The following is a 144,179-nucleotide window of genomic DNA, read 5'->3' as shown; positions in this document are numbered from 1 at the left end:
AACTTTTATTTTACTGTTTTAGTTTTTAGTTTTATTTTTACATTGTTATTATTTTGCATTTTATTTTATTATTTTGGTATACATTTTTATTGATTTTTTTAGTTTTAGTTATTTGAATATATCAACTAAACTATATGAAAGTGAGAAACATTTCCTTGGCAACTAACTTAAAATACATTATATCAAATATATTAACAGTTAAAAATGTTTTGGCCTAGGAAAAATAATTTTTTTGATTTTATGTGTAAAACTATGCTGATAAGCAAAACATAAACCTATTCACTTGTATACTAGTGGCATCTCTCAATCACATGCAGCTGTATATAAAGGACTTGTTCTAAATATATGGGCAACTGACAATAATTATGAGCAGTTTGCAAGATTAATATGTTACCCACTGACACATCTTACCTCACTTTCTCCTTGTACTCCAGACACCATGTCAGTGTATTATATTTGCAGATGCAGTTTTGTGTGGGTTTTATTGTTATGCTGTAGTTGAGTCAAACACAAGGGGGCAGTGGAGAGCAAGTGGGCTGAATATAAAGGGCTTTTGCTCCTCATGTGCCCTCGATGAACTCAGCACCCAGATGCAGACAGTTGGCTCCGTTCCAACACATGCTTCTCTGCTGTCCTCACATAACAGGGCCAAACACATACCTTCCCTCTCTCTTCTTCTCTCTCTCGCACACCATTTCTTTCCTTCCCCTTTTAACGTTCTTATCCGTTTTCAAAAGTTGGCGGCAGGTACATTTTTAATGTAAAGTTTGTTTCCAGACTCTTTGTTTATGTGTTTCGAGTTATTTTATGAAACATGCCTTTTCCACTTTGATAAGGTGATTTTAAATAATAACAATGTTTTTGTAGCACCTTCTGAAACCCAAGGTCGCTTTATAAAGTTAGACGACAAATAACAAACAAACACCGCAAAACTAAAGTTTCACAAACAACAAGCTGAAGAGTAACATTTAGAAAAAAAATTCTAACATTCTAACAAACATGTAGCAATTAAAGGATAGTTCACCCAAAAATGAAAAAAATATGTCATTAATGACTCCAAACCAGTGAGACCTCCATTCATCCTCGTAACACAGTTTAAGATATTTTAGATTTAGTCCGAGAGCTCTCAGTCCCTCCATTGAAAATGTATGTACGGTATACTGTCCATGTCCAGAAAGGTAAGAAAAACATCATCAAAGTAGTCCATGTGACATCAGAGGGTCAGTTAGACTTTTTTGAAGCATCGAAAATACATTTTGCTCCAAAAATAGCAAAAACGACGACTTTATTCAGCCTTCTCTTCACCCGGAAGACTTCTCTTCCTGGTCTTTTGTGAGATTTCAAAACACTGCAGTTTAGTGATATCCGGTTCACCGGTTCTTTTGCGCTCGAAGTAATGCCGTCATTTGCGATGATTGCCCTTGATTCAAGCCTTCGGTTTACCCGCGCTCATAACACTAGCACAGAATCAGTTCAGAATCAATCACCAAAAGAATCAGTTCGGTTCAGACGCTCTGTGTGTCAGTCTGCTTCACGCTGAATCACACATGCGCAGTATCATCAGGTCCTTGGTTCTCAAATCAGACACGTCCGACAGAAACGGTTCTTGACTCGAGAACGAATCAGTGTTTCGTTCGTTATCTGGCTCGGCTCGGTGTTCATCTCTCTCTTCACAGCAGTTCAGTCAGTGTACTGTTTGAGTAAATTAATTACTCCGGGATATTGGTTTGTTTTAACTCAGAGGGAGTGTCAGCCACATTAAAAAAGTTAACAGCTTAAGTGATTTGTGGATTAATGCTTATTGGAGACGCGAACCATTTCAAACGATTCAGTTCGATTTGGTGAACTGGTTCAAGAAGATCCGGTTACATCGAATGATTCGTTCGCGAACCAGATATCACTAAACTGCTTTGTTTTGAACTCGCTCACAACAGACATGGAAGAGAAGAGTCAAGAAGAGGGTGAGTCATTAATGTCATAAATTTCATTTCTGGGTGAACTAACCCTTCAAGCAGTAATAAGCTACATGAACTATGGACTATATAATATAAATTAACTGTGAATATGAACTAGCCATTTAATATATGTTGGGATATAATTATGCCTTTAGTAAGGTAACAAGGCTGACAGTTTCATTTTGTCATTACAGGCCTTGTTTCAATTTTAAACTAGTTAACCTACAAAGTGCTACAAAGACAGAATGCAATAATATATTTTCAACCAAAACCTTGAGAAATGCAAAACAGAAGCATTTTCACTTGTGATCTCAGACCCCGTTGTGTGCTTCCTTTCAGAGAGCAAGTTCACAGTTTGTTGGAAACTGTGTTATTTTCTTTTTATGCTTGATGCATCTTTTGCTGGTCCTGTTTGACTGGGGGTCAGGCTGCCGGAGTGCTTCCCGGAAATGGGTCAGACTGTTCTCCTGTCACTTCCTGTAGCATCAGCGCGCTCAGTGAGGGAGACGGGGATGTAACTAGCATGAGTCACTGATTTATGTGACAGGAGCGCATACTCGCATTTCCTCTGTGCATTACATAGCCTGCCACGTGATTATCTAATCAGCTCATATCATAATCCAAGCTTTCTGAAACAGAAGCCCAATATATAATTACACAAAAGAGATTTTTTTTATGCCTGTCCCACATTGTGTAAATTGACTATTTTGCTTACATAAAACACTAAATAAATTTGACAGTTATGCTGTTTATGTGCAGTTCACATCCATATTCAGTGATCTGCACTGAAAATGCCGCAAATGCACATTACAGAATAGAAGGATAGAAACAAAATTTTTTATAATTGTCTTCCCCTTACAGTACTTTCATCCTTCATGTAATATTACTGAATTTACATGCTACTTTGTACTCTTAAATACTTAAGTCTGTTTTTAAGTACACTTTTAAAAAGTTCATTTGATGTCAAATCAGAAGTTTTACTTCAAAGTACAATTTAAATCACAGTTTTAGGCATACTTTAAAGTAAACTTATTTTAATATGCGGACTAACATTCTAAAGCACATGCAAAGTACTTGATTTTACACAGAAAGTGCACACAGAAAGTATTATCATGGCTTCATAACATTAAGGTTGAACTACTGATGTCACATGGACTATTTTAATGATGTCCTGACAACCTGCGTTGCTGTCTTTGGAGGGTCAGAAAGCTCTCGAAATTCATCAAAAATATCTTAATTTTTATTTTGAGGACGAACAAAGGTCTTATGGGTTTGGAACGACATGAGAGTGAGTAATTAATGACAGAATTTTCATATTTGCATGAACTTAACTTTAAATATCGTTTTTAATGCAATAAAATGCAACTTAATCAGTTCAACTATGTAATTACAAATATATTTAAATGCATGACAAGTACAATGACAAAGAATATTTTAGTTTATCCTAAATGCTTGTCAGTGCATTTGGTTCTTTAATTTAACCATATTTCAAAGACAAGAGAAGTGATAATGAAATTCAACTTAAATGTAGGAATGCTTTTTGACTCATTCAATAAGTAACTTCATGTAATATGAAATTATAATGCATTTTTCATTTATTAATAACATGTAGTCAGGTGTATGAAAACAGAATATTAGTTCAAACATATATTTTTCCCCATAATATGTACTCTTTTTATAAGTATGCTAAAGTGTACTTAGATTTCACAAAGGTATTCCTAAAAAACCTTTCCTCCATATTTATGAGTTCATTAGAGAAATAACAATGTCTGATTTGTAAATGAATAGATATAGATTAGTAAATTAATACTAATAGATTTTTTAAACCAGTCTGAATAACAACTTTAAACATGGTCTGACCATTTTTTCTTGTGATTCTAGTTCAGAAGAATCACAAGCTCTATAGACAACTAATTAAAAAATGAATGGCTTTTTGTCCTGTTGTAAAGCTTTAGTGCCCAATCATGGTAAATGCATGGAAAAGAGTGACCAGTCTTCTGAATTGTTTCTTTCTGTTACACAAAATAAGTCATACAAAGTGGAAACACATGAAGGTGAACAAATGATGACAAAATGTTTATTTCTGGATGAGCTATCACTTAAAGTGTTAAACTTATTAAACTAGTTAAACTAAGTGAGTTTTCCGCAGCAAAAGACCAATTTATAGCTTAAAAAATGTCCAAGTAATCAGAGGCCAAGACTGTGGTCAGTGCTCTCTCTGCAGACTTCGCTTGTTTGCATGCTTCGGGTTTTAATGCTATTATAGTCCCGTGAGTCAGGTCTCTCTCAGATAGTAAAAGCTCCATATGGGCAGCAGAGACACAAACCCAGCTGTATTCCTCCTTCACCTCAGACACTTTCCACTGTAAAAGACAAATAGAGAAGAGAAAGAGTGGGATTGGGGAGAAGAGAACAAAAATTAAAACGATAACTTGGTTAAAGCTGACTGGAAAATGTCAATGTGTTAGAAATTTCCCAGCACGTAAAGCAAACTAAACAGGGCAATTACGTTGGGATTGCTTCCAGATGATTCTATCTCTTCCTGCTGAAAAAAGGGGAAACACACTTTTTAAGAACTGAGTGTGCGGAGTGTTTCTCTGTTCATTTGTGCAGAAAGGTCAACGTGGATGAGTGCGAAAAAGGTGTTGCTAAGCTCCTCAGTGGTTACTGTTGTATTTTTATACATTTATTTATTTATGCTGGAGTGGGTTTTTGTTCCGAGTTGTTATCTATTTCGAGTCAGATTTATTTTAGCATGATGCTGGTGAGATGTCTGGACGGGGTTTAGAGGTCAGCCAAAGCACAACCCAGCAATCCACTGACCAGACAATAGTACAGTTTCGTAACTGAGCACACCGATACGTGAGAACTTTGTTGTAGGAATTTTCATTCGGTCCTGTGTTTGGTTGCATACAAAGGAAAAGTCAGTGTCTTTAAAGGAGTCCTTTACAAACAAGAGCAAGTTTGGACACGTTAACCTGTGGTGCTCATTTGGGAAATGCAAATTCAAATCTGGCTTGCAACACTTCCCCCTTTTGTTATTTCTTTTCTGAATATAGTGGGAAGATTCTTTAAGAACTATGTGGTTGTTGAAGTGTCTGAAGTTCAATTTGTTTTGCTGGAGTTTGTTATGGTAGTCTTTATATATATATATATATATATATATATATATATATATATATATATATAATGGGGTGATGTGGTAATATTTTAGTATTTTTGTATACTACTGCAGTTTTTACTAATATTTTGAATGGCCTTTTATTTTATTTAATATTTAGTATTTTTTATTTTTAGCTTTCCCCCCAATTTTTATTCTTTTCTTTTTTTTCAATTATAATTTTAATAATAATGTATATTTTATTTATTTAATTATTTTCAGTAATTTTAATTAACTTATTTTGGTTGGCTGCCAAGGCAACATTTCTAATTTTTGCTTATTTTTTATTTTTTTTAATGTAATATATTATTTTTGTTTTAATTGACACAAATGTTTTTAATAGTTTTAGTTAACAATGTTGATGGGGGAATCAGTGTCAGGAAATGTTGCAAGCCAGACTCTAACATGTTTTTCTTGAATGAGCACCTCAATTTCATGTTTTGCTTTTTTGGAAAAGTTTGCTTGCAAGGGCATTGTGGGTCAGTGCAAGGGTGTTCCTGTGTGGTTCTTGAGGCATCTCAAATGATTTTAAACACTCGGAGTGCAGTTTTCAGGGTGTTTGTACCACTCTATTTATCATTTATTCATTGGTGGGATTTCACCTTAGGCAAAGCAAGGATATTGGAAAATTGGAGCATCTGTGTTTGCTTGGAGCAATCCTGAAGCACGGCCTGCGGCTTCTTGACTACATCTGAAACTCCGTGCTTGTATTCATTACAATAGCACTCGTGTTGTTCTGATATCGATTATTATAGTGGAATTTCTACTTTATATTTCATCTGTGATTAATAGCGTCAGAAACATCTTGTTATTATGATATACAAAGTAGACTTACTTATTAAGTGGACTTACCTTTCCCCTTTAGTCTTTGCTAGTGTTCTGCTGTCCTTATAACACTGCACAAATTACACTCTTCCCAGAAATCCCTTCACTCCTCCTGCCATTTTTGACTGAGGTTCTTGCACCGCAGTTTGCATTCATTGATCAGTGAGTTGTGTTCATTGGAAACCCACCGACAGCAATGAATGTTTATTGCAGTCATTAGTGGGCTAATACACCCATACTGCTCTTTCCAGATCTGTTTCTAGATTGCTCCGCTTACGTAGCTTTTTTGGCCACCCTCAGGGTACAGTCAACGGTCGATGGTTTGTTACAGAAGCTCAAAACTCACCGACAGCGTTGAATGTTCACCAGGGGACCAGCAAATCTTGTAGGACAATGGGCCTCTTAGTGTAGACCTACTGTAGAAGCACCAGGTGCGTTTTGGTAGAAAGCTGATCAGTAGTTTTACTTGAAGTTGGAATGGAATTGAAGTCAACATGAAATGGTGAAACTAAATAAACAGCATTGCTTGGAAAACTAAAAACAATTATGTTGCCTTTTAAACACCCCATGATACTGTTTCTGTGACTTTTAATCATGTTTATTAGCGTTTGTATGCTAGTTTACAAACAAGTTGAATGACGATGACTCATCCTGCACTACACAGATGGTCCTATCAGATGCTCTTTAGAATGCGAATGCCCCGCCCCCTATACCACCTGCAACTGACTAGCAAGTAAAATGTTTAATGTCTCGCCCAAACTTCCCGTTTTAACTGGAAATACATCAACACATGACTAAAAGTGGCTTTCTTAAGCAGTTTCATGGGGTCGTTAAGAAAATCTGAAGGCTAGAACACGACAAACACATCACAACATGAGACTAAATACAAATGTGAGGTTAAAATCCAATAAACCTGACCGATTGCTGGCTTTTACTGTTCTTTTAATGTCTCTCTCAATCTTGCCCACTTTTTCGCTGTCTCTCTCTCCAGGCCTGTTCTCTTTACCCTGATCTGAACCCCAGTCTGTGTTTCCTGTGTGAGAGCTCTTTGAGGCAGGCATGCATTATTAATGTATGCTCCCATTTGACTGCTCCTCTAAACTACACAACCAATCCCGGTGACTTTTAAACACACTATATGCTGTCAATCCCCCCTCCCCCCACTCTCTTCTTTGGCTCTGAAATCAAGAGGGCTGAGTATGCTGGGGGATTTCAAAATCCCTGATTAGAATATCATGCAAGGTATGACAATGAAAAGAGAGTGTAAGTCTGCACGGTTCATATGGATGGGCATTTGACATCATTTTATGGCACAAAGAAAGAAAATGTTTAAGGAAGGAAACGTTTAGGGCTGCAGAACTAATCAAATAGTCAAGGTTACGATTAGAGCTGCAATTAAGCGTTTTTTGCTGGAATGGCTTTTAGAAGCCGCAGACATGTCTGTTGAGCACAGGAGTCTTCAAAAGGGGGTACTTCTGGAGCCAATTATTGTTCGGTATGTAACTAATTTTTGTAAAAAAAAAAAAAGAAACAAAAAAGTGTCCAATACTTAGTTATTGTGTATATAACATCCAATATTGTATATTTAATTGTGCATTCTCTTATTTTTACTTTAATTGCTTTCATCTAACACTCCTTTAAACATTAATAATTTAATAACAGGTTAAATTTACTTTTTAGAAAATCTATATTATAATGTTTTGATGCATAAATTCACTTGAAACATTGATTTTTGTGTGTGTGTGTGTGTGTGATTTATTAGTTCAAAATGGTTTAGAATTTTTAATATCGGACATTTATCATTATCAGCTATAACATGAAAATAATTACTAGCTCATCAGTATTGACCAGAATTTTAATATTGGTGCATCCCTAACCTTTTTTAAAAATTTAATTGCACTTAATTATATTGGCTGTGCACCTATAGTGTACTTAAAATCTTAAATCTATATATTAAAAAAAAACTGTACTTACAGATAATATTAATGAAACAAACAGCTAGTTGAGTGTACTTAAAAGAGAGCATGCTTTCATGACTATATTTCTTAACAAGCAAGTAAACTTTTTAAAAGAGCACTTTGTAATAAAGATTTGGGAGTAATTATGAAATGTAAATATAAAGATGTACTTAAGACCTACTTAAGTGATTTAACAAAAGGATACATTTTTATCTACCGTATTTTTCGGACTATAAGTCGCACCTGAGTATAAGTTGCATCAGTCCAAAAATACGTCATGATGAGGGAATAAACATATAAGTCGCACTGGACTATAAGTCGCATTTATTTAGAACCAAGAACCAAGAGAAAACATTACAGTCTGCGAGAGGGCGCTCTATGTCTTCAGTGTAGACTACAGGAGCACTGAGCAGCATAGAGTGACCTCTTGCGGCTGTAGACTGTAATGTTTTCTCTTGGTTCATGTCAAATTAATTTTGATAAATTAGTCGCACCTGACTATAAGTCGCAGGACTGGCCAAACTATGAAAAAAAAGTGCGACTTATAGTCCGGAAAATACGTTAATTGCAATTACGTGTCCAGAACAATACATTTAGATGCACTAGAATAATTGTTTTTCGCTCTTTTTAAAAGTATGCTAATGTATTTTCACAAGGTTACCCAAATATGCAACATGAAATTAAAGATAAGAGGATAAAGTTAAACAAATTAACTGTCCCTCCAATATTAAAAGTATATGGCTCGTTTTGATGTACAATGTACAATATCATATTAGTTCAAAATCCCATAAGACTCTAAACTTGCACGTGATTGAAATGTTATAGTATTGTTACATTGCTTACTTTCTGTGTTTAATTTAATTAAACTTTTTCAGTAAAAGCTAATTAATACAACTACATAATCTATATGATTGATTACAATGTGACAATGAAGTCAAAAATGTGAATTTACACTTCCCGATAATCATGCAACCCTAGCTGTATTAACAAATTCACTTCAGATGCTGACTTGAACTAGGTCTTTACTGAAACTAAGCGCTCTAGCGTTGGGTGATTGCACCTGGTTTCAGCTAAGTGGAAATTGCTGGTGACCTGAATATGTGTGTGTTTGCGAGCAGCTGAAACCCCTAACCTTGGTGAACCCCATAGCAGACTCTGAACACACCTGCTCACACCAACAATGGACAACCAGTGGACTGGTCGTATGTGTGTGTAAAACCTCCCTCATCAGCAAGCAAAAGCATGGTAGACTCTCTATTCTCTATTAAAAATGCAAACACATTAGCACACGATCCTGATTTCCCTCATTCAACTGAAGCACGCTTGCTTACAGTGTCGGACTGAAGTGCATTTATCGCTCTGTTCCAATAACCAGATCCAGGCCATGAAGCATCTGGTTTGTAAAGCAGCGAATGGGAATGGGAACTTCCCCTTCTGATAGCGCATCCAGCGAGTCTTTCAGGCCGCGCTTCCTGCTTCCCGCTGCTAGCTGTGTGTGAAGAGGGGAAAAATAGACCTCAGGCACCCTCTTCTACTTTTACAAGAGTGTAGAAGCGCTGAAAATGACCAATTTCACACCACTGCAGCATTCATTTGAGCAGATATGCCCAGAGACTGCTTTAGTTGCAGCTACAAATGTCTCCTTTTTGAGGCTTTGAACTAGGTATACACTGATATTGAAATATTAGATGATACTGATTGCCGGAAATCTATCTATTTATAGCCAGTATGACTGCAGATATTATACCGCAAATCCGAATAAATATGACATACCATTTGTATATAATATATACAAATATTTTGAAATTTTCTTTATGTTTCTGTTTCTAAAATACGCCTAAAATTCAGACATGTGTTTATAATTTGGAATCAGTCCTTGGGTTGCACTTTATTTTACAGTACATGTACTTAATGTGTACTTACAGTTTATTTATCTAAGAAAGTTCTGGTAATACAAGGTAACTACATGGGGTAGGGTTAGGTTTAAGGATAGGGGTAGGTTCAGGGTTAGTACCTAGTTATTACATAGTTATTGTAATTATTATAATAAGTACATAGTATGTACATGAGGAACAGGACTGTAAAATAAAGTGCTACCAGTCCTTGACGAATTGCTTTTGCTCTTTTTTTTGTAAGTCGTTTTGGATAATAGCTGCTGTTAAATGCATATGCAAATGCAAATGTAAATCATTTCAGAAAGTTCTAAAGTTATTGCTTTCTTTTTTTGTCTTTGGTCTTGTTTTTCTTGTACTTATGCCAAAGGAAAGCAAAAATAATCTTTCCAAACACTCCTCATCTGCCATTGGTCTGACAAACCAAAAGACCTGCCTTAAATTATAAGTATCTGCGTATTTGTTGAAAAATAAAATCACTCTTATATCATTGCTAACCTGTGGTCACATAAGTAAAGAACAGTGTGGCGAGAATGTTCTGCTCAACAACTTTTAGAACAAATGCAGTCATACAGGTTTGAAATATCGTGGATGATGATAGAACTGTCTTTTTGGTGAAGGATCCCTTTAAACTGGAATAGATCAAACATAAAGACACACTTCAGCCTTAAGTTTCTCAAGTGAATCAAGTGATGAAATATAACAGGATGCTCTCTTAAAGCAGCATTTAAACCGAACACAGCTAACCCTGCTGTGTAAAGACCACAGGAAAGAATCAGAAGCATTTGATCTGTCTCTTCACTCACTCCTTCTCTCATCACTTCAGCCATCCATCTATTCATCTTCATCTCTCATCCATCTCTCTCTTTCTTTGGGAGTTCAAAGACGGTCTCTCCTCTCTCTTAAAACCCCCCACTCACTCACTCACCCACCCACCCGTATCTCTCCTCTCTTTCATAGCCCGCTGGTCTAGCCCTCATTAGAATGGTAAGGACTTGAGCTGCTGAATATGTATGCTGCTCAGGAGAGGAGAGGAGGGATTGTGGATTAAGGGAATGAAAGAGGATGCTGCCGGGTCTCTGATGTTGGCCGTGGCATTTCCATGATGGCGGCTGTCTTTCGGAGCTCATTGTTCAGAGTCAGAGCCGAACGACTTTCACTTCTCCATCAGCGTGTATCTTCGTCAGTCAAACTCACGAGGCGTTCTGTGGGAGAGAGAGAGACAGTCACTTAGACACTGATCTATTTACTGCAAGTGTCAAAAAACAGACACCTTTGAAATGAGGAATGCACCAAACAAGACTGCATTGATATTCTACAACATAAAGGTTTCTTCTGTACCAATAAACCTAAATATTAAATAAATGTGTATGTTTTGGCTTTTTTTAAGAAATGTAAGATAAAAATTCAAAGATTCAGTCGCAAACATTTACATTGATAAAACTAGAACTAGACAAAATAGAAAAATTATATCCAACATTCAAAATTAAAGACGAAATCATAACATTCTGAATGCAAAGATGACTCATCTTATCATATTTGCAATTGGCTTTCTTTCTTGCATCTTGCATTTTGATTGGTCTTATAATTTTGTAAACCCTAAGTGTATTTTTAAAAATACATATAATGTTCAGTAAAACCATGAAAACTCATTATTTTCTACGCATAGCTACTATTTGAAGTTTAATAAAGCATAAAGTAACCTTGATGAGGTGATACGCCACTAAAAAAGTGTTTGTCTAAAGATGTGTGGAGCCAAATAATAACACACATATACAGACACTTGATTTGGAGGTTTAATCCGGGTTTAATCTGTTCTGTAGTCACCATGCTGCCACAGTGTTTGCTTCAAACTGAGGCTAATCTCCATAGCTCGCGTCTGATTGCTCTTTGTCGCCACACACACGCGCGTCTCGCTAATTCGGCTGTGGAAAAAGAGTAAAATTGATACGCTTAAGCTGTGGTGCAATTACGATTACTAAATGTTGACGTATCCCTTTGTCCATGTGTGAGCGAGTTGTGTCTACTGTGTTTGTTTTCACATTACCGTTAATGTCAGTTTTGATATGGCAGGTTATCAAATGATGTCAATTAAACATGGAAAATGTGCACATCCTAGCCGACTTGATGTGACAAAACTTGTATTCTAAGTGGTTTGCATACATTACCATCCAATACACTCAATAAACGCTGCACGTTCGCGACTCTTAGGTCGACTTGGCTAATGAGGCACTTGTAAAGTACTTAACTTAAGCGTTTCTCTGCATTCCGAGAAAGATGCTGACACCCTGACGATGACTGCGGGTTGATCTTAAAGAAATCAGGAGGCTTCTCCATTCACATTTCAAAGAGCGACTAAAGCTCAGTGGATTAGAGTGAGCGAGCGGTTTGACAGGCCCTCGGAAAGCATTAACCACAGTGCTGGCAGTGCCACAGCTCAGACTCTCATCCCTTTGTGTGGGTTAAGAGCATTATCATACACACTCCCCTTCTCATGCTGCCGTCTTCACTCCTGGCTCCACTGTTTCATCTTTCTCTCACTCCCGTCTCCGCTTGTCTCACGCACAAACGCACACTCAACCACACACCTTTCATTCCTTCAGCGAGTGTGAGGTGCTTTAGTAATGTGTTACAGAGGAACTTCAGTCCTTATCTTCTGCTGAGGCTGCAATCTTCCACAGCTCAGTCCCTTCCTGTGTCTTTCTCCACATCACTAAATGGATTTGATCTACTTGATGTACACAAACAAACAATGAACAAACTAGGTGCAGTTTTTGACCATTTTTATTGATTTTAGAAGCAAAGGTGGAGTGAATTGTATAGGTGCATGTTGCTGGCCGAATTCAAACCTAAGAGCCACTTCTCTGACAAAAATGGGCATTTTTGTTTGAGTGTTTTAGGATTAAGCGGCACGGACAAAGGACTCAAAGGATTTGAATGATACCTGGTTAAAAAAGGACTCACTTTATGATCCAAGACGCATTAAACACTAAACCCCATTAAAAGTATAGTTGGCCCCTAAAAGACTTTGTTTTTCTGTGAGATGTTTTGAAGAATGGTTTTGAAAAAGCTTTTTGCCCTTATGTTCTTTAAAAAAGATATTCAGGTTTGCAACCCTAGCTGTCTTGATGTAATAATAAATCTGTTTTGATTTTGACAATCCAAGATTATTTATGTCTATTTCATACCATGTGATGGCCAACCCACTTTGGCATAAATACATTTTTCTGCACATAATCATAAGGTTGCTCACTCCAGTATTCACATTGCATTGAATAAAAGTCATTCTTATCATCTGAAAGGGAGCCTACCCACTATTCCTTCTTAACTTCAGAGAGGGCAAAAAGGTATTTCTTTATGACTTCACACGCTCATGTAGTCTCTGGCTGCGAGAAGACCATAAACTACTGAAGGATTGTACGGCTTACACCTCAACTGGCCGCTGAAACTGTGCATACTGTAGATGATGGTAAACTCGTAATTTCACCTCCACAGTGTCGTTACAACACGGCACTTGAAAGACTGACATGATATTTACAGCGTGTCATTTCTCTGAACATTCACTTTTCTCAGTTTGATCTGTCTGGAGAGAGCAGAGGAACAGTAAACAGATGTGTGACACAACCGTCATGCTAAACCGCAGCGGCACATCTGCGATGGAGGGGTGCCGTAATCTGGAGGTCCGGCTAAATCACAATAGGCTGACCTATTCTCTCCTGTCTGGTGTATAATCAGAGCAGGGGTGAGGGGGCCAAACAGGATTCCCGCCAATGGATTAGGCTGGTGTATTAGATTGAGAATGAAAACGGATGATGGGAGGAAGCGTTTTTTTTATGTTTATGCATGTAACTCAGACAGTTTTACAGCATGTTGCTCGGGGTCTTCCGTGTGAGCCCTTGGTCAGTGGGTCTGATTAGGGCACTCTTCCTCTCCGCCTTACAGTCGCATCAAAGACTTCCATATCCTGTCCCACACTCTCCCGCCCCTGATGTCCCATCCCCCCAGACTCAGAGCTGTCTGATAATCTTGCGCACAGAGTGTGTGTGCATGTGGAGCTTTGTATTGGCTGGCTGGAGACTATGAATCTTTTTTTTTTCAAGCGTGGGACTTGTCTCTTCTTAATTCAAAGACAGAATGGGGGACATCAAGCAGTGATATGATCTTTGATGGGATTTTTCTGGGCAGATCAGTCAAATGCTCTGTGAGTGAAGGTGGGGGGAAAGGTTGAGCGAGTGTTTGTGTTCCTGCCTGTATTGGTACAACTGAACAAGACTCTACATGTTGGGTAATTCACAGCGTCTGCCATAAACACTGTCTGTATCCTGAGCAGGACATTCTTGGACATAAACACGTTTTATTGCGTCAGACTGGTTCGTCTGAAGATTAGAATCATGCCGGCGTTGCTGGTTTGTTTGATTATCCAGGAATAAATATTTTCAACCATTGGCTCGTTTAACTATTTAGTGATGCTTTGAGGACTCAATAATGCCCCTTCTTGTCTCTGTGGATTAAGACCTTTGGACAAAAGCATTGGAAAAATAGGCAGACAACATTTGCTGTCACTCAATACATTCCTACCCTTGTGACCCCCACCCACACGTACACACACTCACACGCACAAAGAAAAAACACAGGCTTCTTGTCATAATTACAGACCTTTTCCTTCCCTCTTGTTTTAGCAGTTAAAGTGAACTCACTGCACTCTTTTTTTTGCCTTGTACAAATCTGCCCGATCACACCCCAGCACAAACCAAAACAGTGAGAATCCAGCTTCATGCAGCATCACATTCTTTGCTCCTTTTTGTGTTTAGAGAGCAAGAGTCTGGCAACCTCTAACCCTTAGGGGCCCCATCGCTCACCCCATCTTTCTCTCTCTCCCAGCAACCGGCTGACCCCAAACAGCTCCAAGCCTCGATGAAGCTTGGCCTAGGCTGTCTGGAGGGGGTCTGATGCTTTTGTCTTGCTGTCTGCTTTTAACCCCCCCACCACACACACCTCCTCACTTCTGAACGCTCTCGGCCACATCGCACCGTCCCAAAGAGGACCGGATGGAGAAACTCTCCAACTAGGACAAGGCCATGAAACCTGCCACCCAGCTCATTCACAACCCTCTCTCATGTCTGTCCCAGCGGTATGACTAGGGGGATAGTGGAACTAATAGGGATCATCACACTTTTTCTCTCAGACGGCCGTCTGGACGCGGTCTGGCCCGGGAGCTTTGCATGTGAAAAGCGTAAGCCCTCATTCAGAACTCAGATAACAGAAAAGCAAACAAGCACATAACGGCGGAATGCCCTGAATGAACTCTGGCAGAGTGAAAGCGCACGGCACATTGTCACGTCACACACAAAATGACTTTTGAGATACAACAAAGGGATGGAAATTAGAAAAAATAAGGGGTTAGGAAGTGAAATGAGATTAAAGTACTTACCCCTCACTGTAAGGTCACCAAAGCCCACTTGCTGTTTTGAGAATATTAGAGACCAAAAATGTTTTTTCCTATCAAAAAGTAGCTTCCAAAATCTTGAGTCCCTTCTTGAGTGCAATATGAGTTAACTTCCAGAAAAATCAGTCTTTCCTCCGTACATTTTTTTCTCTCCCTCATCTTTCTCTCCCTCTCTCACACTCATTTGCCCCTCTTCATTTGCTCCCGAACCAAGCACTCGCAGTCAGTTACAAAGCAAACTGTAGGTACACAGAGTCCTCAGCCGGTCCCACACACACTCACAGCCTTGTCTCAGGCTGCTGGAACGAGCTATATATGACTCGGTTGATGGACAGGGGCACATTCTGTCAGGTGACAGAAAGAAGCTCCTCCTATTGGCTGGCTGAGGCCAGGCCCGGGGCTAGAGCGCTGCAATTGGCTGGTTTTGAGGTTGCTGAAAGAAGAATCTCTCAGTATTCCAGACTACTGTTCTGGCCGGGGCAGGGCAGGACTGCTGCACTCTGTCAGTCCTAACACTAATCATTGTGAGCAAGCGAGAGAGAGAGAGAGAGAGAGAGAGAGAGAGAGAGAGAGTGAGAGAAAGAGAAAGAGAAAGAGAAAAAAACAATTCAGTTGCTGCGGACAAGAATAGTCAGAGTTGCAAATCTTGTTTGGCTATTTTGCCTCAATAAAAGTGTCAAGTTGTGAGGTTTAGGAAGCAGGGATGTTGGTTGCCAGCTTCTTTCAGTGCTGTGTTTCTTATTTAGTGCAAAAAAACAAAACAAAACAAAACAAAACACAGAAATAACACACCGAAAAACATGTTTTGTTATTGTTACAAAATGGAGGACAAATATGGTCTGTCTTCAGAATTGCATTAAAACAATCCAAAGTTTTCTCTAGTGTTTTATTTAGTTTTACGTCTTTTCTGTTGGTAAATTAAATGGTTCAAGTTTTGATTTTACTTAAAGCATAATTTTAACAGTAGAATGTTTTCTGATGACTGGCTTTTTGTTGACAGTTATAAATATGAGATGAAAGGAACATAAAAATAATTTTTAAAATGCGCTGTTTACAAAAAATAAATTAATTAGCTCACATAAAACCATCATGTATATATAAATACATCAGTGGTGTTCCGTCCATATAAACTGTGAATACTCTGCATACACAGGCCATTTAAGAGAATAAGTTCACAGAATAATTAATAGAAACATGATTATAAGTTAATCCCTTGTCATTTGAAATGTAACTTTAAGCTTAAAGAGTTAGGAATAAGTACGTAAAATTATTAATTTGCCAAACGGCAATAAGTTACAGAAGCTTCCGGGCGAGTGGATTCTTTGCAGCTTTGACGCCTCCGCTCTATCGGTGTGACTCGTCAGGATTGTAGCGCGTTCTCATTGGTTTACTGGCCTGCAGCTGATTTCATGCGCAAGGTAAGCTGTCCGCGAAGCACTCGGCCAAGGGGAAAAATGCACTGTTGCTGTCAGATCTCAATTGACGAAAATCACATTGTGTTTGATGCAAAACTAAATTGACTAAATCAAAAGAAAAAACATGTTGTAACTGTATTTTTAACTTTAAAAACATGGGCTATTTAAATTTTGAATAATACAAAAACATCAGGAAAAGAAAGAAATGTGAATCCTCTGAACATTTTGTACATTAACATGTTATAGTTCCCTTTGTTTTGCGTATGCGCATACAGTTAAAGTCCTGCTCTGATGTTATTGTTGTTTGCAATGTTGCAATGTTACTTGGCAATATTTTAAAGATATTATTTTTTGAGGTATTTTGGTCTGTTATTGGAGTAGTGTCACCTGGGTGGGAGTTTTAACTCCAATTCACTAAGAATAAATAAAAATTATAAAAAAACTTAAAATTTTAGAGATTCCCCATCTCCTTCTAAATATTACGTATCATAATGTAACTGTGTAAATGTTATTTTGTGGTTTTTACTTGAAAACCAACTATATTTTTCTAGCATTCAATTAACAATGGATACACCTGACACGATATAAGAAGGATTGGAGATTAATTTAATTTACAAATAAGGTTTGAAATGTGCATAATTTTAAAATACATGCATTTGAACAAACAATTTACAGGTGAACTTGAAATAAGCACAGCCAACGTTTTGAATATACTACCGATGTAACGACACTACATGTATTCTTGTATATATAAATGTAAATCTAAGTGTCTCTAAAACATGGAGAATTATAACAATCTCGAAGCAAAATTCACAACAGTAAGATCTAAACATTAGCTAATTTGTGAATGCAGATATTCAAATTTGGCACGTGATGATTTGCACCAGATGACGTCAATGACATGTTGTATATCTAATAACCTGGTTTGGGTTGAATATGAGCTTTCCATGTGTAACTAAGATTTCCAAGGGATTGCGTAAGAGAACATTACCAACAAATAACTACGGAATTTCACATACATTTTTTTAAAGAATTTATTTCTCAATAATGTACTAACTTTTTCATATACCGTATTTTCCGGACTATAAGTCGAGCTTTTTTTCATAATTTGGCTGGTCCTGCGACTTATAGTCAGGTGCGACTTATTTATCAAAATTAATTTTACATGAACCGAGAGAAATTAACCAAGAGAAAACATTACCGTCTACAGCTGCGAGAGGGCGCTCTATGCTGCTCAGTGCTCCTGTAGTCTACCACTGAACAGCATAGAGCACCCTCTCGCGGCTGTAGAGGGTAATGTTTTCTCTTGGTTCTTGGTTCTAAATAAATGCGACTTATAGTCCAGTGCGACTTATATATGTTTTTTTCCTCATCATGACGTATTTTTGGACTGATGCGACTTATACTCCGAAAAATACGGTATATGCTAATTTTGTGTATATAATGGCATATAATGACAGTTTTTTTTTTATGTAATACTTTTAAATAAATGATAAGTTTACGATTAAAAATGTTTTCAAATTTGGTCAGTTAAATACAGTTTGATGCCAAAAATGGTTGCTGTTGACTATAATGATTGCAATTTTAGTAAAATGGACTGAATTTTTTGTCAAAACTTGCAACAATAAAGCACTGTCTCAATAGTAACACTGCAAATTAGAAAATCGTCCATCATATCTGTTAGCAACTGTGGTAAAAATAATTTTCAGCTATCATATCAGACATAAATAGGTACTTCGCTACTCGAAGATTTTGAAATGTCCCCCTCCCTACATGTTCAGTTGGTCTTTGTCCCTCAGCCTGGTTTTATAGTCTGCTATTGTTTTCTATTGCTGTTCAGATGTTACAGATAAGGCTGCAGTCGTACGGTATCTCCGAGGTGATGCGAAGCGCCATCAAGCTTTATTCTGTTGCCTCGATAAGTACGACAAAGCCACGCTGGGACCAGAACCAAACACTTTCATTCTTATCTGATAACGTCTCGCCCACGGCCATATAACTCCTTTTCCTCCTCTTGTTTCTCTTGTCGCCTTTTTGGTCCGCAGAAAAGCAGGCCTCTGTCAAGATGGGAACGTTCTCGCCATGCCTTTGCATTCAAATGCGTGTCCATATGCATGATTGTGTAGCACAGTGAGCAGTCAGATGGAATAGATGTGAGTTGTGCCCAAGATGGCACCCTGTTGCCCCCAGCGTAAACAGAGCCTGAGTGTGGATGAGCAGGGCCGAGGGGCGGGGGCAGCCGAACCATAAAATCATCTCATTAGTATCCTCTGATTGGCACATCCGACTGAGGCTGATGTGAGGAGATTGCTAGGCCCATTTCTGCTGCTCGGCTCTCTGAGCGTTGGCCTTATCCTGCTTCCGCTTCACTTAGCAGAGCATTAGTTCTTCGCTCAGATATGCTTCCTCCCCCATGCTTCCTGGCACAGGGAGTCGCAACACAGACATGTTAATTGAATGTAAACCTAGCTGTAGTTGTGTACGCAAAGCAGGGTTGGAATCGGCTGCTGATGTAGGTGATGAAATGTGGAATTTGCTAAAATGCTAAAAAGACCAATTTCCGTACTATGAGGAGGGATGTGAGAGTTGCGAAGTGTCACGCTATTTAATCACCCTCATGTTGTTTCAACTGTAAGTGTTACACTGAACACTGAATCCTTTTTTATACCATTGTGTGATATGTGACTTGGCTGGATGCTTTAAAAGCTTGGTCTTGAACCTCCTGTACTGTAAGTTCTTTGTCTCATGTGAGGAACAGATATCTTGCATTGAAGTTCATTGAATAGTTCACTCAAAAATTAAAATATTGATCATAATATCGAAGAAATGTCGAAGTGTTCCATTTGTATCATCTCAGGTTTTATACATGCACAGTAATAAAGCAATAAGCCCCAAGAAGCCGTGGTTCATGAGGCTTATTGCTTTTATAAAACGGTTATTCCATATATGTAGTAAGGTTTCACAGAATAAAACAGTAAATAAATACAGTATTCTTCCACCAAACAATGTAGTTTGTCAGAAACAGTACAACACACAGAAGTAAACACACAGAAGTGGTTCCTATGGCTCAGTGGTAGAGCATTGTGTTAGCAGCACAAAAGGTTGTGGGTTCGATTCCTAGGGAACACACATACTATTAAGACATTTTTTATAGCCTGAATGCACTGTAAGTGGTTTGGATGTATGGTGTATGTTTTTAGTGTAATTTACAACAGCTTCAAACACAGCTCAACCAATCAGAATCAAGGACAGGAACTATCCGTTTTATAAGGTGAGTTTAACGTTTTCAGAAGTTTTTAGTGTGAATTTGAAAGCTTTGGAAAAAGCATGAAAACATTAGTGTGGACAGAGAGAGTTTTTAAATAAAAACTGTGTTTTCAAATGTATGCTGATTAATGTAGCTGTTGTTTTGGGTGATGTATTGTTGGAAAAATTAATTAGCTAAACAGTTTCCTGAAACTGTAGTGACTTTGTTACACTTCTGTCACTTAAACTATGTTTGTCTAACAATATAGAACTGTTGTTAATGGTGTCAGGTCTTGTTAATGAGGTGGTGCAGCAATAACTTATTCTAATTAAATGGTTGAGATCAAATTAATCTAGATTCAAGAATTACATTTTTTGTTAAACCAGTTTACAGTTGAAGTGGTATAAATGACTAGTTGAAAATCTTTGTAGAAAATATGAATGCAATATGAAAGCAAATATTGTAAAAAAAATTCTTAAACATGAACAGTTGATTTGTAAAAACAGATAACTCCCGATTATAATTTTCAAAAGTCATGTTTTTCATTGTGCATTCCAATTAATCTCAATCAAACTGCAGTTGGGTTATTTTGATTAGGTTAAAAAAGAACAAAAAAAACAGCTAACTAACACAATAATAATAATAAAAAAATAAAATAAAAATAAAACATAACAATAAAAACACTAAAAAAAGAGAAAAAACAGAGTTATCTGTTTTTACAAATGAACTCTTCTCGTATCCTATATGTTCAGAAATTAAATAAAAAAAATTGTTTTAGAGCTCAACTCAAAAGACAATTTAAATTTAAAATGACAAAATACATCACAAGTAGTAGGAAATTATTAAACAGTAAATGTAAAAAAAAAAAAAAAAAAAAAAAAAAATTAACCCAGAAAATAGCAGCAGCTCTCAGTCTGGCATGAAAATATCAAACATCAACCATAGAGAAGTAGTTTTTGACAAGTTTTTGCATTCCACTGCACTATTTGTTTCTTTTTTGTAAACCTGCATTTGATGGAAATGTTTTGACCATAGCACTCACATTCCGTGACTTTTGCAGCGATAAATAAAACCATGGCAGAACAGTACAGTAAAATGTATTTCTTAAAAAAAGGGAAACTGCCCAGCCCTAATGCTGCCGGCTCTGCACTGCATTAGGGGTACTGTAGTTTAGAAATGTTATTCAGCTTTGGTGGGAACAATGGCGTTTGGAGCTGCCATGCTATGCTTAGCACTCTCTCCACGAACACGTTAAAAACAACATCTGGGTCGTCTGGGGCAGTGCTGGCCACATGTGCAGCCCGAGTGAAGTAATCTCTGCTCGGCCTTTGTCTCAGATCAGAAATATCCACAGGCTGAAATGAAGTGTTGCATGCTTTTTATTACAAAAACATTTGTGAAGTTGCATTTTATACATTGTAGAATGAAATAAATGATATGTACTGTAAATTAAAGATATGTACTGTAAATAAAATCTGATGCAAACAGATGTGATTTTGCACATACTGAGCTAGAAATCTTTGCTTCAGTAGCTCTTACTTACACAAATATTTCACTAGTTGTTTTCCTATCTATAATTTTTACAGAGGAGTTTGTTCATACACAAAATTTTTGTGAAAAAAGTATTTTCACTCAGAAATTTCTAGTAATTTTCATAAATGGCAAGTAAAACACTGAATTAAACATGATATTTTGTAGTAGAAAAACTGAAAAAGTATTTTCTTATAAACTATATATAGTATGTATATATATATATATATATATATATATATATATATTTGTACAACATTAAAAAACATGTTCTGCAGTATACATAATTTGCCTGATTTAAATAAGATATTTTATACATTATGTTTAAAAATGTTTGCTGTTTCCAGCCACCAATTTTAATGTGGATATCACATTAATTTTTTTTTAATAATAATAAAAAAAAGGAACTGGAAGGGAATGGCAAGCTATAAATTCTAAACAATGCGCAAAAAAACAACAACAACATTATATATGGTGGAAAAACATTTACCAATTAATTTACTTGATGTACAAAAAAAAGAGAGAAGAAATAAAAGATATCTGGGATAAATGAGTGGATAAATGTGCATTTTGTCTGCACACACTAATGCTGCGTTCCAGGCAGGTTTTTGAGCCCGTAAGTCACGATTTCAAACCACGACTCACGACTTTATAGCGTTCCAGGCAAGTCACGCCAAACTTCCTGAGCGCAAGCAATTGTAGCTAGATTATTAATTTTATTGCAATGTTATATTGTCCTAAAATCGTTTTTTTAACGTGCACCACTTGCGTAAACACTGCATCCATAGGCAATATTATCCGTAGAGGCTGCCATTGTTGTTTTGCAGGCTATGTGACGTCAGAGTTCGTAACTCGGAGTACATCTATCTAGTACGAGTTCACGGGTGGGAAGTCACGGGTTTGACTGCTGTTCCAGTGCAGTTTCACGGGTAGAAGGTTGGAAAAACATGGGTTACGGGTTGCCTGGAACGCGGCATAAGGTGCGAAATGTTTTTTTTTTTTTTAACCACAAGCGTTTAAAAGCTGGCCTTATCCAGTGTTCAGGCTGTGGTTTGTTTCTGGTTTGAACGAAAGTGGGATTGTTCACATCTCTCCATCTGTTCAATTAGAGCAAATCCTACACCCAAGTCTGCTACCTACTCATACTAACACACCCATTAGATAAAGATGAATTCATTTTTTTTTTAACTTAACATAAGAGTTAGTCAAGAGTAAAGATTGGAGGAGGGGGCAGGTACTTGAATTCCCCCCAAATGAACCCATTGATTCTAAAACACGCTCTAAAAGTGATTGGCCTCTTCCTGTGCCGCCCCAACTCAAAGTTTAAGAGGCTTTGCGCAAAACACAAACTCATTCCAAGCTTACATATTTGGATGGGGGCGAGTTTTGTGATGTGTTTGTGGCTCTGTGGCCTATGAAGCTTTGAAAGGTTATCATATCTGAAATGTTTAGACTCTTGCTGTTATAGATTGGCCATGTGCTCTCTCACATCAGACAATTTCATCAGTAAAAGTCATGCTACAGAACTTGTCTCCCCCAGCCAGGCTAGAAGTGCTTTAGCCGTTCTTTCTGTTCACTAATGGCCTGGGTTTTAGATTTTGGCAGCAGTGGCAGTGGCGGTTTGGGCGGGAATGAGAGCCACATGTCGAGCGCTGAATCGTGCCTGCAGTGAGCTGGATTATTTCAGGGAAAACCCTCTGCTTAGAGCGCATTTTTACTCTACTCTGTCACCAAGCAAGAGTCCTGCAGAGATTCACGGGCCCTGCTGCTCATTATGGTGTCAGCACAGTACATTGGAGACTTGGCAAGCCACGTATGATGTCATATTTAAAACGGTGTACGACTGAAATTTTATTACACCATTATTGGACGAGAGTCATGGAGTTAGATCAGCTGTGTTGGCTGCATTGTTTAGGAGTATGAAAGAAACATATATCCTAACAATAATTCCATATTTAACACAGAGCAAGGGTTTGTGAAAATGATCTACATTTAAAGGGATTGTAGGAAAAAAAATCTAATTTTACTGATTTTACAAATTTTACTCAAATTTTACAAATTTACTGATAAAAAGAGTGAATAAAAAAAGTCAAGATGGTCATCTATACACTGATAACAATTTTGCATCCTTTACATATTTTTGCTTATCTAAAATTTAATCAAAATTAAGGCACTCTCATGAATTAAGTCCAGGTATGTGATACACCCATATATTAATTTAACAATATATTGGTAACTATAATCATTGCAGCTAATTGTTAGACAAATATTCTAAGATCTCCTCCCAAAAATCTTTTATTTTATGTTTTGAGCCATCTGTCAAAATGGCTTTATGGCTGTAATTAGCACTAGTGATTTTATTCACTGATCATCTAGATCTTGTAATGTTAGAAAGATTTGATCTTGTGGTTATAGTTGTAAACCTGATGAGATCACATAAACCTTGTCTAAATATTGATTTTGGGACTTGAGGAAAGTCTTTCTGTTGCTGTAGTTAAGTGTCATAAATCAGATTGTCAAAATTCCCATCTTCCATTATTACTGGCAGCTAAACTCCACTGTGTGAAGATGATTGCTCCAGGAATGTTTCCAGGTCCTGGTAATGGACTGGATAAGGCACAAACGTTAATAGAGAAGTCAAAGGAATGTGTGTCAGACTGTTTTGTGAACAAACATTATACAAAGGGACATAAAAAAAGGTCTTAAATGCTTGACAAGGTTGGATTCATTTTTATTAAAAATACATGTAATGCTTTAGAAATCTGTCACGGTTGGTAAACCGTGATCTCAGGGTTTTGCACTTTGTGGGTGAAGTCTGTGTGTTACGCGTCAGCACTGATTAGTTTGTGGGCGTCTCCGCTAATTGTCATCAGCAACAGCTGTCACTCATTACTCATCCCTATATATTGGCTTGTCTAGCGTCTTGTGTTCGTGAGAGCGTTGTTTCATGTTTGTGACCTATGCTTTGCTTTTTTGTGTGTTTCTGCGTTGGATGTCCGTGTCTCCCCGGAAACCCCGTCCACTCTATGCAACCCACCACCAAGCAACATCACTTACCTTCGGCTCGCTTCCCCGCAGTTCCTGTGTCACCCTCTCCTGCTGCCAACTCACCTCCGCCTTCCAGATTCGTCACTCATCGCCACCATCCTGGACTGTGCATTCCTCCCAGCGTCAATTGTGTTGCAGTATTGTCTTGTATCATTGTCTTCATTAAATTGTATTAACCTCCCACTTGCTTCCTGCCACTCCTTCACCCAGTCGTTACAGAACGCTCTCACCAAACATGGAAGCAGCGAGCACCACTTCACTCTCAGAATTCATCCACCACAGCGTCAACCGCATGGATGAGCAGCAGGAGAGCATTGTTAACATTGGACACACGATCCAAGCGCTGATGACACAGGTGTCCGAGCTCACACAGCAGATCCATCAACTCACCTCTCCCACCGCCTGCGTCGCCCGTCCCCCGGTAGACCTACCAGGACCACTACCGGCCAGAGCCGCGACTTCCGGCGCCTTTTGCAAGACTTTCCTTAACAAATGTTCCATGCATTTTGCATTGCAGCCCCGCACCTTCGTGACGGAAGAGTCCAAGGTTGCGTTTGCTCTTACCCTACTCTCTGGCAGGGCCGCCTTATGGGGGACGGCGGTGTGGAAAATCGACATCCATGTTGCACCTCGTTCCACGCCCTCTCCGAAGAGATGAGACGAGTGTTCGATCGAGCCGCGGCCGGCAGGGAGGCCGCTCACCAGCTCTCGGACCTCCGACAAGGGAAATCGTCGGTGGCGGATTATTCCATCCAGTTCCGCACCCTGGCGGCCGCGTGCCAGTGGAACGAGGCGGCACAGTGGGATCGATTCCTGCATGGGCTGGCTGACCGTGTTCATAAGGAGATCTACCTCCTCGAGCTGTCCCCAACGCTCAACGATCTTATCGACCTGGCATTCTGGTTGGATGCTCGGATTAATCGCCTGGGTAAACAATCCAGTCCATCACGTCATTACGTCTCTCCGGAACGGGGCCACTCGAGTCGAGAGAACATGGTCGGTCCCGTCTACGATCATGAACCCATGCAGGTGGGTAGAGCTCAGCTTTCCCGGAAGGAGAGAGAGAAGCGGAGGTCCCAGGGACTGTGTTTGTATTGCAGTGGCTCGGGTCATTCCCTCCAGTCATGCCCGGTAAAGGAGCCAGCCCCGGTAGTAAGTTTGAGGCTACTATCGGGTGGGATCTCCGCCGGGAAGCCCTCAACTACAATTTCGACTCTCCTTCCGGTGAAACTGCAGTGGGAGAACCATACTCATGACTGTCACGCCCTTCTGGACTCTGGAGCCGAAGGTAATTTCATTGACACTGTCCTTGCACGTCAACTGAACCTTCCTGTCCTTCCTGTGTCTCGTCCTATCCATGTCACCGCACTCAATGGCCAGGAACTGCCCCACGTCACTCACAACACGGAACCTATAACTCTGCTCACCTCTGGAAACCACACCGAAACCATATCCTTTTTCCTCATAGACTCCCCTGTCACTCCCATTGTTTTAGGTCACCCCTGGTTGGTCAAACATAATCCACGAGTGGATTGGGGTTCCAACACAGTCACTTTGTGGAGTGAAAGTTGTAATGAGTCTTGTCTGGTTTCTGCTTGTCCTGTTGTGCCTGTTTTCAAACATGCCCGCAGAGTACTTGGACCTGAAGGAGGTGTTCAGTAAGTCCCGTGCTGCTTCTCTTCCTCCGCATCTTCCCTATGACTGTGCTATAGACTTAGTTCCAGGTAAGTCTCTGCCTAAGGGCAAGCTATACTCTCTTTCTATTCTGGAGAGGGAGGCCATGGAGAAATACATTTCTGATTCCTTGGCATCGAGGTTCATCCACCCTTCCTCTTCTCCAACTCACCAGGGGTTTTCCAAGCACTCGTTAATGACGTGTTGAGAGACAGGGTAGATCAGTTTATATATGTTTACCTGGATGACATACTGATTTTTTCTTCATCTCTCCAGGAACATGTGCAACATGTCAGACGAGTGCTCCAGAGATTACTCGAGAATGGGCTTTTTGTCAAGGCGGAGAAATGCGTATTCAATGCACAGTCTGTTCCCTTCCTAGGGTATATCGTCTCGTCCGAGGGAATACGTATGGATCCTGACAAGGTTAAGGCTGTGATAGATTGGCCATCTCCAGATTCCCGTAAGGCCCTACAGCGGTTTCTGGGGTTCGCCAATTTTTATCGACGTTTTATTAATAATTTCAGCCAACTAGTCTCACCTCTGACGGCCTTGACCTCCCCCAGTACTCCGTTCAGGTGGTCGGATGCAGCCGAGACTGCATTTACCAACCTCAAGAGCCGCTTCGTTTCGGCTCCCATCCTCGTAGCCCCTGATCCCACACGGCAGTTCGTGGTGGAGATCGACGCATCAGAGGTGGGGGTAGGAGCAGTTCTTTCCCAACGTGCTGCCTCGGATGATAAGATGCATCCCTGCGCGTTTTTCTCACACCATTTATCTCCTGCTGAACGCAATTATGACATTGGTAACAGAGAATTGTTGGCTGTCAAATTAGCTTAAGAGGAGTGGCGTCACTGGTTGGAAGGGGCAGGGGTACCTTTCATTGTTTGGACCGATCACAAGAATTTAGAGTACATTAGAACTGCCAAAAGACTCAATTCCAGGCAGGCTCGGTGGGCACTTTTTTTCGGTCATTTTGTCGTACCGCCCGGGTTCCAAAAATATCAAACCCGATTCTTTGTCACGTCTTTTTGATCCTTCCGCCCGCCCGGTGACTCCCGAGTGTATTTTACCTGAGAGAATAGTCGTCTCAGGACTCGTATGGGAGGTCCAATCGAAGGTCAAGACGGCCTTAGAAGGGGTAACGCCTCCGCCCGGATGCCCAGTGAATCGTTTATTTGTGCCGGAGGAGTTACGGTCCGAAGTTATTCAGTGGAGTCACTGCTCTAACGTTGCTTGTCATCCAGGGATAAGCCGAACCAAGGGTTTAGTTAAACAATGATTCTGGTGGCCACTTATGGCTCGCGACGTCCACGATTTTGTTTTGGCTTTCTCAGTTTGCGCCAGTGGTAAGTCATCTAACCGGCCTCCAGATGGGCTTCTTCAACCGCTGTCTGTCCCTTCGAGACCCTGGTCACATACCGCGCTAGATTTTGTTACCGCCCTCCCGCCCTCTAATGGCATGATGGTCGTTTTGACCGTAGTGGACCGGTTCTCGAAGGCGGCACATTTCATTCCCTTGGCCAAATTACCTACAGCCAAGGAGACAGCGGTCACTGTCCTAGATCACGTCTTTCGGTTACATGGCCTCCCGGTAGACGTGGTTTTTAACAGGGGATCCCAATTCATATCCAAATTTTGGAAGGAGTTTTGTAAATTGTTAGGTGTGACGTTTAGTCTGTCTTCGGGTTATCATCCCCAGAGTAACGGGCAGTCTGATCGAGCCAACCAAGATTTAGAGAGAACTTTGCGATGTTTAGTCTCCAAGAATCCTTCTTCCTGGAGCAAACAACTCTCTATGGTGGAGTACGCTCACAATTCGTTACCAGTGTCAGCCACGGGCCTCTCTCCATTTCAGTGCAGCTTAGGTTACCAGCCACCGGTTTTTCCTAGTCTGGAGTCTGAAGTCGCGGTCCCCTCCGCTCACGCATTTGTCCAGAGGTGCCACCGCACCTGGACCAGAGCCCGCGAGACTCTGCTCCGGATGAGGGAGCGCACTAAGGCCAAGGCCGATCGCCACTGGTCAAAGCCTCCCGTTTACGTCGTGGGTCAAAAAGTGTGGCTTTCTACTAACAATATTCCTCTCCGCTCCGTTTCTAACAAATTAGCTCCCTAATTTATTGGCCCGTTTCCTGTCACCAAGATCATTAGTCCAGTGACAGTCCACCTCAAACTACCTCCAGCGTACAGGAGAATACATCCCGCCTTCCATGTGTCCAAAATTAAACCCGTGTTTTATTCATGTATTAATCCGCCTACCCCGGTTCACCCACCGCCGCGTCTCATAGATGGGGAACCGACTTATTCGGTGAATCGTATTCTGGACTCGAGACGGAGGGGACAAGGATTCCAGTACTTGGTGGACTGGGAAGGTTACGGTCCGGAGGCGAGGAGTTGGGTAACTGCTAGGGACATACTGGATCACTCCCTTATTGATGATTACAATCAGCAGGTAGGCCCTTCTGGGAACTCCAGGAAGCGTTCTTAGAGGGGCGGGTACTGTCACGGTTGATAAACCGTGATCTCAGCGTTTTGCACTTTGTGGGTGAAGTCTGTGTGTTACGCGTCAGCACTGATTAGTTTGTGGGCGTCTCCGCTAATTGTCATCAGCAACAGCTGTCACTCATTACTCATCCCTATATATTGGCTTGTCTAGCGTCTTGTGTTCGTGAGAGCGTTGTTTCATGTTTGTGACGTATGCTTTGCTTTCTTGTGTGTTTCTGCATTGGATGTCCGTGTCTCCCCGGAACCCCGTCCACTCTACGCAACCCACCACCAAGCAACACCACTTACCTTCGGCTCGCTTCCCCGCAGTTCCTGTGTCACCCTCTCCTGCTGCCAACTCACCTCCGCCTTCCGGATTCGTCACTCATCGCCACCATCCTGGACTGTGCATTCCTCCCAGCGTCATTTGTGTTTCAGTATTGTCTTGTATCATTGTCGTCATTAAATTGTATTAACCTCGCACTTGCTTCCTGCCACTCCTTCACCCAGTCGTTACAAAATCATTCTAATATGCTGATTTGCTGCTCAAGAAGCAAGCAAGAACAGAAAATAGAACAGAAAATAGAAATCTAACATTGTAGATGTCTTTACTGTCACTTTTGATCAATTTAATATGTACCTGCTGAGCAGTACACATTTAATAGTTAATGTATTATGCATTCAGTGGCAATAGAAAGTCTGAGCAATTCTGTCAATGGAGCAGAGAGAGAGTAGCTGAAAGACATTTATTCTAGGTCACAATGCAATAATGATCAGTAAAGCACATAAATGAATATGCATTGGTTATCTGCAGAAATCCAGCAGGCTCAGATTTTGTGAGAGCATGAATCATTTACCCACCTTGTAGTTTTTTACAAGTTTGCAATTCTTAACAAAATCACATATCTAAAACTTACTTGAACAAGGAAATACATGCGTGTCTTTTTTCACCAGTTTTTTGGGGTTTAACTAAAGCTCTTCACATTCCACACAGTCTGCATTCGCAGAATTGCTGTCTGCTTGGTTTTTAACAGGTTGTTTAATTAAATTAAAGTTAATACTAGTTTGCAGCCCTCTTCAGTCACTCTTTGAAAGGTCTTTGGGTGTTGATTGAGTGGATTTAAAGATAGCCTCCTCCGGAATTTAAACTTCCACTTATGATACTGTGACAATATAACATTTCAAAAGACTAGGGATTTTTTTTAATCTACATTCCACATGCATACTCACAGCCTGTAATTGGTGTAACTAACAAATAATTTTTAATGCAATCATATGGGTATACCTAACTTTCTGTGATTTCAACCAATTGGTCAAGCCTTTGTTCTGGTAAACATGCATTTGTCTTCAGTTTTTCTACTAAGGGGCTGTTTATGACATTTTCAGCTAAAAATGACTAAAGGTTTGCCTGTTCGTTTACTCGACAACAGCGTTTCGGGGATTGAAAACGCATATTTTTGAAAACAGGTTACAAAGTGCAAGTTATCGTTTCCATGTAAACACCCCAAATGGGAATCTTTGAAAACAATGGTGCCATGCATGTACGTAGTATGTGTAGGGAAGGAGACATGCGCAGTACGTGTCGATTTTAAATGCAAGAATGAACAAACATACACAACAATGGCGGAGTACATGGTACTTTCGTTGCTGCTCAAGAGTTTGCTAATGCTTCTTCAGCAAAGTGTGGATTTACTTCACCAATATTACAATCAACAGCAGAGACGCATCAAATACAACGTATAATCATCACTTCTCTACAGGTACTGTTTACTAACAAGGTGACAGCACCAACTACTGGCCCGGCATACATAATACAGCGTTTTTGGCCAATTTCATGGATATGTTTAAACGCGATTCGTTTTGAAAACGTAAAAACTTTTTAAAAACGCAAGGGAGATACTTTTCTTTTTTGACTACATCGTTGTCATGTAAACGTAGCCTAAGATCCTTTAGTGCTTGTGTGTTCTGCTCAGAAACTTCATGATCCCTGACAGGTTCCCCACCCCCAACTCACACACACACACACACACACACACACAAGGAACTTGGGGCCCCTAAACCGCATCCTGCAGCTGTCTCCCGAGTGACAGACTCATTTCAAACTGTTTTAAACTCAGCTATTACCTTTAGCTCAATGAGGCCAGCCCAAACCTGTGCATGCTGTACTATGGTCTGATTTTGCAAGTTTATTAACAAACACACAAAAAAAGAAGTCTAAAATGGGAATCTATCACATTTTTGGGGGAAGTGTCTTGAAACTAAATATAACCTTTTCTGCTTTTCTAGTGAACATTAAGCAATGATTCAGTTTTTGTGCTTCTCTAGTTTTCCTAAAGTAAACTGCTCTTTAAAGTGAACTTACAAATTTAAGTTATGGTTTGGTAAATACCTCAGTTTTGATGTCACTGTTGGGTAAGGTTTCTTACAGCTGGAGGGAAAAAAACTATATATATATATATAATTAAACAATGGTTGAATGTACAAATAGCTTTTTCTTTAAATAGATTTAATTACAATTAAAATGTTCTTAGTGATAAAAATTGACCTCAGGTTCTGCTCTAGCCCTTTTACATTACTATAAGGTAACCCAGAGCCCAAACATAAATTCCATTACTATTTATCTTTAACTATAATAATCAACACTAAAAATAAAAATTTGTATTCAAACATGTAAATTGCACATAATGCAGTTTTTAAATTCATTTCTAAATAATAAAATGTCTATTTATTGTTGAAATACAATAACTTACACAGTGGCTGTCATAACTTGTTTCATAAAAGATTTATTTAAACATACATTAAATAATTAAAAATCACTAACAGGTAAAGCAAAATATAATGATGTACATAGTCTAATATTTCTCAAAATGCTCTTCTGCAGACTTAATTTTTAATTGACCTCTGTCCACGGATGAAACACTGATTTAGCGATTACTTGAGATGTTCATTCATGTTTATTTTTGTGTTAAAACTAGTAATAAAATGGAAGGGATGATCGCGGTTACTCGTGCTCCATGCTGCCGTTAGAACTGAGGCATTTATACAGCGATCTGTCATGCCAAAGAGCGCCAAAATGGCATATATTGTCTGAATTTCCTGACATATTTTTCATGATTTGTTCTGTACTCATGTGTACCGAACCTAAAGACTTATACCAACAATTTTCAATACATGTGCCATTACACCCCAAGTGATAACTAATCACTGCATTTATTTCTACAGTTTTCCTAACAATTATTATTATATTTTTATTAACTCCTTAGACTCTTTTCACACCTTTTACATTTGTTAAAATGCATTTTTATCAGTCTGATCACAAGTCAATAATGCTATAGTCAAGTCACCTTTATTTATGTAGTTTACTTTTCATCCATAGCCTCTGTGCAATTAAGTCAATAATATTGCTGAATATTAACTGTACCCAAATAACCAGTTCTCCTTATAGTGTGGTTTAATTCCAGGATCCATCATGAAGCAGATCTTTCAGTATATTTCTTCTAGTTTGTTCTCCTTGAAGATCAGGATACATCACGCCAGCATTTGGTGGGGACTTGAAACTGGCCATAGGGTCTGTTCAGAAGGCTTGTTTGGTTCTCTTAGTCTTTGCTTGAGATCTGTACCAATGGCTGTTTAAATACAGGTTCAGATGTGGCCTAAAATGTTTTGAGCTTGTTCACTTTTTTCGTAAATGCATTCAAACAAATTGCTTTTGCAGTGTAGACACTCATGTAGTCGAATGTGTTTCAACTGGCACAAAATAACTTATGTTTGCCACCCGCTGACCTAACGAACTTTGTTATGGTGTGCCAAAACATGGTAAGACATGGATTACAATCAGGATCACCTTTACCATTTGTATCATTTCCATTCCCTTTCTTTCCATGCTTGCTTGAGTGCAGTGTAATGGCTTTGTTTTATCATATTCTTGCACTGCATTCATCACAGGAGACACATTTAAAATGTTAAGACCAGGTTTAAATGGTAATGTATCTCAGATGACCATTTATGACTGGATCACTGAAAATGCATCTTAATACCAGGTGGAAACAGGGCCTGAGAAGTTGAAAGTCATGATGAAACTGAAGTTGCAACAGTTTTTCTTCTGTATTGTGCCATACATCCGTGTGTAACTGATTATTGAAAAAGAAATAAAATGCAGGACTGGACTCAATTTTGTTGATTAAAATGAGACGCATGCGTTATACTCAAATGAATGTGAGCTTGAAGTCAATATGCATGTAAAATGATCAGAGAAGTTTGGCAACTCAAAAAAAAAAGACAGAAAGAAAAATATAAATGATAAATAATTAGTACAAAAGTGAATGTTGAATTTCATGCAGACTTTAATCTAATACAGACAGAAATGTCAATGTTTTTAAGTAATTTGTTTTGCACAGTGTTTTTCTCTTTAGCACGTTCATTATGGATTTACATCTGTTTGCCTGCTTTTTAGGTGAAATACCAGTTTATGATCCCAGTACTGCATAATGGCATCCTATCTGATATAAAAGTACATTTCACTGTGGTTAGGGTGACCATATGAGCCATTTTCCCAGGACGCGTCCTTGCCAGGATTTCTATATTGCCTAAAACATCCAAAGTAGTTTGACCAATAGCATGCAGGTATGGTACATAATCAACCAATCGTGGCGTGTGAGACGGTGAGATCTACAGAGAACGATCAAAGCAATGAAAAAACACGTACATGTTAGGTGTTTGTACCTTCATTCATCTTGAAGCGTCACTGCGCACCGATCATTGTATGACACCAAAGAACCAAGAGAGTGATTTGAATGCATAAGGAGCCGTCTGCTCTGCTTTCTATAGCTCTTATGAATGTCATACTATGATCGATCTGCACAGCACAAACAGCCAAAATCTGGATATTTTAGGTAATATAAAAATCATGGCAAGGACGCGTCCTGGGAAAATGGCTCATATGGTCACCATACAGACTGTGGTTATGTCTGGGTGTATGTAGCATATTTTAGGGCTCCGTAGCTATTGTGGTCCTGCTAGAGATCTTCTTATGTCCTAAAATCTGTACTCAACATGAATAGCTTCTTACCTTAACCCAATGTCTATAAATGATGATTTTTTTATATATATTTCTAAACTGACTGGACCCAACATAAGTGGCATTAACTTGTGCACAGCCAGTAGCCCTGCAATCAGTAAAGAAAAATCCTGGTGTCCTGCTACACTGATTTGGTCACTGGTCCATTACTTTTGTTTATTTATTTACATATTTATTATTACTTTATATTATTGCCTGTCTAATGGATACAAGTTATTTCGAAGTTCGTCTTTCAGTTGTGACCAGTGGATTGGAAAATGAAACATGATAGCTCAATAAAAATTAAATTGATAGCCTAATAAATCATAGATTTGCTAGTGTTGTCTGCAATGCTGTTTACCTCATGTCCGGTGAAGGGAGTCTGCACACACACACACATACACAAATACACACAAAAGCCCTGCATGAACATGCAGCATAATGAAGCAAGTGTTTTATCCTGTTGGATCTCATATCTGATTTCTGTGTGCGAGGTTACAAACATTTCTTCCTTTTTATATGTGCATTTCTCAAAAATGCACTCAACACATGCTAAATATGTACTGAAGTGCTGAAATGTCAATTACTTCCACGCATTACTTCCCATAACTTTTGGCATAAAGATATTTACTGGGGCTGGGTAAAAATAAAATAGATTTTTCGATTTTAGTCAATTCTCATTTTTACGAAACGATATCAATTCTTGAATCCCAAGATTAGACTAGCCTGTTTTAGTTAATGAACAGAACACTGTAGCGCACCTCCCATCCAATAAATCACAATAAAAATAATAATAATAATAATAGCATTTAAAAATTTGGCATGTACTGTACCTGATATATATCCAGAATAATCAATATTTAACTGAATTTAATTGAATCAAATTAAAAGCTTGTAATTCAGAATCAAATGGAATTGTGAAATTTGTGTCGAACCCCAGCACTATTATGTGCCTGACCATAAAATGATTAAAGAATTTGGGTCTTGTCATGTCCATTTGGAGAAAGCACATTTCTATCATGACAACTCTTGGAAGATGTGAGCGTGGTAATAGATATGACAATATTGATGTATTTGTATTTGTCAGAATAGATCTGCTATGCTGCTGAATTGCTGCTGCTGAAGTCAACTCACAGTCAAGTCTGCTTTATTGTCAATTCTTCCACATGTACAGTACATACACACAGAGAATCGAAATTGCGTTACTCTCAGAAATTGCGTTACTCTCTGCTGCTGGTTATTGCCGTTTTTGTAGATTATTTCTGATGCTGCAAAGCAAGTACTGCCAATACATACTCCAATATGGTGCTGTATTTAAAACATACTGCTGCTGCAAAAATAGCATATATAATAACCCGTAGCAGGTCTATACAGGTGGAGCTGGGGAAGGTGGAGGGTTTCAGAGGAACTGCTCGAATGAATACTAACCAGCCATTTAAATGTAAAGCAGTAAGCTTATTGGCTGCTTATACAACATGAAACAGTCAGCTTGTGCCAAGTATTTTAACATTATGCAGATCATCAGTTTGAGTTAAAGACCCATCAGCTTGTAACTTTTGCTATTTTTCTAACATTTTAAATGTTAGTATTAGTCAATTTCATTTTTAAATCTGAATAAAAATCAGTTAAATGTTGACATTATCCTACAGATTTCTGTAATCATTGAATCAGCTGCCTATGAAGTGATGCACAATATGTTTTGGAATACAACAAATGTGTTACAGCAAACACATTTATTATAATGTAAGAAAACATATTTCTTACTGACCTGAGCTCATCACCTGTCCCAGTCAAATGATTGTCTGTCTTTTCACCAACAGCCCTCAGTGAACCATGACTCCCTCCTACTCACCCCCCCCCCCCCTGAATAAGTGGGAAACTAGGTCATGGAGCCAGGCTGCCAGTAGTGGCAGTGTTCTGTGTCTCTCTCTTTTTTGAAGCTTAAATAGGCCTTTTATGTAACATGGGGGTGGGGGATACATGTTCGTGTAGACGCTATATGGAAGTGAATCTCCCAGCAGGTCAGGAAGGGAAATAGTCTGAGGAATTACTGTACACTTCTCTCCCTTTTTTCCTTTTTTAGTTCCTGGAAAAAATGGGCTTCTTTTATCCAACGATTCTGAAGCATATCCTTTGAAGTAGATTTTTCATGCTTTGCACGCTCAGCAACCATAGCTGCGCATGTGTGAAATAGATTGAATTAAGATAATCATAAAAAAAAAAAACCTTGTATGCAACTGTGATTTATCGCTTTTGTTTTTACAGGTTCTTTTCTTTTGCTTTTACCCATATTTTGATCCACATAACTTTTTTTTGTTTGTTTTTTAATCTAACTTGTAATGCATGTACTGTGTTCTGGAAAATGTAATTTCGGTGTTCATGTTGATTCCCTGTTGACCTTTGATGTTTTCAGCAAATGTTTTGATTTAGTATCTCAAAAATATCAAGAGGCATGACTGTCAAATAAACAGTAAAATAATGTATTCTTTATATTTTGTATCCACTTAAGTGTACATATTATTAAAAATATTTAGAAACATATTGTCCTAGGTAACATTATTATAAAAATAAACACATTTCTTTCAGTTTTCATTTAAAATGTATTTGAGTCATTTGTACTAGTTATTGTTTATTGTGATTTTAGAACATTAACTTAAAAGTTACAACAAAATGCAAAATTTCTCATTCCTTTTTTTTTGTTTTTAGTTTATAATTTGTCATCTAATAGTTCTATTTTATATTATTTCAGTTCACCAAATGATTTTAATATTTAAAGTTTTAATAGACAGTAACGGCACTGGATTATCATGAATATATATATATATATATATATATATATATATAAAGACCATTTTTTTTTCTTTCAGAAATGTAAGATATTTTTCATAGAAGGGGTGTGTTTAATTTTAATGTGTTTAACTTGATAAGCAAATCAACTGCTTTATAATGTCACAAAGTTACATTTACAATCATGGTTGTGAAACTAACGCAGTCTCAAGGCGTTCCATACTGTCCAGATGTTTGACCCCCTTGTTTCCTGTGCAGGAAAGCATGTGCACATCTGCATCCTTTTCTTGCGACATCATTATCTGCTTCTGCCTTTCGTTACAGGCGAGTTCTATACCTGGGACAATGGATATATTGAGTAAGGGGGTAAATTAATGTTTTGACATTTTCAAACCTATACACAAACTCTGGAGTGTTGAAAAGAGGAGCTGAGAAGAACAGATTGCAGAGCTGCCCATCGTAATGCAGAGCTTTGATCTTCCACCCTGTCGTCTTGCGTCGGAGTTCTTTGAACTGAGTGCTTGGGGTGAAACATGTGGGTGTTGGGCATCTTTATAGGGTTTCCTGTGAAATGGACACTCATGAGAGGTGATCGAGGGCAAGGAAACCCCAGACGCCCCTCAGTTGGATCGGGTCGTAGAGTGACAACACAGACATGATCTTCAGTGCCTTTTGTATTGTGTATATAAGGGTGAGTGTTAGACAAATCAAAAACCGAGATAGTTGACAGGTTTCCATGTCTGAAATACTTTTGTCCTGACTTCCAGAATCAACAGTTTCTGAAGGTCACTATATTATGATGAAGTCATTGTGTTTTACAGCTATACATCACCAGTGTTAAGTATTTGGCATAATTATTAGTTTCAATTATTGGTTCGTAAATTTATTTACATTACATTTTGTAATTATTAGGGATGCACAATATTGGATCTTTGCCAATATCCGATATGCCGATATTCTTCAAGTCATTTTGGCAGATAGCCAGTGCAGATACCGATACCGATATATTTCCTTTTGTTTGGAAACAACACCAAGTCTCTCCTGTGCAGAAATTATGAACAAATTATTTTAAATGTTGGTTAGGCCAACAGCGCCCCCCTTTATAAATAAACCATCTTACCAGATGGGCATCAGGACCTGGGGGAGGCTTCCGCTGCTCCTACTGCAAGCCTAGTGACTGTTGACACTATCACACACCATCTTGTATGTGCATTCTTAAATGCAGGGATCCAAAAGGGTGAATCTAATCATAATTCAGGCTAAAATTTGCTTCAGGAATGACAACACTGCTGATGTGATCTAATCACTAGCACACCCTCAGCATGTGCGAGTTAATCATCTTATCAGCAAGTCGTATCGGCATATTTTTTCATATCGGGCTGATGACGATATTTGCATTTTAAGATATTATCGGCCGATTCTGATAACGGTCCACTAATATCATGCATCTCTAGTAAATATAGTTCAAGTTAAATGGCATGACAGTACTTTTAGAAAGGATTAAGAAGAATTACGGAGAGTCAATAAATTATGAATAATGTACTGTCCTTGAATGAATGTAATCCATAAAAAGTAACTGTAATCTGATTGAGCATTTTTAAATTTAATATTCTTTAATTATGAATACATAATTTTTGAGCACATAATCCAGATTTTACATTTAATAAATTACTACCCAGCACTAAAAATATGCATATATTTATACTATTATATTATATCTTAGTATTTTGGAGTGTTGGGAGACCATTCAAATCAAATCAATTTTAGTGCATTTTTCATGTGCGACTTTCTGATTGGTGGACTTTTCGGCAGAGAATCATGGGTAATTTAGTTTTTTCCACCACAAATTCCACTATTAAATTATTACTTTTTAAATAAGTTAAATTAATGTGAACAGCTGGGTTCAGCAAAAGAATGTATGGTCAGTTAACACCCTCAGAGCTCACAAGCGGTCTGTCTTTTAAGATTTATCAGTTACTGTTAAAAATATAAATCTATATTGCTCTATAGTACAACGACAATATGAGAACGATATGCATGTTAACATTTGAAACAATTGCTTATTCAACTTTAACCAGTGTAACACCATAAAACCCTAAAAGACCATAAAAATGTTGAGAACAACTTTACAGCTCAAAATATGTTTTAATAGAATAGAAGAAATATAAGTTAATGTAAGTGTTTTTTAATTATAAATTCCATATTTATTCAAATAGTAATTTATGTATTTTAGTAAATACTAACGTAATCACTTGCGCTGAATTCATTTTGAAATGTTTTCTGCTTTTGATAGAAATCAGCAAATCATCATATTACAATGAGGTCTATACTGTCACTGATTTTAACCACTTTTGGGTCAGGTTCATCCAATCCAACCTTACATATGTCAGATAATGTCAGCACAGTACTTCGAAGTGTGTTGTGTATAGTAACTTTAAATAGTCAGTCATTGAGAGTCTGAACAAGGGAGTATATTTACATTGCAGTGATGTGCTGGTGATCCTATAAACATATGGATTTAGCACACACATTCCCTTATTGATGCATTTTCACTGCTTTCTCCTTCAATCCAATTCCTTAGTGATTCATTACGGTCTCCAGAAAAGGAAGCCAATGAATAAAATGGCCTCCGTTTCCTTTTTTCTGCATCTCTTTGAAGTGTTAATGAAGCAGCGGCTGCGTGATTAAGTCGAGATGGCTATCTGAACCAGCGTACATCGCCTCGTCTTATGCACCAAAGCACGATAGCATGGCCCCAATGTTAGACGAGAGACACTGGCTCTTTCTCCCCCGTTACTTGCGGTGCTTAAATTATTCATCTGGTTTGGGGAAGCCCAACTCACTGAACAGGAAGAGAGTATTTTTAGCCCGAAGTCGGGAGTGTGGAGGTCTGAGAAAGCTAGTCTTCCTCCCGGGACGCTCTCGCGTGTTTGTTCTCTCTTCATTCTTCTCTCTCGTGTCCTTTACTCTCTCGCTTTCTTGCGTGAGAAAGATCTGAGTAAGGAGGAGAGACTGTGTTACTGGGTTACCCAGTTCTGTCAGTGAGCCCGGGGATGCTCCTGCCTTGAGAACTTCTAAAATGGTGTGTCATGAAGACTTTCATAGGACATTTTGTTTACCATTGGACTATCATTCTCTCATTGCTAACATGCCCTCTTCTCATGCTCACATTTTAACAAATAGGCATGAGCTCTGTACATAACATCACACTGACAGGTTTTACTCCTATATTTTCCTATAAAATTGACTTAAATGGAACATAGGATGCCCATTTTCCACAAGTTACTACGATTCTGTGGTCTTCATGAAATGTCTGCAGCATACTTTGGTTAAAATCCACAGAAGGTCGTATAAAACAGCACCCTTTTTAGCTTGTCAAAAACAGCTCTGTTCACAGTGAGCTGTTTCAGTGCATGTCTCTTTAAATGATAATGAGCTACTGGTTACCCCACCCCTCTCTTCTGTTTTTGTGTATTTGGTGATGCATTACCATCAAAAGCAAAACTAATCCACTGTGTCCTCAGTGGCTCTGATGTTGGGAAATAATGAAGACACTTATGTTCATTTTTAGATCCAACTACAAAACATTGAGACATTGTTGTTGCTACAGCTGCTTGAGTGCAGAGAAGAAGGTGTAAAACCTACAATTGTCTGAGGAAATATGCTAATACAGGACAGTCCGTCAGAAGTCAATGGCGGGGAAAACCAAAATGGCTTGATAATTGAGACTGGTTAGGTTTTCGGTAATAAAATATGGAGTGAATGGATTTTTGTAATTGTAGGGTGGTTGTGTCCAAACACTGCTAAGAAAAATGTATATGCAAACACCACATAAAAGGGAATTTAGTATCTGATGGAGAAAAATGAAAATTATGGCATTTACTTACCCTTCACTTGTTCCAAGCCTGTATGAGTTTATGTCACGAAAGAAGATATTTCGAAGAATGTTGGTAACCAAACAGTTGGCGGCAGCCATTGGTTTCCATCGTATATTTCCATACTCTGGAAGTCAATGGCTGCCATCAACTGTTTGGCTACCAACATTTTTCAAAAAAATGTTTCCAAACTTGTTTCCAGTTCTGAAAAGATCCCTTCAGTGAACAGTTCTTAAAAGAATTTGGGTACTTCTCATTTCTTATTTGTGCATCCTCATTTAGTTTCCTGCTACCTTTCCTTGCTTCTTTGCTTCACCCCTCTTAGGATATGGAGGAAGGATGCAAGGAAAGAAAATGAGGACAGAGGAACCAAAGGAATGATTATTTGTACATTGGAATATTCTAGACCACTCAAGTGTCACTTTAAAGCGTCATCATTTGGGCTAAAGATATCTGCCCTTATGTTGTTAAAGTTTGTTATTAAAGATATTCATAATAAATATAAATAAACCAAGATGCCCTGTTTAAATATATGACATGTATGATTTATTTAAACTGTAAAGGTAAAATATAAATTAAAATTATAACCAGGGGTGCACATAAGTGGTCCGCAGGTCCGCATGCGCGGCCAAAATAAAAAATGCGTTGTATAAATATGTTCTGACAGTGCATTTGCGTACCGACATGGTTGACAGCTGTTAATACACAATTACCATTTTGATCACAAACTGTACTAGATAAGTTTTATTTTCAACCTGAAAGCATAAATCTAGGCTATGCAATGCCGTTTTCAGAACACAATGCAAAACTGTGACATGCATCCATAGACAGTAAAAGAAAGCATGCATCCACTGATGCTCTATAATCAGCAGCAGTGCTAAATCCGGAAGCGCGTATATTTACTTGCCGGTAACCTGCCAAAATAAAAGCCTGCTGATTTTAAGTTTGAATATGATGAAAACGGTTTTATTTATTTATTTTTTAGACGCTTTTATCCAAAGCGACTTAAAATTGGGGAATACATAAAGCGATTCATCTTTAAGAGGCAAACAAAGAAAGTAGTAGTAAATATTAGCATTTATTTTTAAATTTACTATAAAATAAATGTATTTGTGTTTAATACTAGGACTGACTTTTATTTTTAATAATATTATCACACACTGTTATTTAGATTATTTACTATTATTAAAAAAAAAAATGAAATAAATAAAGTGCATTTATATTATAACTTTTATTAGTTCATTTTTTATAATGGGTCACTCTATATGCAGTGTGAGGACCAAACCAAATCTCCAGGTTCTCTTATGAGAACCAGGCTGAAAAAATTATGTGCACCCCTGATTATAACGACAGATGTGAAGGGGCAGGAGAATTTATATGTGCATCAGGTTTTTTCGATGAAAAAGACTTCCGTGTAGGATACACATGAGTATCCTCACTCATAGCTGCTCTGGAAGCATCCTCACTCCTCATTACTCGCATCCTCGTGGTACAATTAGAGAAATGAGATGTCCTTTAAGATGGCTGAGCTTGATTGGTTTCCGGGTCACAAGCTTGAGGCCGCAGAACGAAGAAATGAGGAAGGATCAATTTGAGTATTGAGAAGCACAAACCTTTTTTTCTTTTGGAAGTGTGAAGAACATTTTACAACCCAGGCTCATTGGATATACATGTTTCTGGCTAGATTTCTGCAAACCTGAAATACATGTCTTACAGTACATTTTGCTGCACTTTACAGGTGACATGTTGACAAAAAAGTGCTAAGAGCGATATCATTTTTGCAGATGTACTGTATGTTTATTTAACAACCCAGTGACACATTTTTTGCTAAATTATACTGTGGTACTTGCAGCATGTCTCACAACAATTTCAAAGTAAATATGCAATGACTGGCACTACTTAAAGGAAAGAAAACCGACTCTGGCAGCGTTTTATTATGTTGGTTAACACATGTTTTATGGCAATATGAAAATGAAATGTTCTTTGGGTAATGCAAAATAAAATCGCATTTGAAATAATGGACCCCCTCCCATATGGAAGCATAAGGGTAGCAACATTCAATTTGGGATGTAATATGCAAAATGACAATGCAATATGTAAAATGACAATGCAATATGTAAAATGACAATGCATTTCTGTATTTACATTTACATTTTCCAATAAATTTGTGCAACGTTTGATGCAAAATGAAAATGAAAATTAAATTACATAATTTTCATTTGCCATTTCATACACCAGTTTTAATATGTAAAATGAATTCTAATTTGAACGCGTTATAAGTTGCAAAATTAAAATGAAAATGTATTACAGAAATGATTGGATATGTATAATGCATTTTGTTAATGCATTTAAGAAAAAATAGCATTTAAATGATAAATTTGCCACAGTTTTTGCTTGAACATGTTATACATATCCAATCATTTCTGTAACACATTTTCATTTTAAAATTAGTATTCATTTTACATATTAAAACTGGTGTATGAAATGGCAAATGAAAATTATGTAATTTAATTTTCTTTCTCATTTTGCACCAAACGTTGCACAAATGTATTGGAAAATGTAAATGTAAATACAGAAATGCATTGTCATTTTACATATTGCATTGTCATTTTGCATATTACATCCCAAATTAAATATTGCTACCTATATGCTTCCATACTCCCAAACCTAACCTACAATGTTAAAGGGTTAGTTCACCTACAAATGAAAATTAACCTGTTTTACTCAACTTTAAGGCATCCTAGGTGTATATGACTTTCAATCTAATCCAAACGAAGTTATATGAAATATTGTCTCGGCTCTTTTAATCTTTATAATATCAGTGGACAGATTGACTCATTTGACTCGTACCTGGTGCTGAAGTGAAGTTTGAGTTCGCGTCTGAAATGTCTCTGGTTTGATGTGGTGATAATGACATTCTGTGACTAGATAAATGCAGAAAAAGAGAAAGGAGATTGTGGGCAGCAGTTGTGGGGTGGCAAGTTAGTTAAATATTATTAACCACGTTAAACAGAAAAATTTGATTGCCTGCGTTAACACGCTAATTTTGACAGCACTTATATTTATAATATATTACAATACATGAGGCCTTTCTTCAACCCCTGGAGCTGTGTGATACACATTTTATAATGGATGAATGCACTTTGACTTCTTTTGGACCGTAAAAAAAAGTGCTGGGACAATTTTTAATATGACTCCAATTGGATTTGTCTGAAAAAAGAAAGTCATACACAAATGATACCTTGAGGGTGAGTAAAACATGGGCTAATTTTAATTTTTGGGTGAACTAACTCTTTAAAAAAGGCACATAGATAAAAACATTCACTGAAGCAACCACATTGTTCTACCTTCTTTCTGTGAGGCTTTGAGCTCTTTTCTGGGTGCTTGTGAGCGAACTCGTACACTGAGCTAGTTATGTGATACAAACGTCAAAATGTATTAATTTACAAATCATGCACAAGTGTTTTGAATAGCATAGTGTTGTGCAAGGAATCAGTCTTTAATAATTGATAATCTGTGTGGCACAGAACAAAAGTTGATTCACTGTTTTAGTGTTCATTCCAGGTGGAAAGCCTGCAGCCATACAACATACTGTATTTGTGTAAAGAAAGTCGAAAATCTTTCCCTCTTTCGTTGCAATATTGAATTTAACATGAGTATGAATGACATTTTGTTAGTGTTGGTGTAATGGGACAATTATCAGCGAATTAATTAAATTTTTGTTTGTTCCTTAAACAAAGTGATTAAAAGTACAAAGTGTTTACATTCTTAAAAACATTCCACACACACACACATACACACAAAAGAAAGGTTCAGAACAACATGAGGGTGAGTAAATGGTGATAGATGTTTTTTTTAGGTGACCTGTTCCTTCTAAAAGGCCCCATAAGGCCTGCAGCCTACAGGAATTCTTGTTCAGACAACAAAAACTTGTTTTGCTGCAGTCATGTCAGTTTGTGTTATAAGCCGCTAAGGATATATATCATGATAGTTCCTCTTAGTCATTCTAACTGGTGTTGACGTTATGTTTGAGCACTGCCTGACTTAAGAAAACATGTTGTAGAACAGAAAGTGAGTAGCTGTTGTAATGGCTGTAACTTTTTACCACTAAAGAGTAAAATGAATAAGGGTACATTGGCTTAATAAAAAAAAATGAAGTACACTTTTGAGCTTAAGGAGGTTTACATGATACTGTTTTCAACTAAAAAAATTCATATTTTTATGCATTTTGGCCATTCATTCACACAACAACAGCCTTTTGTGTGCAAGAAAATCCAAATCAGGTTTCAAAGTGCAAGTTCTTGAAAACTATAATGTTATTGTCTCCATGTAAACTACGAAAACAGGAATTTGTAAAAAATCATGTCATGTTCATGCTTATTGTGTGTTGAGTCTAGGAATGCTAATAGGCCTGTAGTGTTTCTTTACAAAGCTACATTGCAAACTACTGGCCTGGCATGAATAAAACATGGCATTGTCACCTGTACGTGAAACATTTCTGTTCATATATTTATTTCTGTTCGTATATTTTTGTTGTGTAAACTTAGGTTAAGATTGCTGGAGCGGTTTTTAGTATAGCCTAGTTTTCCAGTTGGCGCTAATTCTGCCGCTAACTAGCACTGATTTACAGTTTGTTCTTTATCTTTAAACCTTAAGATTTTAATGCAAACACGTGTCTGTAGTAAAGCTGCCAAGATAATGCATTACAGTGTGTTTGCTAAATCTGAAAATATAAATATTGTTTAAAAGTACGCTATTATATGGTGAAAATTTGATCATCGGCATAGTATGTGCATAGATTTCATAGCTAGACCTACATCATCCGCTGGAACGTCTCTCTCTTGTGAATGCGTGTACGACGAAGATAGAGATTACAGTCTATTAAGTTTTAAATATGGATATTTCTCTTACACAGATGCATCAGTTTGCTTATTAACCCACAGAACCATGTAGAGCTATTTTTATGATGGAAGGATGCCCTTTTTTGTGCTTCAAAATCTCGACCACCATTCACTGCTATTATGAAGCTTTGAAGAGCCTGGGATTTTTTTAAAATATAACTCCGATTGTATTCATCTGAAAGAAGCTAAAGTCATATACACCTATGATGGCTTGAGGAAGAGTAAATCACGGGGTAATTTTCATTTTTGGGTAAACTATCCCTTTAAATATGTTTATAAAAGAAATATGCAGAAAATAAAGTAGCTGTTGCAGGGGCTTTAATTTTTTTACCACTAAAGAGTAAAAAGGTTTAGAAAAGTTTTTTTTTTTTTTTTTGGTCAAAATATATAGTTTTAGTTGAATCTCATTTTACAGCTAACCCTGTTTCACAATTTGCTCTATTTCACAACCTTAAGTCTATTTGAGTTGTATGCTAAGGTATGCAAAACATTTCACTATAATCATAGTATGAGCAGATTTTTCTTTTCTCAACAAACCACGCGATTTGATGAACCATTCATGTCCATTGGACAAAGAGTCTTGAAGTTGACATTCAGTAGGAGTTATTCCAATATCTTTGCCTTAGCAAACATAAGTATGCTTAAAATAATAAATCGCAACCTAACAGCGAACCAGAGGTGTGTAGCACAATACATTAGCCTTGGATTTAACTCCTCCTTCTCAAATCTACTCTTAATTCCCACTCCCAACATATCCTTTTCTCCAATTAGCATTAAAACAGAGGTTCACCGATTAAAAAAATAACATTGCTATGAAAACAAACACACAAAGCGGTGTGAGAACAGCACTGCTGCGTCCTGCAAATATACAGCAGCAAAGCGGGGCAGCACACGGCCAGCCCTTTATTTGATGTAATATACTTTGACATATTGAGACTAATTTTTTGCCTACAGACCTAAACAGCTGTGGCCTAATTCTGTTTTATCCCCCCATCCCCCCCACCACCACATTTCGCCTTGTAAGGCAGAGTTATTCCTGGCATATGAGGTTTGACGGTGCACTGCATTGTCATACACTATGACCACCCAGTGGACAGGACAGTAGCCTTGGGATTAATATATGGAAGGGGGTCAGGCCGGGCCCACAGGATGGGCTCTGATGACTGTGAAGCTAAAGAGGAAAGAAGGGGAATGTGGTGATCCAACTGTTTACATATCCCCTCTCTCCCGCACTGCCCAGCGTGCTAATCACCCTGTCAAGTTAAATGAGCATTCGCTGTGTGTATATTCATATTTCTCTGGGGAACAAATAATGGGGTCAGTGCCAGGGTCAAAATGCAAACATGTTATGCATAACTAATGACTGTTGGAGCAGTTTTGTGAGTCATGTTTAGTTCTTTGTCTTCCGATTAAGTGCCTGTTATACGTGTTTGTTTCTTTCATTTCAACAGAGCGCACGGAATACATTCAATAACTACACAAATTCAGTTTTATTTTTAAAGTGTTTTTAAGTTCTCCTTGCTGCATTAACAAATAATTTTGATAGCCAAATATGTGGAAGTGAAAGCTACCATTTTGTCTTTCTTTCTATACACTGCCATTCAAAAGTCATCAGTGTCCATTCTTCAGTGTCACATGATCCTTCAGAAATCATTCTAATATGCTGATTTGCTGCTCAAGAAATATTTCTTATTATTATTAATGTTGAAAAGAGTTGCGCTTCTTAACATTTTTGTGAAAACCATGATACTTTTTTCCAGGATTGTTTGATATATAGAAAGTTCAAAAGAAGCCTTTAGAAATGTAAAACAAAAAATCCAAAACTTTTAATCAACTTAAAATAAAACTTACTGACCCTGCTGTCACGTTCGGTGTTACAGAGAACACACAGGAGAGAGAACCAATTGCGGGTATGTATTTATTAAAGGGGCAATCCAAAGAATAAACAGTCCAGGCAGGGGTCGATATCCAACAAATCCAAACATAAACAAAACACGAAGACAAGGCAAGGCAAGGCAAGATGACGGACATGAATAAACATCAACATTAAACAAGGACTCCGTGACTAAGACTCAGACAGACCAGGTATAAATACACAAAAGGATGATGGGGAAACAGGAGACAGGTGGGGAACAATCAATTACCTAAACAAGGAGGAAGGTGACCAAATAAGGAGACAGGAAGTGATAAGGTGACAGACACCGTGAGAAAGGAGGACATCTAGTGGAAACCCAGGGACACAACCCAGACACTGTGACAGAACCCCCCCTCTACGGAGCGGCTCCCAGACGCTCCACGACAGACACAAAACAGACCAGGAGGGAGGCGGACAGGTGGAGGCTCAGGGGGAGGGATGGAGGGCCAGAAAAGAAAGACATTGGAAACAGGCACCAGAAAGTAACCACAAAACAGGAAGACCAGGAGGGAGGAGGACTGGAGGAGGTTCAGGGGGAGGGATGGAGGGCCAGACTACAGAGAGGAACAGGGACAGGAGTAAATACAAAAACAACAAACAAAAAACAACATGAAGCCCCCCAGGGCGGGGCAGAAGACCACCACGTCCTTGTGGTCGAGGCCAGAGTCCTCCAGGGCGGGGCAGAAGACCACCACAACCGTGTAGTCAGGGCAAGCGCCCCCCAGGGCGGAGCAGAAGACCACCATGTCCGTGTGGTCAGAGCAGAAGCCCCCCAGGGTGGAGCAGAAGACCACCACGTCCTCGTGGTCAGAGCGGACGCCCCCCAGGGCGGAATGGAAGACCACCACGTCCGTGTGGTCAGAACGGAAGCCCCCCAGGGCGGAGCAGAGGACCACCATGTCCTCGTGGTCAGAGCGGAAGCCCCCCAGGGCGGAGCGGAGGACCACCACGTCCTCGTGGTCAGAGCGGAAGCCCCCCAGGGTGGAGCGGAGGACCACCACGTCCTCGTGGTCGATGCCAGAGTCCCCCAGGGTGGAGCGGAGGACCACCACGTCCTCGTGGTCGATGCCAGAGTCCCCCAGGGCGGAGCGGATGACCACCACCCCCCTGTGGTCGATGCCGGAGTCCAACAGGCCCGAGCAGCAGCCCACCCAGTGACTTGACTTGACTCTGAACGTCCAACGGTGACCCGCCCTGACTCTGGAAGGTCATCAGTGACTGGCCCTGACTCTGGAGAGTCCACTGGGACCTGACTCGACTCTGGACGGTCAACAGGAACTAGCCCTGACTCTAGACCGGTCTTGGGCACCGAATCGGGAACGGCATCGGGCACCGCCTCGGCCTCGGGAACGGCATCGGGCACCGCCTTGCCCTCCGGAACCGCCTCGGCCTCCGGAACAGCCTCGCCCTCCGGAACCGCCTCGGCCTCCGGAACCGCCTCGGCCTCCGGAACAGCCTCGGCCTCGGGCACCGCCTCGGCCTCCGGAACAGCCTCGGCCTCGGGCACCGCCTCGGCCTCCGGAACAGCCTCGGCCTCGGGCACCGCCTCGGCCTCCGGAACAGCCTCGGCATCGGGCACCGCCTCGGCCTCGGGCATCGCCTCGGCCTCCGGAACAGCCTCGGCATCGGGCACCGCCTCGGCCTCGGGCATCGCCTCGGCCTCCGGAACAGCCTCGGCATCGGGCACCGCCTCGGCCTCGGGCATCGCCTCGGCCTCCGGAACAGCATCGGGCACCGCCTCGGCCTCCGGAACAGCATCGGGCACCGCCTCGGCCTCCGGAACAGCATCGGGCACCGCCTCGGCATCGGGCACCGCCTCGGCCTCCGGAACAGCATCGGGCACCGCCTCGGCATCGGGCACCGCCTCGGCCTCCGGAACAGCATCGGGCACCGCCTCGGCATCGGGCACCGCCTCGGCCTCCGGAACAGCATCGGGCACCGCCTCGGCATCGGGCACCGCCTCGGCCTCCGGAACAGCATCGGGCACCGCCTCGGCATCGGGCACCGCCTCGGCCTCCGGAACAGCATCGGGCACCGCCTCGGCATCGGGCACCGCCTCGGCCTCCGGGACAGCATCGGGCACCGCCTCGGCCTCCGGGACAGCATCGGGCACCGCCTCGGCCTCCGGGACAGCATCGGGCACCGCCTCGGCCTCCGGAACAGCATCGGGCACCGCCTCGGCTTCGGGCACCGCCTCAGCCTCCGGAACAGCATCGGGCACCGCCTCGGTCTCCGGAACAGCATCGGGCACCGCCTCGGCATCGGGCACCGCCTCGGCATCGGGCACCGCCTCGGCCTCCGGAACAGCATCGGGCCCCGCCTCGGCCTCCGGAACAGCATCGGGCACCGCCTCAGCATCGGGCACCGCCTCGGCATCGGGCACCGCCTCGGCATCGGGCACCGCCTCGGCCTCCGGAACGGCATCGGGCACCGCCTCGGCCTCCGGAACAGCATCGGGCCCCGCCTCGGCCTCCGGAACAGCATCGGGCACCGCCTCGGGAACGTCCTCTGGGCCTTGAGGAACGGTAGACGCCTGTCTCCTCCTCCTCCGTCCTCTATGTTGGCGAGCCGGTGACACCTTATCTGGAGACTCAGGCGTTGAGTCGGCCATCTTGTGCTGTGGCCCCAAGCTGGCGGCCACCTTGTGCTGTGGCGCTGGGCTGGCGGCCATCTTGTGCTGTGGCGCTGGGCTGGCGGCCATCTTGTGCTGTGGCTCTGGGCTGGCGGCCATCTTGTGCTGTGGCCCTGGATTGGCGGCCATCTTGAGCAGTGGTGCTGGGCTGGGGACCGCCCCACCGGAAGAGACCGGAGTGGCTGGGGCATTCCACAGAAGCCGATGCTGCACATAGTACACAAACTCCCAGTAGTCCAGTGTCTCTAAATGTACCATCTCCTCCTGAGACACTGGATCATCCAGCCCGCCGTTGAAGTAGTCCTTCAAGGCCGCATCGTTGTATCCCATACCCTCGGCCAGGGACCAGAACACTTGTGCCAGGGCACCCACCTCATTGCCCTCTTGGCGGAGAGCGATCAGCCGGAGATACTTAGCTCTCCGCTCCGCCATCTTGGCTGGGGAACGGGAAAAAAACATACCGCTGGATCTCAGTGCGACGGAGTCCTTCTGTCACGTTCGGTGTTACAGAGAACACACAGGAGAGAGAACCAATTGCGGGTATGTATTTATTAAAGGGGCAATCCAAAGAATAAACAGTCCAGGCAGGGGTCGATATCCAACAAATCCAAACATAAACAAAACACGAAGACAAGGCAAGGCAAGGCAAGGCAAGGCAAGGCAAGGCAAGGCAAGGCAAGGCAAGATGACGGACATGAATAAACATCAACATTAAACAAGGACTCCGTGACTAAGACTCAGACAGACCAGGTATAAATACACAAAAGGATGATGGGGAAACAGGAGACAGGTGGGGAACAATCAATTACCTAAACAAGGAGGAAGGTGACCAAATAAGGAGACAGGAAATGATAAGGTGACAGACACCGTGAGAAAGGAGGACATCTAGTGGAAACCCAGGGACACAACCCAGACACTGTGACACCTGCACTGTAGAAATGTTTTCATTCATCCAATATATATATATATATATATATATATATATATATATATATATATATATATATATATATATATATATATATAAGGTTAATGATTCAAATCTATATTTTATAACTTGAGCCAATGAAAAATAAATAACTTGTCCTAAACAATATTTTTATGTCTATGAAAACTATTTTATAAAACCTACCACAAAGTATGTTTTTCTTGTTGAAGAAAGTCAATTAATTTAAATTCTATTTTTGATCAAAAGAAACAAACAAAAAAGAGATTTAATCAAAACAATAATTCTCATTTAAGAAATATTATAAATTATTCGTTTTGTGATGACTGGTGAAGTTTTTTGTTTATTACGCACTCTAAACCTGGATAAGTTGAATTGACTTTATAAAAATAAAAAAGAGAGAGAAACCCTTAAGGAAATTGGTTGCTTAAAATAAAATTAAAAAAAATCAATGTTCAGTTCAACTTAAAATATCAATTAATTTGCAGTTACTACACCTATATCTAAGTTCAATGTACTAATTTCCAAGTTAAATCTATATCCGTTGTTTTATTTTACCAATTTGTTAAGCAATAAATTTAAGAAAAAGTAAATAAATAAAATAATTGAACAGTCATGCCATTTTCTGTTTTATTTAAATTCAATTCCAAATGTTAATTTAAAAACACAACAAAAAAAGATTTTTTTCATCTGAAAACATTTCCCCATAAAACATGAAAAAACTAGGTTAACAAACTAACATAAAACAGTCCATCTCAGAATCACAATAAAACAGCATCAGATGTTAGAGAAAAATGTGTTTATTACGTTTGAAATCTGGATATTTATCTTACAAAAATGCATGGATTCGCTGCAGAGGGACTTTATTCACCCCCCGGAGCTGTGTGAGGGACGTTTCATTACAGATGCATGCACTTTATTTTACGTCTTCTGAACTGTTGACAACAAACACCCACTTACCCCCATTGAAAGGCTTGGAAAAGCAAGGACAATTTTTAATATAACTCCAATTGGATTATTCTGAAAGAATAAAGTCACATACACCTAGGATGCTTCGAGGGTATGTTAGAAGATGGACGAATTTTCATTCTCGAGTAAACTAACCCTTTAAGCCTTGTTTGTGAAACCTTAAAGGGGTCATATGATGCGATTTAAATTTCTCCTTTTTCTTTGGAGTGCTACAAGCTCTTGGTGCATAAAGAAGATCTGTAAAGTTGCAAACACTAAAGTCTCAAATCCAAAGAGATAGTCTTTTTCCAAGTTAAGACTCTGCCACTCCCCATAAAACGTCTCATTCTAACACTCCCCCACATGTCTACGTCACTATGTGGAAATATTTGCGTAATGCCACCCAAATGTTCACACAAAGAAGGAGTGGTTTCAGTAACCGCGGTTAGTTTTGAAGCAGTCGTGTCAGGGAGATGTTGTTTATATCTATACGAAAGCAAAAGCACAATTTTTGCCAATCACAAACCGTCTCTGGAGGAAAAGAAAGAGTGATAAAAGGTAAATGGCAAAATATAACATCCATAGAACTAATCTAAAACAAAGTTTTTACCTTCTCATCCACAGCTCATTGAATTCACACAATCACAGTGACAGAATGGTGTTGATAACGGACTCGCAGCACCAGTGTGTGGGCATGGTCAGGAGATAAACTAAATAATAAGAGTTCATTTAACCTTGATATTTTACATTTGTCAAAACAAATATGTCTTAGTTGAGCTCTTAATGAAAAATGTTTATATTTATCAATGTTTTGAACTAAACAGAAATATTACTTAAGAAATAAAACAAACAATGATGAATTTAATTGAAAGACAAATTATGAATTGGATGAAGCACTGCTTGAAAACCTTTAATGATTGTGTATATTTTGTTAGATTTTTTTGTTTACATAAGAAGATTAAGTTATTTTCCCAGGTTGTGCATCAACCCTGCAAAAATCAACTGATAATTGAAAAGTGGACATAAGTTGTCAACACTTTCTAAAGCTATTGTTATAACCCAGCATATATTCAAATACTGTATATACAAATATTTTAATTTAGTTTTAGATGCATATTATTATTTTTTTTACGTTTAAAGATAATATTTGTCTCATAGAATGTTTAAAATCCTACTTAAATTTACTTTTAATCCTTAAAATTGACTTGATACTCACTAATTGATACATTTAACATTTAGCTATCTTATTCAGATGGCCAACTCCTCTTGTCTCGTAGGATTATACATACCTGTTCAGAACAAATACCTGTGTGGAAGAGTGCATACCAGCGCTATCACATCCGACAGGCTACGGCACGTCTGATGAAGAGCACCGAGGATAGCTGAGCACGTCATCAGCATACAGATCGAGCAGACGCTGTGCAGAGATATGTGTGATGATACCCTCATGCACGGCAAAATGAAAATGCTAAACTAGCGTGAAAATGGATCCTTTATTTATAGGGCTGTGTTACACTTGCATTCATGGTACATTTCTCATCTGTGTAACTTTGTTGCACATGTCACAAATGTAATGAAAAAACAAATAGAGCGTAAAATAGTTGCATATGCTATAGGTAGATGTCTTTTTAAAGAATTATGTGCCATAATGATCATGTTACAAGCATCACTATTATTCTTGGTCAATGTTATACTACTACACACATGAATGATATTTTAAATCGTGGAGCTTGTTGAGGAGAGGTGTACTATTACTTTTCTAAGTGATCTAACTTGTGATTGTCATCTGGTGTATGATAAAATCTTACATTTTGACTACAAGGCCCCCCGTAGCCCACAACAATATTATCCTAGTTTCGTATTTTATCTGTGGGCAGTCCAATTTTTGTGTAAATTAGCTATTTTATTCAAATGAGAATAAAAAAATGTGGAATTTATGTAAGTCATGTAATTCGTAATTGAATGCGATAAGACAAACACAAGTGGTTTTCTGCATATTACATATTATTTTTAGAATAAATTATATGTTATTATAAATTACATATATATTTGCACATTTTTCAAATTCATTATGATAAATTATATTTTTTCTTTTTCTAATTATATACTCTTTTTCTAATATATATAGGTGCATCTCATAAATTAGAATGTCGTGGAAAAGTACATTTTTTTCAGTAATTTACTCAAATTGTGAAAGTCGTGAATTAAATAAATTTAGTGCACACTGAAGTAGTTTAAGTCTGGTTCTTTTAATTGTGATGATTTTGGGTCACATTTAACAAAAACCCAACAAATTAGAATATTTCATAAGACCAATAAAATAAAAATAAAAAACATTTTTAATGAACTGTTGGCCTTCTGGACACACTTTTCCTTCCACTCAACTTTCTGTTAACATGCTTGGATACAGCACTCTGTGAACAGCTAGCTGCTTTGGCAATGAATGTTTGTGGCTTACCCTCCTTGTGAAGGGTGTCAATGATTGTGTTCTGGACAACTGTCAGATTAGCAGTCTTCCCCATGATTGTGTAGCCTAGTGAACCAAACTGAGAGACCATTTTGAAGGCTCAGGAAACCTTTGAATGTGTTTTGAGTTGATTATCTGATTGGCATGTCACCATATTCTAATTTGTTGAGAATTGGTGGGTTTTTGTTAAATGTGAGCCATCTCAATTAAAAGAACCAAAGATTTAAACTATTTCACTCTTGTGTGCATTGAATTTAATACTTGAGTTTCATAATTTAAGTTGAATTACTGAAATAAATGAACTTTTCCACAACATTCTAATTTATTGAGATGCCCCTGTATATATACAAACAAACAAAACATTAATAATTAAATGTTTTATGAGTTTACTGATCTTCAAGGTTCCTTCTCTTTTTAACAAATTAATCTAGAACTCTTCCTTCATCACTATATATATAAAACACACTAATAATATAATTTTTAATATTGATTCATATATTCAGGACCCTACAGATGTTCTTCAGATGGAACAAACAGTTGTTAAGGGATGAATTAAAATTAAAAAAAATAATTTTTAGTTGTTTGTAACTTATTTTATATTATTTTGAATAATTTTAAATCTTCTTTGGACCTCAGGTTGAGAACCATTGCCTACGACTGTGAAATTCATCTCCCTCCTTCAGTGAACACCCTAGAATCCACTTAGCAACCATTTAGCAATGTATTAAAAGCACTCAAAACACCTTAACAACCGAGTACCAATGCCCAGCAGATGTTGTCACATGAAAAAACTCAGATTGGTTTGTGTTGTCTGTAGAGGATTGAAAAGAACACGTGCTGAAGAGCAACTATAAATTCAGGATGTTAAACCAAAGCAGGTGTGCCTCTCGCCTTCCAGTGACACACACTCCTCGGTCCAGACTGACAGGATGTCTACCTGGAAAAGATCCATTCAAGCTGCATGATCAGCTATAGTTTCATGTTCTAGTCATTGAGAATGAAGGTTGGCCTGCATTCCTCAAGTCTACGTGTTACGATGAGGAATGAGAGATTAATCATGCCAGATTTACAGCAGTGCGTCAGCACGACTGCCATTCAACGCCCCAGTGACTATCACTCACCACCAATCTGATCTGCCTCATTTTCCTACAGAGGAAAGACTGCGCGGTGAGCTAAAGTTTATTTTCTTAACTAAGTGTTAGAAGCTTGTAGACACATGAAACCAATGTTTTTTTAGTTGAAGGGATCATTTACCCAAAATTAAAAATTATGTCATCAGATATTCACCGGTTTTCTTAAAACGTTCATGCAGCTCCTTTCCGTACAAAGAAAGTAAATGGTGAACAAATCTCACACAATCACATAGCAGCTTTGAATTATAGAAATTGATAAGTGATAGTGAACTCAATGTCCCACTGCTTCAAAATACAGCGTAATTAACCTGTATGGAAGGAGACAAATGTCAGGTGCCCTAAAGTGAAAAACATAGTGATGAAAAGGTGAAGAGGTTGAAAAATAACAATAGTAATCCTCATTCACAGATTCACAAAAACATCTTAATATGCTGTATTAGTATGCCAGGCCACTAGATGGTGCTGTCACTTTGTAAAGAAACACTACACACCTGCGCACATGCACATTCTTTAAGGATGTTTTCTCGCATACCTATAGAATGAACCGATAATGCTCATGATGTTACTGTTTCCACAAATTGCCATTTCACAAAGTTTTTAAAGTTTTCAAAGTCTTGCATTTTAAAGTTTGCATTTTCACGCCCCCAAAAAGTTTTTTGTTGCTGCATAAAACGTGTCCTGTTTAATTGAAAACAGGGTCATGTAAATGCCCCCTCAAATTAAAACTACAAACAAAAAAAAACTGTTACTTGAAATAAACTAAAATATTCTTATTAAAATAACTAAAAATGAAATAAAATGAATAAAAACTAAGAAGACATTTAGAAACAAACTAAGAAATATGTCAAAAATGAAACAACAAAATTGCTAAAACTTTCAAAATTAACAATGAAAGCAGAAAACATAAAAATAAAAAAACAATTATAAAGTCCTTTTTGGAGCTTGACAGCTGATCCCTATTCACTTAATGTATGGAAACGAGCAGCATGAACTTCCTGCGAAATATCTTCTTTTTTGTTCCATACAGAAAAGAAAGTCATGTGGATTTAGAGTGATGTGAGGGATTGTGGGGTTGAATTTTTCCCTGTAGCGTGCTGCGTGACCTCCTTTATTTGGTGTAGTTTATAGTGACAGCATCTGATCTGGGATCTGCTGTAAAGTACCATGCCTTACAGACAGCTCGGTGTCCAGCCCAGTTATGATTACAGGACGTCCCAGAGCTAATAACAGGCTTGTCCTCCCCTCAGTTCCTGTAGCCAAGGAGCTGTAATGTTAACGTTAGACACATACACAGTGTCATTATGCTCCACCCTGAGCCTACAGAGGCGCCCAGCCTGTCATTTCACAAGGCAGATCACAGGCAGGGGAGCGGGGGTCTGACACCACGGCCCGTACCACTCAAATAAATGAAAGCTTGGAGTAGGAGGGCAGATGAAAAGAAAGCGATCGGCTGGTGTTAAGAAACTACGGTGACCCAAGATAAGAAAAAATAGGAAACTGATATGGCAAATGTTTCATGACTCATTAGAAACTAATGTGGCTAAAGATAATGCATCAAGAATGATGCCTCATTTCTGTGGCTTGTTGAGGAGAGGTGGGATTTTCTTGTGATTTGTGATTTTAGTCTTTCAGATCATAGTGTCCCATTGGCTTGCATTGAAGGAGGGACTTGTGTCATACAGTATCTATTGATTATAATTTCATTGGGTTGGTAAACAACCACCCTAACGACTGCATAGCAATACTCTAAAAACACTCTGAAGAACATTACAGCCACATCACAACCATGCACTGTTACGAGGCAGTTTTTGCACTGGCAGGCACCACTTTTATTTGCTTCATGAATGTAAAAATCTAGTCAGCGCATTTCTAAGCATCAAATTTAACACAGATGAACAATATAATCACATTCTTATCTTACACAATAACATTTACTTACTTTTTTTCCATTATGTTTGAGTGAACGAGTAAATACACCACCGTTCATAAGATTTTAGCTTTTTTAAAAGAAGTAGGTCTATCTTATTACTGCATTTATTATACAGTAAAATATTTTGAAAGATTATAGTTTTACTGTCTGTTTTCTATTGTAATATATTTTAAAATGTTATTTGTTTCTGTAATGCAAAGCTGAATATTCTGCATCATTACTCCAGTCTTCAGTGTCACATGATCCTTCAGAAATCATTCTAATATACTGATTTGCTGCTTAAAAAAAAGGGTATCATCAATATTGAAAACAGTTGTGATTTGTCAGTTTTGTTTAAACCGTGATAAATGGTTTTGAATATTTATTTGAAATAGAAATCTTTTGAAACATTGTGTCTTATGATTTTTATACCTTATAATATACTAATAATTGAACGTGTCCTTGCTAAATAAAAGTTTTAATTTCTTGAAAAAAAAAAAATACTTGATGACCCCAAGCTTTATGTGAATATAAACCTGACATTTGGTTTATAACACATGAAAGTGTTCAGTGAATATAATTAAATTGAGGAAAACATTCTGATGCAATTTAATTTAGCCTTACAGCAAAAATAACTGGTTAACGTCTACTAAATTCAAGGAAAGTAAAAAAAACTGATCTGGATTCAGGTATGCACTCATGCGCCACCATAAAACAAGTCATGTTTCATATTCAGAGCAAATAAAACAAATGAATTGAGTAAATAAAGCCCAGTTAACTAACTGAAATAGAAAAATCAATTCGTAACAAAATGTTCAACAATTGCGTCGCATTAGATCATTACAATAGTTAAACTGACGGAGCAGCAAAAATCAATTTTCTGAGTGTAATTCCACGAGTGAATAGACAGACGCAGGCAAAATCGCAGATCAAGTTCGCTTGGAATCGCTGATGCCGTGTTTGGGAGTTAAAGATCATAGACCGGGTTAGGGATAAACAGAGGGTTCGAAGAGATTCAGTTACACGCCTACATCATCAGCTTCTGCTCCTCTGCATTAGTCTGTGTGCGACACTGTGGCCTTTAGTGGGGCGATGTGAGCTTCGTGTGGGCCTCATCATGAATAAAATAATGTTGGTATTTTAGCTGCGTTGAGTGCAGGGAAGGAACTGGAGCAAGAGAATTGCGGCGAGGTTCACGGCTGTTTTTTCCGCAGGCGTGGAGCGTGAAACGCACTAATGTAATCTGACAGTTCTGGAGCAAGTAGAGGAGGGCTGGACAGAAAAAGGAGGAGAGAAAAAGAGGGGAATGAGGAGAAAAACGAGGGGGAGGGAAGACAGCGAAAGTCCAGGAGAGATGGGGGATGATGTGGATGAGTGTTATGTATTGAGGTCATGAATGCAGAAGGCTTGATCTTTTGTGACCTCTGGAGTCCCTCTCTTTTTCTTTAAGTGATTAACCCTTTGTTTACGGAGTGACGAGGCCTCTCGGTGAAAGCGAGTGTGTGCAAACATCGGCGTAGTGTGATTATGCTCTATACATTTTTGCTGTATATTCGCTCATATGTTAAGGCTCTTTGTCCTTTGTTGAAATGTCAATGACGGCATCGAACCATGAAAGAACGGTTCAACGTCATCTGACATTTTTAACTTAACATAGTGATGGAAACACTTATCTGACAGAAGAAACCCTCGTTGTCTCCTTAGTTTACGAAATTGTACAACAAATCAAAAAATGTCAGATTCGTTCAATAAATATTGCACATCATTCAGTTTTCTGCACTGCAAATCTCTGTGGTGAAATATTTAGAGTTTAGCCAGAAATTAAATATCATGTTTTCACCCTTATGTCATTTTCAAACCCGTATGACTTATTTCTGTTGACCACTACATGAGAAGTTTAGAAGAACGTTCACGCTGCCCTTTTCCTTACAATGAAAGTAGATGAGGACCAGGGGCCGTCAAGCTCCAAAAAGACCAAAACTAGGTTATATCATAAATGTAGTCCAAACGACTTGTTATATTTAAGTGTTCTGAAGTCATTTTAAGTATTGAGTATTTAAGCGAGTAACACTCTGAAAATCGTATTTATAATTAAATAAGTACTTAAAATATTTGTATTGCGAACTGAATGTAGTGTTTTTAGACACGTAGATGCATGTTAATTGCAAAGAAATGTGAATTTTTTTTTAAAGTTTCAATTTAATGCAATTAGTTAAATGTTTCTGTTTAACCCGTTTAAATAGAACTTGTAGCACATCTCTGTTATTTCATAATTACTTATTGTCTTTGAAATATGGTTAAAGTTTACTACAGAATGGACTGACAAGCTTTCATATTAAACAAAAATATAATTAATGCCATTTCTATCAAAACTTTGTTATATATTTCAATGTTTATAACTACAAATGTGCAATGAAGTAGCAACTTAGTACATTTAAATTGCAAGAATTTTTATTGTAATGTTCCATAACACTACAGTTAAAATTATGATTAGTACGTTACATGTACTTTAGCATGTTAGTCTACACATCAATTCACACATGCCAAAAAATGGAAAAACAATTATTGAAAATTTACTCTCTAAATCTCGGGTCACCATTCACTTTCATTGTATGGAAAAGAGCAGCTTGAACATTTTGCTGAATTTCTCTTTTTTTTGTTCCACGAAAGACAAAAAGTGAGTTTTGAAAGAGTAAATGCAATTTTTATGGGTGAGCTTTTCCTTAAAAATGAATTATATCATCTTAAATTGTATGTTGCAGAAAATGTATAAAACATGCATATCATAACCACAATAAAATCTATTTGAGTTATAAAGTTAACATGCTCTAATATCCAGTGCCAAGTGCAGATTTTCTGTGCCAGTAGTAATCTGTTTTCCAACACTTAATAGGGTGAAGACACTTCCTCTAACTACTGTTAGTGACAGAAGAGGTTATTAAATATTTGATTCGCCATTTTAATTATTCATCAGATTTGTCATAATCACATTAATCATGTTATATTAAAGTTGTGCTTTACACTGTTGACTCAGATGTTGGCTGTTGGTGTGAATCTGAGTAGTTGAGATGCCTCCCAAAATCCTGCAGCCTTGGCAGCTTCTCAACACTCATGCTGCCCCGTGCCAAGAAAAAGCAACACCTGCAGAACTGAAACTCCCATTACTATGCATTTATGTAATGAAAAAAACAGTTTTGAATAATTAATGTATGGCGTTAACTGCAATGCTCAAATAGGGAAAAGTTTGCATGTTTAAGGAGCCAAATGAGGCACATTTTATGAACTTTTATGAGCTAAATTTAGAGCAAGCATGCCTGGGGAAAAAGAAATGATGCTTATTATTTTGGGATATATTAATTTATTAAAAATACTTAAAAAATGCAGTTAATACATACAATGTCTTGAATGCATGTCTTCTATGACCATGATTGTAATATCTGTATTAAAATTAATTATTTAATCAATTTTTTTAATTAATTTTCATATTTTTAAGGGAAACAATGTCATGTCATTTGACCTGATTTCATATTAAGGAGAGAAAAAAAAGTCTCATTAAAAGAATAAAAGTAAAACCTTTTCATGACGAGGGATAAAATAGGTTAGACAGCTAAATGTCATGTTGTTCAACTCCTTAAAACCTTAATGATATTTATGAATTAATAATAAATAATTCATTAATTTATTCATAATTAATTATATTTGTAAAAAATACTGTAAAAAATTATATTTAAAAACAGTTTTAGAAATAAAGGAAGATGTATATATATTTTTTTTTTTACTTTGTTATACCACATGATATTTTTTAGATCACTCTCACTGCATAAATACAAATCCAACAGTGTATGTTTGTATAAATATTCCAAATAGTCTCATAAGCTCATGAAGCAGTATGCATAATCATTATAAAAGAAAGTGCAAAATGCTTAAAAATACATTTACTGCCGAACACGTCAGCACGTCTCAGCTGGATGAACAGACTCACACACTCAACGCAGTGCAGGTGTTTGTGTGTTTGACTCCTGAAGTCATTAAGTTCAGTGCTGTGTTGCTGTGTTTCTGAATGGACGTTTGCTTTAGGAATCCTGACTGAGGTGATTTATTGGAATGTGACCCAGGGGCTGTTCCTGTGCTTGGGGTGGAGAGGTTAACCACGCACCGCCTTAGTCATCTGCATCCCTGCATTTGCTCGAATTTAAACCATTGTCACAAAGCTCCCAAAACTGCTCTAACAACCTTTAAAAGCCACCAATGAGGAAGACACCCAAATCAAAGAACGGATACAAACCGCAGTTCTTTAGAACACTACAATGAGTTATTCACGTGCTGGTTTCGGTCATTAAGTTGAGTTTTGTTCTGATGTATCATGCTCGTGGTGAGTCACGGTTTTGGGTGAATACATTTAGGTTTCTTTTTGAACAATCCCTGAGGCATATCACCTGATTTAACGGTATTAACGGTAATACTTCCAAGTCACAAGCCTAACCCATAGCTAGAATTAAACTGTTCTGTTCTCTGTATTGAATGTATCTCTGTTCATGTCTCAGTGCAAATAAACATTAATGCACAGATTGCAGCAATGTCTGGGTGGAACAGGGCCAGACCTGGGAGTGTCACTCATCTCTCTGAAGTCCACTGCTGCCCTCTGCTGCCTCAACTCCACAGGTGCCCACTATCTGTTCTTTTCTTTTCAACGAATTAATAGTGGATGGAATTTTTGTGATTTTCTTTTCCTTCTTTCTTTTTTTATGTTCATTTTCATATTTTCTGTTGATACAAAGTGCCAGTGGACATGACAGTTTACCCTGAACATACTGCAGAGAAGAATTTTTTTTGTCAAAATAATAAACCTTCATGAAGCACATAAACATTTTTACATATATGGCCATTTTCATTCATTTTCTCCCCCAGTCTGTTTATGTGCATTTAACTCTCTCTCTTTTTTCTGTATACATTTTAACCAAAAACTTCATGCAAGAAGTTCAGATAGATGGATTCTATCCACAGCTATTCATGTCTCTACTGTATTTATGCATTTAGCATTTTATATCTCTCCTCTACTGTGAACAATCGTGTCAGGAGGCACCGTTACAATGTGATGAGCGCCAGAGATCGATAAGTAACCAAAGCCTTGAGAAGAGAAGAGGCAGACTCGCTCGTAATGTAATCTGCTGGGTCATAAATCCAATCTGGTCTGGAGTGGCCGTGACCCCACATAACTCAAGTCACTCATTCATCATTCACATCACAGTTTATGGAATAATTAGCAGTTTTAAAAAGATCAATTTTTTCTTTTCGATCCTGGGTTGGTGCATTTGTTCTTTTGTTTCTGTTGAATGTGTGTCGGGTGATGTTTGACTGGTGGTTTAGCAGTGTGTGCCTCGTTCTCATCAATTGTATTTATTTATTAAAAAGTTGACAGCAATATTCGAGAGAGGAAAGGAAATAAGGGCAAGGGGGGAAACAGGTTCCTGAAACAGGATCAGGAAATGACAAACCTGTCTTGCATGTGAGCACAGTGACTCGACATGTTGGCGAATTCTATCTAGAGATAGATTCATGTATGTACTATTAATCAATTAATTTTCAATTAATCTGTTAATATTTGGTCATTTTGGGATTGTTGGCCAATTTCACACTTGACTAAAATAATATTTGGCTTTCTCTCGTGTATTGAAGATTGTTGTTGCAAATTCTGATGATTTAAATAAAAGAGTAACATCATCTGGTTGACGTAAATGAAGTTTGACTAAAGTTGTGACCGTTCCTTTTTGTGAAGATCTTAGAATCATTTAGAGTAAGTTGACACGAAAAACTATTTGTTGAAAAGGGTTTACTTTACTTTCTATTAAGTATCTTGAAAAAAAAGTATCACAGTTTCAGATTCCAAATTTTAGATGTCAAAATGTGCTTCGTTTCTGTAAAGATGTCACAGTGTCAAATTTTGGGGTCAGTAAGATTTTGTTAAAGAAAAAAAACAATATTTATATTCAGCAAAGATCCATTAAGTTGGTCACTAAAGACATTAAGAATGTCACAGAGATTTCTGTTTCAAACAAATGCTGTTCTTTTGAGCTTTATTTCATCAAATCCTGGGGGAAAAATGTCTCATGTTGAAAAATATTAAGCAGCGTGAAGTGTTTCTTAAGCATCAAATCACCATATTAGAATGATTTCTGAAGGATCATGTGACACTGAAGACTGGAGTCATGATACTGAAAATTCAGTTTTGCATCACAGGAATAAATTACATTGTAAAATGTATTCAAATAGAGGACAGTGATTTTAATTGTAATTTTTTTTTTAATCAAATGCAGTTTTGGTGATAAATGGGGCACTTCTAAACATATTGGCCCGAACAGGCCAGTATTGGACAACCACTAGCCTACAGATATCTCCAACATTAAAACAGACTAATTAAATATATATTCTGTTGTTGTCTTCAGTTGCTTGTGCTTCATCAAAATAATGCTTTGTTTAGAAATATTAGCTGGTATGAATAGGAATTGAGTCATGTGCGTAACCCAACAGTGACCTTACCTTTAGGCCCACTCCTAGCCTATGCTAGTGCCTCCGTCCGCGCACAAGCTAACAGGAAATGCAACATACTTCGGTCAACTTTGACCTCAGGGTCAAAGCAGCTGATTATGCCATTCATCCTGCGCATGCTAAGTAGAAGGGTCAGGAAGGATACGGCAAGGTCAAGGGTGACATATGGTCTCTTCCCATTGGCTAATCTCCTGTTTATCAAGTTTGATCACCTATTAAAAATGACAAGCCAAGGTCAAACCCACACAGCGGATCCTTTTGGACTGAAGCTTGTGTGTTGTATTAATCCTCTTTTTAATGAAGGCTCAATGCACACAGAAAAAAGCGGTTTCTACCCCCCCCCCCCCACCCCCCCGTTCCCTTGTTAGCTCGGTGCAGAGTCTCACAAGGTTAATATTTTAATAAGATTAATTACTCCAGCCAGTCTAATTAGATTTAACTCAAGAGAGTAACATAAACCGTCTCTCTTTAAACACATGACTGAGTTATGCCACCGATTGAGCGGGAAATGCTTTTGTTGTTGTAATGCGGTTCATAAGGGAATATGAACGTTTCAATTGCACTTTATACACCGGGGAGTTTAAGAAGATGCATCAAGGTCATAATATTCAAACACGGTACTTTGCTTTGATTGCTTCTATTATAAACACCGTCAAATTTCACAAAGCCATAAAAGTATTGATTGGATGATTCCACATCGAGTCATTCAGGATTTTAGATCTCACAAATGCCTTGTGTGCCACGTGTGGGAAGTATTAGAAACATTTGATACAGAATTATAAGGAATCTATATAATCTCATGGTTAATATGTCTGGAGTCAAAGTTTGTCTCAAGCTTCGTTCAGATACGAGTGTATTAGTGAAGCGTGTTAGTATGAATTCAGTCTGGCTTCATGCTGGGCAAATCTGGCAAAACTCAGTGTGGTTTCCCTAATGCTGTTATGTTCTTTAATTAAAGCAGGCCCGGACTGGAGAAATCCTGTTAACCTGGCAGCTGATTTGTCCCGCTGCAAAAACAGCAATATTGTGTAATATTTTTATGACTGCTTTCTATTTGAATATATTTTAAAATGCTATTTATTCCTGTGATTTCAAAGCTAAAATGAAGAAAAGGAACAGGGAAGTGAAAGTGCAGTGCAAGAGACAACCTTTAATTATTTTCCACAGCCTTAGACTAAGGGTTTAGACCTTTTTATGTGATGGCCATAGAAATAATAGGCTTGTCTGTGGTTTCGGAATTTGTTGTGGGAGTTTAGGTTATATACAGTAAAGAGGAAAAAAAGGGACCAAAATTGCTAATTTTTGGGGGGTACAACAGCTTGTCACTGTAGCAGTACTCTTAAAAGGACATATTTGTACCTTTTTATAGGTAGGCCTACAAATTATAACCTAAAGGGAATGAATTACTACTCTAAGGTACTAATATGTTCCTATTATAAAGATGTAATTTTAAGAGTACTGCTACAGTGTCAAGCTTCGAACCCCTTTTTTTTTTGTGTGTGTGGCCTGGATGAGTGTGAGATTTCCCGGCCTGAAATTGCATAAGTCTAGCCCTGAATTAAGGTTTTGGTCTGGCTGATTGTACCAGTTCTGTTGCTTTTAAATGCTTTATTGGGAATTATTTGTAGTTATGTCACCAAAACTCAAGTAATCAATCATGCTTTGAACCTAAAGTTGGCCTGCTGAAGTTTTTGTAGCAGATTTATCCGCTTTAGATGATGAAATCGGTCCTGTCAAAGCTGAGGAGAAAAGCCTGCTGAGGTTAGGCTGGTTGTGACTGGGGGCATATGGTGAAGACCCTCTTAGAGAGGCATTACTGTGAAGTAATCTGGGAAATGACACTGTCTGTGAATCGCAGTAGTGTGTGCTGGGAACATTTGTTGTGCTGTAATATCACTTCCTTTATTCTTTCCTTCACGCGAAACATGTTTATGTTATCAAGGCCAACAACAGAATGCTTTTCTTTGCCAAATTGTTCCTTCCTTTACACTAATTTACAATGGAAATCACAGTTTCCAAAAAAATGCTGTAGTTACAATTATTGTTACAATAAAGTCATAATAAATCATTATTGGGTTCCTCATCAAACCATGACAGAATATTTTTGTTTTAAGCTTTGCTTTTATGTTGTTGTTTTTTTTTATGCTTTTTTTAAATTGTTTTAATTTCTTTTTTTATTTGAGTTGATGTTTTTTGAAAATACAAAAGTTTATTTTTGTGTTTTAGGTTTTATGTTTTGCTTTTTTTGAATTTGTCTTTTTCTTGTTTTGTTGAATTTTGATTGGTATTTTGCTTTGTTTTGTTTTATAGATGTGTGTTTGCTGATTGCTAATTGTTTAGTTTTTGTTTTGTTATTTTGTTTTATTTAGTTAAATGTTTTGTTTACTGTTTTTGTGTTTATCAGTTTAATTTTTTATTTTTTTATTTGATGTGTGCAAATTAACTTTATTTTTGTGTGTTAGGTTTTGTTTTGTGCTTTTAGTTTTGTAGAATATTTTGTTGAATTTTTTAAATTGTAAGTTTTAAATATTTTATTTATTGTGTTTTGTTCCTTTTTTATTTAGTTTTTTGTTTTGTTAAACTTTGTGTTTTATTTATTTTTTGTATTATTATTATTCTTTTTTTTATTTTGTTTTGTGTTTTTTTTGTTTTGCTGAATTTTGTATGTGTGTGTGTGTGTGTATATGTGTTTTGTTTTGTTCTATTGATGTGTGGGTACTGATTAATACAGTAACTGTAGTATCTGTCTTTTGCATGTGAAAACTGTTTTTCATGATAATATTTGTTCTTTTTAGTGAGAGTCGCTAGCACTTGAAAGGTGGAAGGTGTATAAACAGTAAGAATATCTGTCCAGATCAAATACCTTCTCTGTTGTCCTCTCATATAGAGCACGTGCAACAGTCAAGGTTTCTAAATCGGGCGTTTGCTTGTTTGCAGTCCAACCCCTAGTCAATATTTAATTTTGGGGTGTATCTATCTATCTTGAGACATGTTTGGAGATGAGAAGGCATTTAAAAACAGAAAGCATGACTGTGTCACTTTGATTACTGAATGTCCACAGTTCTTCAGCACACATGAAGATAATGAAATGCATTTAGCTTATGTGTCAGCGGTCAAACCCAGCCATGGCGCAACAGCTGCAGCAGAAACTTGAACCTCCTCCGACTTCGTACTCGACTACATCCGCCCCTCCTCACCTCTACATGACAAAGTCCAGCACAGCCCCTCTCCTCCTCCCTCACCCCCTTCCTGACTGTCCTGTTGCATTCGAATGTGAAAAGCCTCTTATGTTTAGCTCGGGGAGGGGGTGTCCTTAGCGAAGGCTAATGCTATCATACAGGCTTGAACTGGATTGGGGTGATCTTCTCTTGACTTGGGGTTGTAGAAGCACTATGTGCTTTAATATTCATTTAGATTGGTAAATAAAAAACATGCCTTTGCCCAAGTAAATTCTACAGTTTTATAACTATGGGAGTTATATATAAAAGAAAATTCTGTAATATGAACTTTTTTTTGTTGTTGTAATTTTAGGCCTATATTGCAGAATAAATTACAGACCCTTTTAAAACATATTGTGGTATTGTAATACTGTGATATTTTATTTATTTATTTTTTATGAAATCAAGCTGTTTATTGTCATTGTGTAAGTAAAACAAAATTATTTTGTGTTTCTCTTGTTCGATAATATTTAAGTATTTTAAATACCTAAACATTAAATAAAAAAGAACATATGTAAAAAAAAGAATATATAAAGTAAAAAATACAAATAAAAATTTATATAGAATAAACTATTATAATAAATATGAGCCTTAAAATTATGTGTATGTACAAAAATAAAAATTATTAACAATTATTTAAAAGTAGAAAAATACAACTTTTGGCATTGTTATATGTTGTATTTTGATCTATACAATAATACCATGGTAAATATCCATGGAAAATCATGGTATTATAGTGTCCCAAAATTTTGAATGACCATATTTTTGCTTATTTACAGATAATAAAATGAAACAAAGCAGACCATAAATTCCAAACCAGTAGTGATTTAATTTTGTGGTTTACTGCTAATTTAAACTGTTTTCAAATTAGCTGCCTTTTTGGAACATGTTCAGATTACATGTAGACCTATAACTGAATTTCACTTGGATACGTGGCTGTATGTGAGTACTAAATATAAAGAATGGCAACATGGGAAAACATGGCTTCCAGTTCACTGTTGTGCTACAAGCTTAGCACGCTTTGACAGCAAAACAGCTCAATTTAATCTGTCCGTGCATTCAGGTTTGCAGCCTTTAACTGTCCGTGCACTTCTGCTGACTTTGAAAGAAGCCAACGAGAGAAAGGTAGAGGGAGGGAGGGGGCTTGCATTGTTCAGCAGGAGGGTAAAATAGGGCTATCAGTTCCACTCAGATAACCCCCGCATTGCCATTGGCCCTCCGGCCACACCGTGACCCCTGGGGCCTGAACTCGGCGGTCATGTGACCGGACTGAAACTGACCAGCAGGGCTGAAGCTGGGAGGCGGATCAGTGAGAGTCAGAGCAGAGGAGAGGAGGGAGCAAAGAGAAAGAAGAGGAGGACAAGGAAAGAGAGTCATGAGGCCTATGCTGTTCCTGAGGAGGATACATGTATGAATGGATGACAGGGAGACCTGGAGAGACATGAGATGGATTCGTGGGAAGGTAAGGAAAACCTCAAGAAGAGAGCAGATTTCATTGAGATAGGGGTTTGTTAGTAAGGTGGTGCGTGCTGATATCAGACTAATCGTGTGTCTAATGTACAAGCAAATAAGTCCCATTCTAGTATTATTAATGCTTCTGAAAGCTAAACCTGCTAAAGCTAACAGCTGTAGAGAGAACTGGACTGTGCATTTTCTCTTTTTTCAAGATATTTCCCCTTGAAACCTCAAAAACCTGTTCATTAAATGTTAGTAATCCCAATATTATGGATATTTCATTCAATTATCTGCTGTATTTTCAACATGAGTGCATATAAGCCCATTTTTTACTTGGTTGTCGATCACTTCCAGTTATTTTAACTGTACAAAAACAGTCTGTTTTGCTGCTTTATATTACAAACTGGTATTTGCTCTAACATTAATTTAATTTATTATCTTAATCATTAACAAACTGGTCTGTAGTGCAAATGTTTTTATTGCTTGCATATTCACAACAAAGCACAACCATTTTTAATATGTCATTCTTGCATAGTATTTGAATTCATATCCAGAGAGAGCAAGCATATTTACTTTTGGATGCAAATTTTATGATCATTGAAGCTTAATAGCCAATTGACTTTAGTTAATCAGGTTTGGTTTTGCAAAACACTGTATTTGGCAGTCAGAGTCTGTGTGTGTGTTTAGATCTTGTTAATTGATCTGAACGTGAACGTGTAGTTTATTCATATTATACAATGAGTTGTTTAGTTTGCACGATTTGTTTTATTTTCTGTAGAGCATCGTCCACCCTTGCTGCACCGTTCAGCTCATTTTTCTCCTCTCTCTCAGGAGTTTGGTTGTGTATTTAGAGGGTTTATGGCAATAGTGTGTGTGCTCTGTGGTATGCGGGCTGTGGCCCATCTGGAAAAGGTTTTCTGTGCTGAGCAGGCAGCTGTCTTCATGCGATTCGAGCGGGGGTGAGCAAGGCTCCATGCTCATCTGGTTAAACCCCCGATAAATTCACTCAACCCCCACGCATGCCCCCTGCATGGGTTTATCACTGTAGCCCAAACTTCACCCCTCAGGGCTCGAGATTTGATCAGTTTAACCACATAATTGTATCTCAGTTTGCTCTGTAATGGCGATAGACCTGTCTGGAGCAATAGCACAGCTGTGATGTCACATTAAAAGTCAAAAAGTATCGCGTCTTAAGACGGTCAGTGGGCAGCCTTGGACCTTGACACCCTTCTGCAACTCTTTAACAAAACTACTATTATAAAATCAATATCTCCAGTCCTCCCTAAAACGGGTTTCATCCATTGTTCCTCCTGCTCGTTTCGTTAACAAAAACACAGCATTGAGAAGTGTGAAGTGCATGCTAAACACAGACGTGCTGGCTACTGAATAAATGTGATATTAGCTTTCTGTCTGCGCTGTTAGTTTTGAGTCGAAGTTTTAGCCCACCGTTTACCTTCCTCAAAGGCTGGTGTGAAAATGCGTTCACATAATGACAGAAAGTGCAAATGGTCTCATTTACTTGTTTGGTAGGTGCTTTCATAAAAAAAAAATTAAAAGAAAATAAAACACCTTTTGATAAGTGAATGCCATTCAGCAAAGGTGTGATCTTGACTATTTCAGACAGCTAAAGTGCCCAGAGACTCGTTTAGGAATTAATTAGTCGCAGCATCTTGCATGTTTTATATAGTTTGCTTTGATGCTAATTGAAACAGCTTAAATAAATCTTCACACATTTCTCTTAGTCTAAATGCACAGATTTCTAAAAAAAAAAAAAAAAAAAAAAAAAAGCAATGCATCTAAGAAGCTATTACAATGTAGTTTCATATATTGTGAACATTTCAGTGCTTTTCATGTTGTTGTTTTTATATAGCATTGATCTGAACAGCTTAGATAAGAATTTAAATATATAATCTAAATATCGACACACTTTCAATTTATTAGTGATAGACAGACCATTATATCAGCCAAGCCAGTTTAGGCCAATTTGAGCAAATGCATCAGCCAATAATCACTCTTTTAATTAACCCCATAAATATTCATTAATATATTCATTATATGTTATATTATAATATGTCATGTGCCATTATATCAACCATCAGCCACTGCTTTTTACAGCGGTCTGCCATTTAAACCCCATATTGGCTGAGTATTAGCTGCTGTTATGCATTCTTAACAAGTGATTATGATAACAAGAGGTTCGCAGAGGAACCTGGGCGGCACTTTGAGAGCACTGTGGCTTTGTGGTTGAATTTGAATGGATTGGAAACTCGATTGGAAAATGCCACAGTATTGTACTGGAGAGTGAATATGTTCAAGGGTGGTATGTGAAAACACTATTGTGTGTGTGTGTGTGAGTGTGTGTGGGGGAGCTGAAAGGACACTGTACATGACTCCTCCTCCTCCTAATCCTATTCTCCTGCCGCCCATCTCCCCTGTTATTGTTTCCGACAGAAGGGGGTGATCTCTCAGGGTCTTCACTCATCCCTCTGTCTCCTTTTCCTCTTTTTCCTTTCTCTCGTCTCTGCTGCTCCGTTTTTCCATGCATTCTTGCCTCGGCTCCATTCGTCACTCTTCCATGCAGGAAGTCAGAGGGGTGTTTGTGTGCGCTCATACACACGGTGGAGGGGGATTCAGGTGATGTGAAGATCAATAACGGCAGAGGACATCAGGGTGTACAGGTTTAGCCGTTCTGGGCTAAATTTAGTAACTAAAACCTGTTCAGGAAGCATTCTTTCTGCTCTCCAACAAATGAGCCCTAACCAACATCTACACGCTCAGAAATAGAGGGTTTCTGCAGCAAAGCCATAGAGGAACCATTTTGTTACCTCAAAGAACCTTTAATGGAACAGTTCTGAAAACCATTTCTGACCAATCTAAAGATTCCTTTTACACTGTTAAGAACCTTTTATGGAATAGAAAGATTCCATGGATGTTAAAGGTTCTTCATGAAACCATCCATGCCTTTATATGTGAGTGTATGAAAAACCTGAACATCAAATTTTGAACAGTATTTTTTTAGTAAAACAGTCTCCTATAATCTTGATTTTCAACTTCAGAACACATTATTTTTGCAGTGTTAATCACTAAACCCAACCATTCTGCTCATCCTATACTGAGATCATTAGGAGATGTGAAGCTGTTTCACACAGAAAGGCCTGATAAACAAAGGTGTTATCTTGTGCTGTAGACTTATTGTTCATTTAAATGTTTTTTATGTCTTTAAATCATTTTAGATGAAACTAAGATGAAATTATTAAAATTTTCAGAGCCCTCATCTGAATTAATGTGTTGACCCATAAACCTAGATAGCTGATCCCAGAAATGGTGAGCTAAGAAAAACATCTGCCCTTGTGATGAGAGATCAATAGGGCACGATGTCTTGTGTAATGTTTGCAAATATTTCAGGTTTTGATGTGTTTTATCTGCTGATGGCCTTTATTGATTTTGTTAAGCTAACTATAGATGCTACTGAGAGGCCAAACAATGCCCAAGATGTTGAAACGCAGCGTTGTGGATGAATGCGTCAATACTCTGATGAAACAGGGTCTCAGATTATTGGACTTCGGATGGTTTATAATATACGTGCTTATTAAAAAGCTTGGGATCAGTACGATTTGTAATATTTTTAAAAGAAGTCTCTTTTGCTTACCAAGGCTGCAATTATTGAATCCAAAATAGAGTAAAGACAATAATTTTGTGAAATATAATTGTAATTTACAACAACTGTTTTCTGTTTGAATATATTTTAAAATGTAATTGATTCCTGTGATCAAAGCTGAAATCTCAACATCGTTTACTCTAGACTTTCAGTGTCACATGATCCTCCAAAAATCATTCAAATATGCTGATTTGCTGCTCAAGAAACATTTCTTCTTATTATTTTATGAATACATCCTTTCTTAATACAAGCATGTTTTTCTTTCTTATTTCAAAATTATTTATATTAAAAGAAAATCTTATTTCCCCCAAACTTCTTAACTGTGTAATGAATGTATATTTAACACCTTAAAATCTATAATGGTTCCAAATGGGAATAAAAATTTTTAAAAAAACGTGCAAAAATGGCCTGTTGTCAGAAACACATGTGCATGAAGCACAAAGCTTCTCTTCGAGCTCCAGGATTAGTTCAGTCTATGTAAGCGGGATGGTTTGCTTTACATTAAGACCGAGCCTAGTGTAATTACCACATGCTAATCCAGGCCTGTTGTGATGTTTATGAGATTACTACAGTGTGCAGGTCAAAGGGGGAGGGGAGCAGAGGCTTCTCATTCTTTCGTTCATGCTTTGGCTTTGAGAAAAGCTGAGCTAGTCATGACTTGAAATCAGTTGGGATAGAGAACAAACTTCAGTTGAACCAGCATGTCTGTAATTTGCCCCAGATCACGGTTTGGCTTGGCATTTGTCAATAAAAATTAGATCTCAATTGATTTTTGAAATAATTTGATTTGTGTATAGACCGATTTGATGGGGTTAAGCTTCTGCAAAAAGTGAAAGATGTGTGTATAGATCATGAGTAGAAGGAAGAGTTGAGTGCTAAGAGTGGAAAAGTACAGGACAGTGCCCCCTCCTCATGCCCACTCAGCTAGGATCGATTGTAATGGAAACGAAAGACAAAGCCCTCGTAGAGAGTTAGACCTCTGTCTTTCTCTTTCTCTCTCTCCCCATCCTCCGCTCTCTGCTCGGCTTCATCTGTTCTGTCCTCCCATCCTCCGCTGCTGGGACACAAACCTGCCCGGACACATGGCCACTGGCCTGCCAGAGATGCTTTACAGAAAACACACACATTCACCACTGCAAACAGAGTTTCTGGAATTGTGTAAAATAAGAATACATGAATAGTGTAAAGACAAAAGAAAGTATAGACAGTCAATATTTTCTTTCAGCTTTCAGAAGGTGGCAAACATCAAGTTTACATTTTTATTGTTGTAACAGTAACTGTAGTAGAGTTCATATTATATTTTAATAATTTCATGGTAAATTTTAAATCATTAGGCTGCATTTATTCGATCAAAAATACAGTAAAAGCTGTAATATTTTATGTTAATGTGTAATATTGTGATAATATTTATGTTAAAATGTAATTTATTCCTTTGATCGGTTCAGTATCATTACTCCAGTCACATGATCCTTCAGAAATTATTGTAATATGCTGATTTAAGAAACATTTCTTATTATTATTATCAATGTGGATCAAATACTTTTAATTGCAGTAAATAGAAAGTTAAAAAGCATTCATTTGAAATAGAAATCTTTTGTAAAATTATACATGTCTGTACTGTCACTTTTAATCAATTTAATGCATTCTTGCTGAATATAAATATTAATTTAATTATTTAAAAAAACTAACTTTTCCACCATAGACAGTGTTCATATTTTCACAATAATCTATGATGTAAAAAAACATTTCCATGTTTACGTTTTCACTTAAATGCTTGAAATTTATTTTGTAGACAAAAAAAAATTACATATGGATTTCTGTAAGTAATCTAGTCTAGATATAATGAGCATTCATTGTGAGATTTTCTTTTTTTAAATACTGTACTTTTGTTTATCTGTGCTTTCAGTCAGGATACTGATATCAGTGTCACTGTTTAAACTGCAAGCGCTGCATTTCCTGCTTGTGGTAAAGTTTGGAATGAAACCCGGCCTGACCTCAGGGTAACAATGCAGGTTTTAATAGGTGCAGTGGGGGGTCTGAGCCCTGTGTGTGTGTGGAGGGTGGGGACACAGCAACAGGAAAGATTCTAATCAATGGTTTTTGATGAGGTAAACAATTGCATAAGGCTGGGTCTAACTAGTCAATAACATCATATCATATTTCACCCCATATCTAAAGCAACAAATAAGAAAATTAATCAGATCAAAAGTTTTTAGATTTTGTTGGGTCACATTATCCTTCAGAAATAATTCTAATATGCTGAATTGCTGCTCAAGAAACATTTCTTATTGTTATTAACGTTTAAAAACAGTTGTGCCGCTTAATATTTGTGTGTACACATGATGCAATGTTTCCAGGATTTGCACTGAAAGCTCAAAAGAACAGCATTGACTTGAAATAGAAATCTTTGTGACATTATTAAATGTCTTTACTGTTACTTTTTTATTTTTAATTCCATGCTGAATACAATAATCACTTTTTTTTTACACTGTCCCCAAACTTTGACACAACATTTTACTGGAAAATGTGCCATAAAAAATTATTAAGCAATGATATTTTTTTATGATATAATTGTCACGATCCAATTCCCCAATATAGGCTACGAATTCAAAAAGATTGTACAAGAATTCCAGAACTGCAAGTAATTTTCCCCAAATAGGCCTAAGAATGGCAGTTGGTCCCAGCTTTTCCGGAGCGTGCATGTGAGTGACAGGGTGGAATGAGACGGGGCGGAGGGGTGTGAAGTGACGATGTGGGATCAAGTGTGTGAAGGTGTGAGAGAACTCCAGGTTTATAGGGTGGCCATGCACTTGAAAGAGAGGGCGTCAAATTTAACCAATCAAAGAAGGCTCAGGGTGTGAATAAAGGAAGCCAACTTTGGAAGCTGTGTTTTCTCATTAAAGGAAGTCAGTAATTTCACATACACTGGTCAATAATTTATGGTTTCAAATGCCTCCTGCATAACGTAACATCTGCCAGGAATTCCAGGCAAATGGTTTGGGTAATAAGGAAGGGTCAGTGTTACAGTACCACAAATGGAGTTCCTCTCCATTTGACAAATACGTCATCAAGGTATGAAGTCACAGCCAAAGTGTATTTGACTTCTGTACTTAATCCGGATTCATTTACTCACTCAATAAACATCATATTAATATAATAAAGTTGACTTTTGTGTGTTAGAGACAAGCAGTTTATGGTTTGCTAACAGATGCATCAGTTTTAGCACTGATAAACAGTAAAAGAGTGAAAATGTTTAGATTTGAAAGACTCGTATGAGCTTTTTCTGACAGTAAGCTCTTGTATTTGTGAATCCTGCGGTCTAGTATAGTAAAGCTCTCGGTATGTTAAAGTTCACCACAGGAATCTCAATGCCAATGTCATTCAGATGGAAATAGCGCATGCTTTTAGAAGTCTTCTATTCTACAGATTTAACATATTGGTGAGAGTCTGTTCGCATATTCTCAACCAGTGACTCTGAATGGGAGACATACAAAAAGAGACCCACTCATGGCGCTTTTCCACTGCATGGTATAGCACGGTACGGTTCACTTTTGTTTTTGTTTTTTTTTTTCACTGAAAACCGAGCCGAGTTGTACCTTTCAGTGGAAAAGCACCATAAGTAGGGCTAAAAATATAGTGGTTCAATATTATTTAGCCTTTTGATGATATTCAGCATGTATCTTGGCATTTATGCAAATTTGTCAGTCAGAGGAACCATAATTTTCAAGCATTTAGGTTTAATTTTTGTATGTAAATGTAACTTCTTTGTCAAAAAACTTTTTTATGAAAATTGCATATTCATTCAACCAGTTCATTGATTCACAGAAATTTATTGCACTTACCAAATCTTGCACTATTTTACAAATTTCCAAAATATAAAAACCTCAGAATGTTGCTTCATTTTATATCACAATTACTCATTTAATTGTGGTTGGTAAGATGTATTAATGTTTTTGAAAGTCTCTCATGTTCCCCAAGGCTGCATTTATTTGTTTAAAAGCAGTAATATTGTGAAATATTACAATTTACAATGACTATTTTCTATTGTAATATATTATAAAATGTAATTTATTCCTGTGATGCAAAGTGGAATTTTTTGCATCATGACTCCAGTTTTCAGTGTCTCAGTGTCTCAAATCACTCTAATGTGCTGGTTTGCTGCTCAAGAATTGTTTTTTATTATTACCAATGATAAAAAGAAATTGTTGAGCTGCTTAATATTTGATAAAACGAAAGTTCAAAAGAAAATGGTTTATTTGAAGTCTTTACTGTCACTGTTGGTCAACTGAATGTATCCATGCTGAATAAAAGTATTAATTTCTTTAAAAAATATGTTACTGACCTCTTTTGAATGGTAGTTTGTATTTTAAACGTTTAATATCAGACTGATTGCTTTTCTTGTGACCCTTTGCTTTTACTGATGAAACAGAATGCAAGAAAAATATTTACTGATTATTTCTTTTCCAGTGGTCACCTGTCTGAAATTCATTAGTCATCTATCAGTTCATTTGTAAATCATTTCAAATGTTTGTAAGCAAACCCTCATGCTTCAAGTCAAAATACAGACCTTTAAACCCTCTGAGAGACTAAACATTGTCTGTAAAGTAAGACTGAAGGCCCTACACTTAACATTCGTATAACCCTCGACTGTATCCCTGCACTGCTGACCCTCAGAAACACTGAAGCGTCGCCGCTTTGAAAGCCCACAGAAAGCCATCCGACAGAAAAGGCAGCATTTGCACTGTAATCATACTGTCCTATAGAGGAGTAAAAGGCATGTCAGATGGTATGAATGGCCTGTGGAACTCCCTCTCATATTGAGAAAGAAAAGGCACTGGGCCATGACCCTGTTTTTATGACTTGAACTCTCTGTTAATGGTCCACAGCCCCAGCCCCGTCACATTCTCTGTCTGCAGCAGAGCTTTTCCTTTTTTCCCCTCGCTCTTAGATGCAGAAATGATCTTTGTTTGTGTTTATCCATTTGATGCTTTTTCCTGACATTTCCACTTCAATAAGCTGTGGCTCTTTCACCATGTTATGCTATCACCTTTACACAAATATATATATTTTATTAAACCTTTAACCAGGGAAATAATCACATTGAGATAAATATCTCATATATATATATATTTGTATATACACATATATGTGATACATGAGGCTTTTATGGCTCATATAGTGTAGTTTATTGAAGAATATGGGTGGGGAAATACTTCCGTTTTTGGTGCAACCACCAGTTTGGTGCAGTTGCTGATGTTTGTATCAAAAAATATGTATGACCAAAAATAATCTGAAATTCTGAGAGCTTGTTACATTTTAATGTAACAATATAGTTGTTATTCTATACCTAGTTATTCTTACATGTACTTTAGAAAAATCTGTAAAGTCTTAACAGCAAAAAGACTTGAAGATGGACATTTTTACAATTATACAAAAAGGCCTTTGACTTGATAAACTTTTGATTGCTCAACTTTTTACAAACTAAAGCATTCTTTATAGCCTCTGATTCATTTTTGTGAGTCATTTTTTGAATTTGATTTGAGCGATTTTATTTTCCGCCTCTCAGTTTGACTCCCAAACAATTGGTTGAATCTCCAAAAAGAATCAGAATTCATTTGGAGCCTGTGTCTCTCGTCCGTGGGCTGTTGATTGTACGTACAGCTTCATTAGGCAGCGGACGGGGGCCTGTCTTCACTGTTAGCTGATCTCATAGTCCTGACAGCGGGTAAGTGGGACAGAGAGAATTAGGGGAGGGTTAATGTTTCCACTGTTCTTGGTTTGAACCCGTTCTTCGCTAAGTCAGCCGTGACGCCACAGCAGCAGTGAGCAAGCACATTCCTCTTGCGGCCATGCCATTCACTGTTTCTATGGCTCCCACCCATCTGGTCAAGGATCCTGTTTTGGCCGGGGGAGGGTGTGTGTGTGTGTGTGTGTGTGTGTTACAGTGTTTGTTTGTCTTGTTGTTGTGGGAATAGGGTCCTTCAGTCTCAATTATTTTTAAGTTACCTACTTCTTTTCTACAAATGAAACAATGATTTTTGGGAAGTTTCTTGAAAGTATCTGATGCATTCCTAGATACAATTCGGTTTGAAATAATGCATCAGATTTTGAATGAAAGGCAATAGGTATGTGAAGATAGGTTAACCCACACAGCCTTAGTAGCGTCCAAAAAAAAGTTGTAGATAAAAATATATTTAAAGACTTTTACTTTTTATTAAAAAAAATTCACTGTATTATGTTTTGTGATGCTTTTATGTACAAAATTGTGTGATAGAAATGAATACTTTTATTCAGAAACAACAGATTAAATTGAACAAATCTGACTAGTAAAAGAAATTTATAATGTAAAAAATGTTATAGTTATCTCTTTTCACTATTTTCACTAAAATATTAAGCCGCACAACTGTTGTCAGCATTGATAATGATAATAAATGTTCATTAAGAGCAATTCAGCATATAAATTGATTTCTGAAGGATCACGTGACACTGAAGACTGGAGTCATGATGCTGAAAATTCACAGGAATAAATTACATTTTGAAATAAATATTCTGATACAAAATAGTTATTTTAAATTGTAATAATATTTCACAATATCACAGTTTTTGCTGTATTTTTAATCAAATAAATGAAGCCTTGGTGAGCATATAGATACATCTTTCAAAAGCATTACCATTCAGTAAAGGGGTCAGTAATGATTTTAGTCCTGGTTTCAAAGACAGGGCTAAGACTAAACCAACATAAGGCCATAGTTCAGTTTATAAATGTGCGTTAGAAAAACCATTACTGGTGTTCATCTTGAGCCAAAACAAAGGCACTGATATATTTTAAGATCAGCCAGTGCAAGGGTCTTACAGTTGAAACAGCTCAGAATTACATTTAAGTCTAGGACCAGCCTTAAGCCTTGTCTGTGAAACCAGGGGTATGTGTATGAATTAAAGATGTACAAAAGATAGTCATGTAAATGGTGGCCAAATAATTGATCTAAAATATACAGAATACATTCGTATGCACATGTGTACATCTACATATGATCTCAATCTCTGTCTGTTTGCGTTTCTCTCAGATGAGCAGGCTGAGCAGCGCTCTTGTCTTATTTGCGGAGACCGTGCCACAGGACTGCACTATGGCATTATTTCCTGCGAGGGCTGCAAGGGCTTCTTCAAGCGCAGCATCTGCAACAAGCGCGTCTACCGCTGCAGCCGCGACAAGAACTGCGAGATGTCACGCAAACAGCGCAACCGCTGCCAGTACTGCAGGCTGCTCAAGTGCCTGCAGATGGGAATGAACCGCAAAGGTGAGCCAAGACAGTCATATCTGTCACCTTACATAAACATACAACTAATTCTAGGTTTTGCATGTTTTCAAGCTGATTCGAGCTGGATTAGCAGATGGTGGGAAACAAAGCTGACCTGGTCGGTTTGAGCTGGTTAACCAAAATACAGCTTAAACTAGTATGACCTGTCTTTTTTTCTTCCACAATAGAGATCAGCATGACTGGTTGATCAGCATTTACTAGCCAAACCAGCTCTGACCAGTCTGAACCTGCATGGAAATTCGAGCTTGTCTAATTTGGTCTTTTCAACAGGGGCATTAGTAGTTTGGAAACAACTACAATTGGTGGAAAATGCATTTAAACAATCAGCACTGCCCTCTAGTGAACATACCATTAATACACAAGGGCCGTGCTTGTAATTTAGATACAGTACATCGCTGAAGAAGTCACAGATCATTTCATCTTTTACTGTTTTAGACTTTTAACAGAAATAATATACTATATAATATGATAGCTGAATGTGTTTTTTGAGAAGTGCCTGTTGATTGCAATTAAAAGAAAATGTACCATTTTAAATCTATATTAAATGCAACTAGCAAAACCATTTTTTGACTTACTTAAGTAGGACTTAAGTATATTTTATCTGTAATTTCCTATTAACTTGGTTATAATAAATGTCTTTGAAATATGGTTAAAGTACCTCTGGGTATACTTAATTTATGGTAAACTAAAATATACTTAACTGCCATTTATGTTGTGTATTTAATTATATTTGTAAATACATATTTGTAATGATGAAGCTGCTTTTTAGTACATTAAAATATATACATTTTAAATGTAAAAGTATTTACAAGTGCTTTACTATAGGAGTCAACACATCAAAATTAGTGTACATCTTTACATTTTAAAATGTGTTAAGAAGTATAGTCATGAAAGTGTCTCTCTTTAGCTACACTCATGTGGCCTTTTTTTTTATTAATATTATATTATCCTCAAATACTTTACAGTGATTTTACCACAGTTAAGCTTCACTCTGCAACAAGTCTTATTTGTGGACAAATCCTTCAGTGGCTCATTGCAATACTGCATTATCTAAAGATTTTTAGACTTTAAAAACATTGATACTAGAAGACTCACAAAATAGGTTACTCATCAATACATAGCAAAAAATTAATCAAATGGTTCTGGTCAAATAACGTTGTCAAAGTATGAATTATCGAGCAACATTTCCTTCAGCTGTACTTCAGCTTAGTTTTTAACATCTGCAAGTTTTTTTGACGTTGAAAGCATTCCATAATTGTTCTCTTCTTCTTCAGCGGATAACATCTAAATCACTAACATGAGGCATATACAAAGTAATTTATCTGTCATTTCCATCTGAATGTTGAAAAGAGACGAAGCATTTCAGAAAGTCTCATCTCGAAGGTAAAATTTTGTTTGAATGGACATTCAGCTCAGTTTTGTGTTTTTTTTTTTTTTAGCAATCAGAGAAGATGGCATGCCGGGAGGCAGGAATAAAAGCATCGGTCCTGTACAGGTACCCATAACCCCTCAACCGCTTTCATCACACCAATACTTTTCTTACAAAAACAAAATCGACTTCTCCTGTATAATGTGATGCGATGCCTTGCCCTGATCTCTGTTCTTTACCGCTCTTCTATACTTATATTTCTCTTCATTAGGACTTTTTAAAACTCTGTCCCTGCTCCGCCATAGATCTCGAGCATCTTATCCGTCTTTTATGTTCCTCGTGTCTACCATGTATTAAAGCAGCCCTCTCCAGTCGTGAATGGAGGTAATAGAGTTGATTAGTTTTGTTGAAAATGAAGACGAGCGGAATAGAGTTTTGGGATAAATAGCCCAACGTGCCAATAAATGGCCTTGTGACCTCAGTGTAATTTAAAGATGTTATTTTCATTAGAGAAGTTGCTGTTCTCAAGGCCAGAGCACCGGTGAATGGATTGCCTTGTCATTCTTCACATTCATTGTCAGCTGACCTCATAAAATCATTGTGTTTAGCTGCTTTTCTGCATTTGCATGAATAGCAGCGTTAGGCGAATGTATTTAATTCTCAAATGAGGAAATATGATGTTTTGTGACACCAACACATGGCCTTTGATATTAACGTTTGTGTTTTTATAGATGTTAAATGCAACTTTGCCTCATTATGCTGAGACTATTAGACTTAAGGTCCTATTTAGTACATTCGATGAGCAATATTGAAGTATTTACCCTGGTGAGCCATATTTATTGTGTTGTGTTTGACATGAAAAAGCGGGTATAAATGTTTAGCTTTGTTGGTCCATATAGTGCTCTTGTTTGCACCTGATCCCAGCACTAGAGACCGCCATCTTATTGACTCGGCCTAATTGCCTCTGGAACACACAATAGCTGGTTGCTTCAGCTTACACAGAATAAAGCACTGTTAAAGATGGCTTGAACCCATCAAATGTTTTGAAAAAGCACGGCCTTGACTTAAATGCTGGTTTGTCTCTTTCTGTCATATTTGTATGAAGAGCGAAAATAAGGCTCATGGAATCACGCTTTGCATGCAGTTGGTACAAAAAGTCTGCACCTGTCTTATGGTCTATATTGACTACAGGATGGATGAATATACACATTCTTAAAGGGATAGTTCACCAAAAAATTTTATTCTGTCATTATTTACTCGCTTACCACTTGTTTCAAACCTGTACGAGATTCTTTCTTCAGCTGAGCACAGAAGAAGATATTTTGAAATATTTGGTTTGGTTAACAGCATTCTTTAAAATATCTTCTTTTGTGTTCAGCAGAAGAAAGAAACTCATACAGGTTTGGAAAAACCTGAGGGTGAGTAAATGATGAGAGGAAAACTATCCCTTCAAGGTGCGATTACATTAGACAATATTTGCCAAAATTTTGCAGGCAAAAACGCCCATTGTCTCATTTTTATAGTATAGTGATGTATGAAGCACAACTGAAGTGTCTTTCAAACCAAGCAGTTTTTTTGTCGGCCAGCGTGGCAGAGTTGAAAAAATACTTTTTAAAAATCCCCATCGTGTTCCTATTGAATGAGTAAATGAGACGATACGTCTTACTAAATATTTTGCACACTTTTAGAATTTTGATAAAAAATGAGCACCCTAAAACGCTTTCATAATTTACACAAGGACATCTTTCTCCCTCCCACAAAACAATGGACTCATCTTTAAATAATCTCATGGGCAAACCTGAACAAAGCTAAATCTGATTGCATCTTTACTCTTTATGAATGGCTCTTTCAGTACTATATTTTGCCCAGTTTTTGATCAGAAATCTCTCTGCGCAGATTTCCGATGAGGAGATCGAGCGGATTATGTCTGGACAGGAGTTTAAGGATGATGTCAACATGCCGGAACACACTTGGGGAAACAACGGCGACAGTGACCACAGTTCCCCTGGCAACGGCGTCTCCGATGGGAATCAGCCATCTCCTGTATCCACACTTTCATCCAAGTGAGTACTCCCTTCTCTGTTGCAAAAGCAGCAACTTGTGGGAATAATCCAAAAAACGCAAAAGGACATATTTACAGATTAGATTACATGTCGATTTTTAGATTACATTTAGATTACATATTAGATTACAGGCTTTAGCTACAATGAAAATGAATCGAAAAACAGGATTCCTTTGTATTTTCTTTAGATGCATTAAATAAAATATTCTGCACAAAAGTACAATGTATTGGAACCTATTTTCTTTTCGTCTGCCACTTCCTTTCCATTTTTTTATGACAAAGTCGCTCTGTGGAGCTGAATGGCTACACCGCTGCTTTGAGGGAACAGTACATTGGCAATGCAATGGCCCAGCATTACCAGTTCCTGCCTCACCTGTTTGGATACGCCGCCCAGCCGCGGAGTCTGTACCCCCAGAGTCATACCCTCATCAGCCAGCTGGTGGCAGCAGAGGAACTGGCCCCGCTGGGCACACCCATGCTCATCGAGGACGGGTAAACAACACTGTCAATCATTTTACAAGTATTTACATTCTTAAAATGTGCAAATCCTTGCGTGATGATCTTTTCTCTTTTACGCAGGTATCGGGTCACTCAAGTGGAGCTGTTTGCGCTATTGTGTCGGCTGGCGGATGAGCTTCTCTTCAGACAGATCTCCTGGATTAAGAAGCTTCCTTTCTTCTGCGAGCTGTCCATCGAGGACTACACGCGGCTCCTGAGCGCCACCTGGCAGGAGCTCATCCTGCTGGCCTGCCTGACGGTCTATAGCGCCCAGGTGCTGGGCGACCTCGCCAACGTCACCGACAAATACACCCCGTCCGACGACGAGCTGCAGAGGTGAGGAATGTACCGCTTATGTCACGCATCTCTTATTAGCTCGTCTATGATTTTCAAACATGTAGCTGATCAGTTTGGATCATTAATAAGAACAAATACAGTGATTCATCAGAAAACCTTCCTGCTTTTTCTGTGAGTGTAGGGCTTGTTGTGATCTCTAATAGTGTTAAATCACGGCAGTTAGACAGTTCTCCATGCTTCAGGTACTCTCAGGCATCTCTGTACGGATGTGAAGACCACTGTGTGTGTACGTGGGAGAAAGGCAGAGTAAGGCAGACGTGTCTGTCTCTCCCTGTATTCTCTCTATCTCTTCAAAAGAATTGTGGCTTTGTAATAAACCTTTTAAGATGATTATTTTCAGGGGATTTTTTACAGGTTATCTTAATCAGTACAACAATCTGAGTGAAATGATGAATTAAATTTATACAATGTATATTGGCAAATATTGTGTAAAATTGATATTTAGATTTTTTTTTTTATTATTAAGTTGTTGTAGTATTTATATATTTTTTTATTTGTTTTTTTTGTGTGTTTTTGAAAGAAGTCTCTAATGCTCACTAAGGCTGCATTTATTTAATCAAAAAACAGTAAAATAAAACAGTAAAATAGTATTATTATGAAATATAATTATAATTTTAAATACCTTATTTGCTATTTGAATATATTTCAAAATGTAATTTATTCCTGTGATGCAAAGCTGAATTTTGTCCTGTCTTTTGTAACATTATGTGTTTAGAATTGTATTTTGGTCTAATTCCAGGCCCTCGTGCACATTTCTAGAGCCATGATTAATATACCTGTAGCCTGATGAGTGAAATACTAGTGCTGACATGGAGGAGGGGAGTGTTTGTGGTGTGTGTAAATTAGTCCGCAATCACCTGACCTCTGAACCGTCTCTTCTTGATCTCCTGGGTAGATTTACTATTGCATGGTTGGGCGGAATTGCAGGTCTGAGGTAGTGAAACATTCCCATTTACTGTGCAGGTTCATGCTGAAGATCATGACATACCTTTAGGGAGAGAGTTCAAAGAGTCTGAGTAATTAAAGCAGAGCAGCAGATAAACGTAGAGACCGATCAGTTTAGAACAGAGTCACAAAGGCTGAGAAAAGCACTTAGACTGAATGGTGCTGGTACGTCGTGGCATGGGTTCAGTCTTTAGTGATGGCTTTATGGAGTTATTTAGCACCAAGATACTGTACCCCTCATGCTGTGCTTTATTGCTTTAATTCTTATTTTATTTCTATTATTACACAATTCATGTGGTCTCCCGCTCAAGCATATTCTTATTATCTGATCAGTAACAAATTAATCTCATAAACTCTGGTTTAATGGCTATGGAATCAGATGATAGACCAACATTGGTCACAGGTTTATTAAACTCACATGGTTTCATATTTTCATAAATTTTAACATGACAATAACATTCATATTTTTTTAAACATTTCAGACATTTCTATATATAATTATATAATTGATATAGTAATACTCCATTAAGTGCAATTCATAAATATATCATAGAAATGTAATTTATATCATAAAATTATAATAATTTTCAAAAATGTGATATTTCAAACTAGTGCTGTCAAGCGATTAATAAAATAAAAGTTTTTGTTTACTGTTTTTGAGTACTGTGTATATTAATTATTTATATATAAATACACACACATGTATGTATAAATTTTATTAAAAATATGTTACGTTTATATATTAAATATATTTTTATATGATATAATTTATATGAATATAAATATATACATGTAAATATTTTCAATAAATGCTGTTTGTGTCTTTATATACATACACATAATAAAAATACACGGCAAAAACATAATATTATGTAAACAAAAACATTTATTTTGAATGTGATTAATCACGATTAATCGTTTGACAGCACTAATTAAGACACAGTTATGATAAATGTTATGTAACCATAAAAATATCTACACTGACATCACATAGCTATAATGTAAGATCTGTGTCTGATTAGAGTTAAACATTTCAGACTCAGTCTGGGTTTATTCTGTTCACTCAGTCATCTTTGTCACATGTAATGGGGAAAAATTATTGATGATTTTAGTTAAATTTTTTTAAGTGATTGAGCTGTCATGCTCAAGTTGGTTCATATCTGATCCCCATGTTGTTCTGATCGCATCAATGCTGTCAATACAAACTGTGTGGTCAGGTGTTAGATCTACAGTTGACTGATGAATTGTTTGTGTGTGTGTAGTTTCAGTGAGGATGGGATGGAGGTGATGGAGAAGCTGATCTATCTGTTCCGGAAGTTCCATCAGCTGAAGGTCAGCAATGAGGAATATGCCTGCATGAAGACCATCAACTTCCTTAACCAAGGTAAAACAGCAAGTATTTCCATTATAATACAATATTACATTACAATAAGCACATAAACAGATCTTCAAAATCAACAATAATGGAGACAGAATAGCTTTTATTTTCATATTTCTGCATAAATGCCCAGCATCATAAAATTTCTTTACGTGTCTCTAGATATCCGCGGTCTGACCAATGTGACCCAGCTGGAGCAGTTGAACAAACGTTATTGGTACGTTTGTCAGGATTACACTGAGTACAAGTACCCTCACCAGCCCAAACGCTTTCCTGAGATCATGATGTGTCTGCCAGAAATCCGCTGCATTGCAGGTAAGTCCATATTTAATGTATTTTAATAAAAAATTGCATCCATTTAGTGGTCAGATTTCACCCTTGTCCCCTCGTTTTTCAGGGAAGTTGGTCAACATCCCTTTGGAGCAGCTCCCCCTGCTGTTTAAGGCAGTATTGCACTCCTGTAAGTCAAGTCTGAACAACTACAGGACAAGCTCCACCCCCTGTGTGACAAAGGGTACCGCCCCTGCCAACTAGCCCCGCCCCCTTGAAAACACCCTCCCCATCTATTGCACGGGGGCGGGGTGTTATCTAGGGGTGGGGCTCCCGTTATCCTCCTCCTCCTCTCATGAATGTGACAAGAAACTATTTTATGCATTTTGTTTAGATTAGTGTTGTTTTTCTCTCTATTTATTACCAGACAGAGCTGAATGTATGTTGATCCACACTGTGCACATGCTCCTTTTCAAATGAAAATGCACAAAAAGCGCAGTGGATTTCACACGCTTCAGTCCAACTGCGATATGTGACGTGTAACCACTGATAGATCTACTACTTGGTTTTATTTTGTACCTCTGTTCACTTTCTGCCGATAGGGACAGATAAAGGAATTGTTTTATTGAAAGACTACCTCAGGAAGAAAATGTTTCACATGTTCCCTCTCTGTTTTGCGATGCTCCAGGCAGTTAACGTCGACTCTGTGCCTCGTGTTTGAGAACGTCTTGTCATTTCTTACGCATTTGTGGTTTGCTGCAGTTCTCAAACGCACAAGCTCGGTAGTCACGTGACTTTATCTTTCCATACAAGGCTGCAGTGGAGAGCGTGATGTTTACACAAAAGAGAGGTGTACGGGAATGTTTCACAATCATAGGCTGGGGACGAAACGACAACTGAATATGTGTGTTAATATAGTAGAATTCTTTCTTTTTTTTTTTTTTTTTTTTTACAAAAGTGTTATGCAGATTTGGAGGGAAATAAGCCCTTGTTGAAAATATGAGAGACTTCTGGGGAGAACAGCAATGTCCATCATTAAGTTACACACGTTTTACTCTCAGAGGCTGTTTACACGACAACATTTTCAGCCAAAAACATGAAATTTTTTATGCGTTTTGCCTGTTCGTTTAAACAGCAAGGGCGTTTTGGAGACTGGAAATGCATATTTTTGAAAACGGGTTTCAAAGTGCAAATTTTTGAGAACTCCACCATTATCGTTTCCGTGTAAACACCCCAAAAAGGAATCTTCGAAAACGGTGATGTCATGCACGTGTGTAATATGTGTTAGGTATTTAAACATGTGCAGTACATGTTGATTATAAAAGCAAGCACGAACAAACATACACAACAATAGCGGAGTACACGGTACTGTTGTTGCTGCTCAAGAGTTTGCTGACACTTCTTCAGCAAAGAGCGGATTTACTTATTGGAGATGCATCATATACAACATATAATCGTCACTTCCTAATCGTGTTTACTAACAAGGTGACAGCACCAACTAATGGACTGGCATACATAATACAGCGGGTTTTTTTTACATTTTCGCAGATATGTGTAAACGTGAATCATTTTGAAAACGTTGTCATGTATATGTGAAACTTTTTAAAAATGCAAGGGAAAAACTTCTCGGTTTTTGACTACAACGTTGCTGTGTAAACATAGCCTCAGTCCAGCAGTGAAATGTGGTGTATCAGCTTTCTTATTTTGGATAAACAATCGGTTCCTTAATTTGGAGCACTCGTTGAAGGATGTAGAGTTTGACCATGAAGTATTTATCAGCATTCAGTCAGCTTTTTCCACCATGAATGATTAGCATTAGCATCAGATTTGGTTGCAATGATGTTTAATTAATCCCGCCAAATGCTCTCAAACTAAAATAAAGGGCCTTTATTTGAGTTCAGATGGAGAAAAGTGGATTTCCTCACAGTCTAGTTTCCACTGGTCTGCCCCTGGTTCCTTCCCTCACATTTTAAACAGGGTAAAGTTACTGTTTTTATAATTCACTCGCATCTCTCTCTCAGATATGGCAGTGCTGATGTACTTGTAGGTTTAGTAGTTTGTAGTATTCTGGACATTGTAGGTCCTTTTAGACGTTTTTTTATGTTTTGTTTTTATGAGTCTGGGTAGGGGGAAGTGTTGTTTTGAAGACTATTTGGTTTTGAGTATTACTGTAAACCCTATTAGAGAAAAAAAACATGACTGAGATGCTAGCTGGTCCAGTTTTAACGAGTCATCCGACGCCTTTGAGGTTTTGGTTACGATTAATTTCCTCGGTTGGTTTTTACCCAGGCATCAGTGGATGTGCTCGCTGTAACTTTCATCATTTCAGACATTCCAAACACGTTCGATATGTGTCGTAATGTTTACATATTTGCACCAGACAATGACAAAGAGGCCTGTACCAAAGGCGCGTGTTCAGCCTGGTAACGGCCCGTCTCAAGTGCAGCTAAACCTCGGTGGCAACATTTGGCGTTGTGTTGTTTGGTGGACACTTCACATCTGTCTGTACGCCGCTTAATCTTAAACATTTTATCCATCCCACACCGCATTCATTTGTGTCCCTTCATTTCTCGTTGTTTCATTTTGTACTTCGTTTATGGTGGTAGATATCGTGACTTTTCTTTTCTCGCGAGGGCTTGTTTTGGAGTGTAAGCTAGCTAAATGTCAGACTAAACTCTTGATATGGTGGAGGTCTTAGTCTGCGATATTGCCACATCAGAATAAACTTGAAGGTGGAGATTTATCGCAAACCAAGCTGCTATAAACACCAGCCCTTCTGAATTGAGTTTCTCAGACCAGCATCTCTGGAAGAAACTCAGGAATATCCCTCTATTTTGAACAGTTTTGTTAATCTGGCTTTCTGGGGAAGCTTTTTGATTTCTTTAAAAGAGCCACACTCCTCATCTAGGTCTTTTTGTTTTCTGTCGTTCCTTCATATTTTACAGTGTGTCCTCGTTTGATTTTTTTTTATGCATTTTTCATTGAAACTACCTCTTTTGTGTGTCATCATGTAGCGTGCTTTCATTAAGGAAAAGTATTAATCGTTATTTATTGGTTTCAAAGCACCAGTGACCCTGTTTCTTTGTCCGTTTCATAAACCATTCTGGAAACTTCAGAGTTAATAGTTTTCATCATTCGTATTCCATCATTGTCTTAAAATATGTGCTCAAATCATGCCTGATAGACATTAGATGCTGCATATTTACCTCACTCTTCAATGAAGACCATTTCTCAGTGCAATTATAACGTGTGAAATGAACAGTATTATATTCCTAGTTGTAAACACTGTTTGTGAATTGTTTTCATGAAGAATGTATTTTTTGCCTATATCATTTTTGTTTTTATTTCTCAACTGTAATCATGTTAATGCTTTGACACTTTTCAGCCAATCAGATTTCTTTCTTGATTGTTACGGGTATGCTGATTGGCTATTGAAAGACTATCAAAGTGCTGTCAGTTTTACATAGCCAGGGAACTTATTTCAGTCTCTTTGGGATTCTTCTTGATCCAGTGGGAATCTTATTAGATGAAACATTGGTGAATGTTGGGGCTTGAGCAAACCATACAGAGCCAGACGAGAGGTTTTGAAACATGGGTGATATCTCAGGGAATAGACACGCTCCTGAAAACCTCAAAACAACTCTAGTACACGCTAAATGAACTCCTGTTTGTTTGTATTTGTCTTTGTATTGGCATCTGACGTGTTGTTTTTGGGAGTGTTGTCTGAGGTGCTTTTCCTAACCCGTGTCACAAACCTCTTCTTCTGCTCCTCTGACTTTTACTACCTGTGAAGAATGTGATCGATAGAAGCATGTTTAGAATGTTTTAGGACTTGAAACCAAATAAATGTGAATCTTATGCAACTGTGAAACCATGTCTTGTCATCTCTACACATTTTGTTGTTGAGCTTTGCAGCATGAACCATAAAGGACTACATGTATCACAAATATGCATGATGGCCACTTAATTAAAAAACTGCAAAAAATGTGAGGAATGTTTATTAAATATTTGAAAAACTAGTATCTGACATAAAATTACTTATGAAAAATAGCTCATCACATTGGTGGCGTCTTAACCAACCCCATCGCACAGGTTTTGATCTTAATGGTTTCTAATAAAACGAATACAAATAAGTAAGCTGTTAATAGCACTTGCTTATTCTATTTTTATTTCCTTTTTTTTCTAATCCAACTGAAAAACAACAACAACCTTGTTATGTGTACTGTGCTAGACTAACTAAGATGTGTCACTGTTGCTCTTTTGTTGGTTTGATTGGTTCTACTGTTCTCATCATTTGTGAGTTGTTTGGATAAAAGCATCTGCTAAATGATTAAATGTAAATTAAACGTGACAACAATGGCATTATCTGTTGAAGTAATATGAAGTATACTGCCAAAAAAAAGGTTCATTTAGGGATTTTATTATTTCCAAAATGTAACAGAACCAATAAGGGATCATGAATATAATGATATATATAATAATAATAATAAAATAAATTTAATAAAATATGAAAAATATGCAAATAAAATAGAAAATGAATATGGAATAAAATGAGGGAAATAGTAGAAAAAACTACAATGTATGCAGATGACTAATTTTATTAACTAATTTTGGTAGTTATTTTTAATTTGATAATTAAATTTAGTATCACAAATTTTGTTTAACCCTGTTACTGCATGATTTCCCCTGGAGAATAAGAATTAAAAATTGAGGGAAATATCATTATGAAATAAACTTTTTTCTCTAATACACATTGGACACAATTAAAAGTACCCTTTTATTGAATTATTTTTTGAACCTCCATTTGGCATAATAACAGCTCTGAGTTTTCTCCTATAATGCCTGATGAGGTTAGAGAACACCTGACAAGAGATCAGAGACCATTCCTTCATCCAGAATCACTCCAGACCCTTTAGATTCCCAGCTTCTCCTCTTCAGTTCACTCCTCTCATTTTCTGTAGGCTTCAGGTCAGAGGACTGGAATGGCCATAGCAGTACCCATTTTTGTGTTGTTTTTAAAGTTTGTTTTTGGATTATTGTCCGGTTGCAAGATCTAAACATGGTCCATTAAAAGATTCCTAACAGAGTCAGTCTCTTTTTGATTTTTTATCTGTTTATAGAATCAAAGATGCCATGTATCTAAACACGATGTCCAGGACCTCCAGCAGAAATATAGGCCCACAACATCAAAAATAGAGCAGTATATTTCATTGTACACAAGTGGCACTCTTTTATCCTTGTGTTCACCAGACCCATCTTGAGTGTTTGCCGCTAAAAAGAAGAAACACACGTTTTTCACACGTTTTTTAGCTAAAAATTATTATAGAAGATGGTCCCATTTGAAGTTCCAGTCATGTCTGACAAGAGAATATGCTGGGAATTTATTTTGGATGAGAGAATTTTCTTTTCTTGAATTTTTTTTTTTGGTCTTGAAACCCTCCCGAACTCCTGTGGTGTAGGTGTTGTTTGAATTATATATATATATATATATATATATATATATATATATATATATATATATATATATATATATATATATATATATATATATAAATTTTTTTTAGGTTTTCTGACCCTGAGACTCAACTATTTTCTGCAGTTCTCCAGCTGTGATCATTGGAGAGTCTTTAGCCACTCAAACTCACATTAGGACGATATAGACACACGTTCTCTTCCAGGCAGATTCGTAACATTTTCTGTTGATTGGAAATAGTTAATTATTGCCCTGTGTTGGAAATCTGAATTTTCACTGCTCTAGCTCTTGTCTTAAAGCCACTTCACTCATTTGTGAAGCTCAATTATCTTTTGCTGCACATCAGAAATATATTCTTTGGTGTTTCTCATTGTGATGGATGATTAAGGGAATTTGGCCTTTGTTTTCCCTCCTCTTTATGTTTCGGTGAAACAGGATGGATGGATAATTTCATGTTCATAATATGTATTGTATTGTGCTCAAAACTGTAAATATGAATGGGAATATACTTCACAGATATTTTACTAATAAGAATTTCTAGGGGTGCCAATAATTGTGCCCAACGTGTATTTAAGACAAACATTTATTTCATAATGAGATTGTCCTTCATTTTCAATTGTTTTGTTCAATGAAAAAAAAAGATCAAAGGGATTAATAATGACGCTTTATTTTCACAGCCTTCTTTGATCATATTTACCAGGGGTACCAACAGTTTTGTCCAAGTGTATCTGTCTGTGTATGTATGTGTCTGTGTGTGTGTGTGTGTGTGTGTGTGTGTGTGTGTGTGTGTGTGTGTGTGTGTGTGTGTGTGTGTGTGTGTGTGTGTGTGTGTATATATATATATGTACACACACCGACTTTTGGCCCCAAATTAACTGAATGACTGCTTAATTTATGCATAACTTATTGCTTGATACCTATTCTTGCATTGTTATTATATTTTATTTCCTTATTTTATTTTATACATTATTACATTTTATACAATTTTACAAATCATAATTGTTATCACAAATCATAATCATTTTGATGATGAATTGATGTTTTAATAATATTTATTGCTGGAAAATAAAATAATATAAATTATGATTAATTTAGACCTTATATGACAAAAAAATAGATTTTTTTTAACTTTATTAATATTCTTTTAAAAAATATTAGGCCTTATTTTGTACACTATTCATGTACTGTGCCCACTATAAAACAAAGCATTATTTTCATCAATAATGTGATTGTTCTGTATTTTTCTAATCTCCTCCCTTCAGGTTGAACTGATATCATTTTGACCTGTCCTTACAAGTCAGCAAATTCTGTTCCTCACTAATAGAGTTGAGCTTGACCCCATCTAGTCTGCTTGTGCAAAAGACACTGGAGTTTCATCATTTAAACACAAACAGACCAATGTCACCTCCACGAAGGGTTCTCATCAATCCAGCACAAACTAGACTCTGTATGTGTTGCACAGAGAGTCCATCATTGCAGAATGAACAATATTTATGCACTGATAGTGCCGCCTCACTGAGCTCAGGCTTGTCCAAGTCGTGTAAACACACTTTTGACAGAGAGAGATGACTATCCGGCCTCACAGCCCCACTGACTGCTTTTTAGGGTGGCAAATAATACCCATCTCGCAGAAATATACTGATATTCCAGAGCAGTGGTTGCCAAACTGAGATTCGTAAGGGAACTGCGGGCACTGGCAGTGTGATTGAAGAAACGCTAGTAATGAAATCATAAAAAATCCAATCAAAATACAACACACAATATTAACCAAAAATATTACTTTCTTTCCTGCATGATCATTAACCAACATCAGATAACTTTGAACATACACATGTGAAGAAAAACTAATAATAAAATCAGTGCTACTCCATGTAAATAATGTCAGATGGGTTTGGCTGACAAATTATATTATATTATAATATATTATATTATATGACTATCAATACTTGACCCCTGGAAATTATTTCCATAGCCTTTTTAGGCAGTTTTTATAATTACCTTATTAAAGGTTTCTTTGTTGTCTTTGTCAAATACTAATTTAGCTTCAATAATTACTTCACTTATCCAGACTGTTATTGCTCTTGATATTGTAAAAATGATTATTACTGTTGATTAATAGAATACAGTGATAGAAAGTATTTTTGTGTCTAGGGAAACAGCATGTCAGATTCTGGTTACACAGACAAATCAAGCTAAGAACCGTTTATGATGTAGCCCAATGCTTTTTATGGATTAGAATCTTCATCTGCTGCACATGTTATAGATTTAATTTAACTGTGCAGGGGCTTTTTGTTTAGTTTTTTTTGCCCACTTGTCTTTAATTTGGGGTGGAGGAGGGCTTATACTTGATCAGTTTGGAGGCATTTTTACCTCAGGTCCCCGTTAATTACCACCCCTGGTGTGGGTGCTTCAGGATTTTGGGGATATTGAATATTCAGTAAGAAGTTCATCCATAGCGTTTCAGCTCTGAAGGACAGTTTTTGTTGCAATAGTAGAGAGAAAATATAGGGGAGATTTGTTATTGGATTTCTGACACGTCTCCAACAAAGCGAAAGACTTTCCAAAGCAGGTGTTCAAACTCCCATAATGTTCAGTTATTCAGAATTGAGTATTATCTTATTTAAAAATGTTTTTTTATCTCTAAGGAAAGTTATGGATATACAGTCAAACATGCTTTATATTGATAAAAATGTTATGTTCTTGTCAGGTCTCAAGTGTTATAACCTTGTCCTTTTAATATATATATTTTTTTTACATTTTAAGCAAATCCAGTAAATGCTCAGAAGGGTGTTTGGATCAGAAAGGTGCATGATGTTTTCTTTTCTGAAGACAACACGCTCCGTTCAGTGTGAGTATGTTTGTGAATCATACAGAGCACTGAGCTTTGATATGAGAGTTTTTCTAATGCATCTTATCATTTGAGTAGAGACATGACACAACAGTCATCCTGCCGTAAAGACAAAACAGTCTTAATGTCCCTACATATCTTCATTCATGCGGACTACATAAAACCCCTTCTGACCTGCCTGCTGAACTCATTGGCTATTTAAAGCAAGAGTTCACCTGGAAATTAAAGGTTGGTCATTTACTCACTGGTCGTCCCAAACCTTTATGACTTTCTTTCTACTGCATGTGGATGAACAGAGATTTTTTCATATATGTCATTTTATGAATTCTCATTTTTGGTTGAACGATTTTTTATATATGCCTGTAAAGACACATAGATTCATGCATCATTATGGACATTCTTAACCCTATATGTGTCAGTCTTTTACAGTGTTAAGAGCATCAATCTCTGCATCTTCTAACTTTGACAAGGACAGTAAGAGCAGGGGCAGAAGAGAGTTTTTCTCTTCTGACCTCTCTGACCACGTCCTGTTTGGGTTATCATGGGACTAATTCTTGGTTGTCAGCATTTGCATCACGGTTGTGTCCGTGGTCGGGGGTGCAGGGCATGTAACTTGTTTCTCAAGGCCAATCGACAAGCTACGGCCAAATGCCATCCCTCTTCCTCATCTCCCTCCTCCTCTGCTTTGTAGATGAGCCTTTCTCATATCTGACCTTCACAACTACAGCCTTCCTCAAGGCTGAGGCTCTCAGCTCCCAATTCCAGCTCCTAGTATTTGTAATATATATAATGTATTACTGTACTGTCAAGTGTGTGTAATGGAGCACGTGCAGGTTTAATCGTGTATTGTGTAAACTGTGTGGAAGGGAGTGGCTAAGTATAGACTTTAATTAAGTGCTTTTGTATTTTGTCTTTTGTTTTCATGCTCCAGATCACGCTATGCAAAACTTAAAGTACTTACCAGATCATTTGAATTATATATATATATTGTGTGTGTGTGTTGTCAGCTTCAGAAACATCAGTGTGTACTCCTAAAGCAGATGAAACGCTCTTGAAAGCGAGTTTAAACAGGTTTAGTGGGTTCAGCTTGTGGTGGGAGCTGCAGGTCGCAGGGGTCTCAGCCACAGCTGTTCCTCCACTGGTCCTTATCTGTCATAACACAAAATTATTATTAAAAAAAAAAGCAGCCTTTGCTTTGATTTAAATATCTGCACAGTTTTAAAGCTCCAGTGCTAATTCTTCAGAGCAGAAAATCTTGAAGTCTTTTGAAGTAAAACAAATTTAAGAGATGATGAAATGTTTTTTTCCCACTGAAATCTAATTAAATTTATTTATTTATTTATTGTATATTTGAATATAATTGAAGGATTGGGGGTTGGGGTAAGAAATCTTTTATGCTCACCAAGGCTGTGTTTCAAAATGTTAAAATAATAATTTAATATCATTTAAAATATTTGTTTTCTATGTTAATATATTTTCAAATGCAATTTATTCCTGTGATTCAAAGCTGAATTTTCAACATCATCACTCTAGTCTTCAGTGTCAAATGATCAATCTGATGTGTTGATTTGGTGCATTTCTTAGTTTTGTCATAATATTTTTGTGGAAACCATAATATGTAGTTAGGTCCATATATATTTGGACACAGGCACAATTTGTATTATTTCAGCTGCAGACCAAAACATATTCAAGGTACATTTATCGAATGAATATGCTTAAAGTGCAGACTCTGAGCTTCTGGAAAAGCATTCTTTGGACCACTGAAATTAAGAACAACCTGTACCAGAATGATGGGAAGAAAAAAGTATGAAGAAGGTTTGGAACAGCTAAAGATCCAAAGTATACAACATCATCTGTGAAACAAAGTGAAGCAGTGTGATGGCATGAGCATGCATGGATTCCAGTGGCACTGGGTTACTGGTGTTTAGTGACATGACAGAGGACAGAAGCAGTTGGATAAATTCTGAAGTGTTCATGGATATACTCTCTGCCCAGATTCAGCCAAATGCTGATTGGGCGGCATTTCATAGTACAAATGGATGATGACTCAAAACATACAGCAAAAGCTACTCTTTTTCTTCTTCTTCTTCTTCTTCTTCTTCTGGTCTTGAGTCTATGGCAGTCTAATTTGGCACACTGATAAAGGACAGTCAGAACAGTCACCATAGCAAATTTGAGTCTCTAACTCAAACTATCTAGTGCCAACACTTGTCTAAATTTTCACACGTTTTTGCTAATAACTTTTGAACTATAAGGCACAGAAGGAAAATTATTATCAGTCGAAGGAAGACCAAAATGCAAAAATCACTAGGTTTATTATTTTCTTGCTATTTTTATTTGTTCAAAAAAAAAACTACTTTTTCAAACTCGTCCTAGACGGTTTGTCTGATTCTCACAAAGATTGGCTCGGATCATCTTCAGACCATGCTGGCAAAAAGTTATGGAATTCAAGTTGATTAATCAAACCATGCTTGAATAACGTGAAAACTAATTTGATGCAAAAATAGATCTAGGCTGTATCTCTGCAACAGTTTGGTGTATTGAGACCAAACTTGGTGTGTGTTATAATAAAAATTACATGAGACTACCTGCAGTGTTCAGGCACTGTGCCACCTAGTGGTCAGGTGAAAAATTCATATTTTTTCCTTATAACTTCTGAATGGTTTGGCCAAAAATCGAATGATAAACAATTTTCCAATTTAGAATTTTGTATTTATATTTATTTTACGAATGCATTGATGTATTGTTATGAAAGTTGGTTTGCACCATGCCCTGATGGTACTCAAAAAGTTTGGGGCCAAAAGTAATAATGAAATTTCTATAAGTGCTAATAACTTTTTTTTTTACACTAGCCTATTGTAATGAAACTGATTTGGATAGATTCCTAGGATTATTCCGAGAACATCAATAACAATTTTTCCACAATTGGATGAACTTACTGTCCACCATTTTGATTCATGTTGAAAACCTACTTTTTCGAACTAATCCTAGACGGTTAGTCAGATTTTCACCAAATTTGACTCAGATCATCTGGCCAAAAATTATGTGTTTCGTGTCGATATACGAAACAGTTTTCGTTTACTGCATCAAAAAATTAGCTGGAAAGATACTAATCTGCACTAAACTGAGGCTGTATCTCAGCAAAGCTTTGACATATTTACACCAAACGTTGTATGTGCCATTGTCACCTCACACTGACCAGGCCACATAATTTTGGTAACAGCGCCACCTATTGGTCAAGAGTGATAAATCATTCACTAACCATTTATTATGAAATTTCCAAATTGCTAATTTTTTTTTTGATTGCATTAGCCTATTATAATGAAACTGATCTAAAAATTAGTTTATTCTTTCTTTGGGTCATGCTGACAACATAGATACCAATTATGCCATTGTGGGCTAAACTTCCTGTCTGCCATTTTGATTTATGTTGAAAACCTGCTTTTCCAAACTCCTCCTCGACCGTTGGTCCAATTTTCACCTAAATCGAATCAGATCACCAACAGACACTGCTGACAAAAAGTTATGGATTTCATGTTGATAAACAAAACTGTTAATGTATAGGAATACAACAAATATAAGGCATAATGCTATGTCTGAGTCTGTATCTATGCAAAGCTTTGCCACATTGACACCAAATCTGTGTGTGTGCCATTGTTACCTCACACAGAACACCACATCGATTTGATAACAGCGCCACCTACTGGTCAAAAAAATCATATTCAGAGAAGTAGTGTTTGATTTTTCAGCCACTTTGCTTCAAGTCATCCTAAACTTGTTTTAGTTACTCATTGCAGTTGCCAAGCTTAGGTCCTCATTTTGCATTTGGAGTGCTTGGCCTCTTAATTACTGCTTGCAGCTATGTTTTATGATTACAATTATTCACTCAATTAAATTTAAGCCCCTAAAATGAGGGAACTGTGTGTAAAAATGGTCTTAATTCTTAAGCATTTGACGTTATATTTTCAACCCCTTGAAATGAAAATTTAAGTTTGCACTTCAATTTAATCTCGATTGTTTCATTTGAATTATATTCTGTTGGCATAAAATATTTTATATAAATATATGTATTTTATATGTATTTTATGTATGTAAATATATTCAGTTATTTATTCAGGACTCTTTGATGCAAGAAGATTATTTATTTGAAATATAAATATTTTTGTAAGAATATATCAAAGTCTTCACTTTTACTTAATATCTAAATAATACATACATCTTTATGTAATACGTATCATCTTCATCTAAAGAAATTACTGTTGAACAGTAGTGTATAAATTATTTTCACTGTATAAATATAAAGTGGTGAAATTATGAAGTAAAAAGTCATCTTAAGTATTATTTTCACATCTTAAATATTATTTTTAAAATACAAGTACAAAAGTAAAACCCAAAGAGTTATGGTAACTGATTATTATCAAAACAGATTGCCTCAATGTAGGTATAGAAACCAATAAACTGTCACACACACACACACACACACACACACACACACACACATACACACAAAGTACTGCTAATTTTCTGAAATTAAAATACAATGCAATATTAAAAATACAAGTAAAACATATGTAAAACAAAAATCAATACAGAAAATTTCTTCAACATAAATACTGTACATTGTACCTTATTTTTTATGGCTTTTTTTATTGTAAATGTATTTCATTTAAGTTTACTAAAAGTATATTGCTTAAAATATGAATGAATTATTTCGTTGATTAAACTTAACTGTTAATTAAAGCTAAATTAAAATAATTTAATTTTTGACACTTTTGACACGCATTGACACTACTCTTTTAAAGTTACCTTCCACAAACATGTGCTACCACAACAAAACAAAGCAGTCTGAGTTCTGTTAACTACAATCAGTTTCTGAGTTCACATAACTTTTTTATTAAGTGCAATTAACTTTTACTAATGTTTGAGTGCAGTGACCTCATTTAAATGAATTTCATTTAATAAATCTGACTGTACAGTGCATTTAACTTGAACAAAGCATGCCTTTTCAAGGTTAAATATATATTAATTTTAAAAAGAAACAAAACCAACTGAGGGTAATGACCTTGTAGGTGTAAGGGTGATAACATTTTCTTTTCTATGTATAATTTTCACATAATAACTCCTGCATGTTGGTTACACACTAAATCATGGAGGGCAAAATATTTTTAAATTGGTTATTTTCCAAAGAAACAATAAAAGACTGAGTCAAAATACTTCTTTCAAAGAGGTTATCCAAACCATTGTACGTATGAAACAAATTTTATATATAACTTAAAGGGATAGTTCACCCAGATAGCAAATTTATGTAATTAATAACTTACCCTGATGTTGTTTCAAACCCGTAAGACCTCCGTTTATCTTTGAAACACAGTTTAAGGTATTATAGATTATAGTCAGAGAGCTCTCAGTCCCTCCATTGAAGCTGTGTGTACGGTATACTGTCCATGTCCAGAAAGGTAAGAAAAACATCATCAAAGTAGTCCATGTGACATCAGAGGGTCAGTTAGAATTTTTTGAAGCATCGAAAATACATTTTGGTCCAAAAATAGCAAAAACGACGACTTTATTCAGCATTGTCTTCTCTTCCGTCTGTTGTGAGAGAGAGTTCAAAACAAAGCAGTCTGGATATCCGGTTCATGAACGAATCATTCAGTTCACCAAATCGAACTGAATCATTTTAAATGGTTCACATCTCTAATACGCATTAATCCACAAATGACTTAAGCTGTTAACTTTTTTAATGTGGCTGACACTCCCTCTGAGTTCAAACAAACCAATATCCCGGAGTAATGCATTTACTCAAACAGTACACTGACTGAACTGCTGTGAAGAGAGAACTGAAGATAAACACCGAGCCGAGCCAGATAACGAACAATAGACTGACTCGTTCACGAGTGAAGAACCGGTTGCATCGGTTTTTCGGATCACCAGTAGTTCTTTCGGACAGTTCGATTCAATAAACCGGTTGAAGAAAACTGTTCACCGGTTCTTTTGCGCTCGACGTATAATGGCGTCATTTGCGATGATTGCCCTTGATTCAAGCCTTCGGTTTACCCGCGCTCATAACACTAGCACAGAATCAGTTCAGAATCAATCACCAAAAGAATCAGTTCAGTTCAGACGCCCTGTGTGTCGGTCTGCTTCACGCTGAATCACACATGCGCAGTATCATCAGCTCCTCGATTCTCGAATCGGACGTGTCTGACAGAAACGAGTCAGTCTTTTGTTCGTTATCTGGCTCGGCTCGGTGTTCATCTTCAGTTCTCTCTTCACAGCAGTTCAGTCAGTGTACTGTTTGAGTAAATGAATTACTCCAGGATATTGGTTTGTTTGAAATCAGAGGGAGTGTCAGCCACATTAAAAAAGTTAACAGCTTAAGTCATTTGTGGATTAATGCGTATTAGAGATGCGAACCGTTTAAAACGATTCAGTTCGATTTGGGGAACTGAATGATTCGTTCGCGAACCGGATATCCAGACTGCTTTGATTTGAACTCTTTCACAACAGACACGGAAGAGAAGACAATGCTGAATAAAGTCGTAGTTTTTGCTATTTTTGGACCAAAATGTATTTTCGATGCTTCAAAATATTCTAACTGACCCTCTGATGTCACATGGACTACTTTGATTATGTTTTTCTTACTTTTCTGGACATGGACAGTATACCGTTCACACAGCTTCAATGGAGGGACTGAGAGCTCTCGGACTAAATCTAAAATATCTTAAACTGTGTTCTGAAGATGAACGGAGGTCTTACTGGTTTGAAACAACATGAGGGTAAGTTATTAATTACATAAATTTGCTATCTGGGTGAACTAACCCTTTAAGGAATGCCACATTACTGACCCAATGACAGTTTACACTTCAGCTGCATTTATAAAATGTGAAGGTATTAAACCAAGTCATTATATTTAAAGAAATTCACTTTTAAGGAAAAAAAAAATCACAAAAAGTATTTAGATCTGTCAAACCATTAGTGTCTCATGTTCGTGTCATCTGACTTCACACAACCAAACAAATCACTGCAACAAAATGGCCAAGAAGAATGTAGTTCTGAGAAAAGCTCTGGCATCATTCCTTTGATATTTTTGTGTCTAATGCAAAGAAATTCAAACCATTGTCTGTTTAAATTCTTTTTGTATAAAAATTCAGGTAAAGGAGTTTTATGACATTTATGCAATGCGAGGAGCAATGGTGAGGCATGGAGGAGATGTCAGAGGAATGTTTGCGTACAAGGTTGCATCTGTCGGAATGCATGTCAGCTTGATGAAGTGTGTGTGCGTGTGTGTGTGTGTGTTGTTCTGGTGGATATATTATGTGGGGAATGGTGAGGCTGGCTGCTATCAGTTCGGCAGTTTGGCGTGTGTCAGGGTCGAGGGGTAAGGACATGCGTGTGTGCGGCTTTTCTTCAAGCATGCCTGTGTGTGAACGGTGTGTGTGGCGCGTTAAATGGCAGGCGTTCTGCATGTGTCAGGGTTGAAGGAAATTAGATGAGAGGGGAAAAATAAGAGATATAGAGGAGGAGAGGACCACACCTGTAGCCGGCGCACTCCATGAGCGTGTCTTTAAGGACACAGCAGACGCCTGTGAGAGGCCTGTTAGATGCCAGAAAACCACAGGCCAAAAAGGATTCATCTTTTTTTGGTTTTGATTAAACTCATCCCTGGTGGAAATGAGTAGGGTTATGCTGTATATTATTGAAGTCTGTTGATTTCAGAAGTTGTATAAAAATAATTCAGGATCATTGGTAATAATAATTGATAATAATAATAACAACAACAACAATAATTAGTCATCAGTCACCTTTATTTATATAGCACTTTTAATGATACAGATTGTGTCAAAGCAACTTTACAATAAACAAATAGTAAAATAGTGTTTAAATTCTAAAATACAATGGGGGGGGGGGTACAGTTCTCCTCTGGCCAGAAGAAATTACTCGTCATCCAGTTTTTTATATTAACTATGCACTCCGTTTTTTCAAATTGGTATTTTTCACCGGTCCATGAAGAAATATAGAGCTGAGTTTCATCAGCATAACAGTTAAAGCTAACACTGTGTTTCCAGATGATATCTCCTAAGGATAACATGTAAAGTGTGAAAAGTAATGGTACTGGTACTGAGCCTTGAGGTACTCCATACTGCACTTGTGATCAATATGATACCTCTTCATTCACTGCTGTGAATTGATGGTGGTCAGATGAGTTTGATTTGAACCATTCTAATGCACTTCCATTAATGCCCACAATGTTTTCTAGTCTTTTCAAAAGAATATTGTGATCGACAGTGTCCAGTGCAGCACTAAGATTCAATACCACTAATAGAGAGATACAACCATGATCAGATGATAAGAGAAGCTCATTAGTAACTCTAATGAGAGCAGTCTCAGTACTATGATATGGTCTAAATCCTGACTGGAAATCCTCACAGATACCATTTTTTTCTAAGAAGGAATAGAATTGTGAGGATACTACCTTTTCTAGTATCTTTGACAGAAAAGGGAGATCGGTCTGTAATTAACTAGATCTTTGGGATCAAGTTGTGGTTTTTTAATGAGAGGCTTAATAACAGCAAATTTAAAGGTTTTGGGGACACATCCTAATGACAATGACAAATTAATAATAATCAGTAGAGGATCTATGACTTTTGGAAGCACCTAATTTAGGTTTATAAGTTCATAAAATGTGTTTTTTGTTGGTGATTTATTTTTTGTTAATTCAGCCACTGTATTGAATAAATACCTGCGGTTATGTTTGTTTTCTTCTAAAAGAGACAAAAAATAATTAGATCTAGCCGTTTTTAATTATTTTTTGTAGGATAGGGTATTTTCCCGCCAATGCAATACGAAATACATCTAGTTTTGTTTTCCTCCAGCAGCACTCCATTTTCCAGTCTGCTCTCTTTAGGGCACGAGTGTGCTTGTTATACCATGGTGTCAAACTGTTTTCCATAGTCTTCCTCAAAGGGTTAGTTCATCCAGAAATTACAATTTAAATTAAAATGACTCACCATGAAGTAATGTTAGGTGTATATGACTTTCTTCTTTCAGGCGAATTCAGTTGGAGTTATAAAAAAAATGGTCTTTGATCTTTCAAGCTGTTTGATGTCACTCAGCAGGTTTTTTTGCCATTGGTTCACGAGAAGTTTAATAAAAAAGCTCATCCATTACAAAAAAGTTGTAAACGAAGCAGTTCCGGGGTAATGATGTATGAGGTCAGCTTTGAGTAGGCTATGCACCACTCAGATGTGACGCACGCGGAAATGCAGTGGAGAGATCAAAACAAAACAACGGTCACTAATTAGAAGTACTAAATGAGGATTTGTAAAGAAGAATGTTGAAGGATTTCTATATAAGCCAAGAGGAGATTGGTTTTCCATCACTAAAGTAAGGAAACTTTGCTTCCTTTACTCATGGTAACAAACGCTGGTTTTCACGAGACTCACCGGTGCATGCGCAGCACTGACCTCATACATCATTCCCCCGGAACTGCTTCTGTTTTACATCACTGAGCGCAAGTTAGATTAAAGTTATTATATCATTTTGAATATGGATATTTTTCCTACAAAAACGCAAAGATTCACTAGAGAAGGCCTTTGTTCACGCCCCAGAGATGTGTGAGACACTTTTTTTTAATGGAATGTGCTTTTTATTAAACTTTTCATTAACCGATGCAGTGCAACATCTGCTAAGTGGCATCAAACAGCATGAAAGATCAAAAACGATTTTTTTTGTATAACTCTGACTGCATTCGTATGAAAGAAGAAAGTCATATACAGCTAGGATGACTTCAAGGTGAGTAATTTATGGGCTAATTTTCATTTCTGGGTAAACTAACCCTTAAAGTAGCAAGTGTGTCTAAAATGCTAGAAAATAGAGATTCCATAGTTTCTGTTAAATCATAAAGTTTTTCTGAGATGCTGAGGAATTAAGATAAATCAGGAAGATTGCTTACAAAGCAGTCTTTTGTGGTAAAAGTGATGGTTCTACCATACTTGTAACAAGGAGTAGAATTTAATTAGTAGAATTTTAGCTATCTGTAGTTTACACCAGACTAGATAATGATCTGAGATGTCATCACTTTGCTGCAGAATTTCAACACTTTTAACATCAATTCCATGTGACAGTATTAAATCTAGAGTATGATTTTGACAATGAGTAGGACCTGACAAGTGTTGTCTAATCCCAATAGAGCTCAGAATGTCTAAAAAATGCTGATCCCAATGCATTTTTATCATTGTCAACATGGATATTAAATCAATAACAAATAAGACTTTATCAGCAGTAACTCAGATAGAAAATCAGCAAATTCTTTAATAAAGTCTGTATGGTGCCCTGGTGGCCTGTATACAGTATCCAGTACAAACATCACAGGGGATTTATCATTAACATTTGTTTCTCTGGATAATGTTATATGAAGCACCATTACTTCAAACGAGTTATACTTGAAGCCTGCCCTCTGAGAAATACTGAAAATGTTGTTATAAACTGAAGCAACACCTCCGTTACCTTTTGGACGCGGCTCATGAAGGGGCAGCTGTGGCCTAATGATTAGAGAGCCAGACTAGTTAACAGAAGGTTGCCGGTTCGAGTCTCTGTGCTGGTAGGAGGGAGTTAATGAACAGCTCTCTCCTCCACCCTCAATACCCATGTTTCAAGTACCCTTGAGCGAGGCACTGAACCCCCAGTTGCTCCCCAGGCAGCTGGATATATAGCTGCCCACTGCTCCGGGTGTGTGTGTTCACTTCTCACTGCTGTGTGTGTGCACTTGGATGGGTTAAATGCAGAGCACCAATTCCGAGTATGGGTTACCATACTTGCCAAATGTCACGACTTTTACTTTATAACAGTAATCTTGGGGGGCAGACTCGTTTAAAATAATGTAATCACCTGGTTTTAGCCAGGTTTCTTATAGAGTACACATTGGTTATGATCAGTGATCATATCATTTCCAAAAAAAAGTGTTTTCGTAGAAAGGGACCTGATATTTAATAAGCCAAGTTTCAAAATTTGTTCCTCTATATTATATAAATTTTTTATTTGTTGTGTAATATCTAGGTGAAAGAGTCTCTATGTGCTGAGAATTAACTGATTTATGTGATGTAAGGCCGCTAGCAGACGGTCAATTTCATCATAAATTGTTTCTTCCCCTAAAATTAGGGCGACTAGCCAGATATATATTTTCAGAATCATTAATACAGTCTTAAATGTCTTTGAAGATTCCTTTATATATATATATATATATATATATATATATATATATATATATATATATATATATATATATATAAAGGAATCTTCAAGGACATTTAAGACTGTATTAATGATTCTGAAAATTCAGCATTGCATTACAGGAATAAATTGCATTTTACAGTATATTGTAGTGCAAAACAGTTATTACAATGTTACTGTTTTTACTGTATTTGTAAACATTTAAATGCCCCCAAAATTTTGAACAGTAGATAGATACAGTATAGATATAGATATTATTTGCTAGTATTCAACATTTTCTGCATGTACTATGAGTAATTTGGGGTTGTGGAGAGCTGTGTGATTTGCACATTTGTCAATGCAAATAAAAAAATTAATAAAAAATGCAGAAGTTTTGGACTGAACAGAAATGATATAGAAACATCATTGTAAACTACTTAAAGCAACCACCACCAACACTAAGAAATATGTTTATTCTAGCTGCACTAATTTGGCCATGAGTGTGAGTTTCTAAAGGGTTTCTATTATGTGGCATGTCAGGTCACTCATTGAGATGAATGAGAAGCAGAGAGTGAATGTGTTTGCTTGAGTGTGTAGTGTACCTACAGGCTCGCTGCAGCCTTGAAAACGTGGGGGATGAGGAGGCTTTTCTGGCACTGGATCTTACCAGCTGCGGGAGCCCAGAAATCTCATGTGTAGAGATGGTCCGCAGAGGGCCAAAGGGGGACTTAGTTTTGCTAAAAATTTTGATTCATCTGTTTAAGATACTATTCATATCCAAAGGTTGGCAGGCATGGACTTATAAGCTCCTTCTGAGGACAAAAGTGTGTTTGGCCTATGTATTACACTAATAGTGCCAACAATGAAACTGTTTTATAGGCAATTAGAACATTGTTACCGGAATCTGATATTGCTCCTAAAGCAGTATTACAGTATGTATGACGAGGATTGTTTCTATATTGAGACACACTCCGTGTCTCTTCTTGAAATGAACATCCTGTCACTGCCTTACTACTTCGGTAAATATATTTATACCGTATGTGTCCAAGGCTGCCTTTGCAATTGGCCTTGTGACTGTCAAAACGTGCACACGACATTGTTGTTTATGGACAAAGTAAATCTCTCAAACGGGCACCAACGGGAAAAGAGCACGTCTTCGTTTTAGAAACCCTTCAAGGGCAAGAAATTTCTCAAGAATACCCCAACCCCTTTCCAGAACATCTCAGTCTGTTGTGAACTATTGTTGAGGCCATTTTTTGTGCTTTCACCCCTGAAAAGGACAAAGGGTGACGTGTGTAGCATTTAAGATGGAAGATGTGACAGCTGGACGAAGGAAGTTTGAAACAGCACACACTTCATAATAATATGAATAATAATTGTGTATATTGTAGTGCAAAAAAAGTGTGAATTGTTTAAGTTTTTTTTCAAGGTGTAAGTGACTGTGCTACAGTTTGGCATGACTTGGTTTGCCTTCTTGCTTTTATAAAATAGTTCTAAACATTCATGCATTCATGCCGTCCATCTGCTAAAACCAGTCCTTGAGGAAACTTGTTACATAATAGTTATTAATACTATGCATTATTCGTAAGAAAATTAAGCAATTACATTGGGAGATTAAGGATTGACTTAGAGTCTGGATGAGGATCTCTTCAAAAACGCTTGAAGAAAAATCCCTATATATATATATATATATATATATATATATATATATATATATAAACTATATAAAATATTACCCCAAAAGGTATATTTGGACACTCAAGCCACATTTAAAAATGTATGAATGTAATTTTGTATTCAACAAAATGTCAGTATAAATGGCAGTTCTTGTCATTTTGTTAGGTCTCAAATGCTAAATGTACTCTTTTAAACAAAGACAAAGGTATTGTGACATTATGATTTTGTGATGAACTACACCTGTGGTGTCTCTGACAGGACACCTGTGTGACCTTGAGCAGAACTGAGATCTAATAAAACCTCCTTGGGATCAATTGGTTAAAAGTCCTTGGGGAAAACGTCTAAGAAAAGTTCTAGATGTTTGTTTGCAGATGCTGCTTAATCTGATATTTTCATAAATGTGATTATTTATATTTTCAGTTTAATGAAAATGCACAATAGGCCTATAACAAATGCAATTAATTGAACTTCAGAGTACCTTCTTGACTCCTTAAAGGGATAGTTACTATGGAGGTTCGGTTCAAAATATCTTATTTTGTGTTCAGCAGAAGAAAGAAACAACTTACAGTGGAAAATTATAAAAAAAATTATGATTTTCTTTTTTTTGTGTGAATTTAGTAAACACATTTAGTAAACACATTATAGTAAACATTTAGTAAACACATTATAGTAAACACATTATAGTAAACACATGTAGTAAACACATTATAGTAAACACATTACAGTAAACACATTTAGTAAAAACATCATAGTAAACACATTACAGTAAACACATTAAAATAAGTGTAGTAGGCTACTTCTTCAAAGCGCGACAAAAATTTTTTTTTTAACTATTGCACTTATGTGTGGAATGACGTGTCATTAAACCGTGTTCTCTTTAAGTAGGCTACACTTAAGTTTCATTTTATTTAATCAAAATTATTTAAAAAAAACTACACTACGAGTGCACATTCAATGCAATTACGCGCACTTTTTATTCACAAGTGGTTCCAGTATCCCACTTCTCTTAACAAATGTTCCGCTCGCCAAATCAGCATTTCTTTCCATGCAAAGCACGAGATGTGGCTCCTCGTCCTCATTGTACTCATTCACTATCAGACATTGATGTTTTAGCAGAAGACGGAGGAATGCTCGCCAAGCAAAAATAGTCTCCCCGGAGTCAAAGCATCGCGGTGAAGCGCTTCATATCAGGAACAGAACGCCAAACCCGAGCAGTGCAGCCACAGCAGCCCAGCATAACACTGCTAACCTTGACAGCGCTAACTGATACACTATCACGTCTCTCACCGCGACACAGTTTAACTGCATGAAGCGACGGCCACTTCACATACAACTTACACTATTTAGACTAGAGATCTGACTCCAGACAGTCAGCCTTTATGTTAAAAAGGCTATAAATCAATGTAAGCTTTATTGTATTATGCATTTTGAATAAGCATGTAATATAAAATAATATGCATGCTTTGTAAAGTTGCATAGTAGGCCTGAATCGTGACAGACCAATAATATCTACATTAGTTCCCTCATATTCTCCTGAGAGCAGCCCATTTTGTCCACTATTGCTCTGTGACATAAAAAAGACGTTGAGATGTTAAATGGAGTAGGCTAAGGTAAAGGCAAGGCTCAAGGTAAGCTAAATCATACTTTTTGTGAGTCACATTAAGTTTTTAAAGTTTGTTTCATTTAAACAAAGCGTGCCTTTTCACAATGAATATCTACATTAATAAATCTAGCCTGACGATATCAAACATGGTCTATAATGAACCCCTGATTTATGGTTTTCTTAACGATATATTAGTAGCTAACATTTAATTTAAAAACAACAAAGAATTTTAATGTATTTTTGAATGTTTTGAATGAAAAAAATGTAGACTTTGCCACGTCACTGACCCCTACATTTCGTTTTGTATATCTCAGAGAAAGGAGGCAATAACTGTTTTGGGTCTCGGTGCATCTTCAAGAGTACAACCTTGGCTTGTATGCGAGATGCCAATATTATTATTATCAGCTAATAAGGTAATCATATCACTGGATAATAATAAACTTATTTTAAAACTACGAAGAGAGAGAGAATTAAACAATGAAAACAACTATGCGTTAAATAACAAAATGTAAATACTGCAATGTATACCAATCAGTAAGTATAAAAAGGCCAAACCGGTGTCTTTTTGTTTTTTCTTTTATTTATTTATTTATTTATTTATTTATTTTGTGCTGGTCTGATAATAAAATACCGCGGCTATAAGGACTGGCGCGCATCATCTTCTGGAGAACTGTCACATGAGCGCATTATCCAATGAAGACCTCTCCACACTCAGCTCCAGTGCGGAGGAAGACGCTCAGACACCGAGGAAGACCTCAGACCTGTTAGATTCGCTCCTGAAGTTTCTGGAGGTCTGGACGGACCGCGTTATATCACTGGAGCTGAATGAGAAAGACGCTCGTGCAAGCGGCTCGCGCATGCTAGACGCGCAGATTAATGGTAAGTCTCTACATTAGGTTTGGAAAATTCAGAAAAGTTCGAATTCAGAAACGCGCTTCGCTTTGCCTCATTCAGTTTGAGTTCTAACGCAGTGAAACGCAACCGATTTTTATGGGATAGCTACAAAACATCGAAAAACAGACAGATTAATAGCCTACTCATCTATAAGCGTCTCGTCTAGGCTATAATAGGCTAAAAAAAGTTTTAAACGGCGCAGATAAAGATGCATCGTTTCTCTAAGAAATGAATAGGCCTATAAAATTAAAAATCGTTATTGAAATGGGTTTTTTTTTTCTGCCGGTGAATTTTCAGCATAGGAAATAGCCTGTTTTTGATTTGATATTCATTTTTTATTTAGCCTAAATGTAGCCTAGTTAAACATGGGATATCTCTTTTTCAATTAATGTATGTAAGTGAATATAGTTAAATTGTGGTTTAACAGGTCCAAATATTAAATTAAACCGACACTGAAAAGGAAAATCTTCCATTTATAGGCTACCATCCATTTAGATCTGTGAAATCTTTTTTCAATCAAGCATTTCTTTCCATCAAACTTTATCAAGCTTAGCTTTTTGCATCAGTTTAATACTGATATAGGCCTTTTTTCTTATATTAAATATAGCTATATCAAATATATACAAACACAAAGCAGCAAGGACCTTTTCTGTATCGTTAGTTATTCCGAAACATTCATATTTCAACACTTTGAATATTTGTTCTGCAGATTTAATTTCCATATAATAATCGTTGGTATTCATCGTAAATATTCATTCATTTTTCAATAAATGATAATTAATAATGAAAGTATAGTGAAAGTAGGCTACAATCAAATAATTGTTGCTATTTGAATTCCAATTGCTTTTTATAATTGCTAGCTCAGTTCTTTTAGTACGAAAGGGTGAACTAAGCATCGCATTTAGCTGTGTGTGCGTTTGTGTGTGTGTGTGTGTATGTCTGTCGTGAAGTGGGCGTGGGAGTCGTTCGGTGGGTGGGTGGGTGGTCACGTCCATATAGGAGGCATGGCAAGAGTCAATAATAAGATCAAATCCATCTTTTCCTCTGTGTGTCCAGATACACGACCAGACAGATGCACCGAGAGCTCTCTCCAGCATTATTTTTTTTTAGCATTACCATATTTTTGATTTGATACTTTTAAACAGTCTTCGTTTTATTTGGTCACTGTTCAGGGATAGCCTACGCTAAGGTATTTTATGGGCATTTCATTGTACGTGCTTTTTTTGATGTGCTAAACTTGTCTTGTGGAATTGATGTGATGTTTAGATCATTATAATATTATAGTGGTCAGAATGCACGTGCACAAATAAACGGCCTTGAAAAGAGAATAATAATGTAGGCCATTTCTAATTAACATTTTCATTAATAATAATAATTAAAAAAGAATAAAATAAAATAGAGTTTTATGAAAGAAAGGTTATTTATTTTTGATTCTTTTCGAACTCGTAGCATCTCTAACAGAAGCACACGCGTCAGTGAGGGAGATGGACTTCACAGCAGACGAGGAGCTGCAGGAGCTGTGTCCGGTGTGTGGAGATAAAGTGTCCGGATATCATTACGGCCTTCTTACCTGCGAAAGCTGTAAGGTAATCTTATTTAAACTCATTTTCTCATTTCAACTCGTGTGCGTGTTGCGCTTAAAAAAATAAAAAATCTTAAATATTTAGGAAACGCTTAATAATTGTAAATCAAAAAGTTTATGAACGGTGAAGGATTAGCTACATGATGTAGCTAGCCCAGTGCTATGAAAATCATTACGACGTAACACTCTTTGTTAATGTTAATGGCATTTATAATATATGTATTATTATTTAGTAGTTTTAAACTAATAATAGCCTTTTGTAATGCTTTATTTTCCTTTATTACTGTCATTGTTATGCATGTTGCATGTACGTAGTAATATCAGTAGCCTATGCATGCATACAAATAACCCTGTTGTTAATATTACTTAGTACTTAAATGTATAATTTCCCTGTAACAAGGACACCTTAAAACAAGATGTTACCCAATATCTTTATTTATTTATTTATTTATTTTTGGTTTTATTATGTATGCAAATCCATTGACTGTCAACAGACAGTCTGTTCACATTTACATCCATATTCCTGTAAGAAAGCCCAGATTCATTTTTTTAGATGATGTTAATTTAGAACAATTCAATATGGTTACATGCTATATTGCTGTTGTTTTTAAACAGAGCTTGACAGAATATAATCCTTATTGTGTGCATCATCTTGACAGGGTTTTTTCAAGAGGACGGTTCAGAATAACAAGAGATACACGTGCACACAGAACCAGGACTGTGGCATCGACAAAACCCAGAGGAAGAGATGCCCCTTCTGTCGCTTCCAGAAGTGCCTCAGCGTCGGCATGAGACTCGAGGGTGAGCCGTGCTGCTTCTCGTTAGAAAAGTTACATGTGGAGAAAACAGAAAAAGTTTTGCTGTAAAGAAGCCACATCAAACACATAAGATATCTTGTAATTTAAACAACCAACCTTATTGTCCTGATTTTAATACTTTTGTGTTAAACAGCTGGTCCTGAGTGGATATAATGCTTATTATATGACATTAAATCATGTATTATATGTGTTTATGGTATATTTCAACAAGCATCGCTTTTTATTAATGACATTTTAGTAAAATATCAATATATCTGGAGAAAGGGGAAAACTTTTAATGCAAAATTTCATTATCATGATTGAATATTTAATAACACTTATAATGGAGTTTAAACTCAGAAGATGAAAGATTTAAATATATATATTTAAAAAAAGCCTGACTTAAAAGTAATAAAAACCATGTGTTTTGACATATTTGGCAAAATATAAATCTATACCAGTTAACATCTTGTTCAAAATATATATTTTTTAATATTTCATAGCCATTTATGATTAAGTGACCCAAGCTTATTTTCTTCCAAATTAATTTAAATTATTATTAAATAACTTATTTATTTTATTTATTTTACATTTTCACAGATGGAAAATATCCTTGTCCAGTATCTTATTTTGCTCTCTGTGCGCGCGATTCCCAGGCCGAGTGCAGAGAAGCACCTGTTTCCGCGCGCGCCTGTGACACATTCCTCACGCACTGATAAGACTCGCGGATTCATGTTGAGAGTTCACAAAAAACCAGCCCGGAAAATGTCCATATGAAGAGAAATATCCATTTGCTTTTGCCCTGACTTACTTAAGCAAAACCGTGCCAAGCATTCCTTGCTTTATTTGGCCTTTTATCCACTGTGCTCTTAAGATGGGCTTACACTTCCAATTGTATCAGACAAACAGCATGTCTGCAAAATGTAAATAATATTTGATATGCATCCTATAACACTTTCAACCTCTTTCCTCCCAGCTGTCCGTACAGATCGAATGAGAGGAGGAAGGAACAAGTTTGGTCCCATGTACAAGCGGGACCGTGCCCTGAAACAGCAGAAGAGAGCTTTAATTAGAGCCAGCGGTTTGAAAATAGAGGGCAACCCATCTCTCCTGTCCAGCTCTCAGACAGAATACCAGCTTCCCGGATCGCTCTCAGGACTCCATTCCACTTCTCTGTCCTCTCTGGAGTACGACTGCCCTCCTCTCTGCCCCCCGGCCCTGGGTGTAGCGCTGCAGAGCTACGGCTCATTCCCTGCTCAGTACCACTACACTGCTCCCTCCTTACCTAGCAGATCGATTAAAGCTGAATATCCAGACGCGTACTCCAGCTCACCTGACTCCTCGCTGGGGTACCCATACCCTGACGGCTGCTTGCCTGCGTCCCCGCACACCAGCCCCATGAACCCTGGCTTGCCCCCGCTGGTGCTCGAGTTGGTCAGTTGTGATCCAGATGAGGAGCAGGTATGAATAAATCATCTGAAGATTAATCAGTTAACTAAAAAGACTAAATAAAGAAATCTATTTTATTTAGCCTATAAAAATGCCTCTACATTTTTTCAGGTTAATTTAGTCAGACTTTTTTTTATGACAAAATCAGTTAATTTAGATGTTACTAAACTAAGCACAATTTTGTTTACCTGAAAAATAAATTTTTCTAATCATGAAAAAAGAAATCTAGCACCGATTGAACAATAATTCAAAAGCTGTCTTTACAGTTTTTACAAACCTGTTCTGAATGCAAAAGAAGATTTTAAAGATTAAAAAAAACATTGACTTTAGACACTTAGTTTTCTCATATAGGTTTGGAATAACACAGGATTGGTGGGTTTTTATTTTTGATTGAACTGTCCGTTTAAAGGGAGGAGAATTCTGGGATTTCAAAGGGTGCACTGTTCAATTCAAACCTTTGGTATTTCTAACTTAGATGGTCAAAACAGACCAAAGACAAGTGTAACATTTGTATTTTTATTTATTTAATTTAAACTATTATTACTATCAGTGTTTTTATGAATTGGATGTTCTATATTTTAGTTTAATAATATAATATTTTTTGGTATCACTTAAGATGCCATTTGTAAACATTAGTTACCTACTGTTCATTTAGGTAACAAGAACTAACAGTAAAAAATACATTGCATTTATTAATCTTAGTTAACAGTACATAATCCATTACAAATAAAACAATACAAAAATCAAAAGTTGTATCTGTTAAGAATATTTAATTGACTTGAGCTAACATACATTTACAATAAGCAATGTATCATTATTAACTAAGAAATTCATAAATGCTTATTGGTCATTGTTAGTGCTTTTAGCTAATAGAACCATATTGTAAAGTGTTACTACTTTTTTCCTCATTATTTTGTATTTTGAGGGAACTAAACAACATTTGCCACTAAATTATGTGACACTTATTTCAATATTAAATAAAAATGTAATTAAATTAAATATTCAAAAACAATTCTGCAGTATTTAAGTTAAAAACAGAGCAAAGGTATTTAATATCACACAAAATTCTTACACATTGACTTGTCAATTTGACTTTGCTTAATGTTTCCAGGTGAGAGGAAAGATCTGTGCATACCTTCACCAGGAGCAAAGCGGCAAGGGGAAGCTGGACAAACCACGGCCGTCCAGCCTGTTGTGTGTCATGGCAGATCAGACATTGTTCTCAATAGTCGAGTGGGCAAGAAGCTGTGTCTTCTTCAAGGAACTAAAGGTACAGCTCTGAGATAAGACAAAGTGCATGTGCGTGTGTGTGTTTATGTGGACACACCTCTGATCATCCAAATGATTCTCTGCAGTGTTTTGTCTAATACTATTTTGGAGAAAGTCTGCTATTTTGTCGCCAAACCATGTATCTCACCGAAAGATAACATTTAGGCACACCAAGAAAATCAGATATTGTGTATGTGTTGTTGCAGCATGTTTGCCAAGCAGTTTTAAGAGTAGGATTACATTTAACGTTTAGATTGTAGTGGTATCACTTATATGTGTCAAAGTCCAGATTCTTGCTCAGTTTCCAAAACGTTTTTGGGAGATTTGGAATTTTGGCAAAAAGGCATCAGATGTGAATTTGGAATCTCGAATTTGTACACTCAGTTGCTATATTCGCATCAGGGAGTGTTGCAAATCACAATAGATTTGTTGTTGCTGTGATTATAGATACAGTGTTGACACACATAGAATTTGCCCTCTCAAAGCTCTCACCTCTTATAAAATGTCTTAATCATCGGTCTCGACGGAATATTTGGTCGATGAATGAATGCATTCAAGCAAATAATGTAGAATTTCAAACTTTGTTTTTGCACATTCACACCTGCATGACCGTCGCATATTTTTTGTGCAGTTCATTCCATTCTGCAGCCATGGCAACTAGCATTCTGCGATTGCTAGCATTAAAATGTGTCCGAGTTTGAGAACGCATGCCAGCGACTGACTCCTGCAGGCTCACCGCTTTCAGAAACACTGAATTACATTCCGTCCAGCAATAGCTCAGCAATTGTTCCAGACTGCTGAAAGGTATCGCGCGATGTGGGAAATGTGCATCTGGATTGAAAAGCGCTTTGATAAACTCAATTTAGTGCATGTTTGTGTACATACTAGGGAGGGTTTATGTCCACAGCCGCGAGAGAGGTCAAGTTTCCGGGGCTCGAGGCTGTGGATTAGATGTGGATATATGGTTTGAGTAATTTTGTCTGGGCTGCGGTTGATATATGTAGCGCTATGCTTCTATTAGGGCTTTACTGCCGCTCACTGTGCGTAATACTGACACAACGTGGCCTTCAAATCACTGTGTACTGTATACGGACAGAGCATTAGTGGGGGAGGAAGACAAGAGGCCGATGAAGGACGAGAGGTGAGAAGGTGCCAGAGGTCATCATTTGGCGCTCATAAATACAGCACATTCGATGTGCGCTCGATGGCTGCTCGTCCCAAGGACTCCCATTCCCTCGTTTTATGATCTAGCTGTTCATCTGTGTACAAGGGTTGTATTTCTTTGGGTTTTAAACTGAAAGATGACATGCTCGGGCTTGTGCAGTGTACTATGATTTGAGTAAAACCACCTACACGTTTATTGTTGTTTAGGCTTTCATTGAGAGGAGAATTGTTGGCAAGGCTTTGAAATATTGGTCACTACATATTTTTTTAATCGTATTTGTAATATCTTTCGATTTTCACAAAAAGTAGTCAGCTTGCTGTTTGCAGTTATTTGATATAGTCTGCGTACAGTTTCTGAAGCTTTTCTCGCATACACTCAAGCTCTGAGATCTCAAATCAAACCATTCACTGTCAAACCATTTCACCAAACTGTGAAAGTCAAAGGTCTCCAGTGAAGGTTTGGACCCCTTAATCTTACTGTATGGACAGAAACACTTTTCCAAATATATTCAGGAATATCTTCTTTTGTGTTCGACCGCTCCTGTCCATACAGTGGAAGTCAGTGGGGTCCAAAACAACATTGGACATGATTCAGAATTATTTTAGTACTATTTCTATGCTATTATTGTATTTATTAAAGTAAAATCTTATTATAATCTATCTATCTATCTATCTATCTATCTATCTATCTATCTATCTATCTATCTATCTATCTATCTATCTATCTATATATATATATATATATATATATATATATATATATATATATATATAAAATAAAACAATAGTTTAAGAACATAATTTATTAACACTGACCCCATTAAAATTCATTGTATGGACAAAAAGACAAGCTTTTGTATTCCACAGGTAAAAGAAAGTCATGTGGGTTTGGGATGACATGATGGTGAATAAATGAATGAATCTCCTACTATGCAAAAAAAAATAAATCAGTATCATGGCCTGATACTGTAAGCATGTAATAACTCTACATTATTTTCTCCTGATTTAGGTAGGAGATCAGATGCGACTGCTGCATAACTGCTGGAGTGAGCTGCTGCTTCTCGATCATATCTGCAGACAGGTGCATCATGGGAGAGACAACAGTCTGCTACTCATTACAGGACAGGAGGTGAGTGTATAGCACAATAATATCACTACGTAAAAGCTTCATTGTTTGCAGAGAAGCAGAAGATGTTAGTAGAGAGAGTGTGGTGAAGGTGCTGTGTGCTGCAGGTGGATCTGTCGGCGGTGTCTGACGCGGGACCTCCTCTGGTCAGTATGGTGCAGAAAGGACAGGAGCTGGCCAGGAGACTGCAGCTGCTGCAGGTGGACAGAAGAGAGATGGCCTGTCTGAAGTTCCTCATCCTCTTCAACCCCAGTGAGTACGACTGCATCTGCATGCATGTGGCATCACAGGGCCACAGTGGCACTGAAGAAACATTATGCAAAACTGAAAGAGACCAATTTTCAATTCCTCAAGTTAAGTTTTAATGATTGATTTTGTATAATCATAGACCTTGAAGCAGTTCTCAACTGTTGGGTCTCAGCAAACTTCATGATGAGTTAAAATTATTGAAAATAAAAACAAGGATTAAAACAAACCATAAATCTCTTTAATGCAACATTCATGCAAATTAATCAAATCTTAGAGCATCATGAGCATTCTTATACATTTTGTGAATATTTCTATTTTTTAGTTATGCCAAGCTCCAGAATGTTCTATCATGTAGAAATCAATAAAATTATTAATTAACAAAATATAATAAAATAAAATATATTAAATTAATAATGTAATGAAAATTAATAAAAGATCACAAACAACTGGGGAAGTCATGGGGCTTTTTGTGGAGAATAGTGAGCCTTGAAATCAAAATAGGATGAGAACCATTGCCTTAAAAGAAAAAAAAGATTGAATATATGATGGTTTTATGTGATAATATGTTCTAATCCTAAGGCTAGATGGGGTAAATTGGCACAGTGGAGATTGTCATGAAACAGTCTAGTAGAGATTAAGCAAAAATGTGAATAGTTTAATAGTTTTTAAACAAAACAACTACTGAAACAGCAAGAAATGTCAAAGACAACACAAAAATGTCAAACCACGGACTGGACAAAAAAAGTAATACATTGTATAAAATTACAATATGTAAACACGTGACAAAATGTTGTATTGCTCTGATACAAATGTTACATCCTGACATTCCTAGTAAAAAAAAATGGTCTTTTGGCCTACATTATTTAGTGACCTTTTTTAAACATATGCCAGTGTGTTTGTGTGTGTTCAAACTAGATGTAGGTGTTTAAACATTTGTTTAATTTGACCTTCTAGTTACAGAGATCTCACATGAAACTAGCCCTTTATCATTTAAGCAATATTTAGATTTTGGAAGCACTACTTGTAATCATTATATCGTGAATACAGTACAGTTTAATAAATGTAGTGGACACCAAATGAAATAAACACAACACCTCTTATTTCTTGTACCTAGCAACAAACTTTTTTCCTAGAAATGTTCAATTTCAATTTCATTAGGCACAATAAACAAACAGCTGAAAGGAGAAAACTGCATTTGAAAGCGAAAGAATTTGTCATCTCCTCTCACTCTGCCACATTGATTTTTTTCATTCTTTGCCTAAATGGAAGCAGCTTTGAGTAATTTGTGTCCTTCAGATGCATTGAAAAGATTATTCAACATGTTAATTACTGTGTGAATGGCTCTTCTGATGAGCTCTGCTAATGCTTTAAAGTGCTCCATTAATGGGCCCAGCTATTGTCCCCCCAAACACACACGCGCAGAGACAGACTACAGCGAAAAACACACACACATCTCTATTTAGATTATATAGCTATGTTCAGAATGCCCAAATCTGATTTATTCTCTTACACGTGACTCTGATTTGTGTTTTCATAACAGCACAACTGACATGAAATCTGATTTTTTTAGATTCTGGTTTTGCGCCACTTATATGTGATACAAAATCAGATGCTGGTCAGACGTTTTGCAAATGCGAGCTCATTCTGAACAGTCATTCATGCAACTTTTACTCCATCAATGTTAGTCACATTGTTGACAGGAATTTTGTCAGACAAACAAACCAGAGAGTACATTAATGTTGGTGGACTTGAACTTGAAAAGTGGTGTTTTTTGTCTGCTTGAACTGAGGTGCTACAGCAATCTGTCACAAAACATTGAAGAGCTATATGGTATTTATTGTTTGAATTTCTTAAAAAGTTGACAAAATTTGAAAACTGAGACTTTGTTTCATACCAAAAGTAACCTGCTTTTTCTTGTCTGTCGGCAAATTGTTGGTTTTCCTCTTTGCTTCACAATGTTTTTTTGTTTTTTTCACTTTGTGAGAACATGATGTCTGGTGTGAGAGCGCTATGGCTTGTCTGACGTAGCAACAGTAACTGGGGGGAGGTTTTTGTGAAGGGTCATTTAAAAGGAAGAGTAGTAGTTAATGGTCATTTATTGTTCTCTCTCGCAATTGCGAGTTTGTCTGACTTTTTTCATAATTGTTAGATATAAACTTTATACACTTACAATTGTGAGTTTTAAAGTCCAGTTCTGAGGAGGAAAAAAGACTGATATATTTCACAATTGCTAGCTTATATCTCGCAATTCTTACTTTATAACTTGCAAGTGCGAGTGTATATCACACAAGTCTGAGAATGTCACGCATTGCGAAATTCAGAATTGCGACTTTGTATCAGACAATTCTGAGAGAAAAATGAGATGTAAAGATGAAATTGCGAGCAAGAAGTCAGAATTGTGAGATAAAAAGTAGCAATTTCCTGTTTTGTTTATTCAGTGATAGAAACAAGCTTCCATACCAGCAGGCATCAACAGTGTGAAGTGTTTCGAGTGCTTCAAAACAGTGAATCATTTTGTCAAGAAAATGTTTTAATTGATTTAAAGCTTCAAAAAGGTTAATTTCTCCCATCACTAGGTGATAGCTAAAACACAAAAGTTAAGAGAAAACTAGAAAAACTGTCCTTTTCTTCAAACTTGTCTTCATCCTCATCACCATGTGCTTCCGTGGCACATCAGTGTATGTCTGTATGGCAGCTTCCTGCATGCCGTCTTGTTGTTTTTTGCACGCAACTCTTAATTGCATTCAAATCTCATACTGGCCACATTTAAAACAATAATGTGCAAAAACAAACAAAAAAAATAGATATATATCTGAGCAATAAATCAGAATTGAGCACCAAGATTTGCATGGTGAATGTAGCCTATGAGATCGGTAATGATTCGTCTCTCGTCTGCAGATGTGAAGCTCCTGGAGAACCAGCAGTATGTGGAGAGCCTTCAGGAGCAGGTGAACAGCGCTCTGCTCGAGTACACACTCTACTCTTACCCTCAGTGTCTGGACCGCTTCAGTCAGCTCATACTGCGGCTGGCTGAGGTCCGGTCGCTCAGCGCGCAGGCCGAGGACTTCCTGTGCTACAAGCACCTGTGCGGAGAAGTGCCATGCAACAATCTGCTCATAGAAATGCTTCACGCCAAGAGGTCCACCGCCGTGTGAAAGTGACACTGCTTTGAGAGTTTAAGCCATACGCGCAAAATAGATGGTGAACAGTTTTCCAAAGGCAATTCTTTCTTACCTTATGTGATGAATGTACAGAATTTTTCCATTTGTATTCTTTTTAAATCATTTGAGCATGACAATCATTTGTGGACGCGGAGGTGTTTTTATAGCGTTTTCGTCTTCGTGCCGTTTTTCTCTCGGCTAAGCGTGATCTCTGCAGATGTTTCATTTGAACGCTTATGTATCTCTGTTATTTTATCTTAATGCTCCTGTGCTTTTGAATGGATGATGAGTATTGTAATTTCTTTGATTTTAAAATACATTTATTAAGTTGGTATTTAAAAAACATTCCTAAAGGACCTGTCCAAAAACTAATCGAATGAAACAAAAGAAGATATTTATTGAAATAATGTAATCAACAGTATCAATTAAACTATTTAAAGCACATTTTTACATAGATTACACATTTATTTGTCTTTCCTTTTAACTGAAAAAAAAATGGGTTGCAATAAAATAATATAAACGACACGTTGCAGTTGTTTGAAGACTGTGTGTGTGGCGGCCTAAAAGCAATCTTACTTTGAAAGGACTCGTTTCTAAAGACAGACATGCTGCTCTACTCTGAGTGTCTCTTCAGTGTGCCAATAAAAAGAGGTTATGGGAAGGTCAGAAAACATTCACACATGTTGCTACCTTTGTGAGTGTATAAAGAGAGAGAGCTTCTTTTGAAATCCGATTGAACCAATTATTTTTCTATTCATTTTTATTTTAATCAAGTGTATCGTTTGAAAAAAATTCATGAATGACTACAGACTAGAGATACACACTTTCCACATCAAAACAAACAAATTATTTTTAATAGTTGGAGTAAAAAAAGTAATACATAATGCATTTTATATGCATTGTAGAAAAACAGGGAATGCATATTACAGTAAAATACTTTTGCGTTATTTCAACTGGGTAGTAGAATTACAGCATGAATAAATCAAAAACAAACCATTAAAAATAAATGTTGTCATGACAAGATAATCTTCACATGCTTGCTATTTTGAGCACTAGACTTTATATAAAACATCAATAATGTGTTATTGAAATGATATATAGATACTTTGCACAGTCTCTTCAGAAAGATCAAACAGCTGATAGGTTTCTTTGTCCCCAGTTTTCTTATTCTGCAAAATACTGAATGTGAATCTCCATTGATAGAAGTTGAAAATCACTAACAACTCATTCGGTTGTCTGGTCACAATTAATAGTGTGATAATGCTCAGGTTGTCCATTTTGACTACTGTGAGCCTCTTTACTCTGATAACATCTGTACATTATAAAACGATGACCGTATTCTTTACGCTCCGTGCTGAGCGCAGTCTAATTGAACATTTGCTGAAACAGTTGTACCATGTTTATCAGAAAACCTTTACTCGCTCAACACAGACTGAGCTCTGGGAATGAGACGGCCTGCAGGATTGCGGAGGAGGCAGTGTTCGCTCCTCCACAGAATGAGCTACATCTTCATCCCAGGATAAGACACGGGTCCATGCAGAACTGTAGTGTAGTTGGCCTCTCAACAGCCTGTGGAGAAGCAAAAAACGTATTCAGATTCTATTTTGACAAATTTCAAGCTCAGATTTTATGGTTTCAGTGTCATTTGTTGAAAAGTGCATGAGTCCTTTGCTAGTGAAGAACTAGTGCGCCCCCTAGAGATTCAGTGTGGACACATTATCTTACAGCAGCATGTTCATGTGAAACAGTTCTTTACCTGAGGGCTTAAAGGCTGTCAGCTGAACCACCTGAAACACAAGATTATGCTGTAAGATCAAGCCAGGTCAATCTGATAACAACTGGTTATTGTAACAAGCCTAATTCCTATTTGATTACCGTATTTTCCGGACTATAAGTTGCACTTTTTTTCATAGTTTGGCTGGTCCTGCGACTTATAGTCAGGTGCGACTTATTCATCAAAATGAATTTGACATGAACCGAGAGAAATGAACCAAGAGAAAACATTACCGTCTCCAGCCGCGAGAGGGCGCTCTATGCTGCTCAGTGCTCCTGTAGTCTACACTGAAGACATAGAGCGCCCTCTCGCGGCTGGAGACGGTAATGTTTTCTCTTGGTTCGAAATAAATGCGACTTATAGTCCAGTGCGACTTATATATGTTTTTTTCCTCATCATGACGTATTTTTGGACTGATGCGACTTATACTCAGGTGCGACTTATAGTCTGAAAAATACGATATGTGTATTATTGGCACGGTTAAGTGCTGCGTATATAATATCAGTGAAAACCATGTGTGGTTTGCAGCGTACCTGACATCTGTTGGCTGGTTTCAATGGGAAATTCACAATATGGTCCTCGTTAAACCGTTCTTAGATATAAAGGACAGAGATGCTACATGTAAGCAAATCTAGTTTTTCTAAAATTCATATTGATTGAAAGCAACAGTAAACTGAGCTGCAGATGGTGGATTCGCATGAGTTTGACGTACCGTTCTTAAAGACGAGCGAGTCGGCTGTGGAAGTGGTGATGGGAGTCGAGCTCTCGCTGCTCTCTGGGCTGGAACGAGTCGGCAGGCTGTGTACCCATGAAGCACTGGGAGACTTCTGGGAGGGCAAGAAGCTGATAGGCTGTGAGCAGTTCTGCAAGAGGAAATGACATCAAAAGTGAGTACAATAACAGAGAAACAGATTGAAACTGTTCAAATGAGCAAAAATACGGTCTTACTGTAAATGACAAAGCTTTTCGCTTGTCTTGAATTCTTCTTATAGCATTTCGCACCTACATTATCGTGAAACATTCAGAAACAGCATTATGTTGTAAAATAAGCAGTGTAAATCACTTCCTAATACTACTGAAATAAAAGAAATACCAATTGATAAATACTGTACTGTAGAAGTCATACCTCACTGTTGTAAACTGCATACACCAGAAAAATATACAGACCCTAGAATGAGAGGAGACCGTTAATAAAATAACATTTCCCCTCACTCATGCTAGTGATTATAATGTTAACAACACTGAGCAAAGAAATGTCACTTAAAGAGGTTTATATGTAGAGCTCATTTATAATAGCGTGTATGGGTCATTCTGCTGTACCTTTTGCAATAATACATGAATAAAAATAAGTTGTAAATAACTGATTGTGTCAATCTCAGAAACGTATGGATCAAATTTCATCGCCAAACTTACAAATGATTTGAAACAAACATTATATTCTGAATAAAGAAAATGAAGCTTATTTATGGGTCATTTAATTATTCTTCAGACACGAGGGATTCAATTAAAATAAAATGTGAAATTCAATTTGACAAATACAATACCATACAAATAGTAATAATGATAATAATAATAATAAAATTTGAGGAGGTGGAAAAGTGTTGAAAAAGTGTTGAAAAGGGAGGTGCAAAAGTGTTGAATTGCAATGAAAATAATGTCACAATGTTGTTTTTAAATGCAAAATATAATGAATATTCATACTGCCATATGCAAAATAATTTCTCGTTTTTCTTTATTTTCGATTTTGGGGAGTAAAATGACAGGATATATAAGGTTTTGTGTGTTTCAATCAATTACTGTATTTTAAAATTAAGCAACAGAGAGGGAAAGAAAGAATTTAAATGAAAATCATAGTATAATTAACATTAAATATCTCTGTGCCAAAATATCAAAATTGCTTAAGATACTGTTTACTCTATTTATTTATAAATATAATTCTTAAATTTAAAATATAAATGTAGTAAGATCTACATTTTGACGAATTGGCTGAAGATTCAGTGTCTGTGGTTTAAGAAACAGTTATTATAAAGATATATGATTATAATATATTATTATTTAAAATCTATTATTAAAAATAACCAGGAGAAACTTTTTTGTTGGACATTTAGCTCAAAACTTCAGATTTATTCTCCGCTCTTGTTATCAGTTAGCATTGAATCAGCCATATATTACACCTAACAGGAACGGTCCATATTCTTCCTGCATCATAAAACTTGCAAGACAGATCTGCACTGGCTAATTATATGAGAAGAGTTTCCTTCCAGTGATGGACTCTGCTCATGTCTCCTCCTCTCCTCCATTTTCTCGATCTGTCTTCTGCTTCTTTTATCTTTTTCCCAGACGCACACAGTAAATCTACATTAACAAGCTCTGGGAGGGAATTCAGCTCTCATTCATTATAGACATGGGAGGAAGAAAGAGTCACAGTACGAGAGAGCTACATGAAGCTGAAAACAGAGAGAGGAAGTTCATTTCAAATGTGTTGACAGACTGGAATCTGACTAAGAGGAAGGCAAAAGGTGCGTGGAAAGTCAGAGCTGGCCGATTTGGTCAAAGATGATGAAAAACATAATTATTTTTGTCAATACCGAGGTCACAGTTATTTAAAATGATTACTTATAGACTGAGAAAAAGGAGGTTTACTTCAAATCTCAAAAATCTAAGTTTTATTCTCTAAAGGTCATAGCAGTTAAGCCATAAATTACAGCTAATACACACACACATTAAAACAAAGTAAAAATAAAAATAAATAACATCAAAATGAATAAATATTGTGGAAGCACACCATTGCAGTGTTATTTTAGCATCATTGGGATAATATTTTAGTTTTTATTAATATTTTGAATCGATTTCTATCTAGAAAATTTTTATAGCAATTTTTGTCACTTTAGTAGTTTTTGTTTTATAAATATATGTCTATATAGATTTAAAGTTTTAGTTTAATTATTTAAGTACTTTAAATTTAACCTAAATTTAGAAATGTTGCTTTGGCAACTAACTAAGTTTTATTTTATTTATATATATTTTTTTCAGTTAATATTTATTTTATTGCAGGTAACACACATATTTATAACAATAGAGCACTGTAACGGAGAGAGTTTATAATACAAGACAAAACAATGTCCATGTGACAACAGAATTTTGATTTCATAATCACTGTAAGATAAATCGTAATTGAAAATAAATGTGAATGATTGCCGTGTGGAGTGTTACCTGAAAAGCATTGAGTGTGATGAACAGATAGGCCACGACAACAGATAAATGCACCAGCACTCCACACAGCCAGGTCAGACCTAACACTGGTAACAGGATCAGTACTGGCCTCGTCGCTGCCCTGCGTGTGCACACAAACACAATATCAGTCCTTCATATTACTGAATGCATTGGCTAGGCTGCTCAGTTTTACTTCAGTATGACTGAAACTCTTCTTCAAGGACACTAGCTAATTATACAGACACTTCTGATTCATTTCTGCTCATTCATTGTAGGAAGTATCTATATAACAGGACAAACGAGTCTCTGTGGCTGTTTTTTATGGTATCTTCTCAAGTCCAGGTGGCTGATAGGAATAAATGAGTTACTGGCAAACAGGTGCTTTCTCGCTGCTTCCTCTGTTCAACAAGATAAGAGAAGAACTAGAAATGTGTACAATAATGAGAAACGACTGGCTGAAACTGCTCTCTATCTCTTAGCTCTGGCCTGTTTTTATTTCAAAGGAAGTTTGAAAGGGAAACAGCGTTCACCAGGTAAGATCCAGCGTGTGAAGTTTGGAATCAGAACTGGGCGTCAGCATTTTGGCTCTGCGACGCGCACTGGACACTGTGACCATTACGACCCGAAAAAGCACCACAGCGTTGACCTAAGAACAGAGAACCACATGTCCCATTACCTCACTTTAACAGGTGAACTTATCGCTGTGAAGGTTTGTGGCCTCAATCTTTTTTCTTGTTGTTTTTTTTTTTTATGCTGTGCCTTTAATAAATAACTCTGTGATGTTCACAGCAGGGATGATGTATCTTTGTAGGATCAGAAAAGAGTTAGCATTTTAGCTCCATAACACTTAAGTAAATGATTAAATGGTTTTTGTATATTTGTCTAAAATGACATCTGCGATGAACATTAGCTCTAAATATTTTTATGTTTTACTTTTTCTTTTTTTAGCTTTTTGTTGCCCTGAAAACACGACTTTTTACAGCCTTGAAATAATCACATTGAAGTAAATTATTATATCCCAAACCTTTTTAAAAAAAAATAAAGTCTGAAAGAGTAAAAAGCTTAACGATGAAGTCACGTGTAGTTGATTTATAGCACATGTTTAGCTATTTACATCTGGCTGCTGTATCAAGGCTTCAAAATGAATCATATTTGTGAAGATTATCATGATGTACAAAACATGCAGCAATCTGAAATTTTTGGCCTACAAAAATCTGTGTTCACCACAACACTATACTACAAAGGACAGTAACTATATGGAGTTTATAATATACAGAAATGTACAATATGTATTTTATGGTTGTAGAAAATATGCTTCCTGTTGATACGATCCCTTAACTTTATTTGATGTGCTAACAACCTTAAATTTTAATTTGAATTACATTTTTAAAAATCTGATCATTAGCATTTAATATCCACATTGCATTCATACATTATGCATTTAGCTGACATTTTAATATAAAGTGTCCTTTCCGGTCCAGACTGCTTTAAAGCCGTGATGAATCAGAAGTAGAAAGGTTAATTTATGCAGTGCAATGTATTAAAAAGAATTTACAAAAAAAAACTTGATTCTATCCAGATGTTGTTGATTGGACGGAGGAAGACTAAATGATTGGAGAGAAATCACCAGAGAGAAGATCCAGTTATGACATTTTGATTAAACATTACAAGGCTAAAAAAAGCAAACATAAAAAAGCTTTTAAAAAGCAAACATATGCACAGATTAATCTTTCACAAAAAGATCTATAAAAGCCATTTAGGAAATAGATTTCATGTTGACTTTAAAATCATCAGGGCTGGGTTTCCCAAAAGCTTTGTAAGCCTAAGAAGTTCGTAAAAATGATCGTACGACTGATCTTAATATCACGGTCTGTTTCTCAAAATCATCATAACTTAAGTAGCACTTGAAAATCATTGTAGATCTACGAGTGCTCTGGAGTAATCGTAAAGCCCTAAGTGCATCGTAAGAAAACAGATTTATTCTGTAACCTGCAGGACAATCAGCAGATTACACCTTTAACTTGATTCAAGCGCAATGTGATTATAATAGAAGGATTTGATTGTGCTTTATTGTACACTTTATAACTCATTTTCTTATTTTTGTTTTATTAATTTATAAATGAAATAATTAAAAAGGGCAGAAATATAGAAATACACATTTAAATTAAATGACTGGAAAAAAAAAGTAAATAAATAAGTAAAAATAAAATAAGTAATGTAGGAAATGTTTCAAAGACCGGGGGAAAAAAATATGTCAATGACTTGCTGAAGTGCACGAAAACCAGCTATGTATTTGATCTGAAATAACGTCTCACTCTCTCTCTCTATACTGTGTATAAATAAATTGATTGAAATAATTGTATGCATTTAGCAGACGCTTTTATCCAAAGCAGCTTACAGTGCATTCAGGCTAACATTTTTTACCTAACATTATATATAAATATATAGAGTATATTATTATGTAAAGTATAATATTATAGACTTTAATATTGTATCGTATTATAGTTATTATATCCAAGTTGTCTGTCTGGAATGCAGCATTAAGTTAACGTCAATAAACGATCGTGTACTACAATTAAGAGCCATTCTATAGCGTGACATTTCAGCACTCGACAAACGGACAGCGACTCCTAAGTAGCACTTAAAGCACAGCTACATGCAACTGTGTTAAGTACATTGTTGGAAAACACACTGAAACAATAACGATCGATCACAAAATTATTCATAGAAAACCCTCTTAAGCGCTAAGATCAATCGTTATCAGGAAACTCGGCCCAGAACAGTATACCATATATACTCATACGCTCAAAAGCAAATAAGAGCCCACTGTGACAATTATTCTGACACAAACACACACACTCACTCGAGGAACTGCGCACTTGTGACATACTTACGGCCAAAACAAAGAGCACAGGCCCTGCAAAAGCCCAAATAACGTGCGACTGCAGGTTCAGCCAGCAGTACTGTTGTGCTTTGTACTGATCCAAAGTGGCTGCCAAGGTTACAGCGACTATAACAACCGGCAGCCCTAAGACAAAGCAAATACAGACACAATGTGTGAGAGGAAGGTTAATCAAACAGAACATGAATCATAATTATTTACACACACACACACACACACACACACAGTTCTCACCCCAGCCCAGCACATAGTACAGCTTCATGCGCCTCTCCTCGCTGATATTCACAGAGACCACTTTACTCCAGAGCAGCAAGCCCTCCACCAGCATCCAGCAGAAAGACGACAAGAAAAAGAGATGCAGGAGCACCGTCACCAGCCAGCAGGCTTCCTGCTCCACAACAACATACACATGCTTCATTCAAAAGCTGACAAAAAACAGGCCCATACCAGCTATCAGTAGTACATAGTATATTATTTGATTGTTACATAGAAATAGAAATAGATAGGTACACTGCTGTGATTTACCTCTAAAGAAAACACTCCTATGTGGCAATCTCACAGCTGTTTCTCTACTGTTTTTTTATCAATACCATCTGATATTTATGAAGAAATGTATAAAAACAGCCAATATCAAAGTCTTAATATCCTCTTTTCATATTTCACCATTTATTTAATATTTTTTTATATATTATTTTAGACTCAGTATTTTTTTATTTAAAAAGAAAGAAAGAAAGAAAGAAAGAAAGAAAGAAAGAAAGAAAGAAAGAAAGAAAGAAAGAAAAAGGTAAAAGAAAAATCATTTGGGACTGTATTTCAGATCGTTTCCCTTAGTTTAAGTAGGTTATATTAGTATCTAGCAGCATTATTAAACACACACACAATGGCTGCTGCATTTAACATGTGTGATGTTCAAAATATGATTAGTTTGTCAACACTATAAAATGGTGGCAACAATTTAATAAGATGGAGCAACTATTCTCAAACTATTGTCTCAATTAATTATTTGTTAATTTGTATAATAAATAAGGGACATAATGGCATATATTATTTTTGCATCTGGCAGTGATGACCATTAACTTTTTGGTAAACAAATTATTATTTTTGTAGTTCTCCAGTCTTTTCTTATCAAGTATTAAGTGTTGTGACATACTGATGCATAAAATGACACTGATGAATAAAAAAAGAATATGTTGACACATATAGATGTCACACCTGGTTTCCCTCAGCCCAGTCGCTGAAAATAAGAAGAAGCTGAGCTACAGCCAGCGCCACGATCAGGTTTTTGTGAACTGTAGTCCGATCTGACTTTGGAACGCTAGAGGAAAACAGAGAACGACACATAATGCAGTAACAGTGGATCAGCACTCTTTTTTATTATTATTATTTTTTATATATATATTCCCACCTACAAACACATGGAAACTCACCCAACAGCCACAAAGAGAATAAATGTGAAGATGAGACCACACAGAGACACGCCAGAGCCAATCAAACTGAAGATCTGCAGGCCTGTCTGATGATCAGGATCTGGCTAATATACACACACAAAGAATTGAAGTAGGATTTGATTTGTCATGTACTACTGATTAAAAAAAGAGAATTTTTTGGCAATTGAAATAAATGTGAAATCAAATAAAAATATTTATATAAATATAAAAGTAAGATCAGTATCTATTCTTTGTACTATGATTTTTCATCTGTTGCAGGTACTTCTTATTAAAAGCCTCTTTACCTGAACTTCAGAGATCTGTAACAGCAAGGCAAAGTTGGTAGTGTGGTTACAGGAACAGGAAGTGGAGTTTCTGTTAGTGGAAATAGAGGTGCAACCCTTTGTTGACCACCCTCCCCCCTCTGGCCTGAGGCGTCAAGACAAAACAAGATTTCATCAGTTATACAAAACATATAAGAGAGCATATGAGAATTAATTAAATAAGTACACGAAAATTGCTTACATCAGGTCGAAATCCCAGAAAGAACAGATAGGTGTCAAATTCAGTGAGGCGTTCTAGAGAGTGAAAAAGAGAAGCAATGTAGTTGAAGTCAGGCGTAACTGTCCATCAACACAGTATTCAACCCTGATCAGTTCTCATTTTAATCGGTTCTCCTAAAATGATAGATCATACTACTGTTCAGATGTGTGAACAGCAGTCTACATTTAAAAATCAATCTACGTCTTCAGAAGACTTGGAATAAAACATGCATATACTGACTACTGTTAAGGTACTTTTAAGCTGCTTTTTGTGCTTTTGGAGCTTGAATGCCTCTTGTGACTAAACTGTATGCAAAGCAGCAGCTTTGACATTCAGCAAAATCACCTGCTCCATGGAAAAAAGGAAGTCGTCTAGGTTTGTGAGGAACTCACATGTGGTTAAATGATTCCTATAACTTTTTTTTAATGGTTTTACTGGCATCCACTACACTGACTTTAGCCAAAGCTAATTTCAGAAACGAGTCCATGGATTTAGAAAATATGCTTCCACAATAAAAATGATACATTCTATTTCTTGTACCTGAATCTTGTGCTGGAGTGTGAAGTTTATGGCCATGCTGATCGGCTGTCCATCTGCCAGCACTTTACTGGAGATGACCGATGAGCCCAAGACTGTTCGCACATGCCTGATTCACACAGTCACACCATCAGCAATATGACAACACATTCATGTTGTAATTACACTGAAAAATGCTAATTCTGTAATAAGGGATTTTCCTGCAGTATCACACTAGTTTGAAGTATCGCACACATTATTGGCATCTATGTTTTCATTAAGAACTGTTAACATCAATGGAATCTTTGCATTCTACAAAAGGTTCTTTAGAACATCTTGGCATGGCTGTGAAAACCCATTATGGCAGCTTTATTTTTAAGAGTGTGTTCATGTAACGCAGACACAGATGATCTGAATTAATTCAATGAATCTGCATACTGTATTCATATGAGCCTGTCCTCCAACAAAAAACGACCATATAGGTCGTTTGTGCAAGCATTTATTACTTAAAAATAATGACAGTTTCGCGTTGCGTCTGTCGTCATGAATTGACGTATAACGTCATTACCAATCAAAACGCATGTTTATTCAAATGCAATGTGTGGGCGTTTTACACCGATCTCACAGTATTTCCTACATATTTTACTAGGTTGCTTATTCGTTCGAATGACCACACCTAACCCAACCCCTAAACCTAACCCTCACAGAAATCATGCTAAATTTATTTATTGAGCATATACATTTTCGTGCACGTCCGTTCCCTGGGATTGATCCCATGATAGCATGATTACATATCAAGGTATAACGCAATAATCTACTAACTGAGCTACACGAAACGCAAACCAGAGGGCAAATAAAAGAGTACAAAACATTAATATGAAAACAACCTTTTGCCGATAGGAGCGCAATTGTAGTATACGCTCTGATGGGTCGTATTTCAGGGATTTGGACAAACGACCTATACAAGCGTATTGGTTGGAGGACAGGTTGATTCATTTCTTACCTATGAGATCCATCACTGACTATAGGGAAAAGGGTAATGTTCTCCTCTCTCTCTGAGAGACATTTCACAGAGCTGTACCATGTATTCAGTAAAGTCACCTTTTTGAAGCCTAAACAAGCACAAGATATAAAAAATAAGGAAAGGAATAAAAAAAAACACATCAATCAAAAATACTTTATCTCCTGGTTTAAATATTCAAACCATTGTTCTGTAGGTCCTTCATGTTTGCAGCTGGGACAGAGATGCAGTCACGATTTCCCACATCCATCCCACAAAACGCTGAACCGTGAGAACCTTCAGACAGCAGCTTCTGCTGGACCTGCAGCTCTGCAACACAGGACCACAGTTTTTGACTTAGGTTTAAATTTCAGGGCATGTCAGTCTTGTTGCTCTGTATGTCTGTGTAACTCACTGATATTGTCGCTGTGTATCTTCACAGTGTCTGTGTCGTCTGTCAGCAGAGAGTTAAGGTTGCTCACCATACGGTCTACAGTCTGCACGACTGCCATTGGGCCCTTCACTACCTACAAAGCACGGATTATTTTTGATGCAAACCCAATATATGAATAAACAAACCTGTCACACTGTATGTAAAATGCAACTAATATTAACTTCATAAATGAACTTATTTAATGGTTGCATAAAGAAAATATAACACACCAGCTGTGCTGTAGTGATGATATTAGGTGAATGTCTTTACTTTCACTTTTGAACAACTGGAACAATTTTAAAAAAAGAACCCACTTTATATTAAGTGGCCTTAACTACTATGTACTTAAATTTTAATTAATAATTTAGTGCAATGTACTTATTGTGTACATACATGTTTTTACATATATATTTTTAAAAACTACATGTAATTACATCTGTATTTAATTTCTGTAATTACATTTATAATTACACTGTTGACCCATACCTTACACCTTAACCCACCCTTAAACTTACCCATACCTCCAACCCTCTCCCTAACCTTACCCGTATCCCACCTCAATAGCAGCAAAAGTGTTTTACAAAACAATATGAACACAATAAGTACATTGTACTTATTTTTTTATGTAAGTACATAGTAGTTAAGGCCACCTAATATAGTTTAATAATTAAGTGGGACCAAAAAAAATACTGATCACAAACTTTTAAGCAGTAGTTTTTACAGAATTATAAAATAATTAAACGAATAAATAAAAACAAGTGGAATGTGGCAAGTTGATGGTTTAGAAAACTGGAATACAAGATAGTAGAATTCAAATCTACTGCAAAAATATATAGATATATATGAGAGTAATATAAAAAAATGATCTATAATTCATAAAAGACATTTGCAAAAATGTTCTCAAGAAGTGTGGCAGACTATCATCAAATAACCCTTTAAATAATCAGTAGTTAACAAATAGATCACCTCTTTGATGCTGTTCCATTTGCTGACATTGTCTTGGCTGATGAGTGAATCTGCAATGGTGATGAAGCTCTGGCCGAGCCTCTCTGCATCACGCCGGCTGTGGTTGGCAATGCTGGGCAGGTCAGCGGCCCGAGAGAGAACATGCATCAGAGAGACCATGTCCCTGTCCTCCAGCTGCTTCTGCTCCTTCAAAACAGCCTGCTCAGACACGTTCAACAGACGGGACACTGAGGTCCAGCTCTGCCCATCTACAGCATCAGAGAGCACATCGTCTGCGGTCTGACAGACATGGGACAAAATACAAGTGAGATGGTTTCTTTTAAACTTTATTTTTGATTATTAACAATGATAGTGTGCTAATACTGTGTGCAAAATAGTCATGCTGAGAAAGCACTTTTTAGAAATCGACTGTACCACGCCATACTGCATGAGACTTTGCATGAAGGAGCTTGGGTTGGACGTCAGAGATTCTTTCACGTTCTTCATCTTCAGATAATGGTCTGTGGATCAGAGAGCTGCACTGTCACTCTGTACACAGTCACAGCTCACATTCTTCAATACATTCACACTTTATTTCACTCCCGCACACAGTGAAAGCTAAATTTACTCAGACACATTCAACATTATTCACATTGTCACAGTTTATTCGCTATAGTTGAGAAATTAATGAATTTGGTTGAATAGCTGTTAAATTTAAGTACACAATTAAATAATACCAATTTCCACCAATTACCATGCAATGCTTAATTTTGTTAAGCCTTTGATGTAAAAAGATTGCATTAGCAGTTAAAGAAAAAAACTTAAGCAAAACATGGTCTGAATAAGCAAAGTGTCTGAATAATTTTTGGTCACAAATTTTACTGGTAGTCCACTGTATGAAGAATTTTTGGGTATAATATGTCACAGTTTAGTTTATTTTGCTATCCTCACTTACATAAATTAACTATACGGTCCTGCATCCACTAGTAAAAAAATATCAAAAATGATATCTGGTGCCTGAACAGTTTTTGGTTTGACTGTGCCTGCTCTCTCTCACACACACCTTTGCTGACTCTGCAGATGAAGGGGAGCGTGTGTGTGCAGGGGGCAGTGCTGTACTGAGGCTGACGGTCAGACCAGCCATTAAAAACCACACATTCCTCTTCCTGTTTCTGTGTTGACTTCAGGGACCCTGCAAAAACAGGCATATCCACCACAAGTTAACTGGAAATTTAAATGAATTAATTATTATTATTATTATTATCACATTTCAGCTGAAACAACAAAACACTTATTATAACACCAAATATATAATATTAAATGTACAACACTTAGAAACGCATTAAATAGCTAATTTAATTTTAGCCAAAATATTTAACAAAAATAAGTTTGTTTTAAATATTGAAATTAATACTGAAGTAATCATATCAGAAGATCCAAGTAGGATCTGTAAACAAATAATAATAATAATAACGATAGCAATCATCATCGACATCATTATTATTACTATTATAAACATACACTTTATTTATTTTAATTATTGCATATATAATAAAAAATTGTGAATATTGAACAACTGAAGCATATGTTCGTAATTGTAGCTTTAAATGTATACTTTGAATAATATTTATCTATTTAATAAGATAATTTTAATAAGATAATTTTGTTAAATATCAGAAGATCTAACAGATCCAATCTGTAAGTTAATAATAATAATAATAATACAATCATTATTATTATTTTGTATTATTATTATTATTGACATATACTTTATTTTTTCAATATTTCATATATCATATCATATATATTTCATATAAAAAATAAATAGTGAAAAACTGTATGTTATAATAAAATTATTAATAATAAAAATACAAACTACATTTTTTGAACACTTAGAATTAAATTAAATAGCAAATATGATAGTAATATTACCTTTAATAGTATGTTTTAAATGTTAAATTAAATCTAAAAATTCTTTATCATCTTTCGGTGTCTCTCTATCTATCTATCTATCTATCTATCTATCTATCAAAGACTAAAGACGTGTTTTAAATATTAAATCAAAATATTAAATGTAAAAAATATAAATATTATACAAATATTAAATATTAAAAAGTGCTAAAAAATTATTTGTTAAACCATAGTTTATAACAACAACAACAATAATAATAACATTTGTTGTTATTTGTAGGATATTCTGATATTTTGCCAGATGGGTGGGTAAATGAAGCTGACCTGGACAGGTGAGTAACGCAGACACATTCTGGACAGACTGATGGACAGTGAGGCTCCAGTCCTGCCATCTGAATAAAGCTCTGTGATTGGTCAGCTGCGAGCAGGTGTGCAGCGCCGTCACCTGTTCTAACTCCAGAGCTTCACCCCAGACGCTCAGATCAGTCAAGTTTCCAAAAAACGGCTCCGTGAAATTCCCACCAAAAGTATCCTGGTCTTGGCCTAATATAAATATCCCGTCTCCGTGGATATCCCTTGCATTTCCCCGAGCTGTCCCTCTATCTGAATCTCCCGTTTTCCCGTCCACGTAAATGGCCCAAAATCCATCGCTCGAGCGCCACGTGACGCAAACATGGTGCCACTCTCCATCAACGGGCAGCTCGGCTTTGTGCCGATGATGCTGTCCTTGAATGAGAAGCGCTAGGCGGACTCTTCTGTCGTCTGTCTTTCCGCGCAGCTGGAACTCATTGACGAAAGCGCGCGCTGCGTACGAGAACACCGTGGACACGTCATTTCGCCGCGGGTCCCACTGCACGCGCAAGCAAACGCTCACCCCCGACAGCGGCGGGAAAGACGCGTTCACACGCGCATAGCCGTGCTTAGACGTGAAAGATAATCCTCTGAAGATCGTTTCTGTGGAGTTACAGAGATATGTGACCTTGCACCACAAAACTTGTAATAAGAGTAGCCTACATTTGAAATTGAGATTTAATCATCATTTGAAAACTGAAAAAAAAAAACAAATGCTTTCCACTGATGTATGGTTTGTAAGGATAGGACAATTTTAAGAATGAGATACAACTATTTGAAAATCTGGAATATGAGGGTGCAAATAAAATAAAAAATAAAAATATTGAGAAATTCGTCTTTGAGGTTGTCCAAATGAAGTTTTTAGTATTGCTAATCAAAAATTAAGTTTTGATATAGGGGCCTACTTATGACTTGTTTTTGTGTCCAGGGTCACATTTTGACATACTGTAACCAACATCATAAGCAGACTTACTTTGTTTGGGAAGCACCAGATGAGTTGTAGGGTTCTGTTTTTTGTTGGTTTCGAACCAGACTGGGCCCTGCGTGCTGGATTGAGAGAGTAACTTCCGGGCCCCTACCTCATCCTCTCGGACCCCTGAGGTTGTGAGGCCGCTGGACTGACCACGGCAGTAACGCAGAGCTTGCTCGAAAGTGAACGATGTGTTCACAAGATGGTACACTGCATCCTTCTGGATCAGAAGGTTAGAGTCTGGCACATCTGCAACAGGTTGAGATCTACTGAATCAGGATTTTATATATTGTGCGCATCAATTTTATTCACAGGCACAAACGGAGCGAAATTATGCAGTTTGGTGTAGATGTTGTTAATAATGGCAATATGTTACATAAAATAGCATGTACTGTAAATGGTCAGTTGTCACACTATATATCCCAATCAATCCTAAGATATGTTTAAATGATTCGTTTTGTTGATTTTTCAAACATGCAATGCAATACAACACAATAAAATTTATATTCCTTAACAGCCTAATGGATTCTATTTAATAAATATGATTAAAAAATGATCTATGGTGTATAATCAAGTAAACCTGAGCTACTTCAGTTAACTGATCCTCTTAATATGTTAACAATATATAACAATAGTTATTCTTACATTTACTTCATGAAAATCAGTAAAGATTTCACAGCAAACAGTCGCATTAACCACAACCTGAAGGTGGACATTTTTTACAACTAAAAAGCCTTTTATTAATCCGATTACAGAATTAATGTACATAATCTTTATAGGATTAATTATTAAGTGGCACAAATACAGTGTTTACTCACCCAAAAGCCTGTCGGACCATGATTGAGTTGGTTCACACATACCTTTAAACTTCATTGTTAAACACATAAAGAAAAAAGATGCCAAAATAAGATCATACTTGAAGAATTTCACAAATGAGGTAAACAAATGTGATTCCAACATTACCACTGCATTAGCCAAAATCACTCCAAAGAGCACCAGGGACATCTTCACATCTGGACACAAATGAAATAAATAAAAATACTTTAAATAACAACATGAAGAATGCAAACCAAAAAATGATATCTCAAATATCAGGGAAACGTCCGTATGCCATGTAAATAAATCACTTGTGTTCCTCAAATGTAACTTCCTTGTTCTTTTGTAAAACATGTACATCAGCCGTATGAAACACAATGCCAGATATAACTGTAGAAGAGGGAGTCAAAAGTAAGAGACCACAATTTAAAAAATATATATAAATGTTTATATTTTTTAATAATTAATAACAAAATAAACAACATTCTAAGATTTTATAAAATACTTTCATATTACATTTACACTTTAAATGATTGTCATTTTAACTGTAAAAGACTCCAAATATACCAAAATTTTTTTTTTTTTGTAAAGTTTGATGTGTACTTTTTCTGAAGTGATGCTTCACAATTAATGGCATTTAGTTTAATTGTGATTTTTTTTCTTAGTTATGTAGATTAAGGTTTATGTTACAGCATATGTTGTTTAATTTATGTTTTCCACATGATAGTGTTTTGTGTTTGTGTGAATGACCTTCTAGAAATTACTATTTGCCTCAGTTTGTGGAAAAGCTACTTGTAATGAAATTTGATTAATCATAATAGAACACATTAGATATTAGAAAAGAATGCAAAAAGAGTTTCAATAGTGGTATCAGACTTTGTATTGAATATAAGAGATGTGACTTACAGATGTATTTGTAGCTCTGCCTTGTGCTGCTTGTCTTGGGATGATCTTCCACAGTTGGAGTCCTAGCATCCATACACTTGTTTGGACTGTGCTTGGAATTGCATCTGTATATCCTTCTCCTATTATCTATATGCACTTTACACGTCTTCATCCTTCAGCTTGCAAGTGTGATATCCATTTCAAAATCCATCTGATCCAGACCGTCCTCCTCCTTGATCCCGGTGTGTGTGTGTGTGTGTCTGGCTCTAGAAAGGAGGTGAGCGCAGACCCCCTCGTAGATGTCCAGCCCACCAGCTCAGCCTCAGCCGTCATTTTAGTACTGCGCTTTGTAATGCTAATGGATGTCATTTATTAAAGCAGACTTCTTGCGCAAGCAGTGTGAAAGTTCATCAAGAGCTGCGGGACACCTACCAATGCAGAATGCCATTTATTTATGTCCATTAGTGGACAAACTTCACACACACACACACACACACACACTGTAAACTATTACAACACTTCAGATGAAATGATCACACACTGTAAACTGCATGCATAAACTGGAACGAGTGAAAGTCATTTCCACCATGATGTTTGTTCAGCCTTTTTTTGCTTGTTGCATTGAAAGCGTCTCTATAAAGCTGGTTTGTTTTGTGTAGGTTAAAGCTTTAGTGTCCTGCAAAACAACAAAAGCAGTGACATCACTAATGCACAGTGCACCCCAGCGGGCCAAAGAAAACCTGGTATTAGTATGCACTGTAGGCAGGAGCTCACGCAACACTATTGAATGCAAGCATCAACACCAGCAAGAGCTCTGAGATCACAGCTAATGCATTTCAAACCAGATCCGGGCAAAAATCAAGATTAAAAAATGTCTAACCATTCAAAATGTGTGGGGCAGAATACTCTTGTTTTATTTGAGATATAAAAAAAATTATTCCAGACCCAACTGAAAATAAATGTGGTGTAGAAACATTTCTTGCTCAGAAATTGCAAGGAAATTCAAATAATTACACAGAAATGGCAACTAATATTTTTGAAGTAGAAAGAGTGAAATTCTCTCATAAAATATAATCCATTAATGCTTTTACAGTTAAAGTTAAAAAGTATAATGTTTAAAAATGTTGTAAATTGTTTATTTCTGGTAAGTTACTGTTATAGAACAATCTGTATATTTCTAATTACAAAAATACAATGTTCTCCTAAATGCAAAATAATACGGAAAAATCATATTGAAAATATATAGTGAAAATAAAATGAATGAAATCTTCATCGTTATAGAATGTGATAACTAAGTTTACTGCTTTTTATTTATTTTTATATTTTACTTTTTTACCGTTTGACCCTCCTTTTCAAAATGATTAGTATTTCAGTTTATTTATTTCTTGATTTGAAGTTGTTTCCTGTAAAACAGCTTCAGGATCTCTTGGGACAGGCGTTGAGAAGTCCAGCAGAATTCCCCTCTCCACATAATGCCTGATTCCCCTGGGCCTCAACAAAAGCTCCCAGACCGCAGTGACCACACACTTGTCCCCTGTTCGCCATATTGGCTCCCACACAGCAGTTTGACTGATTTGCCGAACAGGGGACTGGGGCACCAGAGAGAAAACAGGAGGACTAGTTACTAATGCAGTCAGGGTAATCTACAACAATACAAATGCTATTTACTAGAGAAAACTCAGCTTGTGTTGTCGTTATTGTTCCACCATTCGGTTGACCTTTACAAGGACCCTCCTGTAACACCTACAGATGGCAGCCATACTGGATAGAGTAACTTAAGTTACAGCAATGAATCCTGGGTCATAAAACACAGCACTGTTTTGGGCTTAAATGAGCATTACTGTCTTAGAAGGAGGAGGAGAAGTTCAGGCATTTTCCAAAGGAAACCCATAGCAACAGACAACCGCAGTGTGAATAAAAGTGGAGAAGTACCTTTTAAACAGTCGCTTTGTCATGGCAGATGCTCAATCACTCAGCTAAACAGCTGATTAGGGCTTTTCCAAAATGACAAAAAGACCAGACCCATGCTAGCTAAAGAGGTTCAAATGATCAATTGGGAATGTTGAATGCAGGGGGAAATGGTCTAACTTCCTGTTCATCTAAAAAAAACTGTTGCTGTACATATTTAACATCAAGAGTTACTGAGCAGAACTTAAAACAACATAATAACAAATCACAAATCATCTTCATGTAAGTCTATTTTTATATGGACTCTCATGTAAGAGTATTTTATAAATCGGTATATTTGTATATAATAATAATAATAATAATAAAACACACCAGGAAATCAAAGAATGAAAATTAATAAATAAATAAAAAATCTGTTTACTAATTTGCAACTTGTTAATGTTTTGTGTGTGTGAGTGTGTGTGTATTTTGATGTAATTAGAAAAAAAGCCCACCTAAATGTGAAGTAAAAAAATTGGAAAAATCAAATACTGGAAAAATGTCAAATATTAATATTAAAAATAATTTCTGGCAAATTAACTGTGTATATGTTATAATTAGAAAAACATGCTCGCTTGAATCTGAAAGAATACTGCAAAGAAAAATACTGGAAAAATATTTGATTAAAAATGAAAATTCATTAAAAGTTTATTGCCTTTCCGTTTTATAAGCTTTTCTAAAATGACTCCTAATGAAGAATGTAGAAGTTTAAACACTGAGAAAGCAGATTTATAAACTTTATAAACTACACATGTAGCAAAAAAAACAAAAAAACAAAAACAAAACAAAGTTAAACATCACTGAGCATGTATTAACATGCACTGAGAGTGGTTTAAATTTACATTTCCATACATATTTGCAATTAGCAGACAAACCCTTGATATATGCCTTACATCAAGAGGTTTGAGTGGGACCTAAAACAAATGAACAACAAATCACGTCTCATCTTCCAGTAAGGCCCTCCCTCTTTTTCGGTTCGGCTCCATCTACATGCCGAATGCAGCCAGCTGCTTCTTTTAATCAGCCTTGACCCATCATGCATCCAGAGCGAACAAAAGCATACGGGCATTTATCTTTCTTCCCTCAACATTACACTTAAATTCACTGACAAGCCCCTTTCTCTTCTCTTCACATCCACTGTAGCCCACCACTGCCATCACTTGTTGCACATTTCCATGGCAACAATAGCTTTCTATCAATGGCATGACAACGTCAAATAGTATCCCGGCCGAGAACAGGAGAGACAAAGAAACCATGACCTACATGTAGAGAGAGGAGGCAGATCTTCCCCCACCGGAATCCACAGGATTGAGTTTATACACGTTTTTTGGTTTCACACCCCTGCCATGTGAACTGTGATGAATGAAACAAGCTTTTAAGCTTATGGAAAGTCAGACGTGCAGCATGAAAGTCACCTGATCTGAACAGAAGCTTATGGAAATATTTCCTTCTTTGTCTTTCTAATTGTTAAATGCATTCTTAACCCGTTTAGTTTGACTTCTCGGCTGTGGAAAGGATTCATGAAACCTGGAAGCTAATAAATGAAAGGGGACTAAAGCATAGATATGTCAGTGGGTAAACTGTGTGTCATATTCTAGCAAACCCTGCATAATTTAGGTTACATGACCCACCCAATAAGAAAGAGTCCATCATATAGATCTGATTGAGATGGAAGTGATATATATATATATATATATATATATATAATGTTTGTTTGTTTTTGTGAAATTTTAGGGAGCAGCAAGATGATTTTTCTAGATTGGCCCTATCCATCCATCCATCAATCCGTCCAGACAAGTGGTGCAACCTACAAATAATAATGCCATAGTTTATTTAGCCTTATTAACAACATTTAATTATGAATATAATTTAGCTATTAATATTTATATTTTAAAGTGTATTATTTATTTATTTATTTTAAGCATACAAGTTGTGCAATATTATTTATTTATTTAAATATCTTTTTTTAATTTAATTTAATTTAATTTAATTTAATTTAATTTAATTTAATTTAATTTAATTTAATTTAATTTAATTTAATTTAATTTAATTTTATTTTATTTTATTTAATTTTATTTTATTTTATGGGTGGACAAGTGGTGAAACTTAATAATGCCATGCATAGTTCATTTGATATAATGAAGAACATTTGTTTATTTAGATATTTCTTTTTAATAATAAGTCTTTGATTTAATAAATAGAATAAATTTTTGTTTTGTTTTTTTTTTGCCATGTGCACCAGCAGTGCAGCACTTTCTACATATTGTATAAAAAAGTTGATATCAGTTAACACTTAAGCACATTAGCTGTAGCTTCACTGAACAAGTTAAAATCCTAGCCCTGTGTGTACAGGCTGAAACAAATAGCCACTAGGGGTGTTATTTAACAGTGAAGAAGCAATTAAAACCTTCATTCACTGCTAAGAACCTCTGGTGTCACAAAACTTCTCAGGAACACAAATTATCCTCACTTTTAGAAAAACTCTGACCAAAAACAGCACTGTATTATTTGATAAGGCTGATATGTGTACATTTTTTTGAATATAAAATAATGGAATGTTCTCTCGTGTGCAAACATTCCTATCAGACACTTTGTGTGCAGCATGTTTGTCGAAGCCTATCTGACCACAGCAGACACGCTTTATGACCATCCTCACTCTCGACCCTCTGTCGGCCAACAAATCACCATAGAGACGCTCTTTTAGAAGATCTGCCATAAATGCTGAGGGTGTCAGAGGGTGTCAAAACAAAAAACGGACCTTGACCAATCAGAAAATGCTGAATGGTGTTAGGTGTGCGTGGTTTGGAAGGTCACATGACCAATTTGTCCTAACTGACCCCAGGTTTTAGACCATCATGAACCAGTGGGAGGATACACGTTTGATGGGATGAGCTGGAATGGCTTCGGTGTGCATCTCCTGTATTCTAATGTATAGAGAATAATCAGAATATGTTATCATATTTTTTTTTAATTGACACAGGTTTTATATATATAATTATTTTTTTTAAGACGCGTATAAAGAACACCTTGCATTTTCGTCTGGAAGCTAGTCCACAGCACGCTTTTGACACACACTGACACCTTGTGGTCACACACAACACTACGTACATATCTTGCCTTCAATGAAATATACTGACCTAATATTATTTATTTAAAATATATGAATAAATAAAGCATCAAACAAAAAGGCAAGTACAAAAAAATCTGACTGGGGATGTCATTTGCTTCCAGTTATTTTAGCTGTACCAAAACAGCCCGTTATGCTGCTTATTATTGCAAACTTGTATTTGTTTTTGTATTTTTTTTTAATCTATTATCGCAATCATAAACACTGGTTTGTAATGCACGTAATTTTACCGACTTCACATGAAGTAGCCAGTGCAAATTGGCTATTAAACCATGGTTGAACAGAGTGTAAGTAAGCCTATTATAAATAAAGGCATATATAATATAATATAATAAATATCCTGGAGCAGTTTTGATCATCTTTTAGGTTGCAATGCATGCTCTGTCCACAAGAGGCCATTACTGAACAACTGCTCTCTTTACCATCTTACATGCTGCTTGTCACTTGGTTGACACGAGACAGAAACGAAACCTCATTATGACCTTTGTTTTATTTACAGCCACAGATGAATGCAAATAGTTTGAGCTCTAAAACAGAGTGTTTTATTAATGTCATTGTAATTACTCTCTGCCATTGTTCTAAAGCGATGCATTATCAAAGACATGAGCAAATTCCTAGCTATTACTTAGTTGTGCTGTGCCATT

The 144,179-nt window shown here is 37.0% G+C and overlaps 3 protein-coding genes and 2 long non-coding RNA genes across 7 annotated transcripts in view; 4 read left to right on the top strand and 1 right to left on the bottom strand.

The window, feature by feature from the left end:
• The window catches only part of LOC132097487 (uncharacterized), an 18,351-nt gene extending 7,487 nt beyond the window's left edge, over positions 1-10,864 (top strand). Inside the window, exon 3 of the long non-coding RNA XR_009422739.1 lies at positions 10,751-10,864. This is a non-coding gene — a long non-coding RNA (uncharacterized LOC132097487). The remainder of the gene's footprint in view (positions 1-10,750) is intronic.
• A 19,494-nt stretch (positions 10,865-30,358) lies between these two features.
• On the top strand, positions 30,359-90,146 carry LOC132097480 (uncharacterized). Its single transcript, XR_009422737.1, has 2 exons — positions 30,359-30,412; positions 87,761-90,146. It is a non-coding gene; the product is annotated as an uncharacterized LOC132097480 (long non-coding RNA).
• nr6a1a (nuclear receptor subfamily 6, group A, member 1a) lies at positions 68,270-90,146 on the top strand. The gene is made up of 9 exons (XM_059503212.1): positions 68,270-68,429; positions 79,145-79,375; positions 80,836-80,891; positions 82,662-82,828; positions 83,110-83,319; positions 83,407-83,661; positions 85,890-86,011; positions 86,168-86,320; positions 86,403-90,146. The coding sequence occupies exons 1-9, from the start codon at positions 68,414-68,416 to the stop codon at positions 86,537-86,539; spliced, it is 1,347 nt and encodes a 448-aa protein (XP_059359195.1). The 5' UTR covers positions 68,270-68,413; the 3' UTR covers positions 86,540-90,146.
• A 21,301-nt stretch (positions 90,147-111,447) lies between these two features.
• nr5a1a (nuclear receptor subfamily 5, group A, member 1a) lies at positions 111,448-121,219 on the top strand. The gene is made up of 7 exons (XM_059503211.1): positions 111,448-111,564; positions 112,220-112,361; positions 113,334-113,818; positions 114,918-115,076; positions 117,249-117,368; positions 117,473-117,617; positions 120,513-121,219. Exons 1-7 carry the CDS (start codon positions 111,463-111,465, stop codon positions 120,767-120,769), a joined length of 1,410 nt encoding a protein of 469 aa, XP_059359194.1. The 5' UTR covers positions 111,448-111,462; the 3' UTR covers positions 120,770-121,219.
• A 917-nt stretch (positions 121,220-122,136) lies between these two features.
• On the bottom strand, positions 122,137-138,734 carry adgrd2 (adhesion G protein-coupled receptor D2). 3 transcript variants are annotated; one of them, XM_059503207.1, is made up of 26 exons: positions 138,483-138,734; positions 137,724-137,773; positions 137,579-137,627; positions 136,764-137,009; positions 135,764-136,393; positions 134,592-134,720; positions 133,964-134,049; positions 133,550-133,828; positions 132,566-132,677; positions 132,355-132,480; positions 132,154-132,262; positions 131,175-131,280; positions 130,617-130,669; positions 130,397-130,520; positions 130,092-130,195; positions 129,877-129,979; positions 128,899-129,055; positions 128,657-128,790; positions 126,293-126,408; positions 125,763-125,883; positions 123,676-123,717; positions 123,498-123,551; positions 123,262-123,412; positions 123,083-123,141; positions 122,532-122,562; positions 122,137-122,344 (listed from the first exon to the last, which is right to left on the bottom strand). In XM_059503207.1, exons 1-26 carry the CDS (start codon positions 138,631-138,633, stop codon positions 122,337-122,339), a joined length of 3,330 nt encoding a protein of 1,109 aa, XP_059359190.1. In that variant the 5' UTR covers positions 138,634-138,734; the 3' UTR covers positions 122,137-122,336. The 3 variants fall into 3 exon arrangements, with proteins under 3 accessions (XP_059359190.1, XP_059359191.1, XP_059359192.1); XM_059503208.1 differs by having other exon boundaries at positions 128,899-129,052; XM_059503209.1 differs by lacking the exons at positions 122,137-122,344; positions 122,532-122,562; positions 123,083-123,141; ... (1 more) ...; positions 123,498-123,551; positions 123,676-123,717 and adding an exon at positions 124,318-124,996.
• Positions 138,735-144,179: the final 5,445 nt, after the last annotated feature.

This window comes from Carassius carassius, chromosome 21 (genome assembly GCF_963082965.1).
Source record: "Carassius carassius chromosome 21, fCarCar2.1, whole genome shotgun sequence".
NCBI lineage: Eukaryota > Metazoa > Chordata > Actinopteri > Cypriniformes > Cyprinidae > Carassius > Carassius carassius.
This window is presented reverse-complemented; position numbering and strand designations above follow the sequence as displayed.

What these genes read in the sequence shown, in the direction of transcription:
- nr6a1a (XM_059503212.1), top strand. An exon ending in GTATCCACACTTTCATCCAA is followed by an intron (nt 82,829 to 83,109) that starts GTGAGTACTCCC and finishes TTTATGACAAAG; the next exon opens with TCGCTCTGTGGAGCTGAATG. An exon ending in TCCGACGACGAGCTGCAGAG is followed by an intron (nt 83,662 to 85,889) that starts GTGAGGAATGTA and finishes GTGTGTGTGTAG; the next exon opens with TTTCAGTGAGGATGGGATGG.
- nr5a1a (XM_059503211.1), top strand. Translation starts at nt 111,463, where the DNA reads ATGGACTTCACAGCAGACGAGGAGCTGCAGGAGCTGTGTCCGGTGTGT. An exon ending in CGTCGGCATGAGACTCGAGG is followed by an intron (nt 112,362 to 113,333) that starts GTGAGCCGTGCT and finishes CTTTCCTCCCAG; the next exon opens with CTGTCCGTACAGATCGAATG. An exon ending in GTGATCCAGATGAGGAGCAG is followed by an intron (nt 113,819 to 114,917) that starts GTATGAATAAAT and finishes TAATGTTTCCAG; the next exon opens with GTGAGAGGAAAGATCTGTGC.
- adgrd2 (XM_059503207.1), bottom strand. Translation starts at nt 138,633, where the DNA reads ATGAAGACGTGTAAAGTGCATATAGATAATAGGAGAAGGATATACAGA. An exon ending in GATACACAGCGACAATATCA is followed by an intron (nt 132,481 to 132,565) that starts GTGAGTTACACA and finishes CCTGTGTTGCAG; the next exon opens with AGCTGCAGGTCCAGCAGAAG. An exon ending in GAAAAGCTTTGTCATTTACA is followed by an intron (nt 123,413 to 123,497) that starts GTAAGACCGTAT and finishes TTCCTCTTGCAG; the next exon opens with AACTGCTCACAGCCTATCAG.